Below are 144,179 nucleotides of genomic sequence, written 5' to 3'. Positions count from 1 at the left end.
CCAAAACACACACAAGACCGTGAACCACAGTTCTACCAAATCTAATTTCAAAAATAACCGAAATAAACAGAATCCCCTTACCTTTCCCCAAAAATCCAAACACGAACTCTACGGCTCCTAAACAACGAACCAAGTTCCCAAAACCTATAAACCACAGTACAATATATACTTATAATTCCTTCCTTTATAGATCTACCAAAACGAAAATGAAAATCGAACCCTACCTCGATTTTTAGGTCAAACCCAAAGACCTCAAAATGAAGATCCATTCCATAAATTATGTAGAGATTTCTTCCCTGATCCTTGCAGTAACGTTGCTTTGTCGATTCTAACAACGAATGGTGAAGAAATCTAGAGAGAGAGAGAGAGAGAGAGAGAGAGAGAGAGAGCATTTTGATAACTTAGCTTCAAAGCAACTCAAAAATATATTTATAGCACCTTTGACTCAGCCAACCTTGTTGACGAGGCGACGTCTTCCCCAACGAGTCAACAAAGGGAGTTTGTCGATGTAGTGGTGGCCTCATTGACGAGCTTGATATTTTTGGATTTCCACAACCTCTCGGCTTCTCCTCTTCGACGAACATCTAAATTTCATCGTCGAACAACAGAAGGACCTTCGTCGACGAACTCTGGCTTCATGGACGAAGTCTGCTTAATTTACTATTTTACCCTTTTCTTATTTAATTATTCCCTATCTCACGGGTCTGGTTCTTAAGACACCAATAGGGTCAGTGGTAAGGTGTCGTAGGGTGTTTGGGGGCTATCTAGTAGAAATTTAGGGGAGAGTATTACCAGATGACCTAATTGTGCAAAATTTGCATGGATTCGATGAAATACTAGGTATGGACTAACTGGCTACTAACCATGCTAGTATCGACTACCATATGAAAGAGGTGATTTTCAGACCACCAGGAAAGCCAGAATTTAGATTTGTGGGGTCGCGGGTGCATTCCCCACCTCAGTTAGTGTCAGCTATGCATGCGAGAAGACTACTTATAGACGGATGTTACGGGTTTATGGCTTATGTAAAGGAGGTGACAGAAAATGAATTGAAACTTGTCAGTACACTAGTGGTTAAGGAGTTTCCAGACGTTTTTCCAAAAGAACTACCTAGATTGCCTCCCGATCGAGATAAATTTTGCTATTGACTTACTTCTAGGGATGGCGCCGATCTCTAAAGGTCTTTATCGAATGGCTCTAGAAGAATTGGGAGAATTAAAGGATCAGTTTCAGGATTTATTGAATAAAGGGTTTAGCAGACCTAGTGTATCGCCCTAGGGAGCTCAAGTGTTATTTGTGAAGAAAAAGGATGAGTCTATGAGGATGTGAATAGAATACAGGGAAATAAATAAAGTAACAATTAAGAACAGGTATCCTCTACCCCGTATAGATGACTTATTTGATTAGCTTTAGGGTACACGGGTCTCTTCCAAGATCGACCTCAGGTTAGGTTATCACTATGTGAAAGTTAAAGCTAAAGATATTTCAAAGACAGCTTTCGGGACTAGGTACGGGCATTATGAAGTTCTAGTTATGTCATTTGGCAAGTTATTACCATCGGTTTGTAGAGGGATTCTTTACATTATCAGAACCTCTAACACGACTTACCAAAAAGAATGTCAGGTTTGAATGGGATGACAGTTGTGAGCAAAGCTTCTAGGAATTGAAATAGAGGCTCCTCATAACACCAGTATTGACTATTCCATCAGGAGGTGATGGTTACATGAACTGTGACGCGTATTTGAGGGGGCTCGGATGTGCATTGACACAGTAGGGCTTAGTAATAGTATATGCCTCCAGACAATTGAAAGAATATGAAAAGATTTATCTCACTCATGATCTAAAATTGGTTGCAGTGGTTCATGCACTGAAGATTATGAGGCATTATCTGTACGAAGAGAGATGTGAAATATTTTCAGATCATAAAAGTTTAAAGTACTTTTTCATGAAAAAGGAGTTGAATATGCGAGAAAGAAGATGGTTAGAGCTCATCCATGATTATGATTGTACCATCAGCTACCATCCAGGTAAAGCAAATGTGGTGGCTGATACACTGAGCCGAAAGTCCATAATAGCAGCATTGTCAGCAGCGGAAATTCAGCACCCGATCCAAATGAACTTGGAAAGGCTTGGCATGGAGTTAGTAGAGAGTGATCCCCATGCATTGATTGCTAGCCTGGTGGTGCAACCTACGCTATATGAAAAGATTAAAGTAGCCCAGAAGAATGATGTAGAGTTGATGGAGTTGATAGAGAAGGTACAGGACAGACAGGTGAAGGAGTTTAGTATATCAGATGATGGAGCTCTGCGGTTCCATATGAGATTGTGCGTGCCTGCAGATGAGGATATCAGAAGGACGATCCTTGAGGAGGCTCACAGGTCTCTGTACACGATTCATCCAGGTAGCACTAAAATGTATAGGGATCTGCGAGAGTTTTTACGGTGGAGCGGTATAAAGAGAGAGATTGCCGAATTTATGCAGTAGTATTTAACGTGCCAGCAGGTAAAGGCTGAACACTAGAGGCTGGTGGGCCAGCTACAGCCACTTTACTTTCTAGAGTGGAAATGGGATCACATTTCTATGGACTTTGTGATAGGTTTACCGCCGGTACGACAGGGGCAGAATGCTATTAGGGTCGTCATAGATCGACTGACGAAGACCTCTCACTTTATTCCTATTAAAGTCAACTACTCCATGGACAGACTGACAGAAATATATATTCAAGAGATAGCACGATCACATGGTGTGCTAGTGTCTATAGTATCATACCGGGACCCACGTTTCACGTCATGATTTTAGAGGAGCTTGTAGGAGGCTCTGGGGTCTCAATTGTCATTTAGAACGGCATATCATCCTCATACGGATGGGCAGTCAGAGAGGATGATTCAGATATTAGAGGATATGCTATGGGCATGTGTGTTGGATTTTGGGGCTAGTTGGACCTAGTATCTGCCACTGGTAGAGTTTGCATACAATAACAACTATCAAACCAGCATCGACCTGGCACCTTATGAGGCATAATATGGTAAGAGATGTCGTCCTCCTCTATATCGAGATGAGGTAGGTGAGAGGCGAGTTTTGGGACCAGAAATAGTGCAGCAGGCATACAATAAAGTCTGGCTTATTAGAGAAAGAATCAGTGCAGCTTAAAGTCGGAAGAAAAGTTATGCAGATAATTACCGCCGAAAATTGGAATTCAAAGTAAGAGACCATGTATTTCTGAAAATAGCGTCATTGAAAGGTACTATGAGGTTTGGTAGAAAGGGTAAACTGAGCCCTAGGTTTATTGGTCCTTTCAAGATACTTAAGAGAGTGGGGTTAGTTGCCTACCGGCTAGCCTTACCACCAGTTTTATCCAAAATACATGACGTGTTTCATGTTTCTATGCTGAAGAAATACATCCCAGATCCCTCGCACATGGTCAGTTATGCAGGAATAGAACTCAAAGAATCACTAGCTTATAAGGAGATATACGAGTGCAGATCTTAGATAGGAAGGAACAGGAATTACGTAATAAGAGAATTCCATTAGTAAAAGTTTTGTGGAGGAATCATGCGGTGGAAGAAGTTTCATGGGAGCTTGAGGAAGAAATATGACATAAATACCTGCATCTATTTAGTGGGGATCAGCAGTAATTAGGAAAAGATGCAGGTAAGTATGTTAAGTTTCTTTTGTGCAGGTTAGTTAGTACATGTAATAATTTTCTGTTAGTAGGTCATATTTTGGTTTAAGAGAATTTTTATTTATGTATTTGTAATCTCCCAGAACCCTGAATGTAATCATGGTATTCCTCTGCCACAAGTAAGGGTAAGTAATAAAATAAGTAGCCCATTTTCCTCAAAGGATAGTGTTCAATACAGATAGTAAATTTTGAGGATGAAATTTTATAAGAAGGGAAGAATGTAGAGACTCAAAGAATTATAGAAATTAAGTAAATAAAAGAAAGGAGAGAAAAATTTTTTTCAAAAGGGAATCAGCAGGGTCACGTTGACGAGCGCAGAGTGTTCATCGACAAGCAGCCTTCTTGGGCTCATCAATGTGGACTCGTGTCTTGTCGACGAGAACTTACCGCGGGGGGGTTTAGCAGCCCGAATTTCATCAACAAGGGTTACGAGTTTGTCAATGAATTCCCTTCATCAACTTGTTGACGAGGTGACGTGTCTCATTGACGAATCCGCATTTTATAAATACACTAACCTTGGGATTTCAGCATGAAATTTTGCATGAAATCCTCTCCCTTTTTCTCTCTCTCTCTAAACCTCGTCTCCTTTACCTTCTCTCTTCATTTTTGACTTCAATTCTCACCGGTTCGATGATCGGAAGCCGCCACGCTACTCCTGAGAAGATTCTTTTTAAATCTGCTGGAGTAGTTCGTTGGTTAGGCCAACTTGGGCACCATCCCAAAATCTAGGTAAGTTGGTTATTTTAAGTTTTATAAGGTATTTGGTGTTTCTGAACTGAGGAAAAAGCTTTAGATAGAATAATACTGAAGTTTTGTTGAGGAAAATGCAATTTCAGGGTGTTGAGCCGGGGAACACGCGGGTGTAGGGTTGGTTTAAATTTTAGGTTTCTCAGTAAGTCAGGTACGGGGATAAATTAAGTTAGCCTTTTTCATGAAATTTTTTATTAATATACAACATTTATTTTAGGAAAATATGTATGTTATAGAACTATGTTTGGGAATACTATTGTTGAACAGGGAAATGATTTTAACACATTTTTTAAAAAAAGGTATGATTTCTAACAAATTATGAATTTAGAAGGCTACCTTTGTGTGGCATGAGTATAATATTTCCATGAAAATTATGTTATATTGAAATATTATGAGTTTTCCACGATAATCATGTTATAGCAGTTTTCAGGAAAACCCTAAAAACGGTATAGGAACTATGGTTTTAAGATTATGTTAAATAGTGCAAGAATTTATGTTTAGTATGTTATGAATTATGCCGGCGTAAATGCCTTGATTTTTACATTATGAATTATGTCGTCGTTGACGTCATGATTATGTATGATATGTAAGAAATCATGAAATATGTTTATGTCAAATATTACTCTGAAATACGAAACAACTATGTTTTAAAATGGAATATATTATATGTTATCAGAACCCGGATAGCTTAGTTCAGTTTCATGAAGCACGGTACCGTAGCTATTTATTCACATTTACGTTAGTGCTACCACACATCTTATATAGAGTATGGGAGATGGCAATAGATGTGGCTTTATGGGAGTGTCATAGTTCCTATGGTAGTTCGACATAGGTGGAAAAGGCTCATCGTACTTATACACCTATGTTTGACTTAACATGGTCGGTCAGCCATTGCTAGGTCCTGCCTTCGGGCCGCACAATCCTATCATGTGGGGGGTAAGACATGATAATAGCTAACTAACTATCTATCTTGGGTAATAATTCAAGTATGATATGGTTATATAAGATAATTTTTTAGTACAGAAAATTAGTACGTTAAACTATGTTAGGTCAAATCATGTTTTTATTTAGATATGATACAACTGTTTATACCAGTTATGAATTATGTACTGTTTTTATGTATATCACGAACAATACTCATGTTGCCACACATTGATTTTAGTTTATCTCCCTTACTGAGAGGTGTCTTACCCTAGCCATACAAACATTTAAGGAAATCCAAGTAGAAGGGCAAGTAAAGCTCCGCAGCGGTAGGAGTTGGCCGAACTACCCTGTCAGAAGGGTAAGTAGGTGAGATAAGGTCAGATGGGATTTTGTGATTGTGACCCTAGGATAATTTTTGGTTTTTTTTGTGGATATATATATATATATATATATGAAAAATTCAGTAGAACTCTGGTATGGTTTCTAGTGTTGTATGACACGTATGTAATTTTATGTTTTTCGCTGCTTAGGTATCAGAGTTGTATGATAGGTATATCTTTGGAACTCATGGGTCTAGGTTGATCATTATTATGACAGTTTAGCAGGATGTTAGAATACTAGAGTATAGGAAAAAGAATTTGAGGTTTTGTTCTGCAGTTTGGAGTTAGGACTTCCGTGGTGGTTTCTGCGTCTTTCCTAGGATGATGATTTCCAAAAAGTCATAATAAACTATTGTCGGGTTGTATTTCTAAAGTGTAGGACTAGATCTTGAATTAAGATAAGGATGTCAAGATAGAAGGGATACTAAGAGTTTTGGTTAGATATGTAAGTTATAGGGATAGGGTCCATAAGTCATGTTTATTGTCTTTTTAGGATGGATCCTTGTGGTTGCAGTTCTTATGTGAGCGGCAGCGAGGGTGTAGGGCCCTCAAGTGCAGGCGGGGCTGATTCAGATGCGGTACAACATAGTGTAGCTTCGCAGGTCATGACTGAGATCGCACGGAGCTCCAGAGAGCAGGGAGACCAATCTGCAGGCCATGAGTGTAGTACGATAGAGAAATTCACCAAGATAAATCCTCTAACATTTTCAGGAGGAGATGACCCTACATGTTGGCCTAATGAGGCTTACAATTCTTATTTTGATGATAACAACTAAAATGATATGTTTAACATGTTTCAAGCAAAAGTTTTTTTCAGGAAAACAGTAAAGCTCAAAGTGTAAAAGAAAGTTCATGAATTACACAGAATCCTTGCAGAATACAAAGAAAGGTTTATGGGTTATAAAGAGCATGAAGAACAAAAGTTATACTGTGAAAAGCTCAAAGGAAAGATTGCAACCACAAAGCTGATGGAAGAACACATTTGAAGACTAAAAGAGTTATACTAAGGATATTCTAAAAATGTAAGTACTTCAAGGTTAAACTCAAATATAAAGTGGTTTGAAGCTCATAGAAAATCAAAAATATTTTTTTTAACATATACACTCTAAAAAGTATTTTTTTTTTAATAAATAAAAAGGATTTAAGAAGAAAAGATTTTCTGAAAAAAAAATGAAAGGCCAGGTGACTGCTAAAACAAGGTAGGCAACTGCCACATTAAGAAAATGATTTCTCACAAAGTCAGTAGCTAGACAGGCGGCTGCCTAATTAGCTAGGCGACTGCCTACATTTTGTGTTGAGAGTTGCTCTGTGACAGGTGACTGCCAAGTTGTGGCAGGCGACTGCCACTTGAACGTTGGCAATAAATTTCTCAACGAGAAGATTTTTTGAACCACGTTTTTGAATATATTTATTTCAAAATATTTAGAAATGAATTTTAGAAATCTTTGGGAGTAATGGATGATTTCTAAAGTCTCTATAAATAGTCTTAATCTCAAATTTTTTTAAAAAAAAAGGAGGTAGAGAGAACATTGATGAAATATCCAAAAGAGTTTTGAAATTGAGAAATCTTCTAAAGTTTCCAGATCTAACGATTTTCAACAAAATTTCTGATCCAGAAATATTCAAAGGCTTTTAGATCAAAGTAAGTTTTCAAAGGTTTTAGATCGACCGATCTTCAAGTGTTCAAAATCTTGTTTTTCAAAGGATCTAAAATTCTTTCAAGGTTAAATCTCTGATCTGAAATTGTTTTACTTTTTGAATCTTTCATTTTCTTTGGAAAATTATTTGGTAATTCATACTGAGTATTGAGCTTGAAATTTCTTATATTTGAATTACTTTGAGGTGTAAAGTGAGCTGATCGTTGTACTAATTCACTCTGTTGTGAGAGTTCTCTTCTGTACACAAATTTCTTTATTATCTTTCTTAAACGATTCAAAGTTGTTGAGTTGTTGAACCGAATAAGGGGTTATTATTTGGAGAGGTGGGCTCTAGCCTAATCGAAGGAGTGTGTTATAAATTGGTATTGTTCCACCAGGTAACAGAACTGATATAGTGGAATCCTTTGGTGGTTTTTCCAAAGGCGAGGACGTAGGCTGTGTTGAAGCCGAACCTCGTAAAAATTCTTGTCTCTTTCTCTCTGCTCTATTTACTTTTGTTATAAGATTTGTAAGTGTAGGTTGCAGGATCTAAATTGAGAAGAATACAGAGGTACTTGATAAATAGAAAGTACGTTTTGATTAATTGTTTGCGAAAACCCAAAAGGGGAGTACGTTGATTAATCTGTGGAAATCGTAATCAAGTAAAGTGTATAATAAAAGGCTATAGGGAAAGAAACGAAAGCCTAAATATTTTTTGATTGATTGATTCCATTGATTGAATTATAATATTAAATTTCAGCTTTCTTGAGTGTGGTTATTGTTATTATATATCATGTTTACTAGGTTATTAAAATCAGAAAGTCTTAAAAATCATTAAAATTTAAAAAGAATCCAATTCACCCCCCCTCTTGGGAAGCTATTCCTTATTTCATTATAGTCTTCGAAAAATGGATGCAAGAGATAGAGAAAGTATTAGCAGTATTGCAGTGCATGGAGGAGTAAAGGGTCTTATTTTCCACCTATAAATTGGCAGGAGAGGCTGAAAGATGGTGGATTATGGTGAAATTATTAGAGGAATAGAGGGTGGTACCTATAGCTATGACCTAGTGCCATTTCAAAGATTTGTTCTTGGATAAATACTTTTTGGCCACTATCAGGGAGGCCAAAGTAGAGGAGTTTCTTGAGTCTGAAGTAGGGACAGCAGTCAGTCCAGCAGTACATGACTAGGTTCATAGAATTATCCTGCTTTACCTTGTATTTTGTTCCTAATGAAGTAAAGAAAGCGATATAGTTTGAAATAGGTCTGAGGTGAGAAATTTATAAGTAGGTATCAATGTTGAAAGTGCAGGACTTTGTTAAGTTGGTGGACAGAGCAGCTGTGGCTAAGGCTAGTAAGCGGATGAGTGCGGAGGAGTATGGCATAAGAACGGGTGCATGCCTTTAGGCTTACAGGCAGGCTCTAGTCGGAGCCAATGGAGGAGAGGTAATTATGGCAGGGGACATAGGCAGGAGACGAGAGGTCGTGAGACTTAGGGTATGCAGATCTACCCTGTTTGTCAAACATGTGGAAATAGACACTTAGGAGAGTGTCGAGCAGGGAGAGGCCTATGCTATCGTTGTTGTATACCAGGACATTTAGTACGAGATTGCCCTACACCATCTGGTATCGCACCTACTCCCAGACCGCACCGAGGAGGTTATCAAATGCCTCGTGGAGGCCAGCAGAGGAATGTAACCCCAACGAGGGTTTATGCTTTGATGTCGGGAGAAGCGGAGGCCGCAGACGACGTCGTGACAGGTAACTTTACTGCTTTATCATGTCAAGCTATTGTTTTATTTGATACAGGTGCCACCCACTCTTTTGTGTCTACGGGGTATGTTAAATTGGCTAGTGTTGAGACACAGTTATTAGATGTTGAACTGTCAGTAGCAACACTAATAGGGTCAGTGGTGAGGTGTCGCAGGGTGTTCAAGGGCTATGTAGTAGAAATTTAGGGGAGAGTATTACCAAATGACCTAATTGTGCTATATTTGCATGGATTCGATGAAATACCAGGTATGGACTGGCTGGCCACTAACCATGCTAGTATCGACTGTCATATGAAAGAGGTGATTTTGAGACCACCAAGAAAGTTAGAATTTAGATTTGTGGGGTTGCGGGTGCATTCCCCACCTCAATTAGTGTTAGTTATGTAAGCAAGAAGACTACTTCTGGACGGATGCTAGGGGTTTATGGCTTCTGTAAAGGATGTTACATAAAATGAATTATAGCTTGTCAGTACACCAATGGTTACGGAGTTTCCAGATGTTTTTTCGTAAGAACTACCTAGATTGCCTCCCGATTGCGAGATAAATTTTGCTATTGACTTACTTCCAGGGACCACGCCAATCTCTAAAGCTTTTTACCGAATGGCTCTAGTAGAATTAGGAGAATTAAAGGATCAATTGCAGGATTTATTGAATAAAGGGTTTATCAGACCTAGTGTATCGCCCTGGGGAGCTCCAGTGTTATTTGTGAAGAAAAAGGACGACGGGTCTATGAGGATGTGCATAGATTACAGGGAAATAAAAAAAGTAACAATTAAGAACATGTATCCTCTACCCCGTATAGATGACTTATTTTATCAGCTTCAGGGTACACGGGTCTCTTCCAAGATCGACCTCAGGTCAGGTTATCACCAAGTGAAAGTTAAAACTAAAGATATTTCAAATACAGCTTTCAGGACTAGGTATAGGCATTATGAATTTCTAGTTATGTCATTTGGTTTGACGAATGCTCCTAATGTTTTCATGGATTTGATGAATAGAATCTTTCACCAGTATTTAGACCAACTCGTTGTGATTTTCATTGATGACATACTGGTCTACTCGAGGACTTTTGAGGAGCATGAGATGCACTTAAAGCTAGTACTTCAGATGCTCAGGGAAAATAAATTGTATGCCAAGTTTAGCGAATGTGAATTTTGGTTAGAGAAAGTTGCGTTTTTTGGGCATGTTATATCAGGAAATGGAATTTTGGTAGATCCTAGCAAAATAGAGGTAGTGGTAAATTTGGTCAGGTTGAGGAACGTATAGGAAGTCAAGAGTTTCTTAGGACTGGCAAGTTATTACCGTCGGTTTGTAGAGAGATTCTTTACATTATCAGGGCTTCTGACACGACTTACCAGAAAGAATGTCAGGTTTGAATGGGATGATAGTTGTGAGCAAAGCTTCTAGGAATTGAAATAGAGGCTCGTCACAGCACTAGTATTGACTATTCCATCAGGAGGTGATGGTTACATGAACTGTGACGCGTATTTGAGGGGGCTCGGATGTGCATTGATGCAACAAGGCTTAGTAATAGTATATGCCTCTAGACAAATGAAAAAATATGAAAAGAATTATCTCACTCATGATCTAGAATTGGTTGCAGTGGTTCATGCACTGAAGATTAGGAGGCATTATCTATACAAATAGAGATGTGAAATATTTTCAGATCATAAAAGTTTAAAATACTTCTTCACGCAGAAGGAGTTGAATATGTAGCAAAGAAGATGGTTAGAGCTTATAAAAGTTTATGATTGTACCATCAGCTGCCATTCAGGTAAAGCAAATGTGGTGGCTGATGCGCTAAGTCAAAAGTCCATGATAGCAGCATTGTCAGCAGTAGAAATTTAGCACCTGATCCAGATGGACTTGGAAAGGCTTGACATGGAGTTAGTAGAGAGTGATCCCTAGGCATTGATTGCCAACCTGGTGGTGTAGCCTACGTTGTATAAAAAGATTAAAGCAGCTCAGAAGAATGATGTTGAGTTGATGGAGTTGATAGAGAAGGTACAGGACGGACAGGGAGAGGAGTTTAGTATATCATATGATGCAGCTCTGCGGTTCTGTACCAGATTATGTGTGCCTGCAGATGAGGATATCAGAAGAATGATCCTTGAGGAGGCTCACAAGTCCCTGTACACGGTACATCCAAGTAGCACTAAAATGTATAAGGATCTACGATAGTATTTATGGTGGAGCGGTATAAAGAGAGAGATAGCCGAATTTGTGTAGTAGTGTTTAATGTGCTAGCAGGTAAAGGCTGAGCACTAGAGGCCGGCGGGCCAACTACATCCACTTTACATCTTAGAGTGGAAATGAGATCACATTTCTATGGACTTTATGACGGGTTTACCGTTGGTACGATTGGGGCAGAATGCTATTTGGGTGGTCATAGATCGATTGACGAATACCGTTTGTTGACTTTATGAGCCCAATCCGATTTTGATAATGACAAATCACTTGGTATCTGATCTGTGTATTGAGATTGTGAACAGGAACAATATATAGCATGCACAGAAGGATAACAAGTCATGGAAGCCATGAAGATTAAAGCATACTCAACTTGGCACAATCCATGGAACTGAAAGAGTAGAAGAATGAAGATGCAAGCGACAAGTTCAAGAATATCATGGGAATGGGTACTTAGAACTTATGTATACACATATTGCATATGATTTAATTTGAGGCTCAACATATACCATAGAATGACCTTAGGACTCATGCATCTCATGAACATCATTAGGGGATATTTATGGAAAAATATTTTTAAAATCCCAGAAAATATTTTTATAAAAGAGCCAAGAAAGAGAGCAAAGTACATTTTTTGAACTAAAAAGAAAAATCCTGAAATTGGTCACTTCAGAAGACTGAGCTCAACGTTCAGTCGTCTAAAGTTGCAACTTCAGAAGACCAAATTTAAGCTCAGTTGTCTGAAGAATTTCTTTAGAAGACCGAAGATTAAGTTCACTCGCCTGAAGAATTAATGGTGAAACACAGAACCTGGCAGAAGCACCTCAGAAGATTGAACTCAGACTTCAGTCGTCTGAACCCGACACTTCAGAAGACTGAACCCAAACTTCAGTCATCTGATCTTGTGTCCAGGTTAATTTTTTGAAACTCAGAGGAACTTTAGTCATCTGAACTTGCGGGAAAGTTCAAAATTTTAATTTTTAATGAGATAACTCGCGAATTATTTTTTGATCCAACGGTTGAGATTTATTCTAAGGGCGAGATACCTATATATTGAACATCTAAACCCTAGTGCTAGAGCTAAGATCGAAGAGAAGAGAGTAGAACAAACCTTTGGCATACGATTGAGGAGATTGCACATTTAGCACAACTTTGAACATACTGCTGAAACTTTAGATTGGGATTTCAAAGTTCTTACGTCGAATCTGAGCTAAGGCTATCTTGATTTTCAAAAGACAATCTAGCAATAATTGTGTACTCTTTTTAGTATTGAGGTTTGGTAAATTGATCTGCACGTAAATACTTTTTTTCATAGAGTTTTTCATATAAACTGATTTGCTTGTTGATATATATATCTTTCAAAGAACTTTTCATCTCAAAATCTGTTGTTGAATCTAAGCTGAGTGATTAATCTTGAGTGTATTTACTTATAGATTATATAAATAAGATCACTACTCAAGAAAGGTTTTTGCCATTGGTTAAACATTTTTTGATTCAAGTGTATTTAGGCTCTATATTTTAGATATCTTAATACCACTTAATTAAATATCCTGAGTGTTCATAACTATTTATTTTATTGAGGGATATTTTTTGGAAAACATTATATTCAGTTTTTTTTTTTTTTTTGTATCTTTGGAAATCATATTATATATATTTGCATATTACAAAGATCGTATTGTGATTGAATACTTGAAAGAAAACTTGTTGATTTTGATTGATATAATATTCAAGACAAAGTTTTTTGAATAAGTTTACATTAGATATTTGTGCATTTTCACAAAGTTAACTAAAACCCTAATTTTCTCCAAAGCTTTTACATAAATCATTACTTGGGAGATTTGATAAAAGGGAAATTGGTTGAAGCATTTTTTTTCATATAACAATTGTATCGTTTCATTCATACTAAGCTTCAAGTTTCATCATATGTATATGTGATAGGTTTCAATTGTACTCACTAGCTTTGTTAGAAGCAAATTTTGAGTTGTTTTGTAGATTTGACATTATATTATAATCACGGTTTGGATTGTGAACTGGGTGAGGATGAAGTTATGCCTCTTGTAAGTAGCGGATGTAAGGGAAAGTCTATCCCAATTTAAGGAGCAAGGATTTTAGTAGAATCCTTGAGTGAGTTGCTCAAGGCGAGGACGTAGGTCGAGTTGGCTGAACCTCGTAAAAACTATGTTTACCTTCTCTCTTCCCTTACTCTTTTTACTTTCCACACTACATTTCATTACTTGTATTTCATGTGTGTTTGTTGAATAACCTTACACGATCTTGACAACTAATTGGTTAAATATAGAAATAGGGACTAAATGGTAATTAATCTGAAAGAATTTAAAAATACCCAATTCACCCCCCTCTTAAGATTACACCTAAATCAACATTTGGTATCATAGCGGGTTTACATAAACTTAATAGTTCGTTTGTAAAAAGATCACATGGCACACATCAGTGTAACTCCATTCGGTGAGGGACACTCGTCCACTAGACCACCTATTTTCTGCAGTATAAATTATTCTTACTAGAAAAGAAGGATGAGTATATACCTTTTTAATGTGGGTTGTAAAGTGTGAAAAATTGTTTCCAAGGGAAACCATGTCCCTATGAAAGTAATTGATAAAGTAAATGTACCTAAAATTGAAGATGAGTATACAAAGGAAGATTGGAAATCGGTACAAATAAATGCTACTATGATGAATTTGTTGTTCTATGCATTAGATGTAAATGAATTTAATAGGGTAATGACATGTAACTCTACTAAAGAAATTTGGGAAAAATTAGAAGTTACATATGAAGGCACTAAGAAAGTAAAAGACAGTAGGATAGACATACTCCCTAGTGAATATGAAGCATTTAAAATGACTGTTGAAGAGTCTATTCAATCCATGTACACTAGATTCACACACATCACAAATTCTTTAAATGCATTTGAAAAATTTTACCCTAGTTATGAGTTGATCAGGGAAATACTCAAGGGACTACCTCTAGTTTGGGAAGCGAAAGCTACGGCAATAACAGAAGGAAGAAATCTCAAGGAGATGTCGATTGACGAACTTATTGGATCGCTCATCACCTATGAGCTGGCAATAAATGAGAGGAAGAATGAGCAAAGTAAAGCAAAGAAAGCGACAACACATAAGGCATCGTCAAACAACTTTAGTGAAGAAAGTGATTCTGATACAGAAGATGACATGACCTTGCTAACAAAGAAGTTCGGGAAGTTCTTGAAGAAGAATAAGAAGTTCAATGGAAAAGTTCGGAACTCAAAACAGAAAGAGGAGAGTCAAGCATGAAGAAAAAGAAGGAAGATCCACCAACATGCTACAACTACAGAGAGGTTGGACACATCAAGCCTGAGTGTCCCAAACTAATGAAAGCCGCCAAGAAAAAGAAGAAGGCGCTAAAAGTCAGTTGAGATACGCATAACACAAGTTGTTCAGAATCTAAATCCAGTGATGACAAAACTGCAAATCTGTGTCTAATGGCACATGATGACCTTGAGGTACAATCATCATTCTCATCATCTTCTTATTATTCTAGTGATTCTGAAAATGAGAATGGTATGCTTTCATATGATGAACTAAAACAAGAATATTTGTATACTATTAAAATGCTTGAGAAGAAAACTAAGAAAATTTCTGATTTGAAAAATAAAGTCAAAGAACTTTCAAGTTTAGTTGAACGTCAAAGTGAAACTCATGCATCTCTCATGAAAGACAAGGATTTGAAAATTGAAGAGTTAGAAGAGAATTTGAAAGACAAATTTAAGATTATTGGTAAGTTTACAAAAGGACAAACTAACTTTGAAAAACTCCTTGGTATTCAAAGAAACTCCCTAGAAAAGGAAGGTCTTGATTATAATGGAAAGGATAACATAGAACGGAGACACCTTTACATGAGATATTTTGTAAGAGAGTCAAAATCATATGTTCCATGTAAAGACTTTCATAAAAATATTACATGTTTTAAATGTAAGAGGCTGGGTCACATAAAATTTGACTATCCTTTCAAAAATAAAGATATCAAAATTAAGAAAGTCTGGAAGGTCAAAGGAGAATCTAGTACTAACCCCCATGGATCCAAGAAAATCTGAGTACCAAAACTAGTTATCTGATTGTGTTTTGCAGATATTGTTGACCTTATCGGTCACGCCTGGTTTTGATTATGACAAATACTCTTTGTATCTAATGGGTGTTTGAGGTTTTGTGCAGGAACTAAAATTGTTAAGATCAAGATGGGCACAAAGCAAGTAAAGCCTGAAGACCGATTATCGATCTTAGTTGTAATATAATTCATTTGTGAAAATCGGTCTGTAATAGTAAGCAGGGCTCTGGTTTGTAATAAGCTTACACACATCATATGTATGATTTATTATGTAAGCTCAAACAAATCGTGAATGAGAAAAGACTCTAGATAGACCTTAGGGTTTTCCCTTCGGTCGACCGACACCAAACTTTTTTGTTGGCTTTAAATTGGACCCCAAGTGACCCTAGGACACATACATTTACACATATGTTTGTTAGACACTTGAATAGGGTTTGTATGTCTCAAAACGGGACCGAAATGCACACTTGGTGCACTTTCGATCGACCGAACCAGGCAGTTCATTCTGCCCTAGTCAACTGAACCAGGCCTGGGTCAACAGTTGACCAAGGCCCTGGTCGACCAAACCAGAATAGTTCAAAAAGCCCCGATCAACTGAAACCCTCTCTGGTCAACATTTTGACCATCTGGTCAACCGAACTAGGTAGTTCAAAAAGCCTCGGTCGACCGAAACCTTCCTGGGTCAATTGTTTGACCATTTGGTCGATCGAGCAGAAATTGTACACCAACTACGTGGTCAACCGAGGGTTCTCAGGAAAAATCTCAACTGCCTAGTTGACCGAACTAGCTAGTTCAAATTGGCCCAGTCGACCAAACCTTGGAAAATTAAGAAATCGCCCTCTCCTGGTCGACCAAGCCCTTAATTCAAAATTCCCCTAGTCGACCGAACCATATGAAACCTGGTCGACCAAAACATTTATGGTCGACCGAACCTCTCGGGTTGCCCTAATTTTTACCGCAGCTAAATATTTTTTAAACAGGGTTAAAATATTTTAAATGTCATTGAACTTTCTTAATAATACCCAATAGGTCCCTAACGGTCATATTTTCTCCCATGTCTATATATATGAGATCATTTGTGAAAATTAGATAATGATTAGCCACTTTGATTAGGGGAGAATTCTCTGAAAACCCAAAAGCCTATACTACTCATTTTTTAGCCTCACTCACTCAAACTTACCCTCTATTAGTGTCTAAATATTTGTAAGTGGATTGAGTGTCTGATTGCAAGGGTTTGCTCTCCTTGTTTTATTTGCTGAACACGATTTTATTTGAGAGCAAAACCTAAGGATTCTTAGAGGACTTTGTTGATAAGTCTATCCTAAGAAGACTTTGTTAGATCTTCTAAGCTTGCACCTTCATTGCAATATTCTGAGAAGATCGTATAGTATTTTGTTTGTAAAATCTTTTCAAACTCATTTTCAAATATCTAGTGTGGTTTATATTGATAAATATATTTGAAGAGATATTTGTTTATGAGATAGTGGTTTTTGTTGCAATATTCTTTTACTCATATATTATTTGTTGAATACAAAGATTACACATCTTTTGCAAACCAAGCATATACTTCATTTGATACTCACATGCTTGAGACATCTTACTGATTGAAATACTTGAGACTTGACATCTTTGTGTGAACTTATTGGCTGAATATCTTGTGATACAAAGATTACTTGTTTGACACTCTCACTTTCCTCATCAAGATCACCGTGAAGAAATGCCGTCTTCACATCCAACTGTTCAAGATGTAAACCCTTTGAGGAAACAATACTCAAAATAGATATGATGGTTGTCAGCTTGACAATTGGTGCAAAAATATTAGTGTAGTCAATTCCTTCCTTCTGTTTGAAACCTTTGACTACTAACCGAGATTTATATCTCTTGGATCCATCATGCTCTTCTTTGATCCTGTACACTCATTTGTTGTGAAGAGCCTCCTTACCATTTGGCAACTTAGCTAGTTCCCATGTTTTGTTGGAGTTAAGAGACTTCATCTCGTCTTTCATTGCATGCTACCACTTGCTCGAATCTCCTGCCTGACATGCTTCAACATAGCATTCAGGTTCTCCTCCATTTGTAAGAAGTAAATGATTCACATACATCCTGTTTGGTACATGTTACCGAGAAGATCTCCTAAGCTCTGGTGCTGGAGTAGGAGGTGGTGGTGCAACAATTTGCTCCACAGGTTCCTTTACTTAAGGTTTCTCGGTATTCTGCTGAGGATTCTCCGTGTTCCGCTGACGTGTTCTTACACCTTCTAAAACATCATCCACATCTACAAAGGATGTTTCAGATTCTGTAGACTCTATTGTGTGTCTATCTTTGTACATCACATTTTCATCAAAAATCACATATTTGCTTCTGATCACCTTTTTGTTTTCATCATCCCAAATGCAATACTCATATTCATCTCCACCATAACCGATGAAAGTGTATTTTCGGGATTTCGGATCCAGCTTACTCCTGACATTCATTGACATGTACATATGCAACACAACCAAAAACTTTCAAATGTGAAAGTCTTACCTCTTTATTGCTCCATACTTATTTTGGTAGGCTATAGTCCAATGGTACTGATGGACTTCTATTAATAAAATAAGCTACTATGTTGACTGCTTCTGCCCAAAACATCTTTGGCAAGTCTGACTGCATACGCATGCTTCTGACTTTTTCTGTCAATGTTTTGTTCATTTGCTCGGCTACGCCGTTGTGTTGAGACGTACCTGGCACAGTTCTTTCCATTCTGATACCATGCTCATAGAAGAATTTCTTGAACTCGGTGTCAACATACTCACCACCGTTATCTGTTCTCAGCTTCTTGATTTTCAAACCAGTTTCATTTTCTACCATTGCTTTCCAAATTTTAAAAGCATAAAAAACATCAGATTTATATTTCAGGAAGTAAACCGATACCTTCTGTGAATGATCATCGATAAATGTGACGAAGTAATGCTTCCCACCTGTGGACGAAATGGTTGTTGGTCCCCATACATCTAAATGGACTAGCTCAAGTCTCTCCTTCTTTGGGGTACTGACGTTTGTATGGAAAACTGACCCTCTTCTGTTTCCCAAATATGCAATCCTCACATGTGTCAATCTTTACCGACTGTAAATTACTCAACTTACCCTTTAAGTGCATCACCCTGAGTCTCTTCTCACTCAGGTGTCTGAGTCGTTGATGCCATATGTTGCTATCATCATTTCCTGTAACAACTGTAATAGACATGCATGCATTAGGAGTTACATAAAGAGTACCACTTTTCTTACCTCGGGCAATTGTCAATGTACCCTTCTAAATCTTCCATTCATCAGCAATGAAAGATGTGTTATATCCTTCATCTGCCAGCTGGCCAACGACGATCAAATCTTCATCAGGTCTGGAATATATCTGACATCTCTCAGTTTCCATACTGACCCATTCATTTTGATCTTCACTATCCCCTTGCCGAAAATGTTGCAAGGTTGATCATTGTGAAGATATACTTTACCGAAATTACCTGATGTAAACTCCTCTAGGCAACCTCTGCTGCAAGTGGCATGGAATGAAACTCCAGAGTTTAACAGCCAAGACTCATTTTTGCTCTCCAAAGAGCAAATCAACATATCATCATTTTCTAAAGCAACATTTGCTTCTGTCTTTGCTCTCGTCTCATATTCTTTCTTCAGACTTTTACATTGGTTCTTGAAATGACCAGTTTTTCCATAACTCCAGCACTCAATAATTTTTGTGCCCTTAGAACCCGTGTCCTAAGAACCTCTGGGATTTATGGATTTAGACCGCCTAGGCTTAGATCTGTCACGATTGTTTGATCGTCCATGCTTGTTTCCTCTGCCTCGACTTTCCATGTTCAAGGCTGAACTCGAAGTGGAACCATGATTTGACTGCATTCTGATTTTTTCCGTTAAAATCATGCTGATGACCTCACCGTACACAAGCTTTGATTTCCTTGTGGAGCTACTGATTGCAGTAATAACACCATTCCAACTTTAGGGCAACTGAATGAGAATCAGTAGGGCACGAATCTCACTATCAAATGTTATCCCGACTGAGATGAGTTGATCCAACAACTCGTTGAAATTATTCAAATGCCTACTAAAACTTTCACTTGCGGACATGGTCGTAGTAAATAATCTTTTCATAAGATGTACCTTGTTAGAGGCTGACGGCTGCTCGTACATATTAGAAAGCGCATCCATCGGTGACTTGGTGGATGATATATGCTTGATATTGAATGCCACAGACTTTGACAATGTCATTCTGATGGCTCTAAGAGCTTTTCGATCAAGCAACTCCCACTCGTCCTCATTCATAGATGCTGACTTACCCTTCAATGGTAAGCGCAACTCCTTCCCAAACAAATAATCTTCAATCTGCATCTTCCAGATACCAAATTTGTTGTCATCGAACATTTCGATCTTTAAGCTCTTTTCATTTGACATCTCAATTTTCTAATCTAGAGATGAAATTAGTTTAAATGGATAGTACGGTTGGATCCGAAACAGTCGAAAACCTTAGAAATGGTTCAAGTCATTCGAAAAACGGACCCAAAATGACTCTGAAAAGCTCGGTCAAAGATCAGGTCAAACCTAGTCAACAATGCTAACATGGCACTATAGGGTCCACTGCTGACGTGGCACTATGGGGCCCACCTGCTGGTAGTTTTTGCGGGTCCCATTGCTGATGTGGCAGCTGACGTGGCATTTGACGTGGCGCTGACTCAGCTCGTTGCTAACTCGCTGATGTGGATGGGCCGGAGATCCGAGTCGGGTGTGGACCGGGTCTAGAGCGGGCTTCTGGTTTGGGTCGAGGGTTTCGGGGTTGGGTCGAGGCGGTTGGGCAAGGAAGACGCGTGGCGCGCATGGATGGCGCTTGACTGGGAGCTCACCGGCGAGTGACCAGGCGTACTGCTCCGGCGAAGCGCGTGTTGGTGTGTGTGCCTCCATTTGAACTCTTTTCGAGCTCTAGCTTCCACTATTGGCTTCATCTCGGCGAGGTGAACGTGATGGTGGCCTCAAAATTCAATTTTGATCCACTGGATAGAGTTCTGATTTCGGTGAACAACTCCAATATGGTATTTCTGCTCCAACCGGACTCTGATACCACTTGTTAGGACCTTGTGAGCAACCCAAAAAATTAGGACACCATAAATTTACGTGGTTCGGTCAAAATCAACCTACGTCCACGGGGCATACCATAATTCACTAAAAAACCGTCAGAAAAAAAATACAACTCTCTCAGCTTCTCTCTTCCCCACACTCTCTTCTTCCTCTCTTTTCTTCTTTGTGCTTTCATCTCTCCACAACTCATCTATTTATAGGTAGCTCGGAATCAATAACAATAAATTACATTAAATAAAAAATGAGAGGTTATATTCATCAAGATAAATGACACAGCTTGCAAATGCGGCACAGTTTGCAAAACGTGTCTTCAGCTCAGCATCTCCAACTCAGCTCACGTGTCTCCAGCTTCAGCACAACAACTGTGCATTCAATTTTTTTTTTATTAATAATCCTAAGCATTCCATTTTCAAAAATCTTTCTAACTGCAATTTGTAAAATGGACTGTTCCAATTTTTTGTGTTCTCCTTATTTATTTATTTATTATAATAATAATAATAAAATAAATTTTTGGAGCAAAGAATCATTTATTAATTTAAATTTTCACATAGAATAAAATAAAAATTTTAATTTAATTAAAAATATTATTTTTATCATAAATTAATATAATAGTCATGCGTTATAAATATACACTAATAACAAGATTATTTTTAATTAAAAAGAGAAATCTTATATTATTTTATTTAGTAGAAAATATTTAAATAATAATTAAAAATAATTATTATTGAAATTGTTAACTAAAAATCTTAATAATTTTAATTTAAATTATATTTAAAACTAATAATAACACTTATTTAAATACAATCAAATGTCACTTAAAATTTTCAGGGCTTCTCCAATCCAACACTTATTATCAACACTTATTAAATTTAACACTTTTACACAAGTATTCTAAACAATTCTTTAGTTTATGTTATCTAAAGAGTTGCATTTAGATTGAAGACGATATTTGAAATTTTAGTATACAATACTCTTGAACTTGAAAATAATTTTCGAACAAGGAGTTGAGGTAAAAGAAAGAGGAAAGTCAATATTCAAGCGAAACTCGTTGGATGATCCAATGAGTTTTGCCACGCATCCAACAACGGATGGACCAGCGAAACCCATTTCCTAAGCAAATTTGAGTTTTGCCACGGTCCAACTCTGCAGCACTTTCCCAAGCAAATTTCACTGAACCAAGTAGCGAGATTTACACGAGCGTGGAATAATTTTCCGAACAAGGTATTATTTAATATATTATTATAAATTAATAATAAACAAAACTCGACACCTTCTCAAGAAGTTGTAAGTTAGTGGGTGAACTGTACTCGAACTACAACAGTGTGAACTGTAATTGTTATAGTAACTAAGCAGTAAATCAAATCTGTTTGGCTTATTTTGGGCTTGGATGCTCCTGTATCTGTTTCAGGTTGGATGCTAAAGGAGGAGTTTATGACAAGCATACAAGTACCTTGAAGTTTTTGTCTCAAAATTCCCATCTCTTTTTCCTCTTACTACTTTTAAAACGGGGGATGGCTTCTGTTCCATTCTGGGAAGATACTTGGGTTGAGAGTACTCCATTCTTTTCCTCGTCTTCATAGATTTTCATATCTTCGTAGTGCTCCGATTTTTCTTCCTTTCACTCAATGGAGGGTTTTTTAATTTCTTGGGACATTGATGGATGAATTTCCTTGGACATATATATAAAGCTTACCAGTTAGTGTATAATTCATCTAATGGGACAAGTGGAAACAATGTAATGGGACTACAATAGTAGGCAAAACCCACAACAATTTGAATATCAAAGGAGCCTCCAAAGAACCAAACTTTTGTTTGTAATAGGTGCCCTGTGTTTTGAGGAATAAAAAGAAAATGATATGTTACAGATTTGTTATATAAAACAGAAAAAGGAATAATACAATAAACAAATCATAAAGATGCTGATTCTTGCACACCAACTGTTTGTGAAAAGGTCCCTTGTGTGCAGCTGGGTTATATAGTTTAATACCCTGTGTTTTGAGGAATAAGCAGAAACAAATTGGATAAAAATTATTGTTTTTGTTTATTAGATTGAGGAAGAAGGCGTGAAAGAGAAGAGAACTCTAAAAAGGAGCGACTTTGGATCTTGATTATATGATTAGAAAGAGGTTTATAACCTTTTGCGCTAAAGAAAGTTAAAGAAAAGAGAAAGTTTAAGCTTTTGCTATGGTGCAGTGACGAGGCATGCACAACCAATTTACATAGGCTGCTAACAGCAGTGTTTTTTTCTATTATTTTTTAAAAAAATTATAAATCTGCATTGGTGAGGCTTTAATGCTCCATTTGGTGTGAGGGAAGGAAAAAGGAAGGAAAGAAAAAGGTGCAGTGGGGGAAAGGCAAGGAAAGAAAGAGGGCTTTGCTTTCCCATTTCTAGTTTGGTTAAGTGAAGGAAAAGGGAAGCAAATAAATGATTATTAGTTAATCTAAGGAGGCAAATTCCTTTTCCTAAACAAGGGAAGAAGAATTTTTCACTCATCTTTTCCTTCCATGTCTTCCGCTTCTTCTTTCCTACTCACTGAGCACAATGTAGAAGAAATGACGCAGCAGCAGCAGCAGCGGCTGTATGGACTAGATATTTCTGCACGCACAAAACAGTAGAAGAATTTTTTTTATCACACTTAGAATGGTAAATGTGCTGAAGCTCCAAAAGAGGAAAAAAAAAAAGAAAAAAAGAGCAAGGGATAAGCAATCAAATTGAAAAGTAATAACATAATGGAAGTAAGCTCAGAGTAGGTTCCAAGAAAGAAATGTTCAATAAAAAATTTTGGCTGGTGCCAAAAGTTACAGCTTCAAGTTCAGTAAAAAAAATAATATGTTGCTTAAAACCAAAACCCTTGCAATACAATTCTATAATACAATAGGTGCTGTCTCACATGATGCAATGACTGTGTTGTACAATTTATACGTGCATGCATACATAATATATACTAATGATATGTGTTGTGTGATGACTGATGAGTGTCACATATCATTCAATTTTTGCAATAATGTATACAATCGGTTTAATAAAATGCTTGTTGTAGCGTTACGGTTCATGAGCAAGTAAAGAGGCAGCTAATGGGTTCATTTGCCCGTGGTAAAAGGTGCAGCTGAGTCTGCTAGCATTTTATAATGCAGTTGGATTATGTCCAAATTGACAATAGACATATTGCTCTGATATTAGTCCTAATAAAGGTCAAATAAAAATAATAGGAAAATTGTTGAAGATGCTTCTCTTGTTTGTATTGTGAGAGTTATTGGAGATGCTTGTAAAGCTGACATTTCTAAGATGTATTTATTTTCTTCAATAACCAAAATTCTTCTTACTAAAAGAAAAATAGGAAAAAGGTCCATTGGCATGGGGGATATTGGTATAGTCCTGCATTAGAGTTGAAATGGTTGCTGGATGCTCTCAAGACTAAACTAGCTTATGTTACGTTACAAGGATGGGAAAGTTCACACAAGAGTTGCGAATGGCAGAGGATTGGTAGGCGGAATGTTCCAACTTGATTATCCTAGTGTTGGGGCATATGGGAACTATTCTTGTAAACGCCAATTGACTTTCATTTTCTTTGTCCATGTTTTCCACTGCTCTTATTAAGCTAGTTGATCTGGGGAAGCTTATCATCTTTTGTGCTCTCCCCTTGTATTTGACATAGTAGTCAAATTTCCCGGATGGTTTTCTTAGCAAGTCAACTTCTGGATCTCGTCGTCATATCTCTTTTTTGAGTTTCTGCTGGGACTTGTTCTTTTCTTCTTACCTCTAACTCCTTCTTCATCAGACCACTCGTACACTGGATCATTAAGACAATCGTCACAGGTACAATCAATGTCGAACAGTTTCTTTTCGTTTCTCTGCCTCTTTTGAGCTGTAATTTCTTCTCTTGTATTTTACTTTTCTCCAGCCAACCAGACTGCAAAGATCATTTAAAGCATTGTAATTTTTAAAATACAATATCTTCGATAATTTTCATATTGGCTTTGGCATGTCAGCCTATAATTCAGCTTCAAAATGGTTTATGCAGCATGCCCTTTTTTCTTTGAATGCACAATCTGAGCAGCCCTTAGTTCAATGGCTGAACTGGGGCTTGCCATCATCTAATTGATCAAATTCTATTATATACATTTCCTACTGAATTTTCCCTTAATTTAGGTAGTATGATAGTATCCATTCTGAACCATATAAGCCATTTATGGTGGTATCAATTCTGAACCATATTTGCCATTTTTGAACTCTTATTTGAGCTAGTGAGAGAACTTCAGAAGCTTGGACCTAGAATTAATGTCTATGGTAGCACTGCGTTGGTTTTTGGAAAGGAGAACAGAAGGTACATTCTCTTTTAGTACAAGATTCTCCCAAGTTGTGAATGTATTGATTTGGTAATTTCTTTTTCTCAAAAATTGTCGCTTTTGTAGGGGTTTGGAGTCTTTCATTTTCTTGTCAATTGTTGGAATAAATATTCATAATTTTATCTGAGAAATCTCTATTCCCTTCTTCCTTCATGTTATAAAGTAACTTTTTAGTAAACACGTTTTCTTTTTTAATAAAAAATTTCCATTATATTCGTCTTATTCACAGGGATAGATTTGTGCAAATCAAATCTGATTGCTCTAGAAAAAAGATGATATTGTTTTTGAGCCAACTGAAAAAAAAAAAGGTCTTAAACTTCGGGAGGAGAGGAGCACATACACGTTATTTAGGCCAACTCCTTCGAACAATCACAGGTCACGGCAAAATAGAGCTTTGAATTTTACTCTTCAAAGCTCAGAACCTCTCTCAATCTTCTCGTAGAACTGACAGAACAAGAAAATTTTAATCTCTGTAGGTAGCAAGACCTCATTGAAAAGTTCTAATTGGGAAGAAGAAACACAGTGCAGAGCAAGAAATAACATCTCATTTGCTTTGAATTTGTCCAAGAAGTTTGTAGAAGCAGCCCCATTGCCTATATGAACACTTGCTAAAATTCATAGGAGATGGTTGAAGCAACCTGCCCAAGGCTACAACCATATGGAAATCGAGTAGATACTTGACACTTGTTTGGCGGGCTAGATCGGAATGGATTGAAATCTAGTTGCAGTGAAAAATTATACGGCAAATATACAAAAATATAGAGACCCATTCTATTCATTTCCATTTTTCATTCTTGTATGCTAAGCATCGGTTAATTAGTAAATTCTAAACAGCTTTCAACTTATCAACTTAACACTCCAAGGGTAGACCAAAACAAGTAGGAAACTATTTCAACGATTCACTATCCTTTTCGCATTCTCTGCATAGGGAACTACAGAGCAGACACAAGAGGGAAACAGCATTTGCATCTTGACTCAATAAATTTGAATGTTGCTTAAGAAAAAAGACACGAAGAAGTGCTTCCTCAATAGCAGAGAGCTATTGACTTTGTGAGTAGCCAAGCTAGCAGCTAACCGGTGGAGGTTGAATTCGTCCCACATCGAATAGAGAGTGACGGGTGAATTGGGAAATGGGACTATAAAATGGGCCGGACTGTGCTTGGACAACATACTTACCTGGACGGGGTCTATGGGTGATCAACAAGGCCCACGGCCTAGATTGGTGGCTTCCATTGCACTCGGGAGGTGCACCAGTCTAACATCTCCCCAAGTGGGAGAGTGTACGTCATAATTTGTGGTAGAGGGGGCCTGCGTCCGCGCGGCCCCTACCCAAACTTATATTTAAAGAATTCATGGGCCTTGAGGTCCATTTGTCTTCTTGATTCCGGCCCAACTTGCTTGCGTCCATGGGCTTTGTTTCAAAGGAAAGGAAAATAAGAAAATTTATTTTTTGTTATATTTTCCCTCCATTCTAATATATGACTAGTTGCAGAAAAAGAAAAAAGAAAATTTGTTGCTTAATTTGCTATATGTTTTTATTTTTTCTTACTTTTCTTGATAGCCTAATTTAGAAAAGCTAATTCATTCATATTTTCTTTTCCTATTCAAAATGTTTTCTAAATTCTAAATGGGACATCAAATATAAAGGAGAAATAATTACCAACAAATTTAAGAATTCAAGCAAAAAGAATAAAATTGAAATTTCATAAATTATATTAACTACATTAACTTGCTATATGACGAGAATGACTAGGGGTGTTCGAAAGTCGGGTTCAATTGTATTGAACCCAAAATTTTTACTAACTCAATCTCGTTGAGTTGATGAAAATCTAATTCTAAGCCGAGTTGTTAACTATAAGGTTTGATTTAGTTTGGATTAATGATTTGGTTATTGGATGGATTAGTTTGAGTAAGGTTGGCCGTTTAACTTTTTTGAAGAAAAAAAAAAAGAAAAATTAACATAAAGGAATGTGTAAGATTCAAATTTTACAAAACATAATAAGATATCACCTTGAAATCAAGTTTATTGAAAGTGTCATTCAACCAAAATATATGTTGAATTTTTTATTAAAAAAATTAATAATATCAACCAACCTACTTATGTGTTAGGTCCCGTTTTTATTATTATTAATTTTCTATTTATAATTCATATATTTTGACATTTAATATAGTAAGTTAATTTATAGTTCTTTCTTACTCCTTGAAAAAAAATAATTTTTAGAATTTGAGAAAAAATTTACACCTATCATATAATGCACATATGCAACAAAAGAGCTCCAAAAATAATATATATATCATTTTTTGTTGATAAGAGGCTCACTACATCACTAGGCTTAAATTATATAATGGAATGTGTCTTATTACCCATTTTATACTCTTTCTGCACTTTCTTTTAAGCTTGGCGTTGAAATCTTTGCGTAGATAATTAACACTATAAACTTGTTTATTGCCAAAATAGCAGCTTAGGAATGGATGGGTTCGTCCCACATCGAATAGTGAGTGATTGGTGAGTTAGAATGGAGGAGTATAAAATGAGTTTAAACACAATAAGACCTCATACTTACCTGGACGGGGTCTATGGGTGATCAAAAAGGCCCATGGCCTAGAATGGTGGCCTCCATTGCACTTAGGAGGTGCACTGATCTAACATCTCCTCAAGTGGGAGAGTGTACGTCATAATTTGTGACAGTGGGTGCCTGCGTTCGCGCGGCCCCTCCCCAAATTATAGTTCAAAATTTTGTGTTCCCTTCTTTAGGACTTTTTTCTTTTGTCGTAAAATTTTTCTAATTTGTTTTCATAGGCTTGTATCATCTTGATGATGTAAGGTACTAAACTTAAAGTTTGTTTAGAAAAACAAAAGGCTTCAAACTTCCTTGAAGTTCAAAATTTTTAGTTTCTTCTAACATTTAGTATTTGGGATTCTTGCTCCTTTGGGGTTAAAATTTTAAAACAAGGAAAACAAGGAGGAATTCATTTTGTATCATATTTTCTCTCTACCAAACACTATTAGAAATTAATTTTTTCTAATATATTAAAAATTAAGAAAAAATAAATAGTAATGATGTGTGAGATTAACATTTTTTAATTTATTTGCTACAATATTTTATTTTCTTCTCACTTAACCAAATCTAAAAAAGTAGATTTTTCATGTTTTTACTTCCTTTCCTTATTATTTTCTAAATTACGAATGAAGCCTAAAAATGATCAGCCTCTTTTTTTAGTTCTTGAAATGAAAATAGATGTATATTTAATATTTATATAAGGATTGTTAGGAAGTTTTAATTTCCTATTGTGGGTTCACATATTTAAGAATAATTATTTTCTGTCAAATAGTAAGTTAATTTGGGACTGATGAGCTTCTAAACTAAACCTAATATATATAAAAAAATATGATAGGATTATCGTCCCCAAGTCAAATCACAAACAGTTTTTACGTTCTTGCTTCTTCATCTAGAAAAAAAAATACAAGTGAGGCACTTAAGGATTTAACTGCGAAAAATAAAAACTCTCCGCTAGAGATTGTTGGACGATCAAATCAGACACATCTATGAATTTAAGTATTTATTCTACATTTAATATGTATCCAAGCATTTATTCCGCATTTAGTTTTCTTAATTGAATAACATGATAATCTTGGATTCCTAAATTTATGGATTAAAGTTAATTCTAACAAGCATCACCCTATTAGTTCAAAAAAAAAATTTTGGGGGGGGGGGGGGGGGGGGTGCGGGGGAAGGCAAAGTCAAAACTTGATCAAATATATTAACTACATTAATTAAAAGTTTATAACATTCATGTTCTTCCCCAACATTAATATGTTTTAGGAAATAGACAAACTTTGCTAGACATCAAGAATGTCAATAGGTAGAGCTGATTAAGATAGTATTTGATAGTGGATTTTAACAAATTAAAATAAGTTTTTAGGAAGCATACCATCTCCTATTTTGTATTCTTTGCTATCCTCTTTTAAGGTCAGAATCTGAACTTTGAAATCTTTTCTTAAATAACTAGCACTACAAATTTGTCTATTGCCAAATTAGTAGAGTTAGGAAATGAGTTTGTCACACATTGGAAACTTTGAAAACTCCCTTGGTTAAAATTGGACATCTCACCCACGTCTCTCCCTCAGCATAAAACCTAGTAGTAAAGTGGATATAATCTTGTATTTGAAGATGAGAATGTTTGGCAGTAACTACTTGTTAATGAAAGACATTTTGAAGATTGAAAAATTAAACCGATCTAGATTAATATAATAATATAAGTATGCGTATAGATAGCTGAAGCTATGATGGTGCTCTAAGCTTGGGGCACTAAAATGATAACATAAAATAAGATGAGATCAATGCCCTCAATGCCTAATGCTTCAGAGGCTACACGCCACTAAACATGACAAAGAATCCACTTCACAGTTCCTGCTAAGATCTCAAAATAGAATGAAATCATTATAAAATCAAGTGATAAACTTAATTCCATTTTACCTACCAAACATGTAAAATTTTTCAAGAGAGATTTGAGGCAAGTAAGTATAAAAATAAAGCCTCCTGAGGAAACCATGTCAATCCTTCGGCAGCAAGCAGGAAGGGATGTAAATGAGTGTTCAGGCATACACTATTGCAACATATTAATTACAACAATAGCATACAATAGTAAGGATCAAATCGAGGGGAGAATTCGAAACTCCTTTAAACAACAAAAGGGTAAAAAAAAAAACAATACCGAAGACTCAAATGGGAAATCATCGTTCTTGTTTTCCACAATCCCTTCAGTTTCACTGCATAAAAAACGACGATACATTCATGATTGAACAGGCATGGAACAGCCCCAATGGATCTATTCATCTATATCGAAGGAATAAGCAAACCCACCTATGCATCTTCACCTCCGCCAGCTTTAGAAGAGCTTTCCATCCTCTGGTCCTCTGCAGTAGTAAAATAAGAATACAGAACAAAAATAAATAAATAAATATATAAATAAATGAGATCATCTGATTGCCAGTAGAATTATCTGAGCACCGAGATTTCCACTGAGGATTACAACCTAGTACAACAAGTGACTGCAGACTTACTACAATGTTGCAACAACAACGCATTTAATTTTTTTCCTAACAGATCATCGCCAAAAATGACAAAGGAAATGAAGCGGAGTGGAAATCCATCACTAGTTGAGGACAAGTAGCTACCATTAAACTTTTCCTGGCCAATCAAATAGATAATACACTCAAAAATAATGCCGAACTCATTAAATAAAAGCTTTGGATACCTTACAGTTTTGGAACCATGTTTACTCCACGTAAATGCCGATAAATAGAAAGAACTTAATAGGAAGCAAGCACGACAAACAAAGGGGGGTGGGGGGGGGACAGATGGAAATAAGGGAAGAAGGTGGGGAAGAGAGGACGATGATGCTGCATTTCAGGTGTAACAGAAAGCCTTTCTTTCTGTCTCAAAAAAGAGGGTCCTTGTGTTTTTATTTTCCCTTTTTTCCTTGAACATTCCAAACCACTCGTGGACTACTGACATACTGCTCTAGAATTGCAGGCTATATCCTACACATTGAACGGAACAGCCCAAGAGATCGCCTGGGGAGCATGGAGCTTCACATGCAGGTGTAAAGGAAAGAACGAAGGGCTGAGATGGATAGCTACATTCAAAAACTATAAAGGGACTGAATCAGTTGCACAATTTCTCCAATTTCTATTCTGCAGATTACCTCCATCCTCAGGGATGTCAGAAGTCCAAAGAGTGAGGTTGTCCCTCAAAAGCTGCATAATCAAAGTGCTGTCTTTGTAAGAATCTTCGTTCAGGGTATCCAGCTCTGAAATGGCTTCATCAAAAGCTTGCTTTGCAAGTTGGCAGGCCCTGAGATACATATTTACCATTTAGATAAAATTCATTCTGCACAGACCCCACAGAAAAAAGGATAATGATTCTCATATAAGAGCTTAATGTCTACCTTTCTGGTGAATTCATGATCTCATAATAAAAGACAGAGAAATTTAAAGCCAAACCCAGACGGATTGGGTGTGTGGGAGATAAATCAGTCTCTGCAGCAGCAGAAGCCGCCTGCAAACAGAAAATGGAAACCAACAAACCAAGTTAATACATGAGGTCATGCTTCTATAAGAAGCCCATAATTCAGTCTCTGTAGCAGCAGAAGCCGCCTGCAAACAGAAGATGGAAACCAACAAACCAAGTTAATACATAAGGTCATGCACATAGAGGTCATGCTTCTATAAGATGCCCAGAATATTCATGTTAGCAAACTCATTTTGACAATTTAAACCCAGGTGTCAATGATGACCATAAACTATGGAAGTACACAGCCTAGCTCGAAATATCAGAAAGTTCTGTGAGCAAAATTTCAGTTAAAATAAAGGAAAATTCCAAATGCACACAGGGGAACTGACATGCAGTCTTGAAGGCTGCAGTATTAACATCTTCCATTATTTTATTTTATTTTATTTCAAAAGATTGAACAATTGCTTAACTTCAATCATTAGTTTGATTTTTTGAAGGTTTAAATAATTTAGTCAACCAAAGTATATGAAAATCTCTAATTTGTAATTACAAAGAAATTTCATCCCCATAAAAGAACTATGAAAATGAGTTAGAATTCAATCCCTTCCGGTGTTATTTATACAAATATAGACAGTAGTGACTAGTGCCCCTTTATCCTTCAGACATATAGTGTTTGAGCAATTCACATGACTCCCTTTCTTGAGCACCCACAGACCATGTTAATGTTCCATAAATAGTAGGAGACCACCTTTCAAATAACATTGACGCCCTTGCTCAAGCATTTAATATGGTTTCTCCACCTCTTGTCCTACATTCAAGGAGACACCAAGCCTTTGTGTCAAAGCAACATCCTTCTAAAGGGAAAGATAATGCCATTCCAACTAAGACATTATTCTACCTCAATGCTTCTGTACCCTGTTTGGCTCTCTCTCATTCTATTCATGACCTTTCGCCCATTTCTACACAAGAACTGAGATATTATAGGGATTTGCTCGAGGCATTGTGACTTCCGTAGCACAGCCCCCACCAAGTTATGCAATATTTCCTTTTGTTTCTCCTTGCTTATGTAAAATAGTACACAATCAATGAATCATATCTTTTTCAAAATTGATTAATATTGTTCATGCTCGGTTGGTTTAAGCAAAACTCTAATCCAAAATACCATAACCACCATAATTTGCTTTTGTTAAATCATGATTCATAATTGGGAACAAATTGAACTATTTCCCAATGTGATGACATATAAGGAATTAAGGAATTCCAGATGAGGGAATTCTTCCTCAATTATGCAGATCAACCCATACACATTACCATCCAAGACTTTTCTATATAGTGATGGCATTTCCTGTATTGGCGATCATTTCCGAGTGCCACATCTTTTGAGCACAGAGGGATAACTTCCCACACTAAGCCTCCTACTTTGGAACTCTTGTACTTAACCCTTCTGTTGCACACACTTTTGGCACTTTTCTTTTGGATTATCATTCGGTTAAATGCCTCAATCTGTGGCCCACTGAGGTCATCCAACTCGCAGAGACTTCACTTTAGTTTCCAATTACAGTACAAAAAATTTTGACCATAAACGTGTTATCCCTATGCTCAGCCCCTTAAATGTTCAATAGACCCACAAAATCTCCAAATTGACTCATCCCACGCACAAGGTTTTGTGTATGATCTTTTTGAGTTTCAAATTAGAAATTTACTGGTAACTTCTGGGTTTGGGCATAATCAATATTTTCATCCTAAACTCTTGGGGTGAATGCTTACATCCTTCGTCCATTGAAGACCAAGTCTTGACTGCCATAGTGGACTTGAGCATCCCGAATCAGAACACCATCTCTGCTTTGATGAATTCGATGACCTCTTACCAAGATCTTTATAACTAACTCCTATAATGTTTGGTATAAAGAGCGAAATGAAATGAAACAGAATTGGTGTTTATAATTTTACATATTTGCTATAAAATTTTTCATTCCAATCCACTCACATTCCATTCAATATGGTGTACCAAATATTGTGTTAGGGCGAATGCTTGCATCCTTCATCTATCAAAGACGAAAGCTTGACCCATTGTAATGGAATCAAGAATCTAAATTGGGAACACAATATGCACTTTCAATGACCTTCACCTGATCTATTGTAGAGTTGGCATGGAGAAGAAAAGGAGAGAAAAATATGGCAGCAGTTGCCTGCAGCATGTCAGTACAGCTCCAGGTCTGCCTTTTATAAATTAATAATAAAAAAAATACACGCAAGACAAAAATATGTCACTCAGACCTGAAAATTAATAAAATAGCATATTCTCTTTTAACACTTTCCCTCCCCCCCGCCTCCCTTTTTCCAAGCTAGAAGTGCATATATAGCATCTCACCCAGCTTGTTACAACCATTAGACAAGGTAGGCTTAATAAAAATTATTAAGCCTTCATCAGATCCACAGATTTCACAAATGGAGTCCTCACAGCCTTCTTTGACAAAGTAGCCTTCACAAAATCAGGGTCAACCTCAATGTGGATTTGTCTTCTCATGAAACATTAGGTTGCTAACCAGGTCTTAAATTTCGATCCCGACTAAAATTTCACAGCTCCAAAAGTACAGAAATATCGACTTCAATTTGAAAAACGGTGGAATTAGTCGTAAAGCATGGAATTCTTTTATGAAACTTTAGAGATGGTTAATACACATAATAATGTAAGTTCCAGGACTAATATATTATAAATTAAATACAGTTATGTTGTGTATGAGGTGCAATAGTTGTAATATAACGTGTATAAAACATATTCAGTTGATACAATACAAATAAAGATAATTTAGATATGACTGGTTAAATAAAATGTTGTTGTAAGTTCAATTTTTCATATAATTTCCAAAGCCCTTGTAACACTCTTTTGTTTTAACCAAAAAATAAGATAGATTTAAGAGAGAAATTTCACTTTGTGTCTAATCTCACATTTGAATTCCAAGGAAATTTTATTCTATTGTTAAAATTTCGACAAGTTTCGCTAAAATTTTGAGATTTTGATAAATTTCTGATGAACTGTTGAAATTTTGAAGGAAACTATGCAAGATGGGAAATCGATTGCCGTTTCGATTTCAAAGATGATGGAAAGTGGAAATTTCGATAGTTTCGTGAAAATTTAAGACCATGGTTGCTAATAATATAAATGTCAGCTCGATTATCATAAAACATATCAATGGGTTCTGTTTCCAAGAATCTCATCTTTGACATAAGAGACTTCGACCACATAAGCACAGTCACACTATTATGAGCCTGAGCTTAGGTTCTGATTTAGCATCAAATCTTGCTACAGTAGTTGTTTCTTACTATGCTAGGCAACAAGAGCACCTCCCACGTATGTACAGTAGTAGACTTTAGATCATCAACAAACCAACACAATATCAAGTATCCCATGATTTCACAGTTTATATTACATTTATATATAAAATATATGCCGCGAGAGCTTTGAGATACACCATAGAATCATGTAAACAACACCCAATATGGCAAAAATACAATCCCATGTGGTTGTTTGAGATTTTACATAAGTTAACTCACTACCCCCACAAAAAGGATATGTTAGGTCTAGTGATAATCAAGTATATCAACTTGCAACCAACTGCCTATATTAATGATTGTCCTTAATGTTCCATCCAACATCCTAGACCAACTTCACATAGGGACTCATAGGACTAGCAACTGGTTTAGTGCCCAACATGCCAATTTGACTCAGCAAGTCCAAGATATATCCTTGCTAAGATAAATTCAATCCTTTCTCACACCAATCTAACTACCCAGAAAGTAATGGCAAGTACCCAAGTCCTTGATTTTGAAATTTTTCTTGAAGTCGCTGCTTGATTTCAGCAATTCTGCTTTAATGACTGTCAGTGATGATGATATCAAACATAAACTATTGGAAGTACCACATTGGTTTCCTTTTTGTGGACAAAGACGGAATGGTCAAAGGAGCACTAGATAAAAACCAAATGCAAAGACCATCATGCTAAATTCGTCAACCCAAGCTCAAGGAGACTATTAGGACCACAAATGACCATATGCAACCTATACCCACCAAATCTTCATACAAGACAACACTCTTCACACCCAATTGGTAGGAGGGCCAATCAAAATTAGCTGCCAACGAGATCAAGGCACAAAAAAAATTTATTCAAGCTATAGGAGAAAAGATCTTAAAATAATCAACAATATATGTTTGGCTGCACCCCTTGGCAACCAATCAACCTTTAAGTCTCACAATAAAGCCAAAGATATTTAATGGTGTAGACCCAACAACACCTAACTCCATTTCCTTACAAAAAGAACAATCGAGTCCTAAATCCCTCAAGTGGTAAGGACATCCATTTTGACACCCTTTGCATGCTTCCATCCAAGGTTAGAAAGCGATCCAACATGTGAGGAAGGGATAGAAAAAAGAAGATGGACGAGGCAAAAGAACCCATAGGGACTAGGAAGGTGATGGATTGAAACATAATCAACATGGGTAAGTGTCACGAGCTAAGCTTGTTCAGGGCATTATGCTTTCCTGTGACCGCTTATCTCGTGTGCTTGGGATGGGTCTCCATCATGTAAATACTAGTGTAGGATTATTTTCTGCTAGTAGAGTCTTTGTAAGCCAAATAAGGCAGTATGACTCCTCGGTCACTTTGATGTTTCCTAGTGCCAGGATGATAATTTCATAAAAACCTCTTCTTTAGGGGAGGGTGAGTGTTCATCAGTCATTGTAAAACTCACTAGCAATTGTCAACGTGCTTAGCCTACTTGCCTCCTTCGCTAAGTACAACATGTCAACGGATGATTTGTTAATGAATTACGTTTGCTTCAATGTTTACTGCTTGCTTGCCACAACTTTCATGAATTGATTACTATTTCCGCTGCTATCTGAATGAATGTTAATGAAAGTGCTTCGTGGATGAATGTTGGTAAACGATAAGCTGGCTAGTTAAGCAAGAGTGCTTTAGCTAGCACCGCACGGCCCTTCATAACGGTGTGAAAATAGTCGGACCGTGACATTTGGTATTAGAGCCAAGTCGGTGACACTTGGTGAGAGCCCAAGGTTGAGTTGCTACGTGAATTCGATTGCCTTCGTTGTTGGATTTGGGAAGCTTTGGTAAGTGACCATGGCACCAAACACTGCTGAGAGGATCAGCGTGCTGGAAGCACAGGTTGAAACAACAACCAACACTATGGTCGCGGAGGTGGCCCAGATGAGAGAACTTGTTGATGAGATGATGGGATCACAAACACATCAAACAGGTTTGCTAGGCCACTTGTCAGAGGACTTTCGCCACACAGTGGAAGCTTTGCAGGCCCAGATGGCAGATCTGGATGCAAAGATGAATGTGATGGTTCTTGCTATGGGGAACTCCAACACTCCGAGAGTTAGCAAGACCAAGGTGCCAGAACCCAGGACGTATGAGGGTGCCCGAGATGCCAAAGAGTTAGAGAACTTCTTGTTTGATGTGGAACAGTACTTTCGTGTTGTGAGGATGGCCTCAGAACAGGCAAAGGTGGATACTGTAACCATGTACTTGATTGGTGATGCCAAACTGTGGTGGCGTACCAAGTACAGAGAAATTGAAAATGGAAGTTGTGTAATTGATAGTTGGGCAGACTTGAAGAGAGAGCTCAAGGCCAATTCTTTCCTGAGAATGTTGAGTATGATGCAAGAAGAAAACTGAGAGATCTCAAGCATACGGGGTCAATTAGCGAATATGTGAAACAATTTTATGCTTTAATGTTGGATATTCGGGATATGTCGGAGAAGGACAAGTTGTTCTATTTTCTTGAGGGGATGAAACCGTGGGCAAGAACTGAACTTCAAAGGCAAAGGGTTCAAGACTTGTCAACTGCACAAGCAGCTGCAGAACGCTTGACAGACTACACTGGTGATGAGACCGCTTCGTCCAAACGGTTTGGCGGAGAGGAAACAGTGGAAAGTCTTTCAAGAATGGCAAACCCAAGAGTGGGGGAGCCGAGTCTAAATCATCAACCTCACAAGAAGTTTCGTCGTCTCAAGGGTTCAACACACCCAATGGAAAGGGGAAGAGTAAACTTGAGTGTTTCTTGTGTCGAGGTACTCATAGAGTTTTTGAGTGTCCTCACAAAGCATCACTTAATGCTATACAGGCTTCCATTGTAGAGCAGGCAGTGGAAGACGATGGGGAAGAGGATGATGCCCCGAGGGTGGGTTCAGTGCGGTTGGTGAACGCATTGGAAAAGCAGGCAAAAACACCGAAAGTTACATGAGCAAAAGGGTTAATGTTTGTGGACTTGAGGATAAATGGGAACAGTACTCGCGCTATGGTGGATACGGGGGCTACTCATAATTTTGTTTCGCAGTTGGAAGCATGGAGACTCAACTTATCCTTAGAGAAGGATACAGGACGCATGAAAGCAGTTAACTTTGTAGCCCAGCCTACTCTGGGAGTAGCCAAGCAAGTGGCTATAAAGCTTGGACAGTGGGAAGGTCATGCGAATTTCACAACGGTGCCATTGGATGACTATCCGGTCATTCTAGGAATGGAGTTCCTAATGGGGACGAGGGTAGTGTTGATGCCCTCGGCTGGTTCCCTGTGTCTGATGGGAGATCACTCGTGCATGGTGCAAGTCGTTGCAACGAAAGGAGACGAGGGGAAGTCCTTTTCAGCCATACAACTCAATGAGGGATTGGGTCAGGGTGAGCAGACACGCCTAGCCACGGTGGTGGTAGACAAAGAAGTAGGCCAAGAGCTGGGGCCTACGACCATCCAAGCGGTGTTGGATGAGTATAAGGAGGTGTTGCCGGATAAGCTGCCTCACAATTTGCCTTCACGACGAACTGTGGAGGATGAAATCGAGTTGTTATCAGGAGTGAAACCACCTGCTAAAGGGCCATGTCGGATTGCGCCTCGAGAGATAGTAGAGTTGGGGAAACAGCTTGATGAATTGGAAGCGGGATGTGTTCACCCTTCCAAAACGCCGTTGGGAGCATCGGTGTTGTTTCAAAGGAAACATGAAAAGCATCTACGGAAGGTGTTCGACAGGCTGAAGGGAAACATTCTGAACGTGAAGAAGAAGAATTTCTCTTTTGCTCGGCGGAGCAACAAATTCCCTGGTCAAGTGGTTGAACAAGGTCCTATTCGGAGGGGTATGGAGAAGGTAAGGATGATTCAAGAACGGAAGATCCCCACGACAGTGAAGGAGTTGCGTTCCTTTCTTGGCCTTACTAGATACTGCAGGAAGTTCGTTGAGGGGTATTCACGGAGAATGACTCCAATGACAGGACTATTGGGAAGGTATTATTGGCCGCACACACGGGATGATGTGGATGATTATACCAAAACTTGTCTCACTTGCCAACAAGACAAGGGGGAGCGGAAGAAGTATGGTACTTTCATGGCCACACCAAAGTACTGTTCGGTAGAGGGGACGACACAATTGTTCCTTGTGACTATTGTGAGATATTGGGGTGTTCCCCAAGTTATTATTTGTGACCAAGATTTAATGGTCACTGACAACTTCTTAACAGAGTTTTTCAGGATATTCAGGTCACACCTTGACATCTCTTCGAGTTATCATCGACAGACAGATGGACAGATGAAGAGATTCAGAGAGCTGCTAGATGAGTACTTGTGCCATTTTGTCAATGACAACTAGAAGAATGGCGTGCAACTACTTGATGTGGCTCCGTTCTATGGCAACGCCCAAAAGGCGCTCAACAACCAACAAGAGCCCTTTTGAGCTTGTTACAGGCCAGCTGCCGCTGTTACCTCACACAGTGGGCTGTACAGACAAAAGAGTCCCAGGGCGTACATCTTCACCAGTGAAGGGAGACAGAATGCAAAGTTTGCCCAAGCCTATCTGGAGAAAGCTTCTAAGCAGATGAAGAAGTGGGTAGATCAGGAGAGAAGATCACAGTTTCATGTCAACTGTCTCAAGCCATTCAACGCCAACACCAACGACCTGAGCAGAAGTCAATCAAACAGCGCAGAGTTGAAGACAGTGCAACTTCACAGACATGAAGTTGAAGAGATCCTTGCAGATAGAAAGTTCATATCCTCAAGGAAGAAGCAGCAGAAGTTCCTAGTGGAGTGGAAATGCCTTGATGACAAAGAAATCAGCTGGATTTCTGCGGAAGATATTCAACCGTTCGTGGACAAATTTGAAGTGTACCTACCGCCAAAAGTCTACGAGGACGTCGACCGCATAAGTGGGGGAGAATGTCACGAGCTAAGCTTGTTCAAGGCATTATGCTTGCCTGTGACCGCTTATCTCGTGTGCTAGGGATGGGTTTCCATCATGTAAATACTAGTATAGGGTTATTTTCTACTAGTAGAGTCTTTGTAAGCCAAATAAGACAGTATGACTCCTCGGTCACTTTGATGTTTCCTAGTGTCAGGATGATAATTTCATAAAAACCTCTTTAAGGGAGGGTGAGTGTTCATCAGTCATTATAAAACTCACTAGCAATTGTCAACGTGCTTAGCCTACTTGTCTCCCTCGCTAAGTAAAACATGTCAACGGAGGATTTGTTAATGAATTACGTTTGCTTCAATGTTTACTGCTTGCTTGCCACGACTTTCATGAATTGATTACTATTTCCGCTGCTATCTGAATGAATGTTAATGAAAGTGCTTCATAGATGAATGTTGGTAAACAATAGGCTGGCTAGTTAAGCAAGAGTGCTTTAGCTAGCGCTGCATGGCCCTTCACAACGGTGTGAAAATAGTCGGACCGTGACAGTAAGCAATTGGATACCTTTTCATTAAGCAATTGGAATCCAAGTTACACTACGAGGGATATCAACTGCCATAAGTTGAAATAGTGGAGGGCAAAAGAGGCTGCTTGATGTAGGACAAGAAGCGGGTATTTATATGGATCAATTCGACCCAATTTTGAGGCCTATGTCAAAGAATAGGGTTAATGGTTTACTGGGTCTTAAACCCAAATGCGCTTGGTTAGTTGTTTAATTATGTATGTTTAGTTTGCTTGTATTAGGATTATGTATGTTGAGGGCTAGAATGTAGTATTTGTGTATTCTAAGGGTATGTTTGTAATGTAATGAAGTTTTAAGGGTTTATAAGTAATTTCATGTGAAGAGGCTTTCTTATAAATAAGGTGTGAAAGCTATGTTGTAAGCAATTGATGTTAAATTTGAATCATGGTATTAAATAACAGCCGTTACATAGCATAACGGGCTGTTACAAAACGGAAAAACAGGTCGCCAATACCGTTACAAGCCGCATTAGCGGCAAGCCAAAAATTCACATGGGTAACGGCCGTTATGGAAACATAATGGCTCGTAATGGCCGTTACACTATCATTACGAAACGAAACGTCCATTACGGCACGTTACGGCCGACAGCCCCTTACAGCGTACTTTATCTCCTCGAATCTACTCCACTTTGTGAGTCTCTCCTTCGTCTGATATCGTCATTTGAATCCTCCAAAGTCCTAAGAACCGAAAAGCAGCTTCAAGCCTTCAAACCCTTAGATTTGTCGTCCGCAAGCTAAGTTTAGTTCCCTCTTCACATGATTCACTCTTCGATTTTTCGTCTCCTTCATACGTACAGCTTTGATCTACTGATCTGAAGCTTCGAAGTCCCTAAAACCCCCAAAATCAGCTTCGTCTCCCTCAGTCCATCATTCGTCTCCTTCGTCCAAGAACCCACAAATCAGCTTCGAATCTTCGAAGCCTTCGATTCCTCCAAAATTTGGGGGCTTGCAGGTAGCAGCTACAGCAGGCCAGTAGCTCTCTCGCAGTCGCAGGCTCGCAGCTTCCGTGGGAGTCGGGAGTGGGTATTGAGTAAGTGGTAACTAGGCAGTGGGTGGTGGCCAGTGGGTATGTAATATGTATGTTGTTTATTATTTCAATTTATGCTTTATTGCTTAATAATTTATCTGGTTTATTATTATTTCAATTTATGCTTTATTGCTTTATATAGATTCTAAATATCAATTTGCTTTAAATTTCAATTTATTTAATTAGTATATAAATTGTAAAATTCAGTTTTAAATTTAGTTTGTTTTATAATTTCAATTTATAGTTTATATAAATTTATAAATTTCAGTTTATTTAATTACTAATTAGTATATAAATTGTAAATTTCAGTTTGTTTTATAATTTCAGTTTATAAAATATAAATATAATTAGTATATAAATTTAGTTTATTTATTATTTAATTAGAATACAAATTAATAATTGTAAATTAGTAATGATTGTATAAGTATATTTTATTAATTAAAATAAAAAAATTAGTATAAAGTTTTTAAAATATAAAATTTAGAGTTACTTAGACTCTTAGAGAGTTAGAACCTAAAACTTAAAACTTAAAAACTTAGAGTACAGATTTAGTAAAAAATTATTAACTAATATTCTACATATTTATTTATTTTTAATACCTTGAGATCCTTGACAATTAATAATTTACTATTAGATCTACAATTTATAATAAATTCTAATTCGAACACAATTAGTCAAGTCTCAACTCTTAAGTGACTCAAGTTCAAGTATATTACCATTTAAATAATTAAATTGAAAGATTTACAATTCCATATTTATTTTGTTAAATTGTAATTTTAATATAAACTATTGTATTATATATGTATAAATCAACTAAAATTTTTAATAGTTAGTATTTAGTAACTTGAAGTTTAAATTTAATCCATCATTTATGTAATATTGTTATGTAATTAACTAATTAGTTAATTATGTACCATTTTATTATTAATTTATTGTATAAGGATGATAACTATTTTTTGTTTACTTGTGTAGAAGTCATCTAATCAAGCACCAATATGCCACATGATAGACAAGGAATTGAAGAGCTACCTAGTGAAGACATTGGTTGGCATTTTGCTACTCTAGTAGAAGGTAGTAGACATGTTGTCTTATGTAAATTATGTGGAAAGACAATTAAAGGAGGAATTACGTGATTGAAACAACACTTGGCACATAAAAAATTGTCTTCATGTCCCAATGTAACCACGCAAATGAGAGAAGAAATGATGAAACATCTACAACAATATGCAGAGAAAAAGAAAGACAAACAAAAAAGGCAAGATGAAGTAGAAGCTCAAATCAGAGGAGATTTTGAAAATTTGAGCGACGCCGAAGATTCAAATGAGGAAATAATGAGATTTGTTTGACAAGAAAGCATACGAGCACAACAAGAATGGGAATAGAGGCAAAGATTTAGGGCAAGAACCGGTGGAAGTGATAATTATTATGAACAGCGCGGGGGGGCTCTAGTAGTGGCAGTGCCGGTGGTTTTGGTAGAGCTCAGTCACAAAGTGTTCGACAAGCTGGAGGCAGTGGGCGACAATGGATTAATCCTAACGCCCCTGAAGCTAGATTAAGAGCGATGGATCCTACTCTAGAAAGAAATAGGAGTGTCAAGCAACCAAAAATAAATACCAAAATTCTAAAGGGTTTAAGGAGTAAATTAGGAAAAGCAGTGAGCAAATTTCTAATTTATAATCGAATTCCAGCGAACGTAGCTGACTCTCCTTTTTTGTAGCCGATGCTTGATGTTGCTGCAGAGGTTGAAAAGGGGGTGAAGGGTCCATCACTCTATGAGATCTTTGAAATATATTTAGAGCAAGAGTATCGGGAAATAAAAACATATATATCTTCTTTTACTGGCATTTGGAATGAGAGAGGTGTAACCATTATGTGTGATGGTTGGTCAGGGCCCACAAGAAAACACATAATAAACTTTTTAGTTTACTCCAATAGAGGCACTGTTTTCCACAAGTCAGTTGATGCATCTAATGTGCCGAGCTGAACAACTGAATATTATTTCAAGTAATTTTGTAATTTTAATTTTCTTAAGCCACTTGATGACTGACATATTTTTAATTAAGTAGTAGTAATTGTTGAATCTATAATTTCATTTTAGATTAATGGACGAGGTAGTTGAAGAAATTGGAGAGGAAAAGGTTGTCCAAGTTGTAAGTGATAATGAAGCTGCAATGAAGGCGAGAGGAAAATTATTAATGCAAAAGATACCCAATCTCTACTGGACAGCATGTGCAGCTCATTGCATAGACCTTATTCTTGAAGACATTGGTAAAAAAAGTAATGTGAAGAAAGCCTTAGAAAATGCTAAAATAATAACTTTTTTTATTTACAACCACATGTGGACAGTGAATTTCATGAAAAAATTCACAAATAATAGAGAATTGCTTCGTCTTGCCATAACTCGATTTGCCACCAACTTTATTGCCTTGGAGACTATTGTTTAGGCATAAACAAGCATTAAAGGAAATGTTCACATCTGATGCTTGGAAAAAATCAAGATTTGGAATGGCAAAATCTGGTCCAGCATATGATGCAAAGAAGATTATCTTAGGGAAAGAGTTTTGGTAGAAAGCCTCCGATATAATTAAAGTGCAGGAACCCTTAGTGAAAGTTCTTAAATTGGTTGATGATGATGAAAAACCAACTATAGGTTTCATATATGAGGCAATTGATAGGGCAAAGTTGGCAATTCAGAAAGACTGCCAATTCTACAAAGATTATTAGAAAATTATTGATCATCGGTGGAGTTTTCAATTGCATCGAGACTTACATGCAGTTGGTAAGTGTTAATAAAATACAATTTCTTATTATTCATTATGGCATGTGTGCTCCTGAGCTACAAAAAATAACAATCAGAGTTCTTAGTCAAACCACGTTAGCTTTGAATTGTGAGCGTAATTGGAGCACCTTTAGTCTTATCCATACGAAAACAAGAAATAGGCTAAAGTACATGAGATTGCAAAAACTTGTTTTCGTGCATTACAACATGCGGTTAAAGTTGAGACATACAATGAGAAAAAGCCAACAGGACATTGAAGATAGTTTTAACCCTATTAACTTGGACTATATTTTCGAAGAAAATGATCCTTTGAGTCCATGGTTACAGGAAAGAGAGGCACCATTACTCGACGATCAGGACAACTCCAATTGATTAGATGAAGAGGTCAGTGGTACTGCACAAGGAGATGATCAGCCACCAATAAATGTGCATGATTCAAGTTTAAGTCCTGAACGTACACAAAGTGATGATAATCTTGATTTGAGCCCACCAAGTGATGATGATGGTGGTAGTGGACCTAGTGGTGCTGGGACTGGGGTTGGGGGTGGGGGTGATGGTGGCAGCGGTGCAGAATATGGGTATGGATATGATACAGGGACATCATTTGTAGTGGAAACATATCCTCTAAGTCGTTATGAACTACTTGATATACCCAAAAATTATGACTTGGGAATTCCTCCAGGTTACCAATCTTCACAACCCAGGAGGAGTAGCCAACAATGAGACTGTGATTCTGCTGAAGATTCATATGGTGTGGTTCGTAGTTTTGGCAATTTTGGTTTAGATGATTCATCATCACAATCATATGGATCTCATTCAGCATATCCATCATCTCATAGTGAGTCCACCTCTACACACTACCCAAAGCCAGCCCCCAACCCCAACTTATGGACATTATTTAGGATATGGTCAACGAGGAGATTATGCACCTCACATATCAATTGGATTTTCATCACCAGTACATTTTGAGGAGCAACAACGAAATGACGCAAATTTGGGTTTATTCAGCTATGTATTTCCACAAGGATGGGGAGATAATTTCCAATCCCAATCTCGAGATACAGATGCAAATTATGAAGACCCACCACGTCATTCTTTTTGGTGGTGACATGTGTTATACTGTTATGTTATAAATTTGAAATATTGTATTCATGTATGTGTATTGTGTATATTGAGTATTGAGTTTATTGACTCATTTTTAGTAACTTTGTCTTTAATTAATTGATTCTTCATTTTAATTACATTTCTACATCTTTTTACTCATTAAAGTAATTTAAATTATAAAAAAAAAAATAATTTTGTAAACAATGCACTAAAATTAATATAAAAATCATAATGCCTATCAAAAAACATTCGTAGGTTGAATGAAGACCTTTAAAATTCATTAAAAATCATGTATTAATGGGTTTCATGCTCATTTTTCGATTTTGGCATGGTTGTGCATGCATAAAAAAAATTCACGACCGTTACACCCGCTTCATGTTACGTAACACCCGCGTCTCCCGTGTCCCACAACACCCACGACCGTTATGCGACGTTACCTGCGACCGCGATTTCGAACCATGATTTGAATTGAAGAGAGCACGGGTTTCCCCTTGTATCTCTTCCCTCCTCTCTTCCCCTTCCTTCCTGGCTTCCTCTCTTCAATTACTTCTAAATTCTCCCATGGCTGCAGATCCTTCATGCTGCCCCTGCATCATTTGTTATCAAAGCCCAACCACAATCTCATTCTTCCATTTCAATTCCCCCATCTTTCCCTTTCACTCTTCTTCTTTCCCTTCTTCTCTTTTTCATTCTCCCCACAATTCTACAACTACCCTCTCTGTTGCTGCTTCTTCCTTCTTCTCCTCCTCCTCCCTTATTCTTCCTTCTGGTCTTCTTCTCTCTCCGTTCTCTTCCTTCATTCTCTCTTTGGTTCTTCTTTGCCCTAAATTTCAGTTAAAAAAACGAAAATCAGTTCTCAACTTCTGAATTCCAGCAGTGTCCTGATTTGTTCGAACACCCCCTTTCCAGACACCATTGTGCTACACCACCCATCCCATTGAAATCAAAACCCCTCAAAACCTATCCCCTCAAATTTTCATCACCAACTGACCATGTGTTGGGTCCACAACCACCACTAGGTTACCCAACTGTCAACCCTTCAAAAACCTAACCTCTTGTGCTTTCCTCATCACACCACTACCACTGCAACCCCAATCCCTTGATCTCCCCTGGCCCCAACTTTCATCATTGGAGGACCCTTGCCGACAGCACATGCGTCCCGCACGCTAGCAACTAGAGTGAGTTAGCCAAACTCTCCTCTTGTTTCCAGTCTCACAAGAAATTGCCCAGCCATGATATTTTGGGTTTCCTTCGCAATATTTTGACCTGCAAGGAGATATTTTGATTGTGGATACAATATATTGCAAGCAAGCGCAATAAATTGGCAAGAAATGCTAGAAATTGTTGTGACCAGCATGGAAATCAAGTTTCATTGCTGCATTTGTGAGTTTTCTATGTGAATTCATTTCATTTTTGCATGATACTCAAGATTGAAGGTGACTCGAAGATTGTTCTTAAATATTAAGAGTGAAGTTTGTGTTTTGCATGAATAATTGAGGCTTGTTCGCAAATCGGTTAAGAATCCCTGGTGATATATAATTGCATCATTGTGACCAATGTTGAATTGTCTGCAAAGGTGCAATTGTTATCCAGCCGGGTACAAAACAAGGAAAACGTCTTGGAGAGTATTGCCAATGCTTTGAATAGGCAAACAAACAAAATTGAAGCCTAAGGTAAAGGGCCCATGGAATTTCCTACCAAATAAGATGGTGGAATAGCTGCTGTCCCTCATACTTTTGAGTTGTCTGAAGGCCAAAGTAATCTGAGTGAGGGAATTAAACTAGAAGTCTAAGATTTTAATGGTGATGCTTCTTGATGGATTTGATGATTGGGTGTATTCTTCGGAGTACTATTTCCAATGGTATGACGTGAATGAGGCTAGAAAGTTGTACTTGGCTGAATCAAAATTGAAGGGAATTGCTCAAATTTGGTGGATCAAACAGTGGGATATCTTTAGAACAAGAAGACTGGTGAGATTACAATGTGGGGAGAGATGAAGCAAGCCATGCCGGAGCAACTTGTGCCTCCCAATTATCAGCAGCATGTTCATCTCCTCTTTAATTTGAAGCAAGAAGAGAAGATGGTGATGGAGTACACTTGTAGATTCTATCATTTGGCTACTCATGCTAGTATAGAATGGAAGGAGTATGTGATGATAGCTTAGTATGGAAAGTGTTAAAGCCAGCTATTGCTTCCAAACTTGCTGCAAGTTGTATCATTACAGTTGGGGATGCAGTATGGGAAGCCACTCAGATTGAGGAGGATTGCACTCCTAGAGCTACACTAGCCCTTCAGATTGAGTAGAGTACTAGGGAAGTTGTACGAGAGAAGACAGTTGAGCAGTTGGGTAAGGTCTTTAGACTTATACCTCTTCGAAGAATCCTGAGCATTCTGGAACAACTTCTAAGAGCCAACCATCACTCAAATGCATTAAATGTCAAGGTTTTAGATATTGAGTCACACAATGTCCCAATTAATTCATGGCTGTTGCAGAAAAAGGAGATGATGATGATGACACTCAAATAGTTGAAGCAGAAATAGAAATCCCAAGTGACTTAGATGACGATGGCAATGTGAAAATCTGTTTAGTGCTTCCCACAAGGTTAAAGAAAAAGAGGATTGGAAGCGAACCAACATCTTTCAAATTTCGGTGATATACCAAAAGTAGCTTTGTACTTTGGTTTTTGATCCTGGCAGCTGCACAAATCTAGTTTCTGGAGAAGCTGTGAAGAAGTTAAATTTGAAAGTTGAGCCTCATCCTGAACCATACAAAATTGCCTGGGTGAATAATACCAACTTAAAGGTTCATGATTGTTGCTTACTTCCCTTCAAGATTAGTTCCATTGTGGAGGCAGTGCAATGTGATATCCTTCCCTCTTAAAATTTGTCATATCCTTTTGGGTCGTCCATGGTTATTTGATAGGAAGGTTAAGCATAATGTATACAAGTATTCTTATTCCCTCTCCATTGATAACAAGTATAAGTTAACGCGATCATGAATTTTACCACTCACCAAATTTGAAGCATACCATTGATTCCTTTCTTACAAAACGAGATGACTCTATTCATGGTGATGAGCTCCTTGATACTTTCCCCAACTTGACGGAGTCGAGTTCTTTTTGGATGGAGGGGATTGGTGAAGGATGAGAAGTGGGTGTTGGGATGGATCAGTTTGACCCAATTTGTAGGCCTATGTCAAAGAATAGGGTCAACGATTTATTGGATCCTAAACCCAAATGTGCTAAGCTGGTTAGTTGTTTAATTATGTGTGTTTAGTTTGCTCGTATTAAGATTATGCATATTAGGGGCTTGTTTGTAGTATTTGTATACTCTAGGGGTATGTTTGAAATGTATTCTAGTTTTAGAGGTTTATGTGTATTTCACGTGAAGAGGCTTTCTAATAAATAGTGCGTGAAAGCCATGTTGTAAGCAGTTGATATTGAATTTGAATTGAAATGAACTTGAGTTTTCCCCTATTTATCTCCAGCTCTTTTCCCCACCATTCCTCTATTCAATTTCTTCTAAAATTCTCCCATGGATGCAAATCCTTGATGCTATTCTTGCATCACAACTACATAGTGGTAGTGATGTTGTTTGTGCCAACTACCCGCCATACATAAGCCCTCAATTGTTTCTTTGGGTTAGTGGTAATGGATTCAAAAGCCCAGCAGAAGTTTTATCCATAGGCATAAGGGTAGGAACATAAATGAATAATCTCTTTGGATAAGTAAAAAGACTGAGCTCATAAATTCAAGTGCATTATCATATCAAAAATTTTGATTACTACTACCAAATTGAGTTTTTATTTCATAATAAAATTGAGTAAATACATTAAGAAATTCAAACCTATATTTTAACACAAAGATCCAAGTTATATGTGAAAAATAATCCACAAAGGACACAAAATATTGGTGTACACGAACTCAAAAAAGGAGAAGACAATGATTTAATACAAGACTCGACTCTAGACGAAAAAATGTCCTAATATGCTTTCTTAATTTTATTTTTGATAGCAAATGAAGAGATTTTGCTAATAGATTAAGAATATACATAAAGAAGAATAAGACATCTCCATATAGAAAATATAGGACAAACCATAATGAAAATACAAACATCAACAAAACAAAGAAAACATAAACAAAAAACCACTTCTCCCATAATCAAGCCATAAGGTAGTGCCAATCTCACTCAACATCCAAAAAGCTCACTCCTTTGAAATGTAGTGGCAAGGCGAAGATAGCATTGTCCATCCCACTCTAGATTCGCCCAATTTACTATTGGAAAAAATGAATATGAAAATAGGATGCCGAAAATAAAATTGAGAAAGCTTATAGGTTGAGGTGTGCGTAGCACTGCCCTTTAGAAAAGTTTTGCCCCTCCATTACGGTGCAAAAGGCTCATTGGCGTCTACCCCTAGGATACAACCCCCCTTTTGATCGGCATGCACTCACCAATCAAAACAAATCAAGTTCTCAAAACATATCTAGCCTCGAGATATATATACACAAATAAGTATTAAAAAATGATCAACAACAGTCATAAAACAGTTAACAACAATGGTCAGAAAACAGTCACAAAACATTTAATAACAATGGTTACAAAACGGTCACATAAACAGTCATAACCATTTTCATAACTATTAATAAAATTAAATAATTATTTAAACAACCGTTAGAGGAGACAAGTAGTTGCGACTTTGGAAATACTGTTTTTACAAAATACCAACATTTAGATCCCTATTATCATGCCACAATCAACAAGTGGAACATCAAAACAACAATAGTAGTATACTAGAAAAACATGCGACTCACTTCACATAAGGAAACAACAACAAGAAGCCTAAAGTTCCACTAAGTGGGGTTGGTTACATGAATCTTTTTCCACCAATTCACCCAATTGAGAGTGTTTTCCTCTATTAAATTAAGCGCTATTAAATCCTTCCTCACTACCTCATTTCAAGTTATTTTAGGTCTATCCCTATTCCCTACCCCTTTTCATGCCAGAAACAATAACTAACTCACTCCTTCTTACCAGTGCTCTACTAGGCCTGCATTTCAAATGCCCAAACCATTTAAGCCGCCCCTCCCTTATCTTGTCTTCAACCGATTCTATGCCTAAATTATTATGTATATGCTCATTTCTTTCGTTATCATTTAATGTCATATCACTCATCCACCTTAATATCGCATTTCACAACTTTTACATTTTGTACATGTTGTTTCTTATTTGCCCAACATTCTGAACCATAAAGCATAGTCTGCCTTATAGTTGTCTTATAAAACTTTCCTTTTAATTTTAAGGGTAATCTATGATCACACAACACACCTGATGCACTCCTCCATTTTACCCAACCTGTTTTAATTCTATGTACTATATTTTCTACATCAACAAACTACCATGAAAACACACACAACAACCAACCAAGCATGCTAAATAGCCTAACAAAGAGTAGCCCCCCCCAGGCCCTAAATGACTCTCAAACCAATGAAAAGGAGCAAAACTTAGTGTCCAAATTAGCTCAAATAAACCAAACTTAGAGGAGTTTGTAAAGTTAGAGATGAAGAGAAGATGAGAAGGAGAAAAAAATCAGGCAGCAGTTTCCTACAGCTCCAAGTCTCCTCTAATATATATAAAGGTCTTTATGGCTTCTACGTCAACCCATTTGGTGAAGTAGTCTATGACCACCAATATGTAGGCATTTCTCCTCGAACCAGGGTCTTACTTTCCCAATGATTCCTAGTATGTAGTTTATCTTTGAAGGGCCAACCAGTGTCTTTAAAATAATCACTGCATTTTAATGTGTGAATGGTGTGTTCCACAAATCCCCACATGGACTATAGTAATTGCCTTGAGCATTTCATTAATAATAGCACACCGACTCCCTTCTTATAGAGTTGGTGTAGTCCATCACCTAAAATAAACTACCTTGCATTCAATTCCTAGACATTATTAGCAGGATAATTAGGATTGCAAAGAAAATGTATGTTAATTTTATCCTATCCTCACTCATCTCATCGTTAGAGATGTTGAAGGCTAAATTCCTTTCTTTAGGAGTGCCATTACTACATCTACTGTTAGTTATGGATCACCTTGGATGTAGACTAAAAATAAGCTTCCAAGACAATAATGAGTGCATCATATTTTACTCCATAGTTTGAAGGATTCTCAATGAGCTTGAATGAGAACTTGGTCAAGCGCCCTTCGGGGACTTAATAGTTACCTCTATAACTGCCCCCGAAGAGAATCAAGAACTGTCAAACCTTAACTTCCAAAGGGCAAGCTAAGACTCAGATTTTCCTTCACATCTAGGACGTCTAGGAATAGGTAATCCAACTACAAAATCAGCCTAGGCTTGTCCTTTTACTATCTTTTGTGTTACATATACTGTAATGAAGCCTATGAAAGCTAAACTCAATTTACCTATGCGTCTTGTAAAAACTAAAGTTGATTTGTCCCAAGAACCATTGTAATTCTTTCATAATAGCAAAGTTGAACCTCCATGATTGCTTTTTTCATGTTTTTGTCCACTTCAATCCACCTATTATGACCTTAGAAACCTAAGAAGTTTCTTTGGCACACTTTAGAGAGTTTTATCTTTAAAACATGTTGCCTCATCCTTTTGATGCTCAAGAAAAAATCCCAAATATGATTTTTGATGATCTTGAGTTTCACTAGTACATGGTCAGTATATACTCATTAACTTGTTAAACAATGTCACATAAGATCAGCCTTTTGGTAGGATAGCCCCAGCATCCTTAAGCATGGAAGGCCCTTCGGGTCACAAATGCCAATGGAACCTGCACACAAGAATGTTGTCTTGTGGACATCTTCGTCAACTATAGGGATGATCATAGCTTAAGTGACCATCCATGAAAAAGAGCATTTTATTGGCATAGAATATACATCTTTTAGGGTGGGAGCGTTTTCAAAAATCTATGCACACCTCAAGTTTCCCATTTGTCTTTATTATTGAGGCAATAATAGGCACATTCAACATAAGGCCTTTTATAGCCATTTTGTTTCTCCCTCCATGTTTAGCACTACTTTGTTAGGCATCCTCTTTCGAGGTTGTTGATGTTGCTTGTATCCTTCTTTAATTGAAAGCTTATGCTCAACTAGACACGTCTAACCCACAAATACCCCCATATGACCAAGCGAAGCAAATTCTAAATTTCTATAGGACTTATTCACCTTGTCTTCTTGTCTCATTTTCATATTTTGGCTTATATGAGTAATCTTAGCTTCTCCCTCTATTTTCAAGGTTTCTAGCAGTTAGGTCTTGTACCTAGGCCTTCAAGTCCTCTAGCTTTGCAATGACTCCTCAAGGGTCTTTTTAACTCCTTTTGGACTATAAGCAAGCTCTAGTCATCCACTGTAACCTGGTCAGCTGAGTTGACTATTTTTTTTTTTTCAAATCGCCCTGCAAAACCTCTGAAAGGTCATGTGAATATCCTCTTCTATTCCCTAAAAAATTATTCGTATCTTTGGGACTAAAAAATGGAAAACAAAGTATTGCTTTTTTACATCTATACAAATAAAAAGAGATTTCCCTAATTTGATGTCTATTTTTTGTTTCTTGAAATACTCATGTATAAATATTAGTTGAATAGAAAAGCTAATGCAATTTAGAAAAATATTAGTATCTTACAATTACCCATAACTAATTTACAACTAACACAGATATTCTATCATAACTAACCCATAATTAAAAACTCTTTCTTAGTATCTATTTTTATAACATCTTAAAATATTGATATAAAAATTCTAAATATCAATAAAAAACTTATTACTACTTGCCAATAATTCATTGTGTAATAAAGAGTACGTTAAAAACATAGGCAAAATTCTTACTTAAATTATAAAAACGAAAAAATAAAAATGCAAGGAATTAATTAATCATATGTACCTAAAATTAATTAAGACAAAAGAAAAGTTTCAATCTACATTTTTTGGGTCATTATATTCTAAAAAACCTTCATTGTCACATCTTAACATTCAAAATTGAATATTCAAAACAAGGACACATGGACAATCTATACTATTAACTAAAGGAACCCGAGGCAGTTATCAATCTGCACATTTTGCCCTAACTTTTCCTGAAGTACCTTCTTATACAAGTTTACACTTAAAATAAAACTCTCAATTTATGAGTAATTTGGTAAATTAACATTCCTTAAAAGCCTACCCACACGTCCATAACTCTCCCATTTCCTCATTATTTCCTTAAATTTAGGGCTGTGGACGCAGCAATTCACAAAATAAATGTCTAAAATTCCAACCATTTAACGACTTATTGATGCTAAAGATCGAAGTTACACCTCCATGTAAGGTGACCTTTTATTTCCTTTGGCCAAATTTCTTTGTATGGATATTATTTTTCTTCGTGACTACTTACTTAGAAAGCACCCAGATATACTATTTAAAATCACTCAAAACTACCCCAAAATACAGGAATCTTTAAAATTTGAGATTAAACAATGTCTAATGCTTGCACGTGCATAGTGGGTTCTCGATCCGCTAGAAAATAGAATATATATGAAAAAAGAGGAATATTACACGCCAATCGCGTAACCCACACAACTGACATGCCAAAAAAAAAAACAAAGAACTAACGAGAAATTTTTTTCCTGATAAATTGCCAAAAACTGTAACCTTAATGATGATAATCATGAGCCCAAGACAGATGGCAGTATACCTGGTACGCCTTAAGCGACTGATCTGCGGCCTCTTTCTTCTCATTACCTGCCTTGAACTCGGCAAGATACCGATAATAGTCCCCCTTCCTGTAATCGCTCAAAACGCAAATCCTTTAATAACCCAAAAATCAGAGCACCACAAAATCACCAAAATCAAATCAAATCCTCACATCTTATAGTAAAACACAGTGGACTCCCCCGCAGCAGAAGAAGGAATGAGATGCTCGTCGATCACAGTCATGACGTCACCGCAGATGTTGGAGAGCTCCGACTCCACCTTCTGCCTGTACGCTTTGATCTGCCTGACGTTCTGCTCGTTCCCCTTGGACTCCTCCTTCTGCTCGATCGACGACAAAATCCTCCACGACGCCCTCCGCGCGCCGATCACGTTCTTGTACCCCACCGACAGCAAGTTCCTCTCTTCCACCGTCAGCTCGACGTCGAGCTTGGCGACCTCCTTCATCGACTCCACCATCTCTGCACAAACAAAATACTCCAATAAGTAGAAGCAGAACACAACCGCAACTGGAAGCTCCTCAGCAAATGAACTTCGAATCACAGATCGAAAGAGAAGAAGAGAGGAAAGAGGAACCCTAACCGTCGTAGCGCTCGGCTTGTTCAGCGAGCTTGGCGACGTAGATGAAGTGCTCGCGGCCTTTGGAGGGGGAAACCATGGCTGATCTCTGAGTTTCTCTCTTTCTCTCTCTTCTCTTCCTACTGTGAGAGGGGGCGACCGGAGAGGAGAGACGAGGGAAGAGGATGGAGAGGTGAGGTCTTGCTGAGAGCAGGGAGTCTTTACTGGCTACCGGCAATTGCCGGTTGCCGGTGGGAGAAGGGTCTTGCGGGATCCACGTCGTATTTCAGATCGTTTCGGCTGAGCGTACCGACAAGTGGCAGCATGTTCACCGGTTTGGAGGAAACCTGATAAAAAGTGAGAATGAAATCATAATGTAAAGCTAGTTATTTTATTTCTTTGAAAAAGAAAATGAAAGTTGAGAAGATCATATGAATTTTTTTTTTAAATTATTTTAAAATTAAATTATTTTTTGAATCATTTAAATATTGATTTGAAATTTTATACTATAAAGATGTTTTGTAAGATCCACAAGATTTTTTCTCTTATTTGATAGTATAAATGAGAACATTACAACCACTCAATATTAATATATTATTATTTGATCAGAAAGAAATAGGAAAAAATAGATATATAAATAAAATAAAATTTATATTATTAAAAAAAAATAAAAAAATAAACTCCTCTTCTCAATTTCAGAAAAGATTAACATTTTAAAGCTCAATTAAATCGAAACCGCACGTAACATGTATTTATTTATTCATCTCTCACTCTTTTTTTTATCATATCCTGATATTAAAATTTGAGATATCTAATATGAAAATACTAAACCCTAACATATTTTTTGACTCTTTTATAATCATACAAAGTATTATAGAGATAATATCTGTGTATGCTTAGGAGATTTCTTGGATGATTTTAATTATTATGATCTAATTAAGATAGAACAACAAGAACTACTTAAATGAACACCTAACTCAAAAAGACATGCCATTTATAATGTATAATCTTTATCAAATTAAATGGCCACCTAAAATATCTAAATATCAGTTTTTATCAATTTGAAAGTTATCCATTAAAAAAGGTTGTTTTTTTCTTTTCCTTTTTAGTCTTTAAACAAGAGAATTAATCACATTTCATATGATGTATAACATAACTATCCCCTTAAAGAAGATGAAATTTTTTGTAATGTAGTAGTCATTCATTTTTATAATTTTGACATCTTCTGTCGTATAATTAATTATAACTTATATATTATAATTAATTTAGTTTTAAGAAGAAAAAAAATTCCATGAATCAAATATGCCATCATTCTAATTTTCTGATACCTTTATAAGTGCACACACTAAAATATTCTTTCAAGACAATGAAACCCAATCACGAGTTCAAACGATTCACGCTCCCCACTAAGGAAACGAGGGTTCAATTCTCCGGAAGGCTGAATTTCTCCAAAATTTGGAATATATATGAGAAAAATAAATCTTTAAAAAATGGTTCGGCAGTTTAAATATAAACACTAGCATTAATATGATATATCAAATGCATCAAATTCAAATTTTGAAAAAGAAAAAATGAGAAGGGACACATGACATAAGACGGCCTAAATTCATCCAACCTTTAACCCACAAATGAAAAATTATTTTAATGGCAATGATGTGATGGGCGCTCTTGCTAGTGTCAATGGCCAGCATTGGCCTTAGTACTTGTAGGTGCAAACGGCGACAATATTGAAGTGGTCGGTAGCAACTTCGATAATGGATCCTACTTACAACATTTTCGTTTATTATTTGGGAACAACAAATGCTGATCAAGTGACAATTGTCAGACAGCCAAGAAAGAGAAACTTGCCCCATTTCAGGGTGGGGGGTGATAAATGACAAGGTGTTTGGTAGGACAGAAAAAAGTAGAATGGTAAAAATAACAGTGTAAAGGAAAAAGAGGAGGAAGAGAAAAAAAGAAATCATTATTTGGTTGAATGGGGAAAAAGAATTGAAAGGAAAAATATTAGATTTCTATCACCTAAAGCAAGTCAAATTTCTTTTCACACTCATCTCTCACGGGGAAGCAATAAAAAGGATTTTTATCCTTTTTTTCCTTCCATCAACCTTTCATATTTGGCTCAATCATATACCCTTTCACACATTCTTTTCTTTGGCTTTCCCTCCTATCAAGCAGAATGTCCAACACAACCATGCCAATACCTACCAAAGCACATCAACCATTGCAATCACCTCTTTTTACATATCATGAAACATGTGTTGATGTACTCTAAAAAGGTCCATCCATAAAACCTAGGTCAATCAGAACACACATTGAACAATGCCATCATAATACAAAGAAGATCAAACTCCATCCATATTACCCCCTTCATATAGCACAGTGTCAAGTTCAAAACACTCACTAAAGCCTCAAAATTAAACCCTATCATTAGAACATATGCAACAGGTCAATTATCCTAACACACGTGTAAATGGTGGGAAACCCGGGTAAGAGGAGAAAAGGAGGAAAAGCCGAGCTGTTATAACGTCACTCACAGAGAGGGGACCAATGTCCAACAAAATTGTACACACAATGGGCTACACTCCTTCAAATGTTGAAACATGGAAGAATCAGATGGGGGAAACTTGTCATGTTCGTATTCTTTTAAGCAGTTTGTACATGCCAAACACATTCTTCTGCTGCCAGAGGTTGGGGATGAAGAACGATCGGTACATGGGAGGGGAGAGGTCCCTGTCTAGGTAAGGCAACGCCGCAACAACCTAAAAGGACATAAAAACACACTATAAATAAAATTTAAAAAAACAAAAAAAAACAAATGATGTATATCATTCTGTGGAAAACTTGTAATATAAGACAGCTTAATTTTTAAAGAACATTAGAAAAACAAATGCATTCGCACTATGCTTAGGATTCAAGACACGGATTTGGAATTATATTCCATTTTGTCTAATTCTACACAAATTCAAATTTAACTCCATGTATTTTAAATAGGCTAAATTTTGAACTACAGGAAAACTCTAGCAAAGTGTCTTTAACATTTTTCAAATCAACAATGCAAACATGCTTCTGAAATATAGATCATAAACACATTTAAACCGTTTGAAACCTGAAAAAACAATGAAAAAAGTGAACAAAGTATCGCAATCACAAAATGAAAATTTAAGTTATTATATAATAATTTACATAATTGTTAAACTTTTAATACATAGAAAATACATAAAAATTATACTAATGGGTTTACATGATTCAAAATGTAGATAGTTAATCATCAAATCAAAGATAACTGGGTAAAATATAAATGAAATATAAAATAACTAAATTGCAAGCTGCATGCGCATACGCACAAATTGGAAAATTCTATACTAATATAACAATAAAATAATATAATTTAATCGCGACTACTATAATATGTAACATTATTTCTACATTTTGTAAATAAAAAGCATGAGCTGCAGATGGAAGCAATATAGAGTAGCTAAAGTCCAGCATAAAAAATGACACACAACAACCGACCAAGCATTTATGGTGCAAAAGCAACAAAAAAAATAAAAGGTAATGCATGAAGAAAGGTTTTTAGCAATTGACACAACGTAAACATAAAGAGAAAAACACAGGGATGAGCTCCTAAAATAAAGATTAGGCTTATTATTATTGGCAATTTGGCAGGTTTCCAATATGGCAGAACAGGAATTTGTAGTATTTAGTGAAAAGATAAAATCCTTCATGGCAATAACTAGGGTACTCAAGTTTTCTTAATACCCTCAGGGTGTCTAAACAGGTATAGATAACAAAACTATACAATCAAATAATTGCTAAATTTCATATTATTAAAAAACAATGTCAATCACAGACTGCCCTCAAAATAAAATTTATCAACTACATTTAACAGAGTCTCAGATACTCACTTAAATTGTACCCTTTCTTCTCACCTACTTATGGCTTCTAATTTTCTAGAATTCTGCAACTCAAATTTGTTACGTAATAAATCAAATTGTTAAATTTGTTCTGCAATTCAGGTGTGAGTGTAACAGGACTTAACCTCAACTTCATAAAGTAACCCAAACAAAAGAACATGATCAAAAACTAAACTAAATCATATCAAAATTAGCAGTGCTTCTACAAACAAAAACATTATACAGTTTTTTTATTCTAAGAGGATTTTAAATACTACAATTTATTTGGTCTTCAATGAATGCAACAGCAAATAGCAACTTTCTTAACTATGTTATATAGCAAATATGAACCAGTTCTTGAAAATCGATATATATTTATTACTTGCACGCTTAGAAGCATTCTCAAACAAACTTCAATCCAATTTTTTCCTCAACATCATATACGGAAATTATTCTAAAAAACTAATAATTTTATTACTCACAACCACACCACTCATGGGCAACAAAGGTGGAGATAATGACAAGTACATGTGTGTGTACGTAGGCACAGAGAGAGAGAGAGAGAGAGAGAGAGAGATTTACCTCCCACGTGGATAAGTCACTCCCTCGAGAAGGGTAAGGCCGTTGAAGCTGTAACTCAACAAGGAAAGTACAAGCTTCATGATCTCGGAGCTGTAATGTTGGTTTTAAATAGTGTTTCAGCAGGCCATTCACAAAATAATTAAGGGGAAAAAAGAACGTGAGTTGTAAAGGCAAGACATGTGAGCTAGTTAAAGGGAAAAGGCTAAATTACATATTGCTCATCCGATGCCTTGTTTTTGTCATTAAAATAAGGCGGTGCCGCTGAAGTCCCACCCAGTGAAGAATTAAATGGGAATGGAAGGAGCCCTCTGAACCCATCATCAAGCCATCGAACTTCAGCCACATAATCAGGAATGAAAAACGATGACGGGAAGCGGTGCCATTCACTTCCAACACAAACTACAGAGCCTGCATTATATGGGAGGCCTGAAAAATCATATAATTTCTTTATATCTGAAAAAACAATATTGGGTAAATGTACGTCTACATTCTCTGTATTCTAAGAATTGTTTGTCCTTCTTCCTCTAGTTTTTGTGGTTGTTATCATGTTGGCATAAAAAACAAGGCAGAAAGTTGGATACATTTGCAGGCTAGTATAAATTTCATGATTCAAGAATTATTCCACAGCAGAAATAATTAGGAGGTGGGAGCTAATCTATAATTATAGGAAGACAAAAAAGAGTTTTCAATCTGCATTTTTTGCTCATTGTGTTCCAAATATATATATATATATATTTGTAAAAATTTCTGTTGAAAATAAAATTTTAACTTATGAGCAGTTCCATGACTACCAATAAACACCCATAACTCTCCTTAGTTTTTGCGCGCACACTGCATAGTCTTACAACAATTTACAACTACCAAAAACCAAGAAGCATCTGTCCACAGCTAGTTAATTAAGAATAAAGCAAAGACGTTACACACGAAATGGCAGTGAGGAAATTCCAGGAAATTTTTTTTTCTTTTTTTTTTATAGTTCTAAATGAGAAAATTTCACCCAAAACATGAATAATAGTTCTCATAAAAAGAAATTTGAATTGACAAAGCAAAAGAAATACATGTTAGAATACAAAACAAGAGTATGTTGCCATTCACAAGCTAATTGAAACTTTTGGAAAGATTTAAAAATATTTTGAAAATCACTGAAGAACAGACAATATGAACACACAATTAGGCACCTCCAGTCCAGTTCAATTGAAAATGCATCAAGAACACAAGTGCATGAAATTCTATTAGAAACAAGAAAACTCATTAAAGAAAGTGAATAAAATGAAAGGAGCAAGAAGGCATGCATTCTGAGCAACATGGTATCTCCCCCTAAAAACATATATAGTGTTAAATTTTTAAATATGGTTATTAGCTCTTTGTTGGAGGGCCACCCAAGGTCTTTATGGCTCAATTTACATGGTGCCATGGACATCCATGGTGCCTGGAGTAGTCTAATTTATAACATGCACCAAACTGATCCAGAAACCACATAATTGCACACAGACGCAAGGGACATGCACAGGTGCACATACATTGAAACATACATACATACATACACACACACACACACACACACACACATATATATATATGGGTGTGTGTATTTACACACACCAAACCAATGCATAATAAACAAGCCCCCTATAGAATTCACAGGAGCTGGTCACAATTCCTTCCCTTCTCTCTCAGGATCAATAACAGCCACAGTAGCACTAAACACAGGTTCTCACCCATTCCGACATCTTCATGGTGCTCTAAGTGCTTGTAAATCTCCAAAGGAGCACCATAACCATTAATCAAGGAAAATGTACGAGCATGGGAGGCGCATAAAATCATAGCGAGTACCACAGGTCGAAGACATTTGACTATCTGCATAGGCAAGGTGAAGACAAACCTTGATCAGCAGTCCTCATTGAGCAGGAGAAACTCATAGGAATATGACCAGCTAACCTTTACTAGAAGAGAAGAATCACTGGGAGTATACTTGTCTCGGAAAAAATCTGGAAAGCTCTCGATTACGGCTGAAGCAGAAACACAAACAAGTGGGTATATTGGATACAGAAACCTGCCATTATAGTGAAAAATAATAATAAATAATCATTTACACCTCTTTAAGAAAGACATTCCTGCAAAATCAATTTAAAATATTGAAAAATTCATTCTAATAAATAGGAAAGCAAGTGAATTAAGTAATTCTAGCTGGTGCAAAGGCAGAACCCTAAGTCCGTGCTACAATGCAAACTTTACCAAGCCATCTCACAGTTTTAAGATCTTCCTAAAGATACTATATTGGTACGGCCTGAGCAAAGGAATGCTACTGCTTATTTTGAGTTACGGGCCCAAAGGCACAACATGAGAAGTATAATTTTTGCACAAGGCACAGCCTTGGAAATTCTAATCCAGCCCAGCCAATGATGCTCACAAGTTTTAATTTTTTTTAAAAAAAAAAATTAAAAAAATTTATAGATATTTCAATTTTAATTATATTTGAATTCCACATGCTCATTTTAATTTAATTTTAATTAAAAATTATCTATAAAATGAATGATTTAATCCACAAAACTTAATTCTGTATATTGAAGTATTGTGGCCATAGGGCAAAACAACTGAAAACCATATAATCTGAATTTTAATTTTTCCCAAAAACAGCCCAAAAAAAAAAAATCAACAACACAAATAGAAAACTAGAAACATAAAATAATGCATTGGTGTATTATGTTTCTTATTGTATAGAAATAAAATCACAAAACAGAATATAGATATGATAGACATGATACCAAACATACCCTAATTTGTGGTACCATAAGCTCAATGTTTGCTGGCCCTATTCTGGGTAAGTCTAAGCCATGCCTTTGGTCCTTGAAACAGTAAATGGCTCGGTTCCTAAGCCACACAACAACAAACCAAACCTTAAGTACCAGTAGGTGGGATTGACAGCATGAATCCTTCCAATTTACATAATGGCACTTTCTTCCAACAATTTGAGGGCTATTAAATCCATATTTACTATTTTATTCCAAGTTATTTTAGGTCTATCCTTAGCCCTTTTGGTAACACTAACCAAAATTAGCTCACTCCTCATTGATGCATTATTGGCCTACTTTGCATATACCCAAACGAACTAAGCCGCCCTTCCTTTATCTTATCTTCTACAAGTGCTATGTTGTAACTTATCGCGAATAAGTTTATTCCTTAATTTGTCATTTTAACATTATACCACTTATCCACTTTAACATTCTCATTTCGGCAACTTTTGCTTTTTGGATATTTGTTTCTTAGTTGCTTTTTGGATATTTATATCGTGCTAACTTTCCTTTTAGTTTAGAGGATATTCTAGGATCACACAACATGCCTGAAGCACTTCTCCATTTTATCCAACCTGCTTTAACTTTATGTATTACACCTTTCTCAATTTCTCCTTCAGTTTGCATAGTAAACAAAGGTATCAAAATTTATTAGTCCTATTAACTTCTTGACCAAGTGTAATCTTTTTTCTAATATTCCTACTAGCATGGTTGAAATTACATTCCATATATTCAGTCTTATTTTTACTTATCTTAAAACCTCTAGATTCTAAAGCTTTTGCGCATAATTCTAAGATAGTATCTACTATAACCCTAGTATCTTCAATCAAGACAATATATACCATAGAACCTCATTTTGGATACCTCTAGTAACTTCATCAATAATACAAAAAGATAAAAGGCTCAACGCAGATAATATAAACCTATTGTCATGGGAAATCCCTACGTTCTCCACCTGTAATCTTAACACTAGTCATTACTTTATCGTACATACCCTAAATGTCATCGGTATACTTACTACATATACCTTCTTTTTTTTTTTCTTTTTTTTTTTTTTATAACCCACCATAAAACTTCCCTACGTATCTTATCATAGGCTTTCTCTAAGTCAATAAAAATTATATACAATTTCCTATTATTTTCCCTAAATTTTTTACATTAATCTTCTTAAAGGATATACAGCTTCTATAGTCGATCCCCAAGGCATAAAATATGAGCCCTCATTCTAACCTCACTCTATGTTCAATAACCATTTCCCACAATTCCATCATATGAATCATAAGTTCTATTCCACGATAGTTATTAGATTAAATGCCATGAGATGGGGTTAATTGTTCACAATATACACTGGATCTGTCAGATCAGCAGCAACCTTGATGTATCTTGGCATTACATGATAACATTGCGCAGTCATAGATACCATGAGAACTTGCACATGTTATAACCCCAAAGATATCAACTTTTCAGAAATTTGATAGTCATGCTTCTCTAAACCATGTAGTTTCAAGGAGACTACTAAGGCATTCTTCACAGTTATGGAAAATGATTTTTCTTGTTCAAATTCAAGGGAAATAAGTCAAATAACTTCCATATAATCATAAAAAACACTTCTAGAAACAATGCAAAATACATATCATTCTTTTGCAGGGGAATCCAAACTGAATTTCTCTACAAGAAGAAATAAAAAATCCGACATGTTAAGGCTAGAATATCAAACCTTTCTTCTTTGTGCGGCTGCAAGGACATGAATCCCAGCCAAATATAAATAGGTGCAACCACGACCAGTAGATCTGGGGCATATTTCCTCTTCACAATTGGCAAAATAGCCAAGAACAGTAAAGCAAAAATGAAACAAAAGTTGAAATTGTTAAATCCATTCCTTAAATAATACAATGCCCCTTCAGTCCCGTATAGATGACTCTCACCGCCTCCTAAGACATTGTATACCAATAAATTCAAAATAGACGATGTCCACCTTCTATAGTAATAGTAGTCAACAAGAAGTGAGAATATCTGTGAAACATCCAACACACACAGTCACACACACAATGTGATGGCTAATTAATCAAAATAAAATAAAAGAATGGGAGCAGAATTTATGGCCATTAAACATGAGCATGGGCCAGGCAGCCTGCCCAAACCAACTGTCCAGGCCAGATAATTGGTAGGCTTGGACAGAAAAAGAGGGTCAGTAGGTGGACCTGCCACAAGTCAGCCAGATCAGTTGCCAGGCCAGGCTGAGGTTCAACTAAAATACTCTAGCTTGGCCTGAATGTACCTACATAAGTTGCCTTGAACATCCCATCAAGAAAAAGGAAAAGAAGAACATAAAAAGATCTGGGAATGAAATCCCTTTGCCCTCCCCTCTCCCTCTCAAGTCCCCAACTCCCTCCCCTTAACTCTCCCATCCAAAGTAGAATGCCTTGTAAAAACTCCCCACTCCTTATCCTAAGATAATCATTTCCCATATCTCTAAAGAGGAGCATGATGACAGTGAGATAGCATCATGTTTAGAACTAACTTGCTTTCTGCAAGACGATCTCAAGGACTTGACTCAGAAAAGCGTGCAGATGCCACAAGATCACTAGCTTGGCTCTCACCACTTCCACCCCACATCATTGTTGTTGTCTTCGTCCCCTCCCCCCCCCCCCCCCTCCAAAAACTTTTTTGATAGAAAAGAAGAAATATTATTAAAGAATAAAGAATGTACCTATAAAAAGCAGCCTTCCAATAAAAAAGGAACAAAAGAAGAAAAAACACAATCAAAATAGCACAACCTTCCAATTTGTAAATCCGAAAAACAAACCCCCTTAAAACACCCATCCTGCGAAAAGCCCAAAGCGAACCCAAATACTGAGTCCTATCCTAATGCAAAGATGAAGACATCTATTTCCCCATAAAGATACAAGCATTCCACTCCAACCAAATAGCTCACAAATGGCAAAAATCCCACACTTCCATGACTCCAAACTATCTCCAATCCTGCCAAACCGCATAAAGAAAGTAGCCAGCAATCCTCCATCAAATGAGGAAACACCCAACTCTCCCCAAGCATACCAAAAAGCATACTTCCAAATCCTCCAAGAAAAACAACAATGCAAAACAAGATGAGAAACTGATTCTGAACTATTAAAACAAATCAAGCACACATCTGAAGATAAAGCCTTAGAAGGCTTCCTACTCTACATCAGATTTTTAGTGACAACTCTATTAAGAACAACCAACCAAACAAAAGCTTCAATCTTCAAAGGAAAATTGGCCTTCCAAATACAACCATAAAGCTCAAATGCACATTCATGTGAATCAAATGATCCAAAAAAGACTTACATGAAAACTCCCTCGAAGAATGAAGAGACCACAACTGAGCATACTTCCAACCAAAAAAATATGGACAGAAACCCCCACGCAAACCCAACAAGGCTGAGAGCTCATCCACATCCCTACATTATAGCATCATGGTTGGGGCTCAAAGCTTTAAACTTGCTCCCTCAAGCCAATCTCAAGAACATGGCTTTGAACAAATGTCTAGATGCAAACAAGATCACTAGCTTCGCTCTTGATGCTTCTGCCCCCATCATTGTTCTCTCTCTCTCTCTCTTTGTTGTTTTCTTTTTCTTTTTTGAATTTTGAGTTTTGATAAGACAACAAATAGACTTGCTCAATTCAAACTTGGGCAGGCCGGGGCAGCAAGTATAGGCCCAAGGCTGGGGCTGAGCCAGCCCTGGCACTGGTTGAAACATTTTTTATCAATCCAATGTCCAGGCCCATCCTGAACCTGACCCAACTCACCCAATGCTCAGGTATAATGGCCATTGCTACATTAAGGCATGAAACCCAAAAGATCAAATGAATTTTATGTATATTTGTGTGAACTTACAAGAAGAGCAACAGAAGTAACTGCCCCTGAAAGAAATGCTTGTTTAAATCTTCTAGCTAAAGAGTACAATGTGACAGGTAGAAAGGCCAAGATTGAGAATGGCCACCCAAGGATAACACCAGCAGCAGCAACTGAAACAGCCATAGCAGGCTTTTCAAGAAGGAATAATCCTGATGAGAGACTGATGGCATACATAGAGAATGAGCTCGGCAAGAAACCTGGAAAATGAACTCAAGACACTGGAGATTAGATAAATCTGAGGAAGAAGTAAAATTGCAAACAGTTTTTAATTAAGGAAAGGATAGAGAAGCTTCACAGTTCACATGACTAATATTCTACTCAATCACAAGATCATCATGCATTACCAGAAGCATTATAGATATAGTGGAAAGAATTACAGAGGTATACTGGAAAACAAAGGGATGAACAAAAAAATCCTACTCACTCGTGCTGGCAAAAAAACAACCACTGGTTAGACATAGCATTGCAAGTGCATAAGATGCAATGCGTTTTCCATACTTCCTGGAAAGTGCAACAATCAAGACGCTATCTGCAATTACAGAGAGAAAACCAAGGAAAATCCTTACAGCAAAAAATACTCTGACCTGAAACATTGAAAGATAATGATTTTAAGATCAGTGAAACAAAGAACGTTTGAAAATTGTACATAATTTTTTCTTAAAAAATCATGAGAAAAAATATATCATAAGCCATGCCCATATCTTACTTTCTCCTCACTGAACAACCAGGAAGCCGGTCTACCCACTAGTTCATGAAAGTTGATGTATAAATATGATCGAAGTGCAAAATGGGAGCTGCAGGAGGCATACATCAATAGTTAATTTGGCTGAGAAAATCTTCATAATGTTAAGTGGGAAAACAAGGAAAAATGAACTGCAGTCGGCTTGTTAAACCAAAGTTGCAAAGCTTTTTGTAGGACAAAAATATTAAAAGTCATTTGTTATGAGATTGATTTTAACCAGTTCTCTAGTTTAGACCAAATCCCCCAACACAGGCACTTCCCAAGTAGAGGAACTAAGTTGTCATGCAGTTTTTGGTAACATGAAGCATAGCCTCATCTATCTACATTGCATATATAAACATATATACATAAAAACATAGAAAATTTTAAGAATTGCTAGGCAGAAAATGATATTTAGAGCAAAACCACAATTAACAATGTTGAGTTTTTTATAAGTACACATACAATTAAAAAAAAAAAACTCAACTATGTATCAGCGGGTGTCGCACCTCCATATTACCCCACAACTGATGTCTCATTCAGCATTAAGCATGTCCATCTCTTATTTAAATTTTCAAATTTTATCTCCAACTGTCTAAGACCACAAAGAAAAAATCTTTGGTAATGCAGAAATGAAGGACAGGCTTCGAAGATTGCAATTTCTAGACAGACTTTTATTTCTTAAAAAAACTTAAAAAAATATATATAGAAGAAGAAGAAAGATCTAGAGGGATAGCTGCCAAGAGATAAAACTTGAGAAGACTTGAGGGATCATGACATATGTAAGATAATAATTAAATATTTAAATACGAAGAATTTAGGATTGTCTAATGGAAGATGGTGATTCATGTTTACCAAACTGAAAATTTACACTTTGATAGTCAAAGTCATTATTAAGCAAGCAGAATGCAATCTGCCCACCATCATTATTTTACCTCATAATAAAACAGGTTTGATGGAGCAACATTCATAAGTTGTTCTATAACTGCCCCCACATTACTCTGTTGGCCAGAATACAGAAAAATTGCTAATGATATAGTTCAAAGAACATAGACGGGCAAATAGTCTTTTTGCATATGCAGATTGAGAGTTTCACCTTGCCTTGTGACTATCAAAAACTGCCTTCCCAAAGTTCTATTTCCTTGTAAGTTTACCAAAATTAAACAAACCATCTCTAAGATCCAAAAATTGCAAAGTTACTTCATCAATTCAATCATCCCATTTCGAGTTTGGCAGGGATCAACTTATCTTTCCCTCCCACCATCCCTTTCTTTGTGGGAGTCATGTTTTGCAGCATTTGTAATAGCAACATTACACAGAAGACCAATTCCGCTAACGTTTATGGAGAACATAATCATCATTATAGGCATGCAGGGAACCACTCCATGAGAAAGCATAATTCAGTAAAATAATCAGTGAAACCACTCTAGACTCTTAATTTATATCATCTTGTAGACAAGGCATTTTAGGTCCACACGCACATTTACAACACTAACACATAGAAGCTCACTGGCTTACACAATGCTTCTTCTTCTTAGCAGAGAGAAAACTTAAAAAGCAAAAGGAAAACACCATCCAAATAGGATAAAGAAACTTAAATAGCAAGAAGAAACTTTGGAAACAAAAAAGCGTTTATCCTCCAAATTCAGTGAGAAAAAAACTTTAAAAAAGAAATAATTGCATCATCAAATGGGCATTTAATACACAAATATGCATGTACTCGAACGTCAGGTAAGCAAGCTAGCGCTTCCCCCACAAACAGAGAGAGAGAGAGAGAGAGAGAGAGAGAGAGAGAGAGAGAGAGAGAGAGAGAGAGATGTGCCTGTATTCCCAAGTTTGGAAGCCAGATTTGAAAAGGAGGTAGTGGAGAGGCTCCCAGTAATTGAAGACCTCATCACAGTCATGGATGATGTTGGTGGTCGCGCTCATGTACCTCAGAATCCCCAGAGACATCAACGGCAAGAGCCACCCCAACCCCTTGTCCTGCTCTTCCCCGCCGCCCGATTTCCCCGCCTTGTCCACCTTCGAGTATGGTTCCGCCCGCAGCCGCGATGTCGATGAAAGATCCGACGGCAGAGGTCGCCTCTGCCTCGCCGAAAGAGCCATACCCCCCGACCCTCTCTCTCTCTCTCTCTCCCTCTCTCCCTCCCTCCCTCTTCTGTAAAGATCCCCCTGTGTCTAGAAAGCACCCTCCGTCTCTGCGAAGTGCAGAACTATGCACCCTGTGATTCCACCTTCCTTAGTTGCAAAGTTATGCGGAACAGCGGAAGACCCTCAAATTTGAGTGCGTTTCGGGTCGGCCCAACAAAACTTGGGTCCGAGATCACGGGTCGAGAGAAACTTAGGACCCATTTAGTTCTGAAAATTATTTTAAATAGTTTATTTTTAATTTTTTAACAATTAGAGTTTAGTTAGAGACGTAAAATAAATTTTTTATTTTTATTTTTAAATTTTATAATAATTACAAAAAAAAATTACCTTTTCTCTATTTAATAATTATATAAGATAATATTTTGAATTATAAATTTTGAGATTTGAATATAAATTTATATACAATTTAGAAGAAATTTTATGTGTAATTTACACAAATTCAAGTGTAAGATTCAAAATAATGCTTACATATGCACAATAACAATTAAATCTTAAAAAATATTGTAAAAGATGTTTTCTAAATTTTTTACATAATTTTTAAAAATTTTAAAAAAAGTTTCATCCTTGTAATTATTTAAAAGTTTATAAATAAAAAATAAACTTATTTTCACATAAAATAGTACCAACACTATTATTGTTGTTGAAAATTTCACTAATTTTTTTGGAATTTTTTAAAAACTATAATACAAAATGAAAACTATTTTCCACTAAACGAGACCTTAAATTGTTTGGGAGGATCATAGTCTGTGAGACTTTTTTATCCAATAAAATCACTACAAATTGTGAATTTATATGGATCTCACATAAGGTTATGTGCAGTCCAATAAAATCTACAATTTTAATAATTTTATTAAACAAAAAGGTTCGATAAGAGGACTAGCATGGTTCTTTCGGAGGATTTAATTTTTTTAACATAAACAAGAAATATACTATTTAAAGAAAATATTTTTTTTGTCAAAAGTAAAAATGCGCTTAAAGGAAATGATATGTTACGAAGTTGATTATATCTTGTCCAATTATGTTGATTTTTTGAGTCTGATATCTATTTTGATGCTGACAAAGCATAAGGATCTTATGTGTGTATTTAGTATATGAACAAATTTATGATTCAGCACACATAAGGTACAAGAAAAATGGAAGCCCGAATGACTCAAAGAACATATCGTCTGACGTATTCCATGAAGAATCAAAAGAGCAAAGAAGAAGAAGACATATATATTATTTGATTTGTAAATGCAATTTGATGCAAACCTCAATCGACGCGCATTGAGACCCAACAAGCAATATTGGAATACTTGCCCACGAACTTTAAAATTTAGATTTTTAATTGAAAACTCAGACCCAACGTTTATAAATGAAACGTGAACTGAATGTATAAAGTAACAAATTCCGACCTAATGATTATAATTTAATCATGAACTGAAGGTATAAATTAACAAACCTCGACCCTATGATTATAAATGAATCACAAATCGAAGGTATAAAATTTGAAGGCCACAAGGATGATTCCTTGATAAGTTCACAAATTCTTTGAAGAACCAAAAGAATAAAAAAAACCTCATGTTTTCTTGATTTCTATTTCATGATGTCTTTGTTCTTACAATAAAAAGACTATTTATAGGCATAGCGTGGGAGACAAAGCATTAAATACTTCAAACAATTCTCAACAACTTGTTAAGACATGCACATGCAAGGAAACAAGTCTTACAAGATTACAAATTAAATATAAAGCAAAAGTCAAATGGAGGCCCAATTCCGTGTGAAGCCCAATGGAGCCGTGTGGGGACCACAAGGATCTAGGACTCAAACTTGCTTTGGCATATCAACTAGGGTCGTCATGCACCAAAAGTCTTCACATAATCCATGTGTACGCCCATCTAAGCAAGATCAACTACATCAAAAACTTGGATTAAGTTTATTATGTCTTCATCTTTTTTTGGGCCAAGCTTGGAGTGTCCCGTTTTTTAATAAGCCCAAATATCTTGAATCGGCCCATTAAGTGTTTCTTTAATCTTATTGGATCTTACTCTAGTAATAGGCTCAACTGGAACATGCAATGGATCCTTTAATGGTGTTTGTCGATTCTCATCATTCCCCCTCTCTTCAAAAGAATTTAACCTCGAATCGTCACCTATATCAAAAAGAGAAAGATTATAAACATTAAATGTAGCACTAATGTTATACTCACTTGGAAGATCAGACTTTTATGCATTATCATTGATTCTCTCAAGGACTTGAAATTGACCATCCCCTCTAGGTTGTAGCTTGGACCACCTACAAGCTGGAAATCTTTCCTTTCTCATATACACCCAAACCCAATCACTCGGTTCAAAGATGACTTGTCTACAGCCCTTGTTGGCTTTGGTCGCATATTGCTCATTTTTCTTCTCTATGTGTTGACGTTCACTTTCATGGCGTTTATTCACCATCTCAGACTTCTTTTGACCATCCAAACTAGACCTTTCATTAACTGGCAAAGGCAGCAAATCCATAGCAGTTAGTGGATTAAAATCATAAACAACCTTAAATGGTGAAAAATCAGTAGTAGAATTAATACTCTAATTATATGCAAACTCAATGAATGGCAAACTATCCTCCCAAAATTTCAAGTTCTTCTGAATTATAGTATGCAGCAAAGTAGAAAAAGTTATATTCACTACCTCAATTTGTCCATCTGTTTGGAGATGACAAGTAGTCGAAAACAACAATTTAGTTCCTAACTTTCCCCACAAAACTTTCCAAAAATAGCAAAAGAACTTAACATCACGATCAAACACAATACTCCTAGGAACACCATGGAGTCGTGCTATCTCTCTAAAGAATAAATCAGCGATGTGGATTGCATTATCAGTTTTATGACAAGATATGAAATGTGTCATCATAGAAGACCTATCAACAATCACAAAAATTGAATCCCTACCTTTCCTTGACCTAGGTACGTTTAAAACAAAGTCCATAGAAATATCTACTCTAAGGCGCACTAGGTACTAGCAAAGGAGTGTATAATCCATGTGGCAAGACTCTAGACTTGGCCTGCCTATATGTAATGCATCTAGCACAAACTCTCTCCACATCGCGTTTCATCTTTGGCAAAAAAAAATGTTCATGCAACATATCTAAAGTCTTTCTTACACCAAAATGAACTATCAAACCATCTCCATGTGCTTAACGTACAAGCAACTCATGCATAGAACTATTAGGCACACAAAGTCTATTCTCTCTAAACAAGTACCCTTCTAGTCTATAAAACTTACCAAACGCTGTCTTCTCACATGCTCCATACACACTAGCAAAGTCATCATCATAAGCATACAATTCCTTAATATATTCAAATCCCAGTAACTTTGCATTTTAAGTAAAGACAAGGGTATACCTTCTTGATAATGCATCAGCCACAATATTGTCCTTACCTTGTTTGTATTTGATTACATAGTGAAGGTCTCAATTAATTTCATCCACTTGGCATGCCTTCTATTAAGTTATGCATATTGTTAGGGGAAGCCTTTTTCAGGCTGAACTCATTTTGCTCATAAGTGTTTTTCATCATAAAAAATGGGGAGATTGTTAAATTTTTGAGTCTGATTCCCATTTTAATGGTGACAAAACACAAAAATCTTATGTGTATATTTAGTATGTGAACATGTTTACAATTCAACACACACATGAGATACAAGAGAAATGGAAGCCCAAAAGACTTAAAGAACATATCGTCCGACATATTCCATGAAGAATCAAAAGAGCAAAGAAGAAGAAGACATATATATTATTTGATTTGTAAATGCAATTAGTTTTTGGGTCTGTAATAATGCATGCTCTACATGATATGATGTTAAGCTTAAATGAACATAAACTGACCATAGGGAACCAAATATTTTCTGGAAAAACTTTTTATAAAAAGCCATACTCATAACACAACAGGTTTGAAAAATTTTTGGGCCAAAAACAGGACTAAACTCAAATTTCTATTAACCTCGGTCGACCAACCCTCCAATGCTTTAAAAGCCTCAGTCGACCAACCCTGTATTTTAGCTTATTTTATAAAAGCTCAATTGATCGGCCAAATTTTTACTGAAAATGCCCAGTCGATCGACTATCAAAAGTTTAGTTGACTAGTCATCAGAACAGCCGACCGAGTCTCCATTTTTTGGAAATTGCCCAAGGCCAATTGACCAATGGTCTCCCTCAGTCGATTGATGTTATTTGAAATTTGAATTTTTGCTGAAGCTCAATCAATTGGCGCTGTGCCCAATCGATTGAACCCTGCGAGAATATGAATTTTGGCTTAGGTCAGCCGACCGAGCCTCTCTCGAGTTACAAATTTTTTTAAGCGCAAAATGTCATTATTTTTTTAATTAAATAATTTTAAAATAACAAGCGTGTTCCTTAACGATCAGATTTTTGGAAAGTCTATATATAGTCCATTCCAAAACATGATTAGTGCTTTTGATTAGTCAAAAATTTCTCTCAAATATTTTTGGCATTTTATTTTCAAAAGCCAAAGGTTCATTCTATTCTTTCATTGCAAATACATTTTTGAAGTTCATAAAATTTAGCTTTTTTCCTACACTTTGTTTTTGAAAATATTCTTTTGGATAAAACATTTTTTGAGCTTAGATGATTAAAGGAGCTTTTATTGCATATCTTTGTTTTCACTCATCTTTTCAAAACAAGAGTATATTTACACTCTTTTACTCTTTATCTCTTATTTTAAAAAATCTTTTTGGATTAATTTTAAAAGGCTTAAGCACATATTTACACTCATATATATGGTGCTAGAAAAGCCTTATTACATGTGAGCTTTCATATATAAATATCATTTTTGTAAAAATCATTTGAAAGCAGAACCCTAAGATCTCCTACATTTTTATTGAAAAATATTTCTGGAGAAATATTTAGTAGGGTTGAATCTTTGAAGTTTTTATCATATACATCTCATTCAAAGATTACAAAAATTATTTTGAGCAAATAGCTCATTATTCTATCGAGCATTATTTCATATCATTTTGAGAGTACATATTAGAGCTTTCATTGTGTACATCTCTGCTTATTTTTAGATGCATTTATTTGTATAAAAATTGTTACATTTATATTCCCCGCATGTGGTATCGTCGGAAGAGGAATACACCATCTATAAGGTGTACCTGTTTGACTCTAGTCCGGTTAGATGAGCTGGAGAGACTTCATCCCGTAACAAGGAACCAGTTTGGCTTAGCCTGGGTAATTGAACTAAGGAAACTCCGCCTTGTAAGGAAAAGTGGTTGTGGCTTAGCCCCGTAATTGAGCTGAGGTGACTTCGTCTCGTAAGGAGAATTGGTTGGCTCAACCTCGTAATTGAGCTGAGGAGACTCCACCTCTTAAGAAGTATTGAAACCGACTTCTGCTCTGGCCGTTTAAGTGAGTAGGTTAGTGGAATCTTTGGGAGTTTGTCCAAGGTGAGGACGGAAGTAGGATTGGCCGAACCTCGATAACAAATTTTGTGTCTCTCTATCTATCTATCTCATTTATGTTCCATACTTTAAATTCTATACATGTAAGCTTGTTCTTTTATTATTATAATTATTTTGCATATACATATTTAATTTAAATAAGATATGTTCCACGTGTATATTTGCATTCAATGAATAATCATTTCACATACATGTTTTAAATTTTAAATAGGATATGGTGTTTGTATGCTAATATCTTATCTATTGAGAATGCCATATTTTTTTTAAACATTAGTATACTTGATTATTTGGGGGATTTGTGACTGCTTCGAAAGACCCTAAGTTGTATAATTTTGGTTGCGGTTTAAAACTCAACACACTTAACCAAATAAGAAATTTTTAATACTTAATTCACCCCCTTTTGGAATCATATCATTCCTGTCAAATTCATTTTGGTAAATGAATTTGTAAACTGATTTTACTTGCACATGGTGTGATACATTTTTAAGTGCCAACCTAAATCATAAAAGCAAACAAATTATTTTTTTATTTGAATTTAAAATTAATTATTAGATAAATCTATTGCCACTCTATTTTAGAAGTAATTTTAATTTTTTAATTCAAATAACAATTGATATTTCATTGAGGGCTCTTTGTGATAAATATGCACATTCAATATGTCATGATATAAATATATTTATACTATTTTAAATATTGTCATAAATATGCATATTATCGTAACATATAACTAATATATTACTTTATAGAACAAAAGTTTTATAATTATTAACCTTTTTTAATAATAATTAACAAAAATATTTATTTAATATTATTGAATATTTCTAATTATCATTTTTATTTAATATTGAATAATTTATACATTAATTTATGCTGCAATCTAATTGGGTTATGCATTTTGTTTAATGTCAGTGCATCATATGAAAATACTGTACGAATTTAGTATTACCCATTACAGTGAGAAGCTTATGACTTGTTTAATTACGTAAAATAGCTTTCATTTTTTATTTTAATTTTTTAAATAAATAAAAAGATTAATTATGATTTTATTTTTATGAAATTTGTACAAAATAAATGAAAATAACAAATTGTTTTGACATTATTTATACATAAAAATTATTTTATTCTTATTTTTAAATTTTAAATCATTAGAAGATGTATTTTTATAATTTTTAAATTTTATATAAAAATTTTAAAAAATATTTTTATTATTTTTCGATTTTTAATTCTTATTTTATGTATGAAACCATGAAATATGGATCTAAAACTTTAATTTGTGTGATTATGTATTGCGTTTCTTTTAAATTTACACAAATTCAAATTCAATAAGTTCATAATCCCAAATCTAAATAATAAAAATATTTATATATTTTTCATATTTAAATAAAAACTTTTTCTATACATTTTTAATAAAAATATTAAAAAAAATAAACTAAATTTTTTACAATTCTTAAGAAAACTAAAAAAAATAAAAAGCAGTTTTCCAAATAATAGGCGCCTTTAGGTTTTAGCTTCTCTCCTCATTGCGCTGGCCTCACCCCATTCCTCCACGCAGCCGGCGTCGAGACTCTCCGTTCATGCAAACTCCGGCAATCCCAAGGTCCTTCACTCCTCGACGAGCTGCTCTCCTAAATTAATTGGTTCACCACTCACACCGTAGTTTCTCCATTAGATCGACCACGGCGAACCGCCGAGGAGGAGAAGGTGACACTCGACGGCAGCGGCAGAGGAGGAGGCGGGTAGGATTGCCGCAGATGCATGGTCTGCGGACAGCGGCTGGCCGGGGAGATTTTTAAAATTTACAAAATTACCATTACATATCACGAAAATTACAGTTGCGCCACCGCTTATCCCCATAAAGCTATAAATTCAGACCGGCAAGGTTGGCAACTCCTCACCGTTGCCAACACGCAACCGACCTCTGTTTCTTAGTTCAATTCCGGATCGGACACTCACAATTAACATGATTTATACATCTTAATTTTAAGGATTTTTGAAACCCATAATTTTCCGTTAAAATAAAATCATACCTCGGTCCATAACTTTCAAGCATATATTCTTAAACTCTCTTTTTATCTCACAACCTTACGCTTACTTATGATCTATCTTAATTTGATGGAAATTTTACCATAAGCTTTTTAGGTTGAAATATGACCAGCTCAAACCTCCTTTATATATTCATCACTTCACTTGATTAATTAATATACAAAATTTATCATAATTATAAATTTCTCATATTCCAAAATATTATTATAGTAAATTATAATAACATTATTATATTTAATATTAAAGACCTTTCATATTGCCTCAATAAATATGATCATAAATTTATTTGAGGCAATTAATGTCTTACATTCTCCCACCTGACTTAAGTGAAATTACTTAACATAGTTGATCATAATGCGCATACATTAGTTATCATCAATATGTAGAAAACTTGTAGGAGTCATGGCGGTTCCATATCATCTTTATAAATGTAGTCCCTTCCATGCACTACGATACAAGTTCCACTACATGTAGTGATCTTTAAGTGAGTCACATGTATTAGGTCCAACTTTAATGACTTAATTGAGATAATCTTGTTATCATTATTCCATAGCAATTATGTATACAGAAATGGAAAACAGAAATAACAGAAATATTTTCATTATCGAGTTCAAGTATCAATTAAACAACATACAGTAAGATTCAATAATGTCCATTTCTCAACATAACTAATAAATGTTTTGAGCAACAATCCTTTCGTCAAAGGATCAGCTATCATACAATCGGTGCTAATATGTTCAATTGACACTTTTTGTTTTTATACTTCTTCTTTAACAGTAAAGCATTTCAATTCCATATGCTTAGCACCCTTGGAATACTTATCATGCTTAGAGAAGAAGACAGCTGCGGAATTATCACAATAAATTTTCAGCGGTTTGGCAATATTGTCAATTATTCCAAGTCCTGAAATAAAGTTCTGCAATCAATTAGCCTGAACTATAACCTCAAAGCAAGCTACAAGTTCAGCTTCCATAGTGGACGCAACAATTATTGACTGCTTCGCACTCTTCCATGAAATTGCTCTGCCGGTTAGCAAGTATACATAGTCAAATGTGGACTTTCTTATATCCACACATCCAGCAAAATCAGAATCCGAATATTCAACCACTTCAAGATGACTAGACCTTCGATACATAAGCTTGTGATCTTTAATTCCTTGTATCTCAGAACTTTCTTTGCAGCCTTCCAGTGTTCTTGGATTACTTTGATATCTACTGAGCATTCCAACTACAAAGCTAATATCTGGCCTTGTGCACGTTTGAGCGTACATTAAGCTCCCAACAACAGATGCATAAGGAACATCCTTCATTTATCTCTGTTCCAGATCATTCTTAGAACATTGCACGAGACTGAACTTGTCCCCTTTCTGAATTGGAACGAGAGATGCTGAGCATTTGTCCATTTTAAATCTCTCTAAAACTTTATTTATATAATCTTTTCGAGACAAACTAACAGTCCTTGGGACCGATCTCGAAATATTTCTATTCCGATCACATACTTTGCCTCTCCCATATCTTTCATTTCAAAGTTTTTAGAGAGAAATTCTTTGATCTCATGTAATATACCAAGATCATTAGTTGCAAGCAAAATATCATCAACATACATAGTCAAAAATATAAACTTACTCCCACTAATCTTCTGATATATACACCGATCAACAGTGTTTTCTTTAAATCCAAAGGAACCAATGGTATTATTAAACTTCAAATACCATTGTCGAGAAGCTTGTTTAAGTTCGTATATTGACTACTTAAGTTTACACACCAAATTGTCTTTCCTTTCAACTGTAAAACCCAATGGTTGATCCATATAAACATCTTCATCCAAATTTCCATTTAGAAAGGCAGTTTTCACATCCATTTGACATAACTCTAAATCGTAATGAGCTACTAAAGTCATAATAATTCTGAAAGAATGTAACGACCCGACCCTTTACAAAGACCCAGGTGTCACTCACTCATACAAAATACATGTACCTATTCATGACACATAGACAACCCGCCCTAAACAGGGACCTACGGGTGTAAATCATACATAATAGTAATGTAAATGTCGTGGAAAAACACAAACATCCATTGGGATTTCTATCAGTCTTATACCAAAGTTTACTAATACATCCACACAATTTACATAAATTCGGACTTAAAATAAATCTTGTTAATACCACCCTCCAAAAAGGAACTTCATTGAAGTTTAATACAAGATTCAAATGCTTACGTAAGCTAAACCTAAAATCCGATCTTCCTAGTCCCTTTAACTACTAGGACCGACGTACTGATGAACTTGAAAACAAGGGTTGTATGATAGGGTGAGACATCTCTCAGTAAGGAAGAAAGTGTTATAACAGTGTGTGACTGCATATATACGCATTTTCATACAAACTCATACATTTGAAACATTTGTTTATAATATTGTATCATATAACATTTATCTGCAAATCAAGTATTTAAATCATGCATATGATTATTAGAACACCTCCAGCCTCGTGGCAAATTGTCATATCAAGTTGAAGGTGTTCTAATAATCATATGCATGATTTAAATACTTGATGTGTAGATAAATGTTATATGATACAGTATTATAAACAAATGTTTCAAATGTATGAGTTTGTATGAAAATGTGCATATATGCAATCACACACTGTTGTAACACTTTCTTCCTTACTGAGAGGTGTCTCACCCTATCATACAACCCTTGTTTTAAGGTCCATCAGTACGTCGGTCCTAGTAGCTAAAGGGACTGGGAAGATCGGATTTTAGGTTTAGCTTACGTAAGCATTTGAATCTTGTATTAAACTTCAATGAAGTTCCTTTTTAGAGGGTGGTAATAACAAGATTTATTCTAAGTCCGAATTTATGTAAATTGTGTGGATGTATTAGTACACTATGGTATAAGACTGATAGAAATCCCAATTGATGTTTATGTTTTTCCGCGACATTTACATTACTATTATGTATGATTTACACCCGTAGGTCCCTGTTTAGGGCGGGTTGTCTATGTATCATGAACAGGTACAGGTATTTTGTATGAGTGAGTGACACCTGGGTCTTTGTAAAGGGTCAGGTCATTACAAAGAATCTTTATTAGAGACAAGTGAAAAGGTCTCTTTATAATCAATACCATCTTTCTGAGTAAAGCCTGTAGCAACAAGTATGGCCTTGTAACGTTCAAGATTACCACAAGAGTCGCATTTGGTTTTAAAAACCCATTTACATCCAACTCTCTTGCAACCTTCTGGCAATTTTACAAGATCCCAGACTTCATTTTGTTCCATAGACTTTAACTCATCTTTCATGGCATCCATCCATTTATCAGAATTATCACAACTAATGACCTATAAAACGAAACTGGATCATCTTCAATTCCTGTCGAAATATGACTCTTGAAGATAAACCACATAATCATCTAAGATAGCAGATCTCTTTTCTCTTTAAGATCGTCTTTGTAACACCCTAGACCCCCCACATGGGGCTCGGAACATTATGAGACCAACACGCGTCTTTAATACCATTCACGCAGCGGAAATAATTAAATAACCTCAACAAAATATACCAAAGTTCTATATTTATACACGCAAATCCATAATAATTACAAACTCATTCCTCATTTTACAACCAGAATTTAAAATATGTTAAACATAAAATTTAATACAAAGTCATTCTAATAACCAATCACAAAACTACCCCGTCCTGGAGTTACCTAAGCTCAATCACCTGGATAACCTAAAAAGATTTAATCAACGACGAGGTGAGACACCTCTCAGTAAGGAAGAAATAGTTTATAATATTATGTGGCTGAAGTATTTAATATATAATTAAAATAACCATACAACCCGATTATAATCCAATAGTAGCCCAGGTAACATGTTCATAATCACACCATGGTAAATTTCTCTATCGTCCAATCACATGCCCACATACATAAATATTTTTATTGATAATTCCTAATAATAGGGAAGTCTACCCACCCATACAAGTAGATTTCCTCTACTATAATGCTAACACCAGGGCACTCACTTTTCTCAATAAGCTCTCGGGTTATGTATTCAGGTAAAGTCACCGAGAATAGGGAAGGTCTCCTGCCCATACAAGTGGCTTCCCTCTACTCTGGTATCCACAAATAATTTCCAGAGTACTCGCCTTTCTTAGCAAGCCCTCGGGTGGAGTAATCTACTTTACCCTAAATACTTAATTCATTAAAGTCACACGTAGCCAACAATATTCGTTTCACAGAATCCCACACATATATGCATATCACAATCAATCCACACAGGATAAACATACAGTCTTCAACCATATCCACATAGGGTCAACATTCATACAATATGTAATTGTCCACACCGGACTTCTAACACGCACATCATACACGTCCACACAGGACTGTCAATTACTACATACATGTCCACACAAGACTGTCAATGACAACATACATGTCCACACAGGACTAATCAAGTCACACAGGTTACAAAATAAACACTCCGTTCATGGTAAATAGGTAAACAACCTCCTCACACCACTGTCAATGTTTACCTCCTTGACTCACTCGAAAAATAAGCAGCTCGGAAGCTATCCCAAGTATAGGAGCTACGTCGTGTAATAATTAGCCCAAATAGGCCAGATCGTCTCCACGGGGAATGCAGATTAGTTCTAAACTAGCACGAAATAGGTAAAGAAAATAAGAAAACAAATTTTACTGAACAGGGCTAGATTTGAAATCTTTGGATTTTTGAAAGTTTGTGATGGAATTGAAATGACGCAAAACCTAAACTAAAAATTTAACACGCATAAAGCAACCAAACAACTCACTAATTAAACAAAGATAAACTAAAATTAAACCTCAACAATGACTTAAGATTAAGCACCCACTCAGCACAATGATGTGAAATATAAGGATCATGCAACATTTCAACTAAATAAAAAAATAGCTAAACTAAACAATAAGTAAAGCTTAACTAAATAAATAAACTATACCTAACAATAGATAAACTCAAACAACTCTTAAATAAGGATAACTAGATTTAGAGTAATTAAAGCTCCAAGACATTTAACATGACATTAACTAAAACAAAACAACTAAACAATCACAAAGGAAGGAGAGAGAATGAAGGAGAGACTTAAACAAATATTTAGTTTCAACATTAACTTTAAATAAAGGTAAGACAAACTCAATAACAAAAATACTCAACAAATATTAATTCCTACAATAACTTCAAAATAAATAAAAAAGACAAATTGAATTTAATGATGTAAATAACCCAAGAAGAATTTAAATTCAACAATTACTTTAAAGAAATACTGAACTTAACAATTTAAATAATCCAAACTAGTGCTTAAATTTAAGAGAGAGAGAAGAGAACTTAAACAAGCATTAATCTAATACAAAATGTTTCAACAATGAAAAAAACCAACGCATTAATTGACTTAAATAAATATTTAACTCCAACACTAACTTTAAATAAAAATTAACTAAGATCTTAACAATAAAAACAATTCGAATAAATGTAAAATCTAAAATAGAGAGAGAGAGAGAGAGAGAGAGAGAGAGAGAGTAGTCGTGAGTTGAAGAATCCCCTGCTGCTCCTTGCTGCCCACAGTTCTCCTGTGCGGCGCTGCCCCCTCCTCCCCAAAAAAGCTCCCTAAAAATCCTATTGAAAAGCTTTCTTTTCTTTACTTTTCTTTTTCTTTCCTTTCTTGCCCTCCAGCCTCACTCTCCCAGCGCCTCACCATTTAAAAAACACAGCCAGCACACCCCAATTTGCATTTTGAAAAGCCCTCCAGTACACACTTGCATGACAGGTCACATCAAGACCTGAAAGTTATAGGGCTCTCCCTCAACTTTTCTCAGAATTTTGAATCATCTCGATTGGAGCTCGAATGAGAAAATTACGCCCAAATTACGAAGTAATGCTGAAATAGTCTATAAAACAGCGTATGGTAACTTCACGTCCGATTTCAACCTTGATGCAGCTAGTATTTCTCAAAACGTGAAACATGAAAATTATGGAGCGTTTTCTTATATTTTTACAGCAACTTGAATCATCGGAATCAGAGGTCAGATGAGAGAGTTACGCATAGATTACGAAGTACCGTTGGTTTTTAGCTTCCAATAATTGCCCTGCCATAAAAAATACTAAAAATTCTTAATTTACTCAATAAAACTTAGATTAATTAGGAATTTAATTAAAAATATAATTCGTAATGCATGAATTAAAACACCTAATTATGCAATTTAAGCGCTTAACTACTCCTAATATAAACTCTCATATGACGACCTCCTCATACCACTGCCAATGTTATATGACTGTTATACCAGGTACAATATAACAACCTCCTCATACCACTGCCAACACTATATCGTTATTTACATGAACCACAACACAAGTCAACAACAACCAATCATTCAACAAATCCACAGTTCTACTACAGTATTCACAACATCAATATCCACAACCAATCCAGCATATTCAACCAGGAAGAAATCGCAGCCAAACATTATCCGCAATCTCAATGATTCATCATTCCATAATGCTCACAATCATTTAATTAATAAGAATGGTTTTAACCACACGATTTTCCCTAATATAATATATATACAAAATCAGTATTTTCAATACCAGCATATTTCAGAAAAATTATACCTAATATGTAGAAATTATACCCGAAATTAGTCGTTTAAAATTATTAAAAAGCTATTATAAAATATTTCTCTTTACCTGCTCCTCAAAATTCGGCCTAATATTAACAAAACGAGACCCTGGATTCCAAAAATTTCAAATTCCTCAAATCTCAGAAAAATACTCATATAATACTTCCTAGGCTCCAAATACCTCAAAATAATAATAATAACTTAAATTATTTCACTTTCCTGGTTTTGGGATATTTCCCAAACTTCTCAAATCGAAAATCCGCTCTGCCTATATTGTAGAGAATCTTCCCAGGAGTCTCGTAATAGCTTCCTATCATCAAACCGAGTTAAATCCGGCTCGGAATCGAAGAGAGAAGGCAGAGGAGTTGTAGGTAGAGAGCGAAATAGAAGGAAAAATGAAATTCTCACTGAAAAACTGATTTCTCCCTATTTATAGGCAACTTGCCACGAGGCTTCGTCGACGAGTGCAAGTACACCACTCAGGGACGAGACCAGAATCTCGTCGATGAAATTCAGGTATTCAAAACCCTTTCTCCGTAAACCCTCGTTGACGAGACATGCATACTCGAACACGAGGCTTTGAAGACTGCTCGTCGACGAGAAAATCCAGCCGGTCGATAAGCTCCTGCTTATTTTCTTTTCCAATCTCTTTTCCCTTTTCTCCTATTTCCCCTTTTTCCTTTTATTATCTTTCTTATTATTTTAAATAGTCAAAAATTTTCAGGTCGTTACAATCTTAACGCAACCTCTTGTGGTTTTTCTATAATATGTTCACCTTGAGTAGTAGGAGTTGTAATTTCCTTAATTTCCACATTTAGTTGAACCATACTCCCACTAGTTTCATCATTCTCAATAAACCTAGCATTTCCAGTTTCAACTATTCTGGTGGCATGATTAGGACAATAAAATATATACCCTTTCAATTTTTCTGGATAACCAATGAAATTACCATTGATTGTTCTTGCATCCAGCTTCTTTTCTTGTGGATTATAAACTTTAATTTCTCCCTAAAAACCCCAAACATGCAGGTATCGTAAACTCAGTTTCCTGCCAATCCAAAGCTCAAATGATGTTTTTGGAACTGTCTTACTAGGAACATGGTTTAATACATACATGCCAGTTTTTAAAGCATACATCCACAATGAAATGGGTAAAGACTTTCTACTCATCATGTTTCTAACCATATCCATCAGAGTCCTATTACGCCTTTCTGATACACCATTCTGTTCTGGTGTACCTGTCATTGTGTATTGAGCACAAATACCATGTTTTCCAAAGAATTTAGCAAATGGACCAGGAAGTTTTCCAGTTTTGTTATACCTTCCATAATATTCACCACCTCTATCAGATCTAACAATTTTCACCTTTCTATCTAATTGCCTTTCAACTTCATTTACATAAATTTCCAAAGCATTTACTACTTGAGATTTATCATGTAGCAAGTAGACATATCCATAACGTGAAAAATCATCGATAAAGGTGATGAAATATCTATCATTAGTGAAGGTATTTACATCAAAGGGTCCACATATATCAGTGTGCATAATTTCTAAAAGTTAAGTGTTCCTTGTGGCTCCTTTCTTTGTGTGTCTTGTCTGCTTTCCTTTAATACAATCTACACAAATGTCAAGGTCAGTGAAATCCAAATGTGGACGTATTTCATTCTTTACTAATCTTTCTAGTCTTTCTTTGGAAATATGACCTAACCGTTTAGGCCACAAGTAAGCAGATCGTTCATTCACTAAACTTCGTTTAGTGCCAATACTATGATGCGAGGTTAAAAGTGTTTCAACATAACAAAGCATACCATAACCAACCATACTGGTATCCTTAAATAAACTGAAATATCCTTTATTAAAATTAACAGTGTATCGAGAAACACCCAATGTAGATAATGAAACTAAATTCCTAGAAATACTAGAAACATAAAAAGTCTCGTATAAATCCAAATAATAACTAGTGTCAAGGATTAAAGGATAAGTCCCGACAACTTCAACTAACACTTTTATTCTGTTCCCTGTGAAGATAAACTTCTCATTTGGGTTTGTGTTCCGGATTGTAAGAAATCCCCGCATCATATTAGAAACATAAGTTGTACATCTAGAATCAATCCACTAAGTATTATAAGGAACTTTAGCTAAATTTTATTTGAAACATACATAAGCACTAGGCTTACCCTTCTTTTCGAATCAAGCTTTCCGTTTCAAGCAGTACTTCTAATAATGTTCAGGTTTCCCACAGAAACGATACTTGTCCTTACTTGATACCTTCCTCTGGATATGGGAAGAGGATTCATTATCCTTTAAAGATCCTTTCCCCTTTTCATGCTTCTTTACTTTCTTTTTAGCTCCTTGATTGTTCACATGATGAATAGAATGAATTCCTTTATTGTTAAATCGTGTTTCCTCTTGAACTAGCATACTGTGCAACTCATATACATTCTATTTATCTTTCATGTTGTTATAGTTCATTTGAAAAACTCCATACTCAGTATAATGAGTTTAAAATGAACTGAATAAGGAAATTTTCATTCACATCAATTCCCAAAATCTTAAGTTTTGCTGCAATATTTGTCATTTCAATAACATGCTCATGCATAGTACGTAAACCATCAAACTTCATGGTGATTAACGTACCCATTAATGTCCCAGTAAGAGACTTGTATGTTGTTTAGGAATGCTCTCCCACAAACTTTAAAAACTCTTTGAGACTTTCAGTTTTGGGAATAACTGTCTTGATGTTATTTGCAACACTCATTCGCATAAATATCAAACTTAATCTGTTTAATCTTTCCCAATTATTATAATAGGTTATTTCTTCAGCATTACTAGAATAAATAATAGCAGCAGACTGATCATTTAAAAGTATCAAATCAAGATTCAATACACCGAGGTGAAATTGAACTTGTTCACTCCAATCATCAAAATTCAATCCATTAAACATTGGAACAGATGAAGCATGCGAGTGTAACAATCCAAACACAACTACTGCCAAAATTAAACATACTTAATGCTTGGAATGAAACATTTATAAGATTACAAACATAAATATATTAATATTTTCCTTTGGGAGAAACGCTAATATAAAGAACTTTAAAATGATGTTAATTAAATACTTTGGTAACATCTATATGCACTCATTATAAGTATCTATTATCTTTGGATAAACAGACAAAAGAATAATACATAATAATATTACCAAATCATTATTTTTATATTATAAGAACAATTAATCGATCTTTGGGTGATTCTTGATGTCTTATAATAATTTTTAATATCATTCTAGTATCAAACATATGAGAACTTTACTTAATGATTTAATCACTTTGGTGATTGAAATCAAAACACTTTATAACATCACAATGTTAAAATATTGTAACATAAACATGCTGGAAGAATGCTAGCAGATTCACGTTAGCATGCATTAACATTATATATTCTATTGATTTTACATAACTCGTAGCCCATTCGTCTTATGCGTCACAAAAGGAATAAATTTATACCTTTAGAAATAACATTTCTTTTACTTAAATAATTATAAAATCATTATAGTCATTCAATCACATAATAACATTAATATATACTTATATATATATTTACTATCACAACAAACGTTTTGCACCGTCAGACTTTATTAACCAAGTCGTACCACACTTACATCGTTATACCTTAGAAAACATAAGGTCACTGTACCTTGATTCACGAACTAAAATTAACGGAACATGAACCTTTAATCATAATAAAAAATCATGAGTTTCTACAATTTTGTCTCTGATACCACATGCAAGTTTAGACACAGATAAATATGATTTATAAGTCGTAATTTTAAGGACTTTCAAAACTTATAATTTTACACAACAAAACGTTAAAAGAATATCATACCTCGATCCATAGCCTTCAAGCATATATCCTTAAACTGTATTTCTATTTCACAATTACTTCCTTATGCTCTATCTCAATTTGATGGAAATCTTAACATAAACTTTCTAATCTTAATTTAATGGAAATTTTAACATAAAGTTTCTAAGTTGAGATAGGACCAGCCCTAAAACTCCTTTATATATTCATTACTCTATCATGTATTAGTTAATATATATAATTTATCATAATTATAAATGAAACATGATATTATTATTGTAAATTATGATAATATTATTATATTTAATATTAAAGATATTTCATATTACTTCAATAAATATGATGATAATTTTATTTGTGACGCTTGCAGGCCACTCGCGACTCCCAAAGCTATAAGAAAGCTGGATTTCCCCTGTTCTTCGCTTGTTATCTGTATCGAGAACTCACAAAATATTAGTTGATCGTTCCGAGAGGCAGGTAGGAGATCGATCATGGAGATTTCTGCGGGCAAATATGTCGAGGTTTGTGGGAAAGAAGATGGCTTTTTGGGGTCTTACTTCGTGGCCAAGGTTATGAGGAGGGTGGGCAAGAAGAAGTTGACGGTGGAGTACCTTACTCTGCTTTCGGACGGGGAAGCAGGGCAACCGCTGAGGGAAGTGGTTGACGCCGCCGACGTGAGGCCTTTGCCGCCCCAGATTCCGGTGATGGGTTTCGACGTTCTGGACAAGGTGGATGCCTTCGACAACGATGGGTGGTGGGTCGGAAGGGTCACGGGCAGAGATTTTTCGACGTACTCGGTGTATTTCGACAGCTCCGGCGACGAGATTGCTTACCCAATTTCCAGGCTGAGGCTTCATCAGGAATGGGAGAACGGGCGATGGGTTCCTTCCCAGACCAAGGTTCGAGTTCTTTAAATTTCTTTCTTGTCTACATCTTTCTGTGTGTGAAAATTTCTCTTTGGGGCGGAATTTCGTGGAATGATATTTCAGAATCTATACTATGGGCATTAATGTTCAATCGCTCAAATCAAATTAGTAAATAACAATTTAACATCAAAAATAAAATATCTGGGGCTCCTTGAAAATCCAATCCAGAATGAAATATTGCTAAAAATAATAAGAAACTGCCCATGAATATTCTTTATTTTCTATTAATGTTAGGGTGCGACATAAAAAAATATTCTTATATTTTTATAAAATTATATTTTCAAAAGTCTCTTATTTTTAGTAGAATATTTGGATTATAAAAAAAGGTTTTAAAAATTAATTATATTTGTCAATACATCAAATTTATATTAAAAAGTTTTCAACAATTAGGAATATAAAATATTTTAACACATAATAATCAATTAACAAAACAATTTAGGGCAATTTTTTATTTTTTATTTTTTATAATACAGTGATGATATTATTTTATTTAATTAAATAATAGGATGGTCATGTTTCATGAAATTTTTTTTATTTTCACAAGGTGTGCCACATAAAAAGCAAGCATAGAATTTTTGGAAAAAAATATTGCAAACCAAAGGTTTCCTTATATTTTTATGTTTGATAACAAATGTATATATAATAAAAATGTTCAATTTTTTTGTTTTAAAATAATTTTTTTTGTGCCAGCAGGATGTTGTGTGAATTGTGGTTGGCTACCCAGTACATAAAACATAAATATTGTTCATTATTGTGCCAGCACCATTAAAGACCACCTTTAATATGAATCCAACTCCCCTGTTCTGATTTTGGCAGGTTTAGAGCAGCAGTATGCAGTATTGATATGCCATAATCCTTGCAGTGAAAGATTGATCGCCTACCATTTTTGTTTTCTGCTAAGAAATGTTTCAGTGGTTAAAGTTTGAGATGTTTTTGTTGTAAATCTCAAATTCCAATATCAAATAAAAGATAGGCTATTTCCCCTTGTAGCAACTTCAGTATGAGCTTCCGAAAAAAGAACTTTTTGCTTAGGTGAAGCCAAAAAGATGGCTAAGTTAAATGTATATTATAAATATTTTTTCATTTTTTTGTGAGGTTGGCTTTGATAGTTTGAAATTCAGGTTTTAAATTTAGACATAATTAAACTGTATTTTAATTTGTTATTCTAAACTCTCAAGCACAGGTGAAAATATCTGCAATGTGTTAAAAAAATGTGAGGTCTGTTGCAAGATATTTGGCTTACGGACCACTGGAAGTTGACCATTATCTGAACTTGGCATGATCTACAACACTAAGAGAAGGAAGAGAGGGAGCCAGCCTCTTACCAGCCATCGGGTTGGGTGAGCTATCATGCAACTATGGTGACCAATTGAATAGGACAAATGTAAGCCTACTCACAGTCACGCCCCAGGCCCTGTTTCTCAACTTCTTTGTTCAAGCTTGTGGCTTTGATAATCACATAATTTCAGAGAGAGAGAGAGAGGGGGGGGGGGGGGGGGGGGCATGGGCCCATGGCGTAACATTGTATAGAAACATAAATAATAGATTTTATTTTATTGATTATAGCCTATCCATTCCATCTCCAACAATGATGGTTTCTATTAGTATCGATGCATGGTATCTGATAAACAGCTATAGAATTAAAGGTTCCAGTTACAAGATTATCCAAACTTTCACTTAGGGATAAATAAATAAACATCCCTTGGCTTCTGGCACGTAATTTATATGCTTTTCGAGGAGAACACTTCCTGAATTCTTCTGGGAAAAAAGATCCACTCTTCCGAAAAAGAAGGGAAAGAGAAGAAACAAAACAAGGAATAAGTAAAGTTCAACCGGTGTTCTGCATTCCAGCAGCGATGCCCTTCATGGTTAAGATGAGGGTGTCCTCCAAGCCAGGAGCATATTCACTGGTTGGGTTCAACTTCACCAATTCATCAGCAGGCTTGCTCGACTCCATGATCTCCTTGGAGATGTGTGGCCTCACTGTGACATGGTAGTTGGGGTCACGGATCCGTTTCAGCATGTAGGCCTGGCACACATTCAGGGTTGTGATGTAGGAATCTCGCAGGCAAAGCCTCTGCCTCAGATAGGGATCCCCTTCGAGAAGATTCTTATGCCCAGCAATCTATTAATTTAAAAAGAGAGGAAAAAAAAATCAATTCTATGATTTCTAGAGTGCAAAGAAGACCAAACAAATTGGACAAACATGTCGCAATAATCTAACCTGAAGGAGAAGGCTCTTAGTTTCTTCAAAATTGGTCCTCAAACGCTGTCCGAATGACCACAGGTCTTCTGAAACAAGTAGTTTGTCATACAAAGCGGCAATGCCGGGGTCACCCTTGGCAAACACCATCTCAACCAAATCAAGAGTAACCCTAAAGAAAGGCCACTTATTGTACATCTCCTGTAACATATGTAGATTCCTGACGTCCTTCTCAATGACATGTTTGAATGCTGCCCCAAAACCAAGCCAGACGGGGAGATGGAACCTAGTTTGTGTCCAGGCAAAAATCCATGGAATTGCACGGAGCGATTCAATACCTCCACTTGGCTTTCGCTTCGATGGACGACTCCCAATGTTCATCCGGCCATACTCCAACTCCGGTGTAGCCTGAAATCATTAATAATAGGATTGTCAAGAATTTAAAATCACCAAATGTTGGTCTAGAGGGAGAGTAAAAAGAATGATCCAATGCATGTGAGATATTCAGAGTACTTACAAGGCGGAAGTACTCAACAAATCGGGGTTCTTGAAAAACAATGGAACGATATTCTTTAGTAGCAACAATGGCCATCTCATCCATAAGCGCACGCCACTCCGGTTTTGGAGAGACTGGAGGATGCATTCCATGCTCAAGGGTCGCAGCAGTAAAACGCTGGAGAGTTCTAAAACACAAGTGCTCCTCTCCAAAAGATTGCTCTATAACTTCACCTTGAACAGTAACACGTAGTGACCCATGAATTGTATCTGGCGGTTGAGACAAGATAGCAAGATGGGTGGGACCACCTCCTCTTCCAACAGTCCCACCTCGACCATGGAACATAGTTAGCTTCACACCATATTGCTTAGCAACTTTAATAAGCTCCTCTTGAGCCTTATACAACTGCCAGGCTGCTGAGAGTCGCCCGGCATCTTTCCCAGAATCTGAGTATCCAATCATGACTTCTTGCTTCCCATTAATTCTGTCTTTGTACCAATCTATAGAGAATAGACGTGAAACAGCAGCAGGTGCAGCCTCTAAATCAGCTAGTTTCTCAAAGAGCGGAACAACTCTCAATGGCTGCTTCACATGGCATTCACGTTGCAAAAGCTCAACTGCAAGTACATCAGATGGCGCAGTGGCCATCGAGATGATGTAAGCTCCAAAGCTATCTGCTGGGAGTTCTGCTAGGACATGGAATGTGTCCAAAACATCAGCTATTTCTTCAGTTTTTGGAAGATCAGGGCCAAAAAGTGGGCGCTTCCCACGAAGCTCAGCTAAAAGCCATTCCTGCCGCCGTTCTTCTGACCACTCTCGGTAGGAACCAATTTCCAAGTGTTTGGTAATGGCATCTATGACATCAGTGTGCCGATCTGACTCTTGTCTAATATCAAGTCTCACCAGTGTGAGTCCGAAGGTGGAAACTTGCCTCAAAAAATCAAGAAAGCTTCCATCAGCAATTGGCCGGTCACCACAAGCACAGAGAGATCGGTAACAGAGTTCAAGTGGTTCCAAGAACTACACACAATTTAGAACATGATAAGCATATAATCAAGATAAAAGAAGGTATTCAACAAAGGGGCATCCCCGGGCCAAGGCTCCATGCTTTGCAAGTGTAGGGGGGAGGGTTGTGGCATCATACACAGCTTTACCCCTGCTTTTATGCATAGAGTCTGTTTCCTTGGATTCAAAACCGTGACCAATCAGTCACAAAGGAGCAACCTTATTGCTCTCATTAATATAAATAAACACACAAAAATGGGATCCTGCAGATTTGTCTAATTAGCTATTTGTCATGTTCTCCCTACTGGTTTTGATGATAGTCATCCAACAGCAGAGAAGGCTATAGTCCATATAAATCAAAATAGAAAAAAGTTCCTGCTAGCTAATCCAAATATATAAAAATATTTGTCAACTCAAGTGATGCTGCGAAAAAGAAAAAAACCGGAAAAACATGTTGGCAAGGTGAGCTGTAGACAAGGTCAACAATTAGCTTATAAACTTACTTTTATATGAAAAAAGAGTACAGGTAAAAGTTGAAAGGAAAACAAATACCTGCTCAACATTTGTGTACGTTGCCTCCTCAGGAATGTCGGAGACCTCGTGGGCTAATAACTGACGAGTACGCTCACGTGTGTGATACAGTTTATCCCTTACATCGGCAAGAATAACACGATAGGGTTCATTTGGAGGAACTTGTTTCCAGAACTCTGCATCAAAAAAAGAGGGGACCAAGGGATCAAAATTCTTGCTGCATAACTAAACCACTATATCTAAGTGACCTTTTCTTCTTATGGGCACTAGGTCACTGAATTTTGCATATAAACAGCTTCCTTCCCAATGATTTCGATGTGGAGTTGCATTTTTATTCAAAACTCATAAGTAATAACAGAACTCACAAAATAGGTTTTCCCTTGGATGTAAGAACACACTGAGCACTTCAAGGCCAGTGGACAACAGCCAAAAGACTTGGTTTTTCAATATATTCTTCATAGGAAAAATAAAGGACCCAATTAAAAGCAAGTAGGATAGAAGGACCCATTCCATATGGCTAATTACCTATATAGTGTTTTGCATCTTTCCTTGAGGATCTGTGGAGTTCTACTGCACGAACCCGAAGTTCATCAGTGCAACGCCACATAGACAACTGCCAAATAAGTCAACAAAGGACACAAGGATATCAGCACAACTTTAACAAGGGCATAGGCCATGAAGAACACATGAGGAATAGCCTCTCAGTTTAGGGAAAAAAAAATGACAGGAAGCATTTAAAAGTGTTAGTTGTTTAATACCTCAAACATGAGGTCCTCTATCTGGGAATAGTACAAGTTAACAGCCATCATTCTGGCCAATAAGCAAACATCCCTTGTGACTTCAGGAGTTACCCTTGGATTGCCTACATTGCATGCCATTGGTGAGAGAGATTGAGAGGAGCCACCTAAGTGGCGTACATGCAATGTATTCAAGACATACCACCATTCCAATACAATAATTTTGTGAAGTAAAAAATAAAGGCAGGTGCTCCTTTTTCAAGAAAAAAAAGTAGAACTTAGTTGGATTTTGGTATAATATTAAACAGTAGTCTTCATAAAGGATCATACCATCACGATCACCACCCATCCAAGAAGAGAATTGGATAAGAGGAGCATTATAAGGAACACGCTCATCTATTCCTATATTCTTCAAAGCAGTGTCAACACGGCGCAGAAATTTAGGAACACCTTTCCAGATTGTTTCATGAAAGTAGCTCATTCCTGCTCTCATTTCATCCTGTGGAGTTGGCTGAGACCTACGGATCTCATCCGTACGGAATGCAGCTTGAATCTGCAGGACCAAAAAAAATATATCAAGTGATGTCTAAACAAGCTGTTACTTTTACAGGAAAAACATCATGTTTCAAGATAAAACAAACCACAAACTACAATGACAAACTAGCCCCCCAGTGTGGCTCAAGTGGTAAACTCAAGGCTCTCCTGGATAAAATGCCAAGATTCGAGTATTGGGAGCTTCGGCTTTCCATTTTAGATAATACCTTAGTATTTAAATAGAGAAGAATAGGGGAGCAGGCCACGGGCCCATTCTCTCAGTAGATCAGGCGAGAGCTTCAGACACAATTGTTTCAAAAAAAAAAAAATGCAATGACAAACTATGGTAAAACTAACTAACGTTTTTTTTCACAAGAAGGCAAGCAACTAATATGGTAAAAGGCAAAAATGCACAATTAAATGCTCATTACTTTTTTGCCCAAGATTTTAGTTTTTATAATTGATGTTTATTATCTGAAAAATTCTTGTGCTCTAAGTTTCTACTTTATATTGCTAAATTCCAACCATAAAATATCTAAGTACCTAAACGACTCTATGTTAGCCAGCCTTTTGCAGCAAACTAAAACCTGTTTTCAGCCAAGAAACCAATTAAAAACTGTACTTGACTATGATTTCCAGATTTGTAAAGTTCCATTGTCCTGCACTATATGTCCATGAATTTGTTGTTATGGATTCTTTTGTAAATGATCAAAGGGTCATCTTTCCATAGTTGGGTAACAGCTAACTTGGGTAACTTCTATATTCAAGGTGCATCGTTAGTGCAGCAAAAAGGATGAAAGGCATACAACTAACTTTATGGAGAAACGCATACGATATCTCACATATAGACCATTCAGAATCATCAAAAGGGTAATAGATGACAAGATGCTAGCAAATTACAATCAGGTGTTGCAATGGACCCAACAATCCACCCAACATGAATGGCCTAGCTAGTTATATATCAGGCAAAGGAAAGATGAACAGGCTCGCAGGGCTGGACTAGTTTAATTTTTACGTCCAAAAAAAGCTGTGTTTGTTTGGGATTGTCATAGACAAACTTGGTCCAGCTAGTGCATATCAAAGAGCCAGAAGAAATTTAACAAGAAATTTAAAACAGACGATATGTTCAGTCATTCATCATCTACCACTCACAATCAGAAGATGATTATGTATATTGCATAATAGATATTTTTCCTTCCTTTTTTTACCCTCGTCTCTATGATCTAAACTTGAGATCAAAGGTTCAAGTCACAAAAGCTCCCTAGACACCCAAATGGTGTGGGAGTCTTTTACACTGGGTGTTCTTTCATCCTTTCTGAGGCCAAGGGCAACATTATATGCATTTAGCCCACGCTTGAAAACCTATGCTCATGGTGAATGTTGATAAATGAACAAAGTCACATCATGTTACTGTACGAATTCTAAATCATGAGGAATAAAATAGTTTCTTTTTTTGAAGTTTCTTCAAAAGCAAGAAGATAACAGCTCCTGATGGATGCATTTCTACGAATACCATGAGACATAACTGGGTCCTCCAATCCCTTCATCTTATAATAGTGAGCCATTTCAAAAAGTGGCATGCCTTTATATTCTATAATGCATTGAAACTTAAACCCTACAAAGTTGAAAACTAAGATTTATGTAAAGACAAAGATGGAAGTCTGCATTGTACAAGGAGTTCCTAGTATTTTTACAATGCCAACTTGCGCAGAGTAAACAAAATTCCAAATTTTGACAGCAGAGAAACCAGAAACAATGCTTACCTCCCTCTGCAGAGCCTCATCAAGTTCCTGCTTATCATCAGGAGTTATGTCTTTGGCATATAATTGGGCTAAACAATTACGAATCCTGAACAGAAAAATTATTCAAAAAAAAGGTGTAAAAACAGAAAAATAAATTTGAAAATATAGCATGAACCAAAGCAGACAAGATTTTCCAGATTAATTGAACCAGAGGACTTCACAGAATCAAATGTGTAAGTAGACTCTCTTATCTCAGTTATGGCTTCAGAAGAAATCGATGAAAAAACCACAACAGTAAAAATTGGATAACAAACCTTCCATGCTTCTGAAGCAAAGATCTGCGGACTGATTGAGTAGGATGAGCAGTAAAAACCAGATCTACAGTCTGATTCTTCAAAGCATCAAATATTTCTTCTGGTGACTTTTTTAGCTGCATCACAAGTCTCTTAAGAGTTTCTTCAATGTCTGATTCAGTTGTTGCGGAGTTTTCATCATGAAAATCTCCCTTTTTCAATTTGATCCGGCGTCTGAAAGCAATTTGAACCTCCTCCGCCAAGTTGGCCAAACTAAGCATGTGGGCGAATGCTTTAGCAATAACAATAGAGTCACCTGCGTCCAAATTTGTTAAGATACTTCCAAGCTCTTCTAACTTTTGGGGATCATTCTTTCCTTCATACTCTGCGGATAGCTCATAACACTCTTGAACCTACATAAGCATAACAAATAATATGTTCATTCGTTAATTGCGAGGAATCTTTAGAGGAATTAAAAAAGAAGGATCTCCCTCATTCAATAATAATTCATTTTTTTAAACTGAAAATCATCCATACACATTCCATGTCCAACAAAGAATGCAAAAACCATTATCATGAATCCATGATTTTTTTTTTTTTATCAAAATAATCAAAACAGCACCAGTGAGCCGCAAAATTGCTGTCTGATACCAAAAGGCAAACATAAATGGGAAGATATTCCAGAACAACATGCAGTTTAGAGTGTAGGTTTCTCATAAATCAGTAGGAACCAATCAAAATACCCACGACGTATGATCTTATGCAACATAAACTCAAATGGGTCTTCATAATTTTCCAATCTCGTCTTCAAACAGAAATCCTATCACTAAAACCTTAAAAATCCACGACATTTCGTATCAAGTCCCATTGGGCTATTAATTTTACATCAAATTATAAATTAGGTCTTTTAAATAGCAGATTCATGGGTGGACAGCGCGGGCATTGAACAAGAGAACAAAAGAACAGAAACTCCTCTGTAAGCATATGAGAACTTAAAACTAAGAATCAAACACATTGGACAGAAACATGCATACCGTTTCCTTGAGATCTTCGCCGTGTAAATCCTGGAGGATATCGAGGAAGCGATCCAAGAGCAGTGCATCGTACTCCACCAACTTGTCATCCTCGGAGACTTTCCCAGGTACAAGAAGCCTCAATTGCGCATCGATCGACGCCAGCTTCTCTACATTACGATTCGCCATTTTTTTATCTCACTCCCCCTCAAGCCCTGCTATTTCCCAAGAAACAACGAACTTTTCAGTTCGGTCAAATCCCTAGAAAAGCGCCACAAAAATCACAGCTCACAATCATCGACCGCGAGTTTTGATTGATACCCAGAAAAATAGAAACCGAGTAATAATTTAAAAAAAAAAAAAAAAACAAATTAACAGCTAAGCCCACTTAGAAAGAAAGAATGCAGTTCGTGGGTACCGATATTACATGCATTAAAAACAGAAAATTGAAAAAAAAAAAATCAACAAGATTTCTCCTTTAATCAGACCCAGAAGAGAATACCCAAGCTGAATCATAGAAAATGGTACCTTGTTCAAGGAAAGTGAGATTTCCAGAAGAACCAGAAGATGGGGCCACAAGCAGAGAGAGAGAGAGAGAGAGAGGTGTGAGATCCCGAAAGATGGAGTGAATGGCTTTATATAGACACGAGAGAGTGAGGAGAGAGGAAAACAAGATCAAACTTTTTCTCAGTGTTAACTTTATTGTCAAATCCCGCAAGCTGCTTCACACTCCACGGCGGGACTAGTGTTAATTTTAAAGGAATCAAACTCGTAATTCAAAGCTCAACACTTTTTTTTTCCACAGCGTCCGTGGGACGGAAACCGAATATGCCGTCAAATATGCTTTTTCCTTGAGTTTCGTTTAATTGCACGGAGAGTGAAAGTCTCATTCACCTTTCCCCCCCAAATTACTCTTCTTTATTGGGTTTTAAATTTTCTAGTCTACCCTTTAAAAACTATTTAATTATCTTAGTTCCCTTTGTTTTCTTTAGAAGAGTAATGGGACTTTAATCTCATACTTATTATATCCTTCTAAAAAAAAATATATATATATAATTACTTGCACTTATCGTTTTTGCTAAAACAATCTTTCGTTACCATGAGGAGAGAGTCATTCTCATCAGTATTAAATTTCCTAAAGCGATTCCACCTTTAATATAAATATTTATTTTTTATTGATTTGGCATATCACTCAGTCGCTACACCTAGTATTTCTAAACTATTTTTTTGTGAAAAAATCAATTGTGGTATATTGCAGTTATATTTAAATTTTAATATATTTTTTGGTATTTTCCTTTTACCGCATTCAATATAATAATGAATTAACTACATGATTAATAATATGTAAACTTTGGTGGTAAAAGGACTTGTTTGTCCATTCACTAATAAATAAAATCATACCTAATTTGGATCATCTATAAGTGAGTTTAAATAAGTTTAAATGGGTGTTTTCAGAAAATGACACTTCACCCCTTTAATTTTTGAAAATTATTACAAAATCTTCTGAGGTTTAATTTTATTGATCAAATAAACCTTGCATTTGCTAACTATTAGTCAACTTTTAAGTTTAGTGAAAAAAATTAAATTTTGTCCTTAATAAAATGACAATTTTATCCTTCTACTCAATTTTAATAAAAAAAAATTTTAAAAATGACATTAATTTAATAAATTAAAGTTGAAATATTTGATCAGTTAATTATAATATATTTTAAAAATTAAATTTATAAGTGAATTGAACACCTAACGACTAAGTAAAGTCAATCAGTTAGCATAAGGATGACAACATAATTAAAATTTTATTTTGCAAAATTAAAAATTATGAAAAATAAATAAATAAAGCAAATAATTTAGAAAAAATATTTAAATAATTATATTATAACAATACATTTTCTATATACATTTTACAAAAATTAAATAATTAAAAATATCTTTAACAAATAAAAGATAGTTTTAAAATATTGATTTGGATCAAACAGTTGTTCGATTTGTAACTTACATTTTTAGTTTAGTTTAATACCATATTTAATAACACAACTTCTTGAATGAAATTAGGAAAAGTCAAATAAACTAACTCAAACAATAGTGAATCAAGTAATATAAGTTTGAGTTTTCTTTATTCATTTAGGGTTCATATTTTTTACTTACAGAATAACTAATACTCTATTTTATAATTTTAATTTGTAAATAATGAATTTTTAAATTTTATTTTATTTTTTTGACACTATATTTGATAAGTTACATGAATTAAAAAATATTAAACTTTGTTTTATTTGTTTTATAATGTGTTTGTTATTAATTTTTTCCAAAAATTACGTCTAATAAACATTTTGTAGTATTATGTTACTAGACATTTTATGATTTATTAGTAATTTTTAATTTTCATATTTTTTTAAAAAAATTAAAATGATAAAAAAAAAATTAATACAGTAATATCAGTTGGTTAACCTAAAGAGATTGGATCAGATAAACCAGTTAATTTCAAAATCAAATTAAGTTTTTGAGTTGCTCGGTTAGTTTTTAAAATATTATACTGACCAATTTTTTCAATTTATTTATTAAATAGGTGTTATTTAAACAATATTATTTTATTAAGGCTAAAATTATTTTTTTCATATATGCATAATGGTTGACTAATAGTCAAATAATGGGAGGTTTATTTTATCAATAAAATTAAATCTAAAAAAAATTATAATTTTTAAAAATATAACAAATGAAGTATCATTTTTAATAAGCTCAGAGGGTCTCACTGAATTTTACCCGGTTCAAATCCAACTCATTTAGATAAGTAAACTTGTCTTTTTTTTTTAATTCTTCTTCTTGGTTAAAAAAATGTCATTGTAATTTACCTCATCCTACAAGCTAGGCTCATGAGAGTTCATACATAATAAAAAATTCAAAAGATGGTTTCAGGGTAAATCCAATGGTATTTTGTTAGACTATTATGATTCTTCAAAACATAAAAATCAAATTATGATAGAAACTTTTAATTGTTAACTCAAGTTTTAATTTTTTATATTAATATTTAAATTAATATGAAATTCTTTATTATTGCAACTTATTTAGTTAGGCAAAATAGTTATTCGCAATGAATGAGTATGCACAATTTGACAAAAATTATGTAAGAACAATGTGGAGGTTGACTTGATGACAAGTGATTAAGATCTAAGTTCTTCTTCGATTGCATAATCATGTGATGACATATGACCAATTAACTAAGGCCTTGAACAAGAAAAATGAGGATTTTGTCCTAAAAAAGTATGCAATGACAATACTAAAGTTGATTTAATAGTAAATGAGTTTTTTCTAAATATTTTTTCAATGGAATAAACATATCATGTGATGGCTTGTGATCTTTTTCTTATTTCTTAACGACGTTAAGTAATTGAAGCATGTTGTTGCTACCAAAAATTGAACGACCTTTACGATCCCTGATCACGACCACCTGAAAAGAGATAAATAAGTAAGGCTTGAAGGACCCGAGGTGTACTCCGGGGGATTGTTCCGATGCCTAAGTTAGGGATTGGCTTGAGAGGTTTTTTATGTAACAGCAAAGTAGAGTTTAGAATGAGATACCTTAGTCTCTTCTCTAAATCCCCATTTATAGTGATGGAGTTTGACTCAAGGTGATGTGCCATTTATTAACAAATTATGGTGCAAGCGTGAATTGTTCCGATTGTTATAACGTTAGCGTAGATTGCTCTAGTCATCATAGAGTTGGCGTCAATTGCTCTGCCTGAGCAGATGACTTAGGTGGTAATTGCTCTCATCAAAGCTGGGCTCTAGTCTCATTTGGATTTATGATGAAGGTGAATCTAGTCCATCAGGGTCTAATACTATATAGGTAACTAATATATCTAAAGTACTATTTTTTGCCATGATTTTGTATTAACTATATTAACCATGACGCGGAAATAAACTGTATCTGTATCAACTGTATTTTCTAAAATCAACTGTAAATCTGTATGTCATGGTATCATGTAAACTGAAATTACATTTCCCTATCTGTATATTCTGAAAATATGTTCCTGAAATATTATAAAACATGTTTTTGTACTATATTCATATTCTCATGCCACACAGTAGTTTTAGAAATCTTAAACATAATTTATAATTTGTATAAATTCATGCTCTGAATAATCAACTGATAAAAACATATAATTTATACAGAAATCATACTAAGGTTGCCTAGCATAACATATTTTCCTTACTTGATTTCTGCTAAAATCCCTTATTGTGATAGGTCCTACACCTGCAGGGTTCCTCACTCAACACCCTAAAAACAATAGTTACCAGAATAAAGTATCATTATTTCTTAGACTACTACATTTCCTACAACTGTTGGAAAGCCAAATAATGCATAAAAGACCTTACCCTGAATTTGGGATGAAATTCAACTATGTCCCACCAACGATCCGCTCCGATAGACTTTGAGAGAACTTTCTCAGGAGCATCGTGGTGGCCTCAGATCGTCGATCCGGCGACTAACAGGGCTGAAATCAAAGACAGAGGAGAGAGGAATCGTAGAGGAGAGAGAGAGAGAGGGTTTTTCTACTGAAAACTTTTACGTAAAATTTGAGTTTAATACTATTTATACTGTAGGATTCGTCGGCGAGCCACGTCACCTCGTCCATGAGGTCAAGATGCAATTTGTTGACAAACTCTCCCCTTCGTCGATAAAATTCAAATTCGCCCAAAACATCCTCTCGGTATCTTCTCGTCGATAAGGCATACCTTCGTCGACGAGCCCAATAAGCAACGTCGTTGACAAAGTCTGTTGCCTCCTTCTGTTTTGTTTTCATTTCCCTCTCACTTTATTATTTAAATACCATTAATCTTTGGGTCATTACATTGGTCATTTTGGAAAAAAGTTTAAGTGAGGTTAATAAAATTTAATAGCGTTTTTAACCTCGGTAATTCTCACCACCCCGCGAGCATCGGTCGACCGTGTAAAAAATGAATTGAGAGTTCGGTCAACCAGACTAAGAGTCTTAAAGGCGATTTTCCCAAATCTGCATGGTCGGTCGACCAGGCAGTTGGATTCTCCCATGTGGGGGTTCGGTCGACTAGAGCGTTGCCCATATAAATCTGATTGGTCAACCAAGTTGTGTGAATTTAGCAAAAAACAATCGACCGAGCTATGGTCAAACCGTTGACCTCTAACCAGTTTGATCGACCGAATGCTTTTATACATTCCAGTTCGGTTGACCGAACATGCATTTTTAATGCATTTCAGTTTTAATCCCCTTATACATTAACCTTATTCATATAATGATTAATGTTAAGACTATATGACATATTTTTATGAAATATAGGGAGTCCTAAGGTCAGTCTAGGTCCTTTTTAGGACACGGAAAAAATTCAGCGTCAGTCGACTGCTTGTCTAAGGTCATTTGGTTTTCAAATAATGTGTAGGGACCTAGAGTTGTTTTAAGGCCTTTAAGCTTGTAGTTCCTACATGCATGATATGCATTAAATATTACAGACCTTTTTCTCCTAATTATTATTACAGACTCGAATTGAATAATAATGAAATACAATAAAAATGATCTTCAGTGTTTTCATGCTTTACTTCATGTGCCATCAGTGTATCTGTTAATATAAACCTGCACATGAACTTAATAGCCATCAATTACCAGTATTTGTCATTATCAAAATCGGGTATAATCTATAAGGTCAACACACACACACACACACACACACACAAACAGGCTCATAACTTTTAAACTAAATAAATTTTTAATTATACTATTTAAAATAAAAATTTTAAATGTACATCTATCTAATTTTTCTCAAATTTTGTTTTTCTAAAAATGTTTCGTCTTTTTTTAGAATATAATGATATTTTTGCCTAAAAATTTATTTATACTATTTGTGTATATATTGTAATAATGAAGTTTTTATTTTTTATTTTTGTTTAAACATTTCAATTTTCCAAAATAGATTTTATAAATATGCTTTTATCTAATTTTTATTAAATTTATTTTTTTTAGGAATATTATCCTATTTTAAAATATAATGATACTTTTTTTGTTGTTGTAAAATCATTTAACATAAAGGTATCTTGCTTTTGGGAGCATAAATTTAAAACGTCTCATTTTGCATTTAATATTTTTTAATTCATATAAAATTAATTTTAAGATATAAATTTCATGTTCTAAATCTAAAAAGGTGAAAATGCTAATTAATAGTGTAAGGAGGAATCATGCCCCGGGCAATGGCTTAGGTGGCAAGGGCGGGCTTGGGATGGGCCACTTGTTGGTTTAAGTCCAAGGTTCAACTCCTACCCCAGCGAGCAAATCATGTATTTACCCCTGCATAGTGAGAGGGGCTTTGTTGCGTGGGCGTAAGAATAGTCTAAGTACCTTGTGTCGCCACCAGAGTGTGCCCGGTCAACGAGAGTATCGAGTAGAGTGTCAACTGGATATACCGAGGAAGCTAGGACACCCGACATAAAAAAAAGGAGGAATCATATCTAAAAGGTAAAGGCAAACAAGCGAGTTTTTTCCCGATTTATCATTATTTTAAAATAATATATTAAATAATAATTTGTTCAGAAAAATATTTCCCAAAATGACGTTCACGTAATCTTGTTGTTTGGTCAGCGAGATTTAAACAAATCTCGCTGAACCAAGCAACGAGATTTGCCATGTGTCAAGACCAGTTTTTTTCCTAGGCAAATATCGCTGGACCAAGTAACGAAATTTGCCACGTGTCAAGACCAGTTTTTTTCCTAGGCAAATCTCGTTGGACCAAGTAGTGAGATTTGCTTGCCACACATCAACACTCAATGGGGCTACCATTTAAATCTCGCTGCTTGGTCCAATAAGATTTACTGTACATTTAATTTTTTTATTAATAATTCAAAGTATGTCATTTTACATGAATTGTTTCAATTTTTTGTGTTCTCCTTATTTATTTATTTATTATAATAATAGATTATATTTTTAGAGCGAATAATCATTTATTAATTAAATTTTTACATAGAATAAATTAAAAATTTTAATTTAATTAAAAATATTACTTTTATCATAAATTAAAATAAAAGTCATACATTATAAATGTATACTAATAACAAAATTATTTTTAATTAAAAATAATTATTATTAAAATTGTTAACTAAAAATCTTAATAATTCTAATTTAAATTATATTTAAAACTAATATTAACACTTATTTAAATACAATCAAATGTCACTTATAATTTTCAGGGCTTCTCCAATCCGACACTTATTATCAACACTTATTAAATTCAACACTTCTACATAAGGAATTCCAAGTCACTTATTTATTTGTCTGGATTGTAGTAAATCATACAATTTGTGAATGTAGAATTAGTGGTACTTATTTGGCATCACCACTATAAATTTCATGCAAACATTATTTATTTGTCAAATAATGTCTTAATGAAATTTCTAAAATATGAGCCTGTAACAGTAGGAGGCAACAGATGGATGGATTCTTTTGCTTTAATATATTTTGCATTGGTTGATCCTTATTCAAGTACAATGACGAACCTTCAATAGGAATGAGCCACGTAGCAGTCCTTATATGCTTATTATAGGAAAACGCTTCAGTCTTACTGTCTTAACCTAAATGCCAAGAATTTAAAAAGATGTGTGGTCGTACCATCCTTGCAACCTCAATGTCTTCTTTCCTAACTATCTTTTCCCTTCTTCTTCTTCTTCTTCTAAACATACAATTAATTAATTAATGACTAAAGTGTACTAGTGGAGATTATTAGTAGTAGCTTTGATCAGAGCATTTTCTAAGTGCTTGATCTGTCTTGTTCAGGTAATTACATTCAACTTTGATCTTATTTTATTTGTCGTTTTTAGCACTTATATATATGTTTATCTTTTCCTAATTATTTAGAAAAGCTGAAAGCTCCAACCTACCTTCAAACTATACATTCTGGAAGTCTTGAAACTGCATCTCTCATTTGATGTGGTCTTCTATATTTGTATGTCATGTGTATATGAGATTTGGTTATTTTTTCTTTGGCTTGTACGATTCATTAACTATCTTGCAGATATTAGAGAAGTTGCAGTATTGTACAAAGATAATCTTTTGCCCTTACTAGTATGTCGAAACCCCCCCAAAAAAATTCCTTTTGTGGCTTGAATCATTCGCCTAAATAGAAACAAAAATATGACTTTTAATACTTGAAAACATCAATATCCATATCCTTTGGATCCAAAGTATTATTGTTATCAAGTATTAAAAAGATAATTTGCTTATCAATTATTTTCTTCATTTATCTTAGATTAATCTTCACTCATTAGTTAATTAACTGTTTGATTTAGGATTGGGGTTAGCGAATCCTAATTCAACTAGGTTTTGAACATTGAGCTGGATCAAATTATAGAGGTGTTTGTGTTTATCCAAGTCTTTTTTTACACTTGTTACCCCCACTATTTCCTTAAATTAATTTGAAATAGATTTGTGATCATAAATTTTTTTAACAATGTTTCATATGTGTAGGCATGTAAGTTCTTTGATGAGAAGTGGTGTCCCAAATTTGTGGTAATTGTTGCTCAAAAGAATCATCAAACTAAGTTCTTCCAAGCTGGTGGGTGTCCAGATAATGTTCCTCCTGGTAAGCACACGTGCTAGAATGGTCTCTACGTATGCGCACATGTTAGAATAATTATGAGTATAAACATGAAGTTGGTATTAATTAAGAACCTAGCTTTTTACAGTCAAATTTTCATGTTTTTTGTTTGTGCTGAATTTAATGTACATAATGATCTTGAGTTGTAAAAATTTCGACAGTGTCTGCTTTTGAAAATGATCATATCTATCTATGCACTTGTTCAAAGAAAACATTTATTCTTGTCCATCGATGCCAATATGTTCACAAATTTCATTCAAAAGTTTCATGTATAAGTCTGTGGGAAACAATACATAAGAGCACCTATTCAATTCCATGCAACTATTAAAATAAAATAATTTTAATCGGGAAGGTGGGAATGATCACAACATTCATTTACAACGTTTATTCACACCTGTCATACACAACTTTCATTCACATATACATGCCGTGGAAATTGAATAAATATTCCTAATTATACATAAATAATACAACGATGCTATACAAATGGAAAAAAAAAAAAAAAAATAGATGTTGTACAAATGAAATAAAAATAATCGATCCTACTACTTCATGCCACATGGAGGTCGTCTTCGGTTTTGGGGCGGCTGCCGTCTGTGTCTGCCCTCTCCTGGTTGCTCCTCTGCATCTGGTGTCTTGTCCCGTCGACGTGCTGTATCTCTAGCATCTCCGTCAATAGGTATTGCATCATCTACATCCATGCGAAACGGATAGGAAGATAACGCATATGAAGGCTCTGGACGAGACCGAGGTGGCATAGTGGGTGCATCCACCTCCTCTGCATCGAGAAGGTCGTCTAATAGGTATGACATTGAGGGGGTGGCAGCAGAGTCAGACGAAGCGTCTACCTGTCTACTAGACGGACCCGCCATATCGGCCCCTGTCGAAGGCACATACGGTGCGGATATATTTTATAAATATGCTTTTATCCAATTTTTATTAAATTTATTTTCCTTTAGGAATATTATCCTATTTTAAAATATAACGATACTTTTTTTGTCGTTGTAAAATCATTTAACATAAAGGTATCCTGCTTTTGGGAGCATAAATTTAAAAGGTATCATTTTGCATTTAATATTTTTTAATTCATATAAATTTAATTTTAAGATATAAATTTCATGTTCTATATCTAAGAAGGTGAAAATGTTACTTAATGGTGTAAGAAGGAGGAATCATGCCTCTAGCAATGGATCAGGTGGCAAGGGCGAACTTGGGATGAACCACTTGTTAGTTTAAATCTCAGGTTCGATTCCTACCATAACAAGCAAATCCTGTATTTACTCCTATACAGTAAGAGGGGCCTTGTTGTGTGAGTATGTGAATAGTCTGTGCCTGATCAACGAAAGTGTCAACTGAATGTGTGAGGAAGTTAGGAAATTGGATGCAAAAAAAAAAAAAAAAAAACTTTGGAGAAATCATATCTAAAAGGTAAAGGCACACAAGCGGTGGCTATGGCGATGTTTGTGGCATGGAAAAGCCTAAAGTATAGCATTTAATATAAAATATGTTGAATGGCAGACATGAAGGAGTAGTAATCAATTCATGTTGGCTGTCATGTCAGCATTCACCATCAATATATATATATATATATATATATATATATATATATATAATAAGATGACAAGCCATGTGTAGGAAGCAATTGAGAGTGTTTTTTTTTTTTTTAACGAAAATAATTTAAAATATAATAAAATAAATAAATATGAAAATGTACCCAACTAACTTTTTATTTATTGATTTTTTTATCAAGCTAACTAATAGAAAATAAGTTTTAATTCAAATTTATTCATTGGAATAGAACGAGTCTTTTCATTCAAAAAATTTTGAAATAGTCAATCGACCATCATCGTTCCATCTAAATTAAAAATTAAAAATCTAAAGTAATTAAAAATTTAGAAAGATGAAGAAAGGATATTTTAAAAATTATTTGCACAAACAAATTGTATCAAAACTATTTAGCATTTTTTACAATGTTTTATTTTGCCTATTTCTTAATAAATACAAAAAAATAAAGATGTAGGAATAATATCAAAACAAAAATTTGAAGGGAAATGCAAAGCATAACCGACTTATGGAAAGTCTGAAAAATTGGTTTCTACAATGAAACTAACTTTTCATAAGTTTGTTTTGCTGACACCATAATAGTTTGTCTTTTTAACAGCAACCAATTTTTGAAAAGTCGGTTTCATTTTAGCAAACTTTTGTAAATATTTTTTGTCATACACTCATGTTTTTTATATTTAAATATTAATTTTTTTGTAAAAAGCTCAAAGAGTTGAGGGTATTTGGGCTTTGAATTTCACAAGTAGAATATATAACTTGTTCTCTCCCCATTTGGGATCCATTTGGATACAAAAAATTTTACTTGAAGAAATAAAAAATAAAAGAAAAAAAATAATCAATGATAAAAGCTTAAGTTAATCTGATTAAAAATTAATAAAAATTATATAGTAATTATGCTTAAAAATTAAATTTATTCATAAATTTATTTTATTTATTTATTATTATTTTTTACTTTCCTTAATAATCAAATATGAAAATGTGAATTCCTTAATATTTTTTTGTCTAATATTAATTAATTATACTCGAATAATTCATTATAAGAGTATAACTAATTAATTTGTTCTCTTGTTCTTGTTCAAATAATGAAACTAAATTGAGAGCTGCATTAGAGGGAATAAAGATTTGCAAATATTTGGGCCATACTAGTATTAATATTGAATGTGATTCGAAATTTGTTGTAAATTGGATAAGAACAAAGAGGTGCTCCTTGTGGTATTTATGAGATTTTTGGGAGTAGCTGATTGGTTTATTGGAGGGAGTAGACTTTTTGATTAAACATTGGTATAAAGAAGGAAATAAAGTGACAGATGCCTTGACTCGTTAAGGTGTTAGGGGGAGGAATAGGTTGTTTACAAATAATAGTCATCTCCCTAGAGTTATCAAGGGGTTATATAAATTGGAGAAGATGGGTACGACTTATTTGAGGTATGTTTCGCTGATTTCTTGTTGATTTTGGTTTATACTTTATGTTATTTATCTTTTGTTTGTTTTTTTTGCGTGATATTTGGCTTGTAGGTCCTTGTTTTGTTTTTGTTTTGTTATTTTTTTAGCTGGATATTGATGTTGTTTTTGGGAAGCCTTTAAAGGTTTGTCTTTTGTCCCTCCCTTTAAATATCTTGTAACCACGGTATTCCTCCGCCAAAAGTAAAGATTTATCAATAAATAAATGGAGGTCTCGCCCTTCTTTAAAAATAGGACAATAAAAAATATCATTGTGGTGTTGGGTTGGGGGGTGGGTGTGTGGTGGTTGGGTGACCCCAAATTAATTCTGTTCGCTTGAAAGCTATTTTCAGAGAGTATATAGCACCCATTTTACCTGTAAATGAATTATACTCTTATATTATTCTAAGATGGTGTAAATTATTAAAATACAACAGTTTTATTAATAAATAGTCGTTAAATTAATGAACAGAAATATTTGCATCATAATTTTTTTCCTAATAATTATATTATTTACTCATGTGTCATGCACACAATTACATCAGCTAGGTTTTAAAAAAATTGTAAAAAAATATTTATTTATTTTTCTTAACAGCAAAGACAACTTATGAGGTTTACATGAAATTGAGTTAATAGTATGTGATAAATCGTATTCATGTTCATATTGTTGTGATATGGTTCGAATAATCAAGATGTATAGCGGAATAAAACAAGTCGTAGATGAAACATAACCAGAACAAGAACAAAAATAAGATTCATGTGGTTCGACAAAACCTACATTCACGAAAGTAATGACACACAAATTTCACTGTGGAAATCAAAAAGTACACAATACACTTCTCAAATAATCACACTTCTTCCTAATATATGCCTAGAATGACATGTATAACACTCTCTCGAAGGTTTTCTTCTGTTTACCCAACCACCTCAACGTTCAAATTTCAAAAGTAGTCGGAGGATGAAGAGATTGCTCGCAGCCCAAAACGCTGGGTTCCTCCGGCTCAATGAGACCGGCGATTTCAGCAACGAGATCAAGAAGAACACGACTTCGACGAATCCAGTCCACGACGTGATCGATCCAATTTTTCTGCCTTCAGTATCTTAAACTTAACTATTTGCGTAGCCTTTTGGGCATCTTCTCGTCACGAGCCAAAACATTCTGTCGACTATCACTTGTTATCCTCCTCGTGACGCACCCACAGGACATTCGTTGACGAGCCCTTGCTGTGCTGCCCCTTCATGTTTTTCTTTCTTCTTTGTTTATGAAATTCAAAGTATAAGAGCCACACCACAAACAACACATATTGAAGTTTTTTCTAGTTTGAAATAAGAATTTTGTTTGAGAGAACAACTACCAATTCATTATAATAAAATATTGTTATGTTAAATCATTTTAAAACTAAAAATTATTCATAATCTGATTAATTTTAGCAAACATTAAAACTTCATTAGTGTAAAAATTAAAAAATTTATCAATTTATTTAGTATAAATTTTTGTTTTATTTTTACTTTCCTTAACAATCAAACATAAAAAAAAGGGGTTAAATTTTCACGTTCTCATGTTGTTTGTTTGTTTGTTTTTTTTTTTTTTTTTTCCTATTTCTAGACAAAACCCTAAATATTTAGGAAATCTTCTCTCATAAGAGTACACCCTTGGATACTTGAACTCCAACCTACAATATATTATTCAATGGAAGGAATACGAACAATTTCACTTGTTGGTATTTGAGTGTGTTTTAAAATCGATATTTTTTTCCTCAATTATTGATCAATTATCACATTTAAGGTAAAATCCAATAATGACCATTGAATTTTTTGAATATGACATTCCACCCCTGAATTTTTAAAAATGTTACAAAGTCTCCTAACATCAAATTTTATTGACAAAAATGAACTTTCCATAGTCAATTGTTACATCTTCCATAGGAAGAATAAAAAGGTAGAATGGGGGTCTTTTCCCTCATAATTCTTTTTTATCTCCCATTTCATTCATAGTGGATGGAAAAATGATCTCTATTAAAGTATTAATTAAGAATATCACTATGAGGTCAAATATAATTGCTTAAAAACGAATTTGGGATCCACAGTTTCTCGCCGTTAATTGATCCTCAACCAATTGGCATTATTTGCACATAATTCTATTATATCAAAATTTAAAATATTTATTAAAAAGTACCAATTACGGGACTATAGATTGCGTCGTTCGACAATACAATAGAAACTTATAACACACAAAATAATGTTTTATAGACATTTCAAACAATTAAATGAATAAACCATATCATAAAAAAAAATGAACACATCAACTTCAATGTGTTTTAAATTTAAATACCTTATGCAAATATCGATACAAAACACAATCGAGCATAAACTAAAGTTTCAAAATTTAACACTTCCATTGCCATCGATTATAATATATAAAGTTGAATAGTTGTGAGTTCTTTGGTGCTAAACAAAATAGAACAATAAACAAAATACGAAACTCGAAATTGGGGGATAAAAAAAAAAGGTATAATTTTATATTAAGGTTATGGTGGGGTTGGACTTATAACTTTGGAGAACTAGGGGTTTTGGTGGGTCTATGTTGATGGTTCCTACTGTTACTCAGTTTGCTATATTTATTAAATATTAGAATATTTACCTCGTAAAGCGAGTTAGCTCTCAGTTTGACTAAATAAACCACTCAAACGTTCAATTCATGTAAATTTGAGTTATTTTTTAAATCATTCAATGGGGGGGGGGGTGGGTGGGGGAGGTGCATGTGGGACATTGCTTATATGGACATAATTTAGTTGAGACTAGATCATTACCCATTTATAACTTTTAATTTATACATATGAATTATTCGTTATTAGATGTGGTGTGGTGTGTCGATGGTATATGTGCGTTTCCGCTAGTGTGTCGGTCTGCTCTCTTAGTCTGTCTTGTTTTTTTTTTTTTTTTTTTTTTAATATTTTTTATGACCCAAAACTTCAATTTAGACAAATCCTTCGGACCCATTTAGGCAACAAATCGGAGAGACAAAAATATTCTTGTCCATTCATTAACGCATCTCTAGTGATTCACTAGACAAATCACAAATGAGCACCAGGGTCACATAAGTCGAAACTTCGCCCTTTACCCTATTTTTATAATTGATTGGCTAAATGAGTCACTACACAACTAATAATTTAATTTGGTGTGGTTTGAGTTCAAGACATAACTCTTTTGAGTATCTTGAGGTACATTGGTGTAAAGTAAATATTGCAACCTCCAGCTATATTCTGCCTCAAGGGCCGAAGTCAACTCTACGACAGTATTCTTTTTACTCCTTTAATGTTCATTACTTTATTGTTATTTATTATTATTATTTTATTTATTTTTATAACATCACTCGCTTTACTGTACAAATTAAGAAAATCACTAGACCCAAAAAGTCTAAACATTAAATGACAATTTTGAGAAAAATATTATTGATATTTTAATTTAATTTTTAGTATATTAAATGACAATGCTATCTTTTAACTTTTACACATTTGTATTATCTAGCAGTGAAAATATAAAACAGACGAGAATAAAACAAATGCACTATTTTTTGGCGTCGGTCTCCATTTTCAACATACGGCTACTCTAATTGTTAGGTTTATACGCTGTTAGGTGTTGTCAACATAGCTTCGTAAACAATTCATATTTAAAGAAAAATAAAAAATTCAAAAAGGAAAGGAGGAAGAAGAAATAAATAATAAAAAAGGCTATTCGACATTTGCTTGTACGTATGGACCTTATGTGGATGACACCCTTGTCTTTATTTTCACCGACTTATTGCGCATGCTTCTACAAATCAATTATAATAAACATAATAATAGAATGACCAAAAAATTAAATAACAATAATAATAATTAACAATTAATGACCAACATGATGATTTGTATTAAATCAACTGGACTACGGCATATGATGTAATCGGGCCTTTATAGTTAAATATATATGCCTAATTTACATGATTTGTACAAATAATTAATTAATTAATTAAGCATATGGTTTGTGGGGAAGGGAATCACTAGGGAGTGGCATCCCATGCCGCATTGGGCAACGAAATGTTGCTTCTTTCTTTGACTATGTCAATGAGAATATAAAAATAAAATAAAATAAAATAAAATAATCGGACTATGAATTATTGAGAGGATGATCTTATCATATGAATTATCAACTTATTAAAATAACAAGACTATGAATTATTGAGATGATGATCTTATCATATAAATTATCTATTCCTTTAAAATTATATGACTAAGATAATTCAGTCTTATTATTTTAATAAGTTGATAATTAATATGTTAAGATCATCCTCTCAATAATTCATAGTATTCCCAAATTTCATCACAGGGATGTCCATTTATTTTTTCATAATACGTTGAATGAAATAATTAGGAATATATTTTGTAGAATTAGGAATAGTTATTCCCTTAATTCATAAAATTTAAACTACACTCAATCTTATTTTTATGAAAGCTATGATCGATCATATGGAAATAGACAATTGACTACGAATAATTTTTCGTCGAAAATGCGAATGAGAAAGAATGGCAGTTCAACGATAGCAACATCTTTTATCACGTTCTCTAAAATGTATCATTTGGATCGATAGGTTGGATCTTACTTCCTTTTTTCATTAGTTCATCTTCTCGATTTCTATTTGGTTGGTTTAGATTTTTTGATTGTAATTTATTTTATTATTTTTGTTTTTGATAGGCATACTTAGAGTATTTTACCAAAATATTAAAAAAAATCAAAAAATACAAATACGAAAGAAATTGAAAAAATTTAAACAAATGTACCCAACCGACTTTCCAAAAGTCGGTTTGGGCTTTCAAAAAAAAAAAAAAAAGTCAACCACAATTCTTAACTGTGAAAAAAAAAAAAAACCAACTTTTCAAAAGTTGGTTTGGACTTTAAAATAAAATAAAAAAAAAATCAGCTACAATTTTTGATTATCAAAATAAATAAAAAATAAAAATTGAGAACCGACTTTTCAAAAGTCACCCCCCAAAAACCAAATCCCAACCCCCTACCCAAAATCAAATAATAAAAAATATATATTTATTTTTAATTTAAATAATAAAAAATTATATATTATTTTTCAAATTTTAAGATTTAAATAAAATTTGTAATAAAAAATATTTGAAGTTGTCATTTATATAAAAACATATTTTCTACTTTTTATTTTATTTTCAAATGAATTAAAAAAGTGAATTAAATTAATTTTCATTCAAATATATATCAAGGATAACAATAACAAAAAAATGGTGAAATATTACTTTTTGAGGAATATAGAGCAAAAATGACCTTTTGCTTTTCCTAATATACATAAAAATATTATTTATAAACTAACTTCTATTTTTTTTTTTCCCAAATGACAAATTTGTCCTCTAATTTATTAATCCTTTCATTTTCCCGCATTCCTACTTTCTTTTTCTACCCTACTAAGGTACCATGTTACATAACAATAGAAATCTTCTTTTCTTCATCACCGTTACAGCCTCGAAGGGATTGTGTGGGTCAACATCGCTTTGGGCATCACTCTCATAGTCGGTCGAAGACCCTCATCCAGGTTGGTTGGCCGCCTTGACCCCGACCATCTACGCCGTCCAAGCCTCGACTAAATGGGTTCTGGTCTGGATTTGCACCTCCCCTCCCGTGCACAACCCGTCATCCTCACACCAGACTCGACCCACTTATGATATGGGGCTGCTGTCCAAAAACCTCTCTTAACCCGCTAACCTACTCTGATCCATATCTCCATGGGTGATGGTGGATCAAAACCCCGCCGACAACCCCTTATGGTTTCCCATCTCAACATAGAACACGAGCGCGATCGTGACCTGACCATGGTCTGGATCGAGCGAGACCGCATTGGGAATGGTTTTGTCGGCATCTGAGTGGAAGCCCCGATGAATGACCTACTTATACCAAAGCATATATTTTCATGAATTGTGTTAAGGCGAAGCACCCACGCCACTCTACTCAAAAATCGAAGTTGGAATGCTCGATTTTCCCTAGCTTGCGGTGTTGCGGCAGCACGGGTTGGGCACATCGATGCTGGGAGAACACGTGAATCACTTTTATAATTTTTTTATTTCATAACATTTTTCTTCCATTCCATTCTTTCCTTCCTAATTGTTTTTTTGTGCCTCAATTTTTGTTACAAGTTTTTGGGTTGGCTTCGTGTTGTTTGTTTTAATTTCCGAAAGCCGAATTTTTAAAGTCGGTTAGTAGAAATACTTAATTTTAAAATCTCCTATATAATCCATACATAAATAATATGTTATATATTTGTTCCATTCTTAATTATATATTAATAAGTTTTTTTATGTATTAGGAAGTAATTTTCATTTTTGTCTTATTTCCCAACAGTCAATTATTTCATTTTTTTTTGTTATTATATTCATTTTTATATAAGTTTGTTGAACTTAAAAAATTAACTTACTGTTTTTCAATTCCTTTGAAAAAGCATAAGTGTAAAGAGAATATTTTGCTATTAAATGACGCTTAAAAATATTTTTTATTTATAACTTTTTATTTAAATATTAAAATTTGAAAAATAATATATATTTGAAAAGTCGGTTTTCAATTTTTTTTATTTTTTATTTTGGCAGTCAAGAATTGTAACTGACTTTTTGTTTTGTTTTGTTTTTTTATTTTTAATTTTAAAGTCCAAACCGAATTTTGGAAAGTCGGTTCTCAATTTTTATTTTTTTTTATTTTGACAGTCAAGAATTGCGGCTGAATTTTTTTATTTTTTATTTGAAAGCCCAAATCGACTTTTGGAAAGTCAGTTGGGTACATTTGTGTAAATTTTCTCAATTACCTTCATATTTGTGTTTTTTTTTTTTTCTTTAATATTTTGGTAAAAAACTCGGCCTAGAGTTCTTATTTAGTTTTGTTTGGATTGATGGTCCTGTTTTGGTTGGTTGTTGGTGTTGTTTTTAAGAGACCCTTAATGTTTTTTATCTGTAAATTTACAATGCTTATTTTGTAACCACAATATTCATCTTCCAATAATGAAAATATATCAATAAATAATTGGAGGTGTCGCCTCCCTTTAGTAAAAATAAAAATAAAAATGAGTTGATAGTTTTTAGGGACAATTTTTTTTTTCTTACAAACGTACATAATTTGGTCTCTTAAGAATTATTATATTTTTATTTATTCTTCTTTAAAATCAAAACTCAAAATTCATCAGTTGATATATCTATAATTGTGAAGAAATATTAATTAATTTTATTTTTTAGTTAATTAGAGGTCCTTTCAGACTTAATTGCATATACATCCGGAGAAAATACCTATCTCATTTAATATGCTTTTATATTATTTTATAATTAAATAAAAAATTTTAAAGCCTTAAGTCACATTTGATTTGTGAAAATAAACTAAAGTTTTGAATGGATTAAAAAATAAAATTGTAAATTTAGATATAAGTTTACTATTACATATCGATTTTGTTATATATTTTAAGGCGCAAACACTGACCGATTCTAACAATAAAATAAATAAATTATTTATTTATTTTAATAAAATCAATGAACATGAAAATAAAATAGAGGCAGAGTTGAAGATTTGAAGGAGTGGGCTGGGGCCCACGCGAATAAAATAATATCCATTTTTATATTCGTGGTTTGACTTATATATTATTAATATTGATAAGCCGCATGAATTATTGTGCAGGTGGCTTAGACTATCATAACCTGCTTATCATCATCAACTACGCCCTCCCACGCTCGTACATTTTTTTTTGTTTTCAGGGTATAAGAAGAAAGTCTCAGTTAGTGTGTGGAGTTTTTTTTGTGGGTTTTTGTGTTAGTTTTTTGATCACTTTATTTCTGCTAATTAATATTTTTCACCTCTCGTTGAAAAAAATTCATGTTATAAATAAGGTTATAACTTGAATTTTAAATAAATATAATAAGACCAATAAATACAAAAAAATACTTAAATGGTTGAGGGGGAAAAGTCAATGAAATCAACGGTGGATAATTAATTAATAGCAGACCCCCCCCCCCCCCCCCCCCCCCCCCCCCCCCCCCACCCTCATTTTAAAATAAAAAATAGGTATTAAATGTTTATATTCCGATTATACATATATGCATAAAGTTATCATATCAATTTAAAAATAACGAGATTTGCTCCTTTGTGCACCCTCCAAAGTTGACCATGAACACAAGATGAATGGCGATCCACATTGGAAGGCCCGGGTCATTGTCTTTCGACCTCAGGCCCCCCCCTTTAGAAATGTTCCGCCGACCCGGACGTAAGAACATGTCCAAACATCTTTTGTGTTTTGGATCCATTTGCAATTTGCAGTACCCATTCATTGAAGGGGTAAAAGGGCGGCTGCCAAATTCCACGCACCGTCTTTCTTTCCATTGTCCCGTGTTCTGGTTAACCGCTGGGGCGTTCTTCTATCGTCATCTCTTGTGCTCGTGTATTTGATAGGCCTACAGGGACTCCGTGTTCTCATAGCCGCTCCGTTTCGACGCTTCATATAGCGCATCCCAAGATGTGAAGGAAAAGGAAAAGCATCCCGCAATTGTTGATCTTTATTTTGTTTTTGTTTTTATTTATTTTTGCTTTTGCTTTCTCTTTTTGTTTTTTGTGTTTTGAGTGTTCACTTTAACGATGGGGACATGCAAAAATTGTGTCGTTTTGGACATTTTTTTTGGATCTGTTGGCCCAAACTCAGCCCAAGCCCTAAATTCTCAGCATGGGCCAAGGATGGGTTTGATTTGGGCTGACGATTTGGGCCTCGTTGAGTCAAAGTTACTATCCCAATTATATTCCCAACTCACTCTAGCATTGGGCTGGGCTAAGGTCATCGGTAAAAAAATTATACAATTCTCAATATAGAGCTCAAAAAGTTTTAAAAAATAAATGTGAATGAATTCATATTTTTTTATTGGTTACTGTAAAATGAGAAGAAAAACAAAAATATAATAATTATTTGACAAAATTTTTATCTATAAATCATTAGCCTTTTAATTTTTCTTTAATTTCAATAACACTTCATAAAAATAAAAAGAACAAATTTATAATTTTATTTTCAAATTCAATACGTATATTTTTTAAAAATCAAATTATGCTTTAATATTTTAAATAAGCAATCCACTAGATTAAGTAATTACTATACGGAACTCTGCTTCCCCCTTCACGTTGTCCCCTGTGTCTATTTTATAACTGTAGCCACTATTATAATAATGAATCCCTCTCTTTGCGTGTCTAATATAAATAAATGTAATAAATGTCCAATGTCTTTTATGTGGATTTGAATAATGATGCCTTATATAAATTTCTACTGATTTTTTTTTTCAAATCTACATAAATTTAATTCTAATCTTGAAAATTTATTTTCCTAAACACTATTTAAGAGACAATTATTAACCGGACATTTTTTCATGAAATTAATAAATATTTTTGGATTTATTATTTTGTCTTTACAAAAAAAGTTAGGGATGGAATGCCCTAGTCCAATGGGGAGGCGATGATGAAACATTCATTAATTTGATAATGCTTATTTTAAGGGAAATGCAATTGAATGTAATCAAAAATGAAAAACAATTTGGATTGAAATTAGGACTCTATGATCATTTTGGCATTAATTTGTTTCGATTAAACTACCATGTCATAAGTGTTCAAAGATAGAGAGAGTGGTCGGTCTTAAAATAGATTATAGGGGTCAATTCTTTAATAGGTCCACTTGGCATGAAATTAATTATAATTTTTAGAGGAACAACTTTGTCTACAGGAAAATATTAATGCGTTCGAAACCTGGATTGAGTTTGGGAATTAGATTTGTATATATTTAAATAAAATTGAATGCAAGTTTGTATAATTTAAATTCAAAGCCTTTCCTAAATAGGCAATAATAATGGAGTGTTAGTAATGAGATGCTTATTCCTTATTAAATGTTCTCTCTAGAAATAATATATTAATTAAATTGACCCCTTCACGCGATTTGCTCAACGTTTGGGAGTATAAATTTTAAAATTTAAATTTAAATTTGGATGAATTTAGATAAATTTTAATATAATTTTACATTATATTTTATCTAAATTTAATACAAATTTAAATTTAAGTTCTTGGGTGAAAATTCTCTATACTTTTTTTTTAAAATAATTTTTTATTAAATAATTTTAAAACATTGTAAAAATTATAAATTGAGGGATTTAGACTTTACATTCACACTCCTAATGCTACAACTACAACAAACAAGATGACTTCCTTCTTTCTCCCATTTTTCCTGCTCACCATCTTCTCCATTGCTGCAGAAGCTTCAGTTCCTCCTTGCAACACCTTCATTTTCCTCAACGGAGCAGAATCCGAACCCCGCACCGCTGAGTACGACTCAGACTGCAGCCTCCTCCCGCTTTCCAACTCCCCGTTTCACCTTTCCTTCTGCGCCACCGCCTCCAGCGACGCCTTCACCCTTGCTCCCAATCCCTCTTCCTCTGCTGGGTCTGGTAAGCCAGCCGCGGCAACCCCGTCCGCCGCACCGCCACCTTCTTCCTCCGCTCCGATGGCAACCTCGTCCTCGCCTACGCCGAGGGCCACGTCACCTGGAACGCATCGCTGGGGTCCAAATCGTCCCCGACGGCAACACGGTGCTTTAATTTACGACTCCGCGGGTGATTATGTTCGGCAGAGTTTCGATCATCCGACAGATACCCTCTTGGTGGGTCAGTCCCTTCGGGTCGGAGGATTCGGTAGGGTGATGGGCTGGGACTCGGATTTGGATAACTCGGAGGGTGATTGTAGCTTGGCGTTGAAGCCCAAGAGACTGGCTGTGCATCATAAGAGTAAAACCTCCCCAAAACCCTATAAGCTTCTTGAGTGGTTAAATGTGAGTTTAGAATATGTTACCCTTAATTCTTATTCGGATTTAAATCAATCTTCCAGGTCTTATCTAGCCTTGGACGCCCCCAAGATTAGGGGTGAGCATAATTCGGTGAAAACTGAATTAATCGGATTAACCGGCCGAAATTGGTCGATTCGGTTCGGGTAAAAAATCTGGTTCGATCGGTTCGGTTAAAATTATACAAACTTTCGGTTAATTGGTTTCGGTTCGATTAACGGTTAAAAAAATATTGGTTAACCGAATTACTAATAATTTACATTTTTAATATAATTTATAATAGGGTGGTTTGTGGTCGGGTAGGCAGTGAACTGAGTGAAGTGTGACTATGTGAACACTGAACAGCTGTAATAGTAGTCGGGCGACTCGGGGCCTAAGGCTTGGTCGCTGCCCGCTTGGGGCTGGGGGGGAAAAAAAGGCTTTGTTCACAACTTCACACTTCACACTCACAGTGGGGAATCTGGGGATTGCCGGATTGGGGATTAGAGTTAGGGTTTCTCACTTTCTCAATTTCTCTGCGCTCTGCGCCTCTGTTGAGTGCTGATCTGCTTCGCACAGTGCACACCCGCAGGCCGCAACTCTCCTGCCTCTCCATTGGACCAGTGGACCACCTCTCGGAGTCGACAAATCCCCTCTGGCCTCTTTGAGTCTTCGGCAGCTCGGCTCTCCAGACTCCAGAGTCCAGCCTCTCGTCTCGGTCCTCAGCATCTCAGCCACCAGCTCCCCGTGCAAACCTGGACCCCAGTAACTCTTCCTCTTCTCCTCCTTCTCTTCTTCTTCTTCTTCTTCCACTTTTGTTATTATATTTATGTGTGTTTTAAATAATTTCGATTAAAGTTGGTTAAAATCGGTTAATCGAATTACCCATTGGGTAATTCGGTCGGGTCAGGTCCGATTCGATTTCCTCCTCCAATTCGGTCGGTTCGGTTAATGATTTTATTTAACCAAAATTTTCGGTTAATACAGTTAATTACTCAAATTTGGCCGAACCGACCATTTGCTCACCCCTACCCAAGATACCACGAATCCGAGTACAAACACACTAGCAAATTTGCATTTATTTGGGTCGGGTCAAATGGAAATATCCAAATCTACTCACTCCATGGCAAGAAGGATTTGGGTGGGTATTGGGAAGTTAACTATGCTCCCTCTTCTCAAGAATTTTTAGACATGTTGATGAGTACCAAGTGCGGGAGTGTTACCGGGTCGAGTCAGAGCAAGGATTGCTGGCCATTGGAGCTTTCTTCCTATGGGGATTAACCGTTTTAATTTACTTTTGATTACAATGAATCCAAGCTCACAAAATCAAAATGTCTTACATTATTGGTCTAAACTTTTTTAAATAACAATTTTGAAAATAACTTAAATATGTGCTACAGTATACTGCAATATATCAAAATACAAATTGAGGCACTAACCAAGGTGCTCTATTAGAGAGGTGATACCGATTACTTATGAAATTTATTGATTGTAGAATAAAAATTTACATCATCCCACATACAAGAAGCTAGCTTAGCAACCTATAGTTGAAATCAAAATCATTCTTCGATCTTTGCATCCATTAATAAGCTTATAAATGAACTGAGTTGTAGCATGTTTAAACTCGCCTAGGTAGAGTAATAGGTAGCCTCGAACTTGAGCTCTCGGCTTGATTCGAGCACAAAAAATTTAGGCTTGAACTTGACTCGAAATTTAAATTATTAGTTTGGACACAACTTGATTTTAAGTTAATTTGAGAATAAATTTAAATTGAATCCAATGTATTGGAAGATAGACACAAGATAGGAAAAGAACATCTACTCGGAGCATGGTTTTGATAGGTATTTTAGGGGCAGAATCTTTTGTGAATTTTCGATGTGGGACGAAGTTATCCCAAATATAGACACCCCAATTTTAACTAGGTTACTCCAAGGAAACCCAGCAGAACAAGAGTTGACCTCGAGTCTTGAATAGTCCCTTTTTCAAAAATTAAGATCCCAATTCCTCAATCAAGTCCTTGATTTAGGATAGTCAAGCTCCTAAAGTGTCAAAAAGATTTTTGTTCAAAGCTGAGGCTTATAAATGTTTAGTCCAAGTCTTAGGTTTTAAAACAGGTTGTTTGGTAGAGTCCTTGATGATTTTGGTTAATTCTTTTATAATTAGTTCTCTTTAGTTGCAAAATTAATCTATGTTATGAGTTAAGTCCCTGTACTTCCAAAACCCACTTCCCATAGGTATTAGGGTTCGAATCCTAAAATCCCAACAATTGAGTCCCGTCGAACTGAGTTTCTTCAACTTAGTTAATGTCAAAATTAAGATTGAGCCCCGCATTTCCAAAATTGAGTTAATAATTGGTCCCTATTAGACTAGGGTTCCTTAACTTTTAGTTAATTTCAAATTTGTATCTTTTATTAGGTGCTCAAAACAAACCTAGAATTGAATCCTTTAATTTTCAATTTTTTGTTTTGTCAAAACAAAAATCAAAATCATGAATTAAGTTGTAGGTTTTGAGTTGGGATTGTGAGGAGATCAATTTTTGTGAAGTCAGGAATTGCTTGGTCAAACTCTGAAGTCAAAATTAAAAGGCATTCCATTAAAAGGGTGGGGGGCATGTGCAAGCAAATCGCACATTTACACGCAGGAGTATACAACAAAAAGGGTGTAAAAATAAATGAAATTACATACAGGAATGATGTACAGCGAACGGTTGCCGTTTAAAGAATTCTTTAAAATCACATGCACATAATAAGTTGGTTAACAGAATCCTTTCTTGCCAGCGTAGGGAATTCTGTTGAGAGGGAATAAATTTTGGCGCCAAGAGGCCACCCCAGCTCCCTATAAATAGGGTATTCCCGCACTATAGAAAACACACTCAAAAAGCATAGAGAAATACTACAAGAATTGGGAGAGAAAGAAATTAGAAAAGAAGGGGGAGACTCTACAGAACTAGAGAGGAATTTAGAGGTTTCAGAGGGAAGTTCTGAGCTAAAGCAGCCTTCAGAGGCCGCAGCAAAGCAGAATCCAGAACTTAGAGCAGCACTTAGAAGCTGAAGCAAAGCAGAATTCATAATACAGAACAGAATTCAGAATACAAGGCAGCTACAGGGATTGAAGAAGAAGAGCGGAGGAGAAAAGAAGTTTAAGGTAAAATCCCCTAGGTCCCATTCCTATCTTGTTGATCTATATGGTGAATGAATGTGTGAGTGTGCAGGAATCCCTCGGAGCCTTGTTTCAACATTGATCTTACCCGAACCCAAACTCGGGTTCGGACCCTTGGCCCATTTAACATTCCCTGACCCAGAACAAATCAAACCACCCCCGTTTCCCTGAACCCGAATCTAGGTCTAGGTTCTAACTTTCTTTCACATCCAAGCTCGTAAACCCTTTTAAACTCAACTGAGGCCCAACTCACTTTTTTGAAGATCCTTGGGCCTAGCCCAATGAGAAAAGACCCCCAGGCCCGAATTTAAAATACCACAAGCCCGGTTTTGAAAACTTTGAGTCAGCTCCTTTTTAAACTCAACCTGAAGCCCATTGGTTTCTTTTTTTAAAACCTAAGCCCACTAACTTGCTTTCAAAATCAAACCCGGCCCACTTTGTTTTAAAAATTAACACGGGCCAGCCCATTTTTTTTTTTTAAATCCAAACCCAAGCCTAATTACTTTTTTTTAAACAAAGCCCAGAAGCCTTTTAAAACCCAACCCACCTTGTTTTAAAACTAAACCAACCCACTAGATTTTAAAACTAAACCCAGCCCTGGCCCAATTATGAAAAACCCACTCGAAGCCCATTACCCACTAAGCCCAAAACGCACACACTCGGGCCGATTTCAAAACAAAATAGACCCAAAGACCCCATGTGTCAATCTCACACGCACCTCAGTCCACTCGGGCTTGCCTGAGTTTGCTACTCACTTGGGTTGACTCATACGAGTCAACCCAAGCTGATATGAGTCAACCCAGGCTGACTCATATGAGTCAACCCAGGCTAACTCATAAGAGTCAACCTAGGCACCACTCCTAGTTAGAGATGATTTACTTCGTCTTCCAGCTCACACCAACCAAACCCTAACCCTAGACACACACAAACACAAGCAGGTGCATAGACCTCCGTTTCCAAACCAAACTGATCTGAACACACAGATCGCAACCAGTATCTAATCTACATAGTAAACATCACACATTAACAAACAAAGGAAAGAAAGACTCAATAACAAGGGTTAGAAAACACTTAGCTATCTTGATGCATCTTTGATGATGGAGTTCTTATACCCTGCTGGGGCTAGTGGAATTAATGCCGATGATGCTCTTGACGATAATGTTGGTGTTGCGGTTGGGTTTGAAGAGAATGATGAGGAAGAAGACAAGGGTGATTTTGACATGGTACGAGAGGTCGTAGAGAAGAAGACAAAGGAGAAGGAAGGGGGGTGAGAGAGCTTTTGGAGAGGAAGGGACAGAAATGAATTAAAAAATATATATATATTTTTTAGATTTTATAGCCCTCCCTTTGAGCAACCGGTGCTCAACACATGGCTTGCCCCTTTCCACACATTCAGAGGGCAGCGTGGTTGGATCGTAGTCGTCCGTGTGTTTTAAGGATCTCGACACATCATCAATCCTAGCTTGATCTCCTGAGAGTCGTTAGATATTGCTTTTCCATCCGGCGGTTAGGATCACACGTACCATCTCCACCATCCTCACCCCCTTTGTCCATCCACTCACTGCATGCCACGTGTCAATGGCCTAGATCAGGCCTAAAATGGTTGACCCCCGTGAACCGATTCCTTCTTGAATCGGTTTGGGTCGGTTGAACCAGTCATAGACTGGTTCCTATTTTCTTCTAATAATTTAAAAATTCCACAAAATTCAAGAAAAATTCACCAAAATACATAAAAATCACAAAAATTTTAGAAAATTATAAAAAATCCCAAAAACATTTTTAAGTTAGGAAATTACTTTTTGTACTTGGGAAAAAATCATAAAAACTCACAAAAATTCCAAAAAATCATAAAGATATTTTGGGGACTTGATTTTCATTACTTTGCTTGATTGTCATTGTGTTATTTAGAATTCAGGAAAAATTACAAAAAATCCTAAAATTAATTTTGAGGTTCGAAAAATGTTTTTTTTTTTTTACTTATAAAAATCACCCAACAATCTAGAAAAATCAGAGAAAATATTTTCAAGGTCTAGATAATTTTTTTCATCCCGAATGAAGTCCCAAACCTCCCAGAATAGTATTTTTCCTTATTTAAAAAAACAAAACAAATTAAAAAAATCCCGAGAGTGTATTTTGTACTTTATTTTCTTGATTTTTCCATTCGGATGATTTAAAAGGGAGGCATGGAGCTCTTCAGAGTACGATATGCCCTGATTTTGAGGGAATACTTATATAGTATTTTATTTTGTATATTTTCTTCATACTTTTTGAAAGGGAGTAATTTCAAAGGCTTGTTAAATTTAGTTTGTGGGATAACCCTTGATTAATTAGGTACCATTTGTAAGAACGGGCGCTAGGGGGTGCTAATACCTTCCCATCGTATAATCGAACTCCCGAACTCGACTCTGGTAATGCAGATGGATTCTACCCTTAATTGGGTAGTAATCAAGTGTTCTAACCACACTTCAAAAAGGTTAGTGGTGACTCCATGCACGTTGTTTTCCACAAAAATCATATTTTCAAAATCCACACACTTCATATCATTTTTGAGTCGTCCCAAGTTCGCGTCTGGGAACGTCGTGACAATTTGGCGACTCTGCTGGGGACGTTGAGAGTCAAGCCAGTGATTAATCGTCAATTATCCCAATTTCAAATATAATAAACCTTTGGAGTACTCCCTTTCATTTTTGAACAAATTAATAATTTGATTACACGTATGTGAATAATTGTGTATATAGGATTAATCGTAAATGCTTTGCTTACTTTGGTACTTGAACAAGCATGTGATTAGTTCTGAATGCTTTATTTCCATGGTTAAGCATGCGATTAATTGTGAATATCTTGAATAAACATGATGCTTTGTTTCCTTTACTGTTTTGCTAAGCATGTATTTAATTGTGAAAAGCGTTTTTGAATAAATATATGGATGAAAGTGGGGTATAGGGAACATGTTAAAATTAAACTCACACACTTTCACAACTCTACACCTGGGCTTTTCCTACTAGGATTAGAAAGGAATGTAATAGTGTTAGTCCCCATGTGGAAGAGTTTATGGTGCCCGCGAACTACTCTACTCAGTGTGAGCTTTGTATAGACCTTTGTAAGGAAGGATGAAGTTTCAATCTGGAGACCTTTTTCAATTAGGTTAGAGCATAACCACACATAATCATATGAAATTCTTTGCCTTGGATAGAGCCCCAAAAAATCCTGTATATACCTACCCTGGTTTGGAACAGAAGTTCTATCATTCTTGTTTACTTTTTGAGTCCGATCCCTGTTTTGATACTGACAAAGCTCATATTTCTTATGTGTGCATTTAGTGATTGAACATTTTATAATTCAAAACACACATAAAGAGACTGGCAATGGAAGCCTTGAAGGACGTAAAGAATATACACTCAGGTGCATTCCATGATGTCAGTATAGTGAAAAAGAAGACACATTTGATTTAATTTATAAATGCATTTAGGTTTTAATATTTTGGTCGGTAATAAATGCATACATCCTGCATGATATGACTTAATGCTCAAAAGGCCATAGATTGACTTTAGGTCCCCATAAACACTTCATGAAAAATCTCCTATAACTTAAAAGTTATACCATTATTAACAGGGGTGAATTCTAATAAAAATTAGGACCTAAATTGACTGTTAACTTTTTGAGTCCGATCTCTGGTTTTGATGTTAACGAAACACAAGGATCTTATGTGTGCATCTAGTTTGTGAGCAGATTTACAATACAACACGCATATGAGAGTGGATTTATGGAAGCTTAAGGAACTTAAAGAATATACTTTTGGCATATTCAATGAGAAAATGAAGAGCAAAAGAAGAAGACTTGTTTGTGCTTCATTTGTAAATGCATTTGTTATATTTGGGTCTGTAATATTTGCATCTGCATGTATGATATGAATGAGCTCAAATGACCATAGTTTGACCATAGGGAACCACATGACCTTAGTTCGGTCGACCGACGCCGGATTTTTAGGACTAATTCAAAGACCTTAGATAGAACCTAAGTCCTTGCATAGACACTTAGAAAAAATTCCCACTATCATCTATGCCATCAGGGGTAAAAACAGGACTTAAGTGTTAAATTTAAAGGGTTTCGGGCAACTGAACTTGTGCGTTGAAAAAGCCTCAATCAACCGAATTTGTGGAAAGTCAAAATGTTGACTGAAGGTTGGGCGAACCGAAATGAACTGAGTGTTCTTAGTCGACCAAACATTTAATCTTGACTTTTCCAACAACCCTGGCGCCCGAACTTCATGGTCATTTTGACCTCGGGCGATTGAAAGTTGAAGTTCGGTAGACTAAACTTAGGCCTAGGTGACCAAACCTTAAGCAGGTTGGAAATCGCCTTAGACTCAGCCACCCGAAGCTTTGACCAGACACCAACATAAAAAATGCACTTTTCTTCATGTGTCTATTCGGGCGACCGAATCTCTCGGGTTGCCTTATTTTAACTGCAGTAATTAGGGTAATTTTTTCATTAAACATTTCTAAAAATCCCTAATATGTCCCTAATAGTCAAATTTTCTAAGGAGTCTATATATACACCCTTCATTAATCTTTTTTAACAATTAGATTAGTGAGGAAAATTCTCCAAAAAAATTTTATCTTCAAAAGCTTTATTGTACATACTCTTTTATACTCTTTTATTTAAAAATCATTTTAAAAGAGAGTTTGATTAATTCCTTTACTTCTTTCACTTGCAAGTTCTTTGCATTTGAAGGTTGTTGGATAGGAACATTTATTTTTGGGCATTTGGTTTTGTAAAGCATTATGCTCTTACTTGTGTTTATTTGTTGAAAACCTTTTAGAAAGTGAGCTTATAAGTTTCTCCACATATTTCCTTGGTAAATAATCATTGGAGAAACACTTTCTGATTTGGAAACCTTTTTGCATATAGATTTCAAACTCTCATATTTTTGTTTGTGCAAGATCTTTTGAAAAGCATAAACCTTAAGTTCTCCTGTATTTTCTTTGAAAAACATTTTTGGAGAAATAGCTATTAAGGGTTTAAATCTTTGAGATACTTATCATATACATCTCACTCAAAGATTGAGAAAATTATTTTTTGTGAAAATCTCATTTAAGCTTACTTCATATCATATGTGAGTGCATTAGTTGATTGTGCGTAGTGATACATATCTGCTTGTATTATAAGCAATCTGATTGTACAAAATATTTAATATGAATATTCGTTGTATTCCTGACGTATGATCGGAAGAGGGAGACTAGCCCTGCGAATAGTTCCGGACTTGCTCAGACCCGGTTAGGAGAGCATCAGATTGGTTTAGACTCAGTTAAGAGAACTAGGTGCACCATCCTGGTAAGGTGTTGTAAACGGTGTCGCTCCACTCGCAAGTAAGCAACCATAGTGAAATCCTCTTGCTTGTTAGCTTGAGGCAGGGATGTAGGTAGTTGGATGAACCTCGATAACATTTCTTGTGCCTACTTTTAATTTTCGTATTTTAAATTCCAGCACTTGAATTTTTATATTTTACTATTGTGAATTATTGGGTTTATGATTATCTAGAAAGACCCTAGGTTTGTGTAATACTACTATTAATCTGGATAGTCGAACTTAGGAAGAAATTTTTAAATACCCAATTCACCCCCTTTTGGGAATACACCAATTCCAACATTGTCCTTACTAATGAACTCATAAGTCCATCGAGAAGCCCTACTGAAGATACTCAACTAGACATACATCCCTCAGGATATCAGTGTCAACAACTTCAACCACGTAGTTGGGAGTTTAGCTACAACCAATTACATAACTTTTGCTGATGAGGAAATTCTGCCAGAGGGAAGAGGGCATAACAAGGCGCTGCATATATCTACCAGATGTAAAGATCACATGATAGCGTGAGTTTTAATTGACAACGGGTCCTTGCTCAATGTCTTGCCTATGATTACATTACAGAAATTGCCTGTGGACTTCTCGTATGTCAGACAGAACAACCTGGTGGTGATAGCCTTCGATGGAACTTGTTAGGTGTCGATAGGGGCAATTAAGATCCCCATACAAATTGGGCCAGTAGTTTTTGACGTTACATTCTAGGTCATTGATATCAATCCATTATACAATTTCCTTTTGAGGAGACCTTGGATTCATAATACTGGGGCAATTTCATCTTTATTGCACAGAGGGTAAAATTTGTGGTAGAAAACAAGATGATCTGTGTATATAGCGAGGCAAATGTAATGATCACCAAGCCAACTTCCACTCCTTATATGGAAGCTGCAGAGGAAGCACTAGAAGATTCATTCCTGGCTTTCGAAATCATTAATGCCATAACTATGATGGAAGGGTATCTTATCCCTTAACCTCGGATTTCCTCTATGGCATGCGTGATGGCCTCATAAATGATTAAACAGGGATACTGTCCAGGAAAGGGATTAGGAAAGCACCTGCAGGGGATCCCCAGGCCTCTATTACTCAAAGAAGCAAAGGATCGATATGACCTCGGTTACGAGCCCACTACCGCGGATCGAAGAAAGAATGCAGCAAAAAAAAAAAGGTGCAAAGAATGGAAAGACTCACCGACGAAGTAAGTTCCTAGTGGGGAATGGATGTCCCACCTATTGACCAGATGTCACGACCTGCACATTTTCCACATTTTTTTTAATAATAATATCATCATAAAATCAATACCACTCATCTCACATTCCAGCTCAGCAGGTCACAATCCTCTTAGACCCATGGGTACCAGGGATACATTAGAACATGCAGCAGAAGCCTACGCAGCAGAAAATGTACAATCATATTCATACCATCATATCATACATCACAATGTACCAGAGTTACTACAATCACTGTACTTCCATATATACATCCCAAAAATGAAATCTAGGGACAATTCCCACAAAGCCATACTATCCCTACCAAAAACTTACCCTTCAAAAAGGGTAGATAAACCACACTATGTCAGCGGGGCTTTTCCCGCTCTCCTATCTAGGACTCCTGAAAAATTTATAAAGTTTAGGGGTGAGACACCTCTCAGTAAGGGAAATAAACTAATATCAGCGTGTGGCAACATGAGTATACTGTGTTCTACATATACCATACATAACATATTCAATACTGTTTATCAAATATGGGAAAACATATGTATATCAAAACATGGTAGAACATACTGCTTTTTCATAAACATTTCTCACCTCATATCATTCATTTTTGACATCAACCATATCATTTGCACATATACGTGTATCATGAAAATCATCGGCCCGTACTACCGGTATTACACATTTTATCATAGCTCGGCCCGTACGCCGGCAAATCACATAACATAGCCCATACGCTGGCAAATCACATAACTCGGCCTGTACATCGGCAAATCACATAGCACAGCCCGTACACTAGCAAATCACATAGCTCGGCCTGTACGCCGGCAAATCACATAGCATAGCCCGTACGCTGGAAAATCATATAACTCGACCAGTATGCCGGCAAATCACATAGCTCAGCCCGTACGCTGGTAAATCTCATCCACATAGCATGACTCGTACACCGGCAATCATATCCACATAGCATGACCTGTATGTCGAAAAATCACATACATATATAAAAGTATCTCAGCCCGTACGCCGGTTTTCCATCATAAAAACCCGTGCCATAATCATATTCCCAGAAAACAATTTTTCATATATTTTATACTCATGCCACACTGAACATATTTTCCACATATTTAACATGTCCTCATTTAAACAGTATTTTTCCAAACATAAATAATATATATGTATAAATATATTTGTTTTTCCAGAAACCAGATGTTATATATATATTTACATGCATTTTCTCAAAGCAAAACTAGTTTAGTTTATCCCCTTACCTGATTCCTGAAAAGCCTCTAAGAAAATCTTCCCTGCACCCGCAGGGTTCCCAACTCAACAATCCTGAAAATGAAAACTCACAGAATTAAAGTTCATTATTTTCGTACGTACAACATTTTCTATAACTACCACAAAGTCAAATTTCGCTTAGAAAACCTTACCTCAACTTAGGGATGATTCCCAATGTTCCCAACTAACACCCCTGAAAATGAAAATTCCCAATATTAAAGTTTAGTATTTTTAAGCGTATAATACTTTTTTCAACTGTCATAAATCCAAATATTGAGTAAAAATCCTTACCTTTTTGGGATGGTTTCCACCTAGCCTCCATCAACGATCCGCTCTGGTAGATTTGGGGAGAACTTCCCTAAGAGCGTCGTGGTGACTTAGGATTGTCGATCGGGCACAAATTTGGTTTGAAATCGACGAAAGAAAGAGGGAGAACCGAAGGTGTGAGAGAGAGAAGAGAGATGGCTTCCTTAATAAGATAAAAATCTGGATTTTTCATATTTATAGACAGTGGAATTCGTCGACAAGCCCGTCCTTCGTCGACAAGTCCTTCACAAATTTCGTCGACGAAATCCACTCCTCGTCGACGAAATTCAGTCGGCTCAAAAACTCCTCTCGCTATTTTCTCATCGACGAAGCCTTGCGTTCATTGACGAAATTTTTAATGCCTTCGTCGATGAAACCTTGTGTTCGTCGACGAAGCTTAGCAGCTTCCCTTCTATTCTTGTTTCCATTTTCCTTTCTTTTATTATTTAAAGACCATTTAATATTCAGGTTGTTACACCAGACCTTTGTGAAAAGCAATCTGTCCAACCTTGAGGTAGAAATGAAGTAGGTGAGCATAATAGTGATTGATTCAAAAGATTTTGCAGATATTGAGAGCCAATGTATTCACCCTTTTCCTTTCGAAACATAGCTGAGAAACTGGGACATTCTTGACTATCCGGTCTTCCTCATGTAATAGTTTTTTTTTTTTTTTACTTGTTTCAAATATTTTAATTGGTAACCCGAGGGCAATATAGCCCCGGGTAGATTTTCTCATTTTAATGAAATGGTTTATGTGTTGCTAGTCATCATTTGTTTCTTGAGTTCCATTGTCAAAAATTTGTTTGCTTTAATTTTGTGTCGGGATAGGGAAGATGAAAACACCAATACCCAGGAGTTAAGGGTTGATGTTAATTTTGAAAACGAAATTTAGGAGACCGAAATGGAAGAAAAATAACCTAATCTATCCCCCGAGATGGAAAGAATGCTAAAATCTGATGATAAATCCACCATGAACAGTACTGACCCCAAAAATCCATAAACTTGGGAACTGAGGAAGAACCAAAACAAGTAAAAATAGGGGAGCTATTGAGGGGTGAAAACAAAGACAAAATAGTGGACCTCCTGAAAGAATATCGAGGTGTTTTTGCATGGTCTTACCAAGACATGTCGGGCTTAGACACTGACCTGGTAACCCATAAGATACCCACGTACCCCGAACGTAAACCCATAAAACAAAAACTGAGGAGGATGAGGCTGGATATGCTGTAAAAAATAAAGGAGGAAGTTCAAAAGCAATTTGAGGCAAGATTATTGGAAGTAGCCCAATATCCCGAGTGGATGACCAACGTGGTCCCAATAATGAAGAAGAGTGGGAAAATAAGAGTATGTGTTGACTACTGGGACCTGAATAAGGCTAGCCTTAAAGATAATTTTCCACTCCCACACATTGATGTGTTGGTAGATAACATAGCAGGGCATGCCTTGTTTTCATTCATAGATGGCTCCTTAGGCTACAACCAGATTAAAATGGCCCCGAAAGATAAAGAAAATACCACGTTCATCACCTTATGGGGAACCTTCTATTATAAGGTCATGCCATTTGGTTTGAAGAACGCAGGGGCCACTTACCAAAGAGCCATGGTGACCCTATTCCATGACTTGATGCATAAATAGGTAGACGTGTATGTGGATGATATGATTGTCAAGTCTCAGGACGAAGGAAACCATGTGGCAAACCTGGAAAAGTTGTTTAGAAGGCCACGAAAATGTCAGCTGAAGTTGAATCTAGAAAAATGTACCTTTGGTGCTACATCGAGAAAGTTGTTGGGGTTCATCGTGAGTGAGAAAGGGATCGAGGTCGACCTAGACAAGATAAAGGCTATTTGGGAGATGCCTAAACCCAAGACTGAAAAAGAGGTGCGAAGTTTCTTGGGCAGACTCAATTACATAGCCCGGTTCATATCCCAATCAACCACTACCTGTGAACCCATTTTCAAGCTGTTAAGAAAGAATAAGCTAGAGAGATGGAATAAAGAATGTCGGGAAGTCTTCAAAAAGATAAAAGACTATCTATTGAATCCACCAATTTTGGTCCCCCCGGTACTAGGGAGGCCACTCATCCTATACTTGGCAGTATCTGAAAACTCCATGGGTTATATACCAGGCAACACGATGAGTATGGAAGAAAAGAATGAGCCATCTATCACCTAAGCAAGAAGTTCATGGAGTGTGAGTCCATGTACTTAGAATTGGAGAAAACTTGTTGTGCTTTGGTATTGGTGGTCAATAGATTAAGACAGTACACATTATACTACACAACATGGCTAATCTCCAAGATAAACACGATTAAGTATGTCTTTGAAAAACCAGCAGTAACAAGCCGGGTAGCTTGTTGGCAAATGTTATTGATCGAGTATGATATAACCTATGTGACAAGGAAGGCCATTAAAGGGAGCACCATAGCAGAGTATTTGGCGGAAAGGGCAGTGGATGACTACTAACCCATGGAGTTCGACTTCTCGGACAAAGACATTGATTCAATAAACCCGGCAGAAGAAGATCATACAGGATGGACTATGCTATTTGATGGGGTAGCCAACGTATGGGGACATGGAATAGGAGCAGTACTCATATCCTCAGATGATAAACACTACCCAGTCTCGGTCAAACTTACCTTTCCTTGCACCAATGACATTGCCAAATATGAGGCATGCACATTGGGTCTACAGGCTACCATAGACAGGGGCATTAAAGAGTTGACCGTTAAAGGGGATTCAACTTTGGTGATTCATCAATTGACCAAGGAGTGGGAGACTCAGGATTCCATGCTAATAGTAGAGATGCAAAGAATTATAGAAATTAAATAATAATAGAGGGAGAAAAAGGAAAATTCAAAAAGAAAGAAATTGCAGGGTTTGTCGATGAACCCACCGGTTTTGTCGATGAACTAGCTATTAAATTTGTTGCACGCCACGTGTCTTGTTGATGAGAAATTACCGAGAGGGTTGTTGCAAGGTTTGAAATTCATTGATGAAAAATAAGAGTTCATCGACAAATTCTCTTCTTAGCCTTGTCGACGAAGTGACGTGTCTCGTCGACGAAGTTAAGTGTATAAATGGCTCAAACTCGGGTTTCCAGTGAGATTTCTGCATGAAATTTTCCCTCTCTCTCTCTCTCTCTCACTCACTAAAATCATCCTTCACTCCTTCTCTATTCAATTTCGGCTCGATTCTTCGTCGGATCAACGATCCGAAGTCGCCACGCTACTCCTGGGAAGTTTCTCTTCATTTTTGCAGGAGTGGATCGTTGGTTAGGCTAACTTGGGAACCATCCCAAAATTTGGGTAAGTAAGTTAATTTTAGTATTATTGGGTATTTGGTGTTTTTGGATTGAGCGACTCTGTTCGGGCAATTATATCGAAGTTTTTTTTTGGGACAAATGTTGCATTTTTCATCGCTGGGTTTTGTGTTGTGCTAGAAACATTGTAGGTTTAGGATAGGGAGTTTTGGGGGCTTCCCAGCAAGTCAGGTAAGGTGATAAATTAAGTCAGAATCTTCCATAAAATTATTTATTTTAATGCATTAAATTTTAGGAAAGTATGTATATTATATAATTATGTTTGGGAAATACTATTATAAACAAGGATATGATTTAAACGTGTTTAATCAGAAAATATGATTTTTGGAACAGATTTGACATTTAGGAGGTTACCCTATTTTTGTGCGGCATGAGTTTAATTTCCATATAATTTGTATATCAGAATAGAATGTTTTTCCCCCAATCAAAGGTATGATTAATAGTTGTCATGGCATATAAACGTACAGGAATCATGATTTTACATATTTTAAACCAGTATAGAAATTAGGTCCGTATTATTAATTGTTAGGCCAGTGGCAGATGTCTGATTTATGTGATGTTATGCATTGTACATGTCGTTTTTCATGTTTATGTTATGCCGCGTAGATGCCGAGTTCCATGTTGACGCAGATGCCATAATCAAGTATGATCAGACATAATTTTATGAAATATGTACATGACAGTTATTATTGTGAAAAACGAATAGTTTTATTTTTTTCAGTATTGAAACTTATTTATATATCAGAAACCCGGATGACTGGTTTTAGTATAGTTTCATTCAGGAGCACGGTACTGTCAACTTTATACTTTCAAAATTATGATAGTGCTACGACAAAAAAACACCGCTACCAGTAGTGTGGGAGTGGGTGTCAATGTGGCTTCAACAGCGTAGAGTGGAGTTAGTCCCTTGGGCAGTCTGGGATCGGAGGGCAGGCCCATCGTACATACATACTTATGATTGTCTCGAATATTGGCTAGCCATTGCTAGGTCCCCCTTCGGCTATTAACAACTTAGTCATGTGGGGGGTAAAACATGACTTATCTTGCGATCCATCCTGGGTGTATTTCATTATTTTACCTTATATAAAGATGATTTTCATGTAGTAAATTTAGTACATTATATAATAATATAGGAGTTATATTGTATTCATAGCATGATGTCCAATAATTTGTACCAATATGGTATGTCCTGATATTATGTAAACAAGAAAACACTTATAATGCTGCCACACCCTGCAGCTTAGTTTATTTTGCTTACTGAGAGGTGTCTTACCCCCGCAACTATATAAACATTATTAGGAAATCTAGTAAGGACGATAGAGCTTCGTGACGTAGAGACTGGTGGGGCTACTTATCTGAAGGGTGAGTTGTTCGTTAGGGGGCCGAAAAGGTTTATTTTGGGTTGAGACCCTAGGGTACTTTTGACCTTTTTATGGATGATTGTATATATAACAGGTTTAGTAGAACTCTGGTATTATGATTAGTTGGATGATATGTATGTGATTAAGTTTCCTTCTGCTTAGGTATCATAGTTGTATTTTTGGGTATATCCCTGGTATCCATGGGTCCAAGTTGATTATGCTATTCAGTTGAACATGATATTATGCTTATTATTTTAAATGTTATTATGGAAAAAAATATATGTATAGTAAATTAGGCAGGTCATTACAGTTTGATATCAGAGCCTTAGTTGCTAGGTTTGGTAGATTCTAGAGTGCATGAACATACTAAACTAGATAAGGAAGAGGAATTTGAGGTTTTGTTTGTATTCTAGAGTCAGACTTTCCGTGGTGGTTTCTGTGTCTTTCCTGGTGTGACGATTTTAGGAAAGCCATAGTAAACTATCGCCGAGTTGTGTTTCTAGAGTGTAGGACTGGATCTTGAAATAAGATAAGGATGTCAAGATAGGGGATTTTGGTTAGATGCGAAAGTTATAAGGATAGGGTCCCTAAGTCATGTTTATTATCTTTTCAAGATGGACACTGGAGGAGGTAGCACCCATGCGAGAGATAATGATGGTGTAGGGCCCTCGAGTGCAGGCGGGGCTGATTTTGATGTGGTATTACGTAGTGTGACTCAACAAGTTATGGCTGATATCGCTATGAGCTCCAGAGAGCAGGGTGGCCCATATGTAGTCTATGGGCGTACGATAGAGAAATTTACCAAGATGAATCCTTCGAAATTTTCAGGAGGAGTTAATCCTGTAGCTGCTGAGAATTGGATGCAAGAGATCGAGAAGGTTTTTGCGGTATTAGAGTGCACAGAGGAGCAGAGGCTCCTTTTTGCCACCTATAAACTGATAAGGGAGGCTGAGAGGTGGTGGACTATAGTGAAACTTCTGGAGCAGTAGAGGACGACACCGATAGTTATGACATGAGACCAATTTAAAGAATTATTCTTTGACTGAAATTTCCCAGCCACTGTCAGGGAAGCAAAAGTGGAAGAGTTCCTAAATTTGAAGCATGGACAGCTGATGGTCTAGCAGTATGCGGCGAGGTTTATTGAGTTGTCTCGCTTCACCCCGTTTATCATACTTGTTGAAGTAAAGAAAGCAAGACAGTTTGAAAAGGGATTGAGACGTGAGATCTACAGGCAAGTTGTGGTGTTGAAAATACATGATTTTGCTAAGTTCGTTGATAGAACAACTTTGGCTGAGGCTGGTGAGCGGTTGGGTGTGGAGGAACAGGGACAGAAGAAGAGGTCCACACCTTCAGGCTTTCAGCAGGGTTTTGGTCGAGGTCAGTGGAGGAGAGAAAATTACTGCAGAGGTCAGAGGCAGGAGACTAGGGGTTGTAAGGTGTAGGGTGCTCAGACCTACCCTATATGTCATATATGTGGAAAGAGGCATTAAAGGGCGTGCCGAGCCGGGAGAGGTGTATGTTATTGTTGTGGAGGATCGGGGCATCTGGCACGAGATTGTCCTATACCTATTGGTACTGCTCCTGCTCCTAGACAGTTCAGGGGAGGTTACCAGGCACCTCATGGAGGTCAGCAGAGGAATGTGGCCCAGCGAGGGTTTATGCTCTGACACTAGGAGACGCTGTGTAACGACCCAGAAAAATTTTAAACTATTTAAAATAATAAGAAGGATAGTGTAATGACTTGCTTATATACACATATAATATAAGTAAAATAAATCAAACGGTTAACTCGAAACCGTGGATATCAGGGACACTTGTCATTTAAAGCGGAAACCTAAACGACAATAAGTATAAAATTACAACCATCCAACCTTAAAACATAATACCAGAGTCAACTTACACCAAAATCACATACATGTATTTTCAATCTCCCATAACATTCCAAGTACAACTAGGATCTCACAACAAAATAATCCTGATCCTAGTACAAAATCTTACCCTCCTAGTGGGGTAACTCAACAAACTCAACGGCGGTCACGACTTGCCGGTCTCTCAGGATCTCCTGAAAAATTAATTAAATTCGGAGGTGAGACACATTTTAGTATGAGAAAATAAACTAAATACAACTGTGTGGCAACATGAACATTTAATACAATTATATATATAGTACATTTCATATTTTTGTAAACGTTCATCATATCGTACTGAATAATCATACACTTTCATATTTACTAATAAATCATATCGTTCATAAAACATCGGTTATAACTGATAATACTGAAAGCATACCCAGGATGAATAGCTAACTGATGTCATGTATTACCCCCCATGACGGGTTGTGCAGCCCGAAGGCGGGACCCGACAATGGCTGGTCGACCATTGCCGAGTAAAGAATGTCTGTAAGTATGATGGGCCTGCGACACCCTTGTCTGGACTGCCAAGTGGACTTCTACCACTCTATACTGAAAGCCACATCGACTATCCATCTCCCACCCCCTCGTGGGGTGGTTAGTATAAGTCTGAACATAAATATCTAATCTATATAGCTACAGTACTGCGCTCCCGAAACTGAACTGAACTAACACCCGGGTTCTGATAATATATAATACATGATATTATAGCATTTTTCATAATTTCATAATTACGGCTTTGCGCCAAAAATCATTTCATAAATACGCCAAAAATCATTTCATAATACGGCCTCACACACCGAACTCATTTTCATAAATAACGGCCTTGCAGCAAAAAAAATCATTTTCATATATATATACGTCTCTCTACGGCCTCGTGCCGAAATCATTTCATACATATCATTTTGAAAATAATCAATTATCATGTACTTATCAAAATCATTACAATATTCTGTATCTTTTCACAACTCCTGAGAACATACTTTATTCGTAAAATTTGTCACATCATTACTTTTCATGAAAAATAACATTCATGCCACACAAAGTTGAATAATTTCGTACATATAATAGCAGTATTTTCCAATAACATACATTTTCTCAATAATCTTAAAATATCATGCATATTATTGCTGATAATAATAATAATAATATTAATACATGTGGAAAAATAACTGCTTTAGTTTATTCCTTTACTTGGCAACTAAAAAGCCCCTATGTATTCCTGGACTCACACCCGTAGGATTTCCTGATCAATACCCTGAAAATGTAAACTCCCAGTACTAAACTTCAGTATTTTCACGTGTATATCTTTTCCTATAACTACAATAATTCCAAATTCAGCAAAAAAAACCTTACCTCAACTCAGGGATGAATTTCAACGAAGTTCCACCGACGATCCGCTCTGGCAGATGCAGAGAACTTCTCCAGGAGCGTCGTGGTGGCTTCAGATCCTCAAACCGGTGGAAATCTGGCTCAAAATCAAAGAGAGAGGGGAGAGAAACTGAAGGGAGAGAGAGAGAGAGAGAGAGAGAGAGAGAGAGAGAGAGTGAAATTTTCTTAATTTTCTGCATTTAAATGCGGGCTTTTGCTATTTATAGGGTCGGATTCGTTGACGAGACACGTCACCTCGTCGATGAGTCCTGTAGAAAGTTCATCGATGAACCTACACCTTCATTGATGAATTTTAGACTTCCAAAAATCCTCTCTCGGTATCTTCTCATCGACGAAACTTGGCTTCGTCGATGAGGCCCTCTTATATCCTCGTCGACGAATCCCCTGTGTTAATCGGTGAGGACCCGATTAATTTTCTTAGTTATTTTTCCCAAAATATAATGTCATCAATGAAGTCTGTTGAGTTCTTCTATTTCTGTTTCCATTTCCCTTCCTCTCTATTTAAATACCATTTTATTATTCAGGTCATTATAGATAGAAGAGAAGGAAAAAGAAATTTTTAAAAGGTGATAGCAAGCAATCGTCGATGAACCAACTGGTCTCGTTGACAAGCGTTTTGTCTTGACTCGTTAATGAGGGCACATGTCTCGTAGACGAGGAATTACTAAAAGGGGCTTTCACGACTAAAATTCATCAATGAGTTTGTTATTTTGTCGCCGAACTGTGTACTAGGACTCATCGAAGAGTCCATGTGTCTTGTCGATGAATCCCTGCCTATAAATAGAGAATTCTTTCATTTTAATGCGAAATGTTTTGCATGTAACCTCTCTCTCACTAGAATTTCAGCCCTACTACCTTTTTTCTTCGATTTCGGGCTGGATTTAGCTCAGTTTGATGATCGGAAGCTACCACGAGACTCTTGGGAAGATTCTATGCAATATAGGCGGAGCAGATCTTTGATTTGAGAAGTTTGGGAAACATCCCAAAACCAGGGTAAGTGTGTTATTTTGGAACTTTCTTAGCAAATGTTGTTATTTGGAGTTTTGTATGTATTATAAGGGTGTTTTACTAAGATTTGAGGAATTTGAAAATTTTGGAATACTGGGTCTCGTTTGTTGGTTTTAGGCCGAATCCCGAGGAACAGGTAAGGAGAAATATTTTATAATAGCTTTTTAATAATTTTAAACGGCTAATTTTGGGTATAAATTTCTACATATCCAGGTATAATTTTTCTAAACCATGCTGGTACTGAAAATGTTCCTTTTAGATAGATAAATTATATTGGGAAAAATCGTGTGGTTGAAACCATTTTTGATAATTAAATGATTTTGAGTAATGTGGAATGATAAATCATTAAGACTGCGAATATTGTTTGACTATGAAATCTGCCTGGTTGAATATACTGGTTGATTGTGGATACAAATGTTATGTATACTGTGAATGTGTTGAATGATTGGTTTCCATTGACTTGTGTTGTGGTTCATGTAAATTACGATATAGCGTTAATAGTGGTATGAGGAGGTCATTATATTGTACCTGGTATAACTGTTATATAACGTTGGCAGTGGTATGAGGAGGTCGTTATATGGACGTTTATATTGGGAGGTAAACATTGGAAGTGGTAAGAGGAGGTTGTTTACCTATTTACCATGAACAGAGTGTTTGTTTTGTAACCTATGTGGTTTGATTAGTCTTGTGTGGACGTGTAATATGTGTGATTGGTTTGTCTTGTGTGGATCGTGTAATCTTTACGATTGGATAGTCCTATGTGGACTAGTCCTGTGTGGACATATATGCTGTGTGGTTTAATTAGTCTTGTGTGGGTATGATTGAAGACGATATGATTATCTTGTGTGGATTGATTGTGATATGCGTATATGTGTGGAGTTCTGTGAAACAAATATGGTTGGCTGTGTGTGAGTTTAATTAATTAAGTATTTATGGTAAAGTAGATTACTCCACCCGAGGGCTTGTTGAGGAAGGCGAGTACTCTGATAATTATATGTGTATACCAGAGTAGAGGGAAGCCACTTGTATAGGCGGGTGATCTTCCCTATTCTCGATGACTTTACCTGGATACATAGCTCGAGAGCTTATTGAGAAAGGTGAGTGCCCTAGTGTTAGCACTAGAGTAGAGGGAATCTACTTGTATGAGCGAGTAGACTTCCCTATTCTCGGGAATTATCAGTAAAATATTTATGATTGTGGGCATGTGATTGGATGATAAAGACATTTATCATGTTGTGATTATGAGCATCATATTTTGGCTACTTGTGGATTGTGAATGCATTTGGATAGATATTTTAATTATATATAAAACACTTCAACCACATACTGTTTTAAACTATTTCTTCCTTATTGAGAGGTGTCTTACCCCGTCGTTGGTTAAATCTTTTGAGGTTATACAGGTGATCGAGCTTAGATAGCTCCAAGGCTGGGTAGTTTTATGAGTGGTACCAGAACAATTATGTTTTTAGTTTTTATGTTTATTATATTTCATCCAGGTTTTGTAATATGGAGAATGTGACTGTATGATATGAGTTTGTTGAGGTACAAATATAGAACTTTGGTCTATTATGTTCGAGGTTATTTTATTATTTTTTGCTGTGTGAATGGTATCAGAGACATGTGTCGGTCTCATAACACTTCGGGCCCCACATGGTGGGTTCGGCGCGCTACATATTGAGACGGCCGCAGATGTCGTGACAGGTACCCTTACTGTTTTTTCATGCCATGTAATTGTTTTATTTGATTCGGGTGCTACTCATTCTTTTGTGTCTTTCATTAAATTGTCTGGAGGCGAGAGCCAGTTATTAGATGTAGAAATGCCAATAGCTTCACTGGCTGGTTCAGTGATAAAGTGTCGTAGGGTGATCAGGGCTATCCCGTAGAAATTTGGGGGAGAGTGCTACCTGCCGATCTAATTGTACTTGACATGCATAGGTTCGATGTAATACTGGGTATGAATTGGCTGACAACTAACTATGCTAATATAAACTTTCATTTGAAAGAAGTAATTTTCAGACCATCAGGCAAGCAAGAATTCAGGTTTGTGGGGTCGCAGGTGTGTTCCCACCTTAGTTAGTGTCGGCTATGCAAGTGAGAAGGCTACTCCTGGATGGTTGTTGGGGATTTGTGGCTTTTGTAAATGAAATGTCAGGAAATGAATTGAAACTTGTTAATACGCTAGTGGTAAAGGAGTTTTCAAATGTCTTTCCAGATGAACTACTTGGTTTGCCTCTTGATCGCGAGGTAGATTTCCCTATTGATATACTTCCCGGGATGTCACTGATCTCTAAAGTTCCTTACAGAATGGCTCCAGCAGAGTTGGGAGAGCTAAAGGATCAGTTGTAATACTTGTTGAATAAAGAGTTTATTTGGCCCAGTGTATCACTGTGGGGAGCTCCATTGTTATTTGTAAAGAAGAAGGACAAATCTATGAGAATATGTATAAATTATTGGGAAATTAATAAAGTGACAATCAAGAACAGGTATCTTTTACCTCGCATAGATGATCTATTTGACCAGCTTCAGGGCATGCAGGTCTATTCTAAGATTGATCTCACATCAGGCTACCACCAGGTAAAAGTAAAAGCAGAAGATGTCTTGAAGACAACCTTCAGGACTAGGTACGAGCATTATGAATTTCTTGTTATGCCTTTTGGTTTGACGAATGCTTCTGCAGTATTCATGGATTTGATTAATAGAATCTTTCATCAGTATTTAGATCAGTTTGTTGTGATTTTCATTGATGATATACTGGTTTATTTGAGGAGTTTTGAGGCTTATGAGGCATACTTACAGCTAGTACTTCAAATGCTCAAAGAAAGGAGATTGTATGCCAAGTTCAGTAAATGTGAATTTTAGTTGGAGAAAGTGGCATTTATGGGGCATGTCATATCAAGGGATGGAATTTCAGTGGATCCCAGCAAGATTGAGATAGTGTTGAATTGGGAAAGGTTGCAGAATGTTTAGGAAATCAGGAGTTTCTTGGGGCTGGCAGGTTATTATCGTTGGTTTGTTAAGGGATTCTCAGTATTATCAGGGCCTCTAACGCATCTAACCAGGAAGAATGTCAAGTTTGAATGGGATGACAGTTATGAAAAGAGCTTTCAAGAACTGAAACAAAGGCTTGTCACTGCACCAGTGCTGATCATTCTGTCAGGGGGTGATGATTATGTCATTTACAGTGACACATATTTGAAAGGACTTAGCTGTGTATTGATGCAACATGGTAGGGTTGTAGCTTATGCCTCCCAACAGTTGAAAGAGTATGAAAATAAATACCCCACCCACGATTTGGAATTGGTTGTAGTGATGCACGAGTTAAAAATGTGGAGGCATTACTTGTACGGTGAGAGATGCGAGATATTCTCTGATCACAAAAGTTTGAAGTACTTTTTCACCCAAAAGGAGCTGCATATGAGAAATAGGAGGTGATTGGAACTTATTAAAGATTATAACTGCACTATCAGTTACCACCTAGGGAAGGAAAACAAGGTAACTGATGCTTTGAGCAGGAAATCAGTGGGACTAGCAGTAATAGCTATGGAGGTTTAGCATCCGATCTAGATGGATCTGGAGAGACTCGGTGTAGAGGTTGTAGAGAGTGATCCTCAGACAATTATTGCCAGTCTGGTAGTACAACCTACTCTACAAGAAAGGATTAAGATAGCTCAGAGAGATGATGCAGAATTAGCAGAGCTGATAGCTAAGGTGCAAGACGGACAGAGAGAGGAATTCAGTATTTCTGATGTCGAGGCTTTAAGGTTGCATTCCCGCTTGTGCATACCTGTAGATATGGGCATCAGGAGGAAAATCTTAGAGGAAACTCACAGGTCTTTATACATGGTTCATTTAGGTAGTACTAAAATGTATAGGGATCTACGAGAGTCCTTGTAATGGAGCGGTATGAAGAGGGAAATTTCTGAGTTTGTACAACAGTGTTTGACGTGCTAGTAGGTAAAAGCTGAGTACTAGAGGCCAGCGAGCCAGTTGCAGCCACTTTACATCCTAGAGTGGAAGTGAGATCATGTATCTATGGACTTTGTGACGAGTTTGCCATGGGAACCGCATGGTCAGAATGCTATTGTCGCTGATAGATTGATGAAGACCGCTCACTTCATTCCTATTAAAGTCAACTACTCCATGGATAGATTTGCGGAATTATATATTCTGGAGATAGTACAATCACATGGTGTGCCAGTATCTATAGTATCAGACTAAGACCCACGTTTCATATCACGATTTTGGAGGAGCTTTCAGGAGGCTCTAAGGTTTCAGTTATCTTTCAGCACGACGTTTCATCCTTAGACGGACGGCCAGACTGAGAGAGTGATTCAGACATTAGAGGATATGCTGTGGGTGTGCATGCTGGATTTTGGGGTAAGTTGGACCCAATATATGCTGCTGGTAGAGTTTGCATATAATAACAGCTATTAGGCCAGCATTGGCATGACACCTTATGAGGTGCTCTATGGCAGGAGATGTCGATTTCCTATTTCTTGGGATAAGATTGGTGAAAGGCAAGTTTTGGGACCAGAAATTGTGCAGCAGGCGTACAATAAAGTTTGGCTCATTAGAAACGGGATCAGTGCAGCTCAGAGTTGGCAAAAAAGCTATGCTGATACGCGCTACTGGAAATTGGAATTTGAAGTTGGGAACCATGTATTTCTGAAGATAGCACAATTGAAGGGAGTTACGAGGTTTGGGAGGAAGGGTAAGTTGAGCCCTAGGTTCATTGGCCCTTTTGAGATTCTTGAAAGAGTAGGATCAGTTGCTTATTGGCTGGCTTTACTACCAGCTCTATTTAGAATTCACGACGTATTTCATATTTCCATGTTAAGGAAATACGTCCTAGATTCCTCCCATATTATCAGTTATGCTGAGTTAGAACTCAGTGATATTTTGGCTTATGAAAAACTCCAGTACAGATTCTAGACAGAAAGGAATAGGAATTGTGCAATAAGAGGATTTTATTAGTAAAAGTCATGTGAAGGAATCACGCAGTGGAAGAAGCTTTTTTGGGAACTTGAAGAAGGGATATGAAAAAAATACCCGCATCTGTTTAGCAGGGAATAGTAGTAATTGAGGAAGGATATAAGTAGTTATGTAATGTTTCTTTTATGCAAGTTAGGCAGCATATGTAATAATTTTTAGTTGGTAGATAGTATTTTGATTGTGGGAAAATTTTATTTTATGTATATTTGTAATCTCCCAGAACTTTGAATGTAACCATGATATTCCTCTGCCATAAGTGAGGGTAAGTAATAAAATAAGTAACCCATTTTCTTTAAGGGATGGTGAATCGCTCAAATAGTAAATTTCGAGGACGAAATTTTTATAAGAAGGGGAGAATGTAGAGACCCAAAGAATTATAGAAATTAAATAATAATAGAGGGAGAAAAAGGAAAATTAAAAAAAAAAAGAAATTGTAAGGTTTGTTGACGAACCCACCGGTTTCGTTGACAAACTAGCTATTAAATTCGTCGCATGCCACGTGTCTCATCAACGATAAATTACCGAGAGGGCTGTTGAAGGGTCTGAAATTCATCGACGAATTCTCTTCTTAGCCTCGTCGATGAAGTGACGTGTCTCGTCAACGAAGCGAAGTGTATAAATGGCTCAAACTCATGTTTCCAGTGAGATTTCTGCATGCAATTTTCCCTCTCTCTCACTAAAATCATCCTTCACTCCTTCTCTCTTCGATTTCGTCCTCGTTCTTTGCCGAATCAACAATCCGAAGTCGCCACGCTACTCCTGGGAAGTTTCTCTTCATTTCTGCAGGAGTGGATCGTTGGTTAGGTTAACTTGAGAACCATCCCAAAATTTGGGTATGTTAGTTAATTTCAGTATTATTGGGTATTTGGCGTTTCAGAACTAAGGAGAATATGTTTGGGAAGATGATACTGAAGTTTTGTTAGGAAAAATATTTATTTTAGGGTGTTGTGCTTGAAACATTGCAGGTGTAGGATTGGGTGTTTTGGGGGCTTCCCAGTAAGTCAGGTAAGGGGATAAAATAAGTC

General features: G+C 35.8%; 6 protein-coding genes and 2 non-coding genes across 13 annotated transcripts; 4 read left to right on the top strand and 4 right to left on the bottom strand.

Annotated features, from left to right (window-relative positions):
• Nucleotides 1-26,068: 26,068 nt before the first annotated feature.
• LOC131147276 (U1 spliceosomal RNA) lies at nucleotides 26,069-26,228 on the top strand. The gene has a single exon (XR_009134669.1). It is a non-coding gene; the product is annotated as a U1 spliceosomal RNA (small nuclear RNA).
• Nucleotides 26,229-27,456: 1,228 nt separating this feature from the next.
• Nucleotides 27,457-27,617, top strand: LOC131147277 (U1 spliceosomal RNA). Its single transcript, XR_009134670.1, has one exon. It is a non-coding gene; the product is annotated as a U1 spliceosomal RNA (small nuclear RNA).
• A 1,792-nt stretch (nucleotides 27,618-29,409) lies between these two features.
• LOC131146553 (14-3-3-like protein D) lies at nucleotides 29,410-54,234 on the bottom strand. 2 transcript variants are annotated; one of them, XM_058096225.1, is made up of 7 exons: nucleotides 53,894-54,234; nucleotides 53,466-53,772; nucleotides 53,295-53,382; nucleotides 30,853-30,962; nucleotides 30,610-30,758; nucleotides 29,766-29,818; nucleotides 29,410-29,671 (listed from the first exon to the last, which is right to left on the bottom strand). In XM_058096225.1, the coding sequence occupies exons 1-6, from the start codon at nucleotides 53,967-53,969 to the stop codon at nucleotides 29,766-29,768; spliced, it is 783 nt and encodes a 260-aa protein (XP_057952208.1). In that variant the 5' UTR covers nucleotides 53,970-54,234; the 3' UTR covers nucleotides 29,410-29,671. The 2 variants fall into 2 exon arrangements, with proteins under 2 accessions (XP_057952208.1, XP_057952199.1); XM_058096216.1 differs by having other exon boundaries at nucleotides 29,410-30,758; nucleotides 53,894-54,210.
• A 1,963-nt stretch (nucleotides 54,235-56,197) lies between these two features.
• On the bottom strand, nucleotides 56,198-68,008 carry LOC131146543 (dol-P-Man:Man(6)GlcNAc(2)-PP-Dol alpha-1,2-mannosyltransferase). Of its 2 annotated transcripts, none has more exons than XM_058096195.1 (10): nucleotides 67,578-68,008; nucleotides 65,741-65,828; nucleotides 65,459-65,618; nucleotides 65,014-65,231; nucleotides 62,854-63,149; nucleotides 60,283-60,397; nucleotides 60,063-60,201; nucleotides 58,556-58,770; nucleotides 58,345-58,434; nucleotides 56,198-56,628 (listed from the first exon to the last, which is right to left on the bottom strand). In XM_058096195.1, exons 1-10 carry the CDS (start codon nucleotides 67,859-67,861, stop codon nucleotides 56,497-56,499), a joined length of 1,737 nt encoding a protein of 578 aa, XP_057952178.1. In that variant the 5' UTR covers nucleotides 67,862-68,008; the 3' UTR covers nucleotides 56,198-56,496. The 2 variants fall into 2 exon arrangements, with proteins under 2 accessions (XP_057952178.1, XP_057952186.1); XM_058096203.1 differs by having other exon boundaries at nucleotides 58,556-58,752.
• An 8,310-nt stretch (nucleotides 68,009-76,318) lies between these two features.
• Nucleotides 76,319-76,705, bottom strand: LOC131149000 (secreted RxLR effector protein 161-like). The gene has a single exon (XM_058099019.1). It carries the CDS (start codon nucleotides 76,703-76,705, stop codon nucleotides 76,319-76,321), a length of 387 nt encoding a protein of 128 aa, XP_057955002.1.
• Nucleotides 76,706-86,251: 9,546 nt separating this feature from the next.
• LOC131146536 (protein AGENET DOMAIN (AGD)-CONTAINING P1) lies at nucleotides 86,252-87,817 on the top strand. Its single transcript, XM_058096182.1, has 2 exons — nucleotides 86,252-86,797; nucleotides 87,641-87,817. Exons 1-2 carry the CDS (start codon nucleotides 86,390-86,392, stop codon nucleotides 87,644-87,646), a joined length of 414 nt encoding a protein of 137 aa, XP_057952165.1. The 5' UTR covers nucleotides 86,252-86,389; the 3' UTR covers nucleotides 87,647-87,817.
• Nucleotides 87,818-88,353: 536 nt separating this feature from the next.
• LOC131146517 (phosphoenolpyruvate carboxylase 2) lies at nucleotides 88,354-96,122 on the bottom strand. Of its 4 annotated transcripts, none has more exons than XM_058096166.1 (11): nucleotides 95,907-96,122; nucleotides 95,400-95,639; nucleotides 94,387-94,778; nucleotides 94,094-94,178; nucleotides 92,127-92,349; nucleotides 91,818-91,921; nucleotides 91,585-91,672; nucleotides 91,081-91,235; nucleotides 89,545-90,543; nucleotides 89,049-89,435; nucleotides 88,354-88,949 (listed from the first exon to the last, which is right to left on the bottom strand). In XM_058096166.1, the coding sequence occupies exons 2-11, from the start codon at nucleotides 95,565-95,567 to the stop codon at nucleotides 88,653-88,655; spliced, it is 2,898 nt and encodes a 965-aa protein (XP_057952149.1). In that variant the 5' UTR covers nucleotides 95,568-95,639; nucleotides 95,907-96,122; the 3' UTR covers nucleotides 88,354-88,652. The 4 variants fall into 4 exon arrangements, with proteins under 4 accessions (XP_057952149.1, XP_057952136.1, XP_057952143.1 ...); XM_058096153.1 differs by having other exon boundaries at nucleotides 95,400-95,593; nucleotides 95,907-96,101; XM_058096160.1 differs by having other exon boundaries at nucleotides 95,400-95,596; nucleotides 95,907-96,099.
• A 21,115-nt stretch (nucleotides 96,123-117,237) lies between these two features.
• Nucleotides 117,238-118,523, top strand: LOC131148994 (epidermis-specific secreted glycoprotein EP1-like). The gene is made up of 2 exons (XM_058099007.1): nucleotides 117,238-117,864; nucleotides 118,329-118,523. Exons 1-2 carry the CDS (start codon nucleotides 117,238-117,240, stop codon nucleotides 118,521-118,523), a joined length of 822 nt encoding a protein of 273 aa, XP_057954990.1.
• The last annotated feature ends 25,656 nt before the right edge of the window (nucleotides 118,524-144,179 follow it).

The sequence above is a fragment of the Malania oleifera genome, chromosome 1, assembly GCF_029873635.1.
Source record: "Malania oleifera isolate guangnan ecotype guangnan chromosome 1, ASM2987363v1, whole genome shotgun sequence".
NCBI classification, from domain to species: domain Eukaryota; kingdom Viridiplantae; phylum Streptophyta; class Magnoliopsida; order Santalales; family Ximeniaceae; genus Malania; species Malania oleifera.
This window is presented reverse-complemented; position numbering and strand designations above follow the sequence as displayed.

Bases quoted from the DNA above. Each gene is read 5' to 3' on its own strand.
- LOC131146543 (XM_058096195.1), bottom strand. From the start codon at position 67,861: ATGGCTCTTTCGGCGAGGCAGAGGCGACCTCTGCCGTCGGATCTTTCA. The intron at 65,232-65,458 runs GTGAGTAGGATT...TTCATTTTCCAG, and splicing joins TTGTTTTTTTGCCAGCACGA to GTTTCTTGCCGAGCTCATTC. The intron at 58,771-60,062 runs GTGAGAACCTGT...ATGATTTTTCAG, and splicing joins CCATGAAGATGTCGGAATGG to GCCTCCCATATAATGCAGGC.
- LOC131149000 (XM_058099019.1), bottom strand. From the start codon at position 76,705: ATGAAGGATGTTCCTTATGCATCTGTTGTTGGGAGCTTAATGTACGCT.
- LOC131148994 (XM_058099007.1), top strand. From the start codon at position 117,238: ATGACTTCCTTCTTTCTCCCATTTTTCCTGCTCACCATCTTCTCCATT. The intron at 117,865-118,328 runs GTGAGTTTAGAA...TCACACTCACAG, and splicing joins AGCTTCTTGAGTGGTTAAAT to TGGGGAATCTGGGGATTGCC.
- LOC131146536 (XM_058096182.1), top strand. From the start codon at position 86,390: ATGGAGATTTCTGCGGGCAAATATGTCGAGGTTTGTGGGAAAGAAGAT.
- LOC131146553 (XM_058096216.1), bottom strand. From the start codon at position 53,969: ATGGTTTCCCCCTCCAAAGGCCGCGAGCACTTCATCTACGTCGCCAAG. The intron at 53,383-53,465 runs GTGAGGATTTGA...GAGCGATTACAG, and splicing joins ACTGTGTTTTACTATAAGAT to GAAGGGGGACTATTATCGGT. The intron at 30,759-30,852 runs GTAGACATTAAG...TATGTATCTCAG, and splicing joins ATCATGAATTCACCAGAAAG to GGCCTGCCAACTTGCAAAGC.
- LOC131146517 (XM_058096166.1), bottom strand. From the start codon at position 95,567: ATGGCGAATCGTAATGTAGAGAAGCTGGCGTCGATCGATGCGCAATTG. The intron at 94,179-94,386 runs GTTTGTTATCCA...TTTTCTGTTCAG, and splicing joins TTGCTTCAGAAGCATGGAAG to GATTCGTAATTGTTTAGCCC. The intron at 91,673-91,817 runs GTATTAAACAAC...CTTATTTGGCAG, and splicing joins TAGAGGACCTCATGTTTGAG to TTGTCTATGTGGCGTTGCAC.